Source organism: Anomaloglossus baeobatrachus, chromosome 1 (assembly GCF_048569485.1).
Source record: "Anomaloglossus baeobatrachus isolate aAnoBae1 chromosome 1, aAnoBae1.hap1, whole genome shotgun sequence".
Classification (NCBI taxonomy): domain Eukaryota; kingdom Metazoa; phylum Chordata; class Amphibia; order Anura; family Aromobatidae; genus Anomaloglossus; species Anomaloglossus baeobatrachus.
Genome location: NC_134353.1, coordinates 380,034,100 through 380,178,278, shown reverse-complemented (window position 1 = coordinate 380,178,278; position 144,179 = coordinate 380,034,100). Strand labels below are relative to the sequence as shown.

The following is a 144,179-nucleotide window of genomic DNA, read 5'->3' as shown; positions in this document are numbered from 1 at the left end:
TGCATATTACAGAAATGTTAAAACAGTACATTATATATCCTGCATAGTGATGAGCGGGCACTACCATGCTTGGCTGCTCAGTACTTGTAACAGTCGGACGCTTGGATGGGCTGGACTTGTGTATCAAGAATATAAGTCAATGGGGAACTCGAGCATTTCCAGATCTTCCAGAAAAATACTAGAGTTCCTCATTGACTTCCATAATACTCGGATACTCCAGTCCAGCCCATCCGAGCGTCCATCTGCTCATTATAAATACTGAGCACCCAAGCATTGTAGTGCCCGCTCATCACTAATTCTGCATGGGGAAGGTCATAAAATGGGTTTTTGAGGGGCACTTAGCCTGCTTCATAAAAGAGGAGAATAAATACAACCAGAAAATTGTATGTAATAACAATTACAGCTCACACCGCTCCATTGGCGAAAAGGTAAAATGACTCAATGTGGAGCACAAAACAGTTTTTCTCCATAAAATATAAATGTAAATGTTGCATTACTGTGATTGTACGGACCCGCAGAATAAAGTGAGGAAATGTAATTTTATACAGAACAGGGAATTTTGTATAAACCCAAAAGCAAATGCAGAATTTTTGAGGTTTTTTTCCAGGATTATTTTCTTTTCTCTAAATTTTTCAGTACTATATAGGTTAAATTTAAAATATTGGACTTGCTCTGTAAAAAGATAAGCCTGCATACAAATACTGATACACTAATCCTTATTACACCATTCATTTTATCATGAGGTAATGGTAAGTATGAAAAAATATCCAAGATTGCAGAATTTCACTTTTTATTTCTATTTTGCCAATCCTTTGTTTCCAGCATTCATTTTACCATAACACTGACTTGGCAGTATGATTCTCCAGGTCGGTCTGACTATGCAGGTACCAAATATGTATAGTTTTTGTTTTTTTTTATTAAAGTGGTGACCAAATATTATGACATTTTAAAACAAAAAATGTTGCTTGTCCTCCCTTTATGAGATGAAGTACGCCTACGTCTGAGTAAATTAAACATTGACAAACCCCCAGGGCCAGATGGCATTCATCCACGAATATTGAGGGAATTGAGCTCTGTAATCGACAGACCGCTGTATCTCATCTTTTTAGACTCGCTTGTAACAGGGTTGATGCCTCAGGATTGGAGGATTGCTGATGTGGTACCGATATTTAAGAAAGGTAAGAGGGTAGATCCAGGCAACTACCGTCCAGTAAGCCTGACATCAGTAGTATGCAAGGTTTTTGAGGGCATTTTAAGGGATGACCTGCAAAAATATATTGCAGAAAATATGATAACTGACAGACAGCATGGATTCATGAAAGATAAGTCGTGTCTAACCAACCTGTTGGGGTTCTATGAGGGGGTAAGTTCAAACCTGGATATTGGTAATGCAGCTGATGTGATTTATTTGGACTTTGCAAAGGCATTTGATACTGTACCACATAATAGCCTTATACTAAAGCTCCAGAAGCAAGGACTAGGGGACACAATATGCAACTGGGTAAGGAATTGGCTAAAAGATAGGAAACAAAGAGTAGTCCTAAATGGTACATTCTCTAAATGGGCTATAGTCAGCAGTGGGGTGCCGCAGGGATCTGTGCTAGGACCAATTCTTTTTACTCTCTTTATTAATGACCTTGTGGATGGGATTGATAGTACAGTGTCAGTCTTTGCCGATGACACCAAACTATGTAGGATATTAAAAACTGACCTGGATAGTACAATATTACAAAAAGATCTGGATAAGATGTCAGAATGGGCAGATACTTGGCAAATGAGATTTAATGTTGATAAATGTAAAGTAATGCACCTAGGACGGAGTAATCCTATAGCTGCGTATACATTAAATGGAAGTAAACTCGGGACTACAGAACAGGAGAAGGACTTGGGTATTCTCATTACAAATAAGCTGAGCAGCAGCACTCAATGTCAAGCAGCAGCTGCAAAAGCAAACAAGATTCTAGGGTGTATAAAAAGAGAGATTAGATCCCGCGATCCCAACGTATTGTTACCCCTCTATAAATCACTTGTAAGGCCACATCTGGAATACGGGATCCAGTTTTGGGCTCCACATTTTAAAAAGGACATTCAGAAGTTAGAGTCAGTTCAAAGGCGGGCAACTAGACTACTACAAGGAATGGAAGGCCTCCCATATGATGGCAGATTGAAAAAGTTAGATATGTTTAGCTTAGAAAAAAGACGTCTCAGAGGAGATCTCATTTATATGTATAAATACATGTGTGGTCAATATAAAGGACTGGCACATGACTTATTTCTTCCAAAGACAGTACTAAGGACTAGGGGGCACTCACTGCGAGTGGAAGAAAAGCGATTCCGACAGCTAAATAGGAAAGGGTTCTTTACAGTTAGAGCGGTCAGACTGTGGAATACCCTACCACAAGAGGTAGTTATGGCAGATACTATAACAGCTTTTAAAAAAGGGCTGGATGATTTCCTCAGTACACAAAACATTGTTGGTTATAAATGACTTAGTGACTAAATGTAGAACTGGTGGAGGAAGGTTGAACTAGATGGACATAGGTCTTTTTTCAACCTAAGTAACTATGTAACTATGAGAGCAGTAAGGCCCCTTTCACATTGCGTTTTTCCCTACGTCCACAGGTCCCGTCGGAGCATCCGTCCGAACCGCCCCTCCCCCACTCTGCAAAGCGTGTTCCGGACGCATGCGCCCGACAGGGCCATTCACTGCTATGTAGCGCACTGCGTTAGCGTGTGCTCTGTTTTGTGCCATTTTTTGCACATATACGTTTCTGCAGACGGACACCCGAACGTAGTCCACCTACGTTCAGGTGTCCGTCTGCAGAAACGTATATGTACAAAAAATGGCACAAAACAGAGCACACGCTAACGCAGTGCGCTCCATAACAGTGAATGGCCCTGTCGGGCGCAATCGTCCAGAACACGCTTTGCAGAGTGGGGGAGGGGCGGTTCGGACGGATGCTCCGACGGGACCTGTGAGCGGAAGGTAAAACGCAATGTGAAAGGGGCCTTACATATTCAATTTTTGGGATATGGGGCTTGTTTTTGTGCCCCGTGTTGATGTCTTTATCGATATCATGTTGAGGTATATACAATGTTTTGATCTTCTGTTATTAAACTTCTTCTGTTGTTGCGGCAGCCAAAAAACTGCAATCCTGGCGGTTTTACTTTGTTTTTTTTTTGTTGCGCTGTTTACTGATCGGATTTATTTTTATATTTTGATCATACATTTACAAATGCAGCAATACCAAATATGTGTTTGTTTTTTTATTTCTTCATTTTTAACGTTGTAAAAGGAGTGTAATTTTTTGCAACCTTTATATATTCAACTAGAAGGTGGCCCGATTCTACGCATCGGGTATTCTAGAATTTACGTATTGTGTAGTTCATGTATGATTTTTGTTATATATATATATATATATATATATATAGATAGATGTTGTTGTGTGTAGTTACCAAGTGTTTGTGTAGGGCGCTGTACATGTTCTGGGTGTTGACTGGGTGTGACGGGGGGTGAGAGCGGTGTTGTATGTGTGTTGCGTGTGTTGCGTTGTTTGTGGAGCGCTGTGTGTCTGTAGCGTTGTGTGTGTGTTGCGCGGTTTGTGTGTGTGTGGTGTGTTTTGGAGGAGGTATGTTTTGTGCAATGTGTGTGTTGTGCGGTATGTGCGTATATTTGTGTGTGCAGCGTTGTCTGTGTGTGTGGGTGTCTGTGTAGGGCAGTTGTTTGTGGTTCCCAGTGTGTGTGTGTAGTGTGTTGTGCAGTGCGCGCGTGTGTGTGTGTGTGTTGGGGGGAGGTGTGCACTTCCCATCGTGTTCCATCCCTCATGCAGTGCACTCCCCATAGTGCTCCATCCCCCATGCAGCGCACTCCCCATCGTGCTGCATCCCCCATGCTGCGCACTCCCAAACGTGCTCCATCCGCCATGCTGCGCACTCCCAAACGTGCTCCATCCGCCATGCTGCGCACTCCCAAACGTGCTCCATCCGCCATGCTGCGCACTCCCAAACGTGCTCCATCCGCCATGCTGCGCACTCCCAAACGTGCTCCATCCGCCATGCTGCGCACTCCCAAACGTGCTCCATCCGCCATGCTGCGCACTCCCAAACATGCTCCATCCGCCATGCTGCGCACTCCCAAACGTGGTCCATCCGCAATGCTGCGCACTCCCAAACATGCTCCATCCGCCATGCTGCCCACTCCCAAACGTGGTCCATCAGCCATGCTGCGCACTCCCAAACGTGCTCCATCCGCCATACTCCGCACTCCCCATCGTGCTCCATCCGCCATGCTGCGCACTCCCAAACGTGGTCTATCCGCCATGCTGCGCACTCCCCATCGTGCTCCATCCCCCATGCTGCACCAGCATCAGCCTCTCTACCCGCAGCATCAGCCTCTCTACCCGCAGCATCAGCCTCTCTACCCGCAGCATCAGCCTCTCTACCCGCAGCATCAGCCTCTCTACCCGCAGCATCAGCCTCTCTACCCGCAGCATCAGCCTCTCTACCCGCAGCATCAGCCTCTCTACCCGCAGCATCAGCCTCTCTCCTCCCAGCATCAGCCTCTCTCCTCCCAGCATCAGCCTCTCTCCTCCCAGCATCAGCCTCTCTACCCGCAGCATCAGCCTCTCTACCCGCAGCATCAGCCTCTCTCCTCCCAGCATCAGCCTCTCTCCTCCCAGCATCAGCCTCTCTGTCCCCAGCATCAGCCTCTCTGTCCCCAGCATCAGCCTCTCTGTCCCCAGCATCAGCCTCTCTCATCCCAGCATCAGCCTCTCTGTCCCCAGCATCAGCCTCTCTACCCGCAGCATCAGCCTCTCTACCCGCAGCATCAGCCTCTCTACCCGCAGCATCAGCCTCTCTACCCGCAGCATCAGCCTCTCTACCCGCAGCATCAGCCTCTCTACCCGCAGCATCAGCCTCTCTACCCGCAGCATCAGCCTCTCTACCCGCAGCATCAGCCTCTCTACCCGCAGCATCAGCCTCTCTACCCGCAGCATCAGCCTCTCTACCCGCAGCATCAGCCTCTCTACCTGCAGCATCAGCCTCTCTACCCGCAGCATCAGCCTCTCTACCCGCAGCATCAGCCTCTCTACCCGCAGCATCAGCCTCTCTACCCGCAGCATCAGCCTCTCTACCCGCAGCATCAGCCTCTCTACCCGCAGCATCAGCCTCTCTCCTCCCAGCATCAGCCTCTCTCCTCCCAGCATCAGCCTCTCTACCCGCAGCATCAGCCTCTCTACCCGCAGCATCAGCCTCTCTCCTCCCAGCATCAGCCTCTCTCCTCCCAGCATCAGCCTCTCTCCTCCCAGCATCAGCCTCTCTGTCCCCAGCATCAGCCTCTCTGTCCCCAGCATCATCCTCTCTGTCCCCAGCATCAGCCTCTCTCATCCCAGCATCAGCCTCTCTGTCCCCAGCATCAGCCTCTCTACCCGCAGCATCAGCCTCTCTCATCCCAGCATCAGCCTCTCTGTCCCCAGCATCAGCCTCTCTGTCCCCAGCATCAGCCTCTCTGTCCCCAGCATCAGCCTCTCTGTCCCCAGCATCAGCCTCTCTGTCCCCAGCATCAGCCTCTCTGTCCCCAGCATCAGCCTCTCTGTCCCCAGCATCAGCCTCTCTGTCCCCAGCATCAGCCTCTCTGTCCCCAGCATCAGCCTCTCTGTCCCCAGCATCAGCCTCTCTGTCCCCAGCATCAGCCTCTCTGTCCCCAGCATCAGCCTCTCTGTCCCCAGCATCAGCCTCTCTGTCCCCAGCATCAGCCTCTCTGTCCCCAGCATCAGCCTCTCTGTCCCCAGCATCAGCCTCTCTGTCCCCAGCATCAGCCTCTCTGTCCCCAGCATCAGCCTCTCTGTCCCCAGCATCAGCCTCTCTGTCCCCAGCATCAGCCTCTCTGTCCCCAGCATCAGCCTCTCTGTCCCCAGCATCAGCCTCTCTGTCCCCAGCATCAGCCTCTCTGTCCCCAGCATCAGCCTCTCTGTCCCCAGCATCAGCCTCTCTGTCCCCAGCATCAGCCTCTCTGTCCCCAGCATCAGCCTCTCTGTCCCCAGCATCAGCCTCTCTGTCCCCAGCATCAGCCTCTCTGTCCCCAGCATCAGCCTCTCTGTCCCCAGCATCAGCCTCTCTCCTCCCAGCATCAGCCTCTCTCCTCCCAGCATCAGCCTCTCTCCTCCCAGCATCAGCCTCTCTCCTCCCAGCATCAGCCTCTCTCCTCCCAGCATCAGCCTCTCTCCTCCCAGCATCAGCCTCTCTCCTCCCAGCATCAGCCTCTCTCCTCCCAGCATCAGCCTCTCTCCTCCCAGCATCAGCCTCTCTCCTCCCAGCATCAGCCTCTCTCCTCCCAGCATCAGCCTCTCTCCTCCCAGCATCAGCCTCTCTCCTCCCAGCATCAGCCTCTCTCCTCCCAGCATCAGCCTCTCTCCTCCCAGCATCAGCCTCTCTCCTCCCAGCATCAGCCTCTCTCCTCCCAGCATCAGCCTCTCTCCTCCCAGCATCAGCCTCTCTCCTCCCAGCATCAGCCTCTCTGTCCCCAGCATCAGCCTCTCTGTCCCCAGCATCAGCCTCTCTCCTCCCAGCATCAGCCTCTCTGTCCCCAGCATCAGCCTCTCTGTCCCCAGCATCAGCCTCTCTGTCCCCAGCATCAGCCTCTCTGTCCCCAGCATCAGCCTCTCTGTCCCCAGCATCAGCCTCTCTGTCCCCAGCATCAGCCTCTCTCCCCCCAGCATCAGCCTCTCTGTCCCCAGCATCAGCCTCTCTGTCCCCAGCATCAGCCTCTCTCCCCCCAGCATCAGCCTCTCTGTCCCCAGCATCAGCCTCTCTGTCCCCAGCATCAGCCTCTCTGTCCCCAGCATCAGCCTCTCTGTCCCCAGCATCAGCCTCTCTGTCCCCAGCATCAGCCTCTCTCATCCCAGCATCAGCCTCTCTCCTCCCAGCATCAGCCTCTCTGTCCCCAGCATCAGCCTCTCTCATCCCAGCATCAGACTCTCTCATCCCAGCATCAGCCTTTTCTGTCCCCAGCTGATGCCTTTTCTGTCCCCAGCATCAGCCTCTCTCCTCCCAGCCTACCCCAGCCTCAGCCTCCCCCAGCATCAGCCTCTCTTCTCTCAGCCTCCCCATCCCAGCCTTCCCCAGGATCAGCCTCTCTCCTCCCCCTCCCAGCCTTCCCCAGGATCAGCCTCTCTCCTCCCAGCCTCCTCCAGCACGCCGTGCTCCTCTGCCGACACTCACAGATCCGATCGCATACACTCACACACACCCACCCACACACACCCGATCGCATACACTCACACACACCCGATCGCATACACTCACACACACCCGATCGCATACACTCACACACACCCGATCGCATACACTCACACACACCCGATCGCATACACTCACACACACCCGATTGCATACACTCACGCACACACACATTGACGATATTGCACATACGCGCTCATACTCACAACATCCGGAGATACCACATGCTTCTGGCCATGTGATCCTCCGGCAGGTCCTGGAAGCTCACAGCACAATATCGCCGCCGAGAATCAAGCGATATCCCAGGATGTTGTGAGTGTGTGGATGCGATGTGATGTGTGTGTGAGGTGTGTGTGATCTGATGTGTGTGTGTGCTGTTATGTGTGTGCGTGTGTGTATTTTCCGCCGCTGCAGGACCTTGATGCGCTGGTAACTATGCTACCATGGTTACCAGCGCATCTCGTCCCCCGCTCGCACAGGAGCCCACACCAGCATACGCCGGCCAGCCCCAGCAATGCGAGGGTATGTGTCGGCTGGTTTGGCGGCGTACGCTGATGTGGGCTCCCAGGGGTACAGTACTCACCTGGTAGTCGTGGCTCCGTGACCGTGTCGGTTCGGGGAATGCGGGGGGGCAGAGCTAGCGTGCATTGCGTGAGGGGGGCGGGGCGTGGCCGAGTTGCCAATGCCTGCAGGGTGCCGGGGCGAGAGGCCAATCTGTGGGGGGGGGGCGGAGCCTGGGCGAGCGGCCGGCCAATCCGTGTGGGGGCGCAGCCTGGGCGAGCGGCCAATCCGTGTGGGGGGCGGGGCCATGGCGAGCCCAGCGGCCAATCAGCTTTGTGTCACCGTAAGGACACAATTTTGGAGCAAGACAGACAGACAGACAGAGGCAATTATATATATAGATAAATGTATGTATATTTTTATTTCTTTATCGTTCCTATGGGAGACCCAAACATTGGGTGTATAGCTTCTGCCTCCGGAGGACACACAAAGTACTACACTAAAAAGTGTAGCTCCTCCCTCTGAGCATATACACCCCCTGGATAACCAAATATAGCCAGTTCAATGCTTTGTGTTCAGGAGGCATACATCCACACATGCATTCTCATCTGATTTTTGATTTTTGGAAAGAGTTTGAAGAAAAGCGGGTCCAAGCCTGGACTCCCGGCATGTCCCTTCTCACCCCACTGTGTCGGCGGTGTTGTTAAGGTTGATTTACAAGGCTGGAGCCTTACATGCCGCGCTCCTTCACCATCCCTCGGGTTCTGGCTTGAAGTGGGAGCCAGCACGGTTCTCCCTGCCTTGCAGGAGACCGGTCTCCATCCGCAGCCCTTCAGGATCCTGCCGGACGGAGCACTCATCCCCAGGGACTTGAAACCCTGCGTCTCACAAGCTAAGTATCTGAGACGTTATTTTCGGGGGGTCCCTTGTACTTTATTGTTGGGGAGAGTGGGCTGTGTATCTGTTCTGACATTTTTGGCCGGTTCTCTGGTTTTCACCTGAGAACCGCGCCGATGGTGCCTGCGCGCCGGCCGCATCGCTTAAATTTAGGCCCCGCCTTCGCCTGAGGCCTAGTTTCGATTTCACTGCCCCTGCATGTCAATCATGCAGAGTGCGGCTCCGCCCAGCGGCCGTTCGGCACAGGGGAGGGACACTCCTCTCTGAGTAAATGTACCCTCCCCTGTAAATCTCCTTGGCCCTCCAGATCCCGCTCTCAGAGTGGGCCCCGCCCCCTCTCCTCGCTCCGGCGCCATTTTATCAGCGTTCTCACAGCGTTCGGCGCTGGCTGCAGCATCTCTGCTAATCTGTCTGGGGGTCCGGGCTGTGGGATCTGGAGGGCACACAAACGGTCTGGTAAGCCACAACCTTCCGGTTGTGGACCTGCTTATATACTCTCTGGGGGTCATTCTGGCTCAGAGCCCCCACTTCAGCAGCATGTCTCACACGAGGAGCAAGGCTGCAAGGCTGTATGCAATATGCACTGCATGTAAGCTCGTGCTGCCTGAACCGAGCACATATCCACATTGTGATGCCTGCTCTAACCTGGCAATGCCTCAGCCTGGTATCGCACCCACAGTGGTCCCTCCGGCTGCTCCGGCTCCGGTGGCTGAACCCCCGGCTTGGGTAGAATCCTTCTCTAGGTCAATCTCCCAGTCTTTTGCCGACTCCATGGGACAGCTGTCCAGGACTTTGCTGAACATGCATCAGCCCCCTTCACAGGGTGCCTCTGCTGCTAGGGCTCTCTCAGCGGAGCTCAGAGGATTCTTCATCTGGTCCCAGACCCCGTCCTCCTAAAAGGAGACGCAGGGCTCCCTCTCCTTCCTCGTCCCGTGGCTCTGATTCACGAGCTGACTCGCAGGACGAGGAGGATGCCTTTACTGGGGGCTCGGACGCTACCTCCATGTGCCCCATTGATCTGTCCGAAAGTGACGCAGATGTTAGTGATTTGATTGCGTCCATTAATTCTGTACTGGACCTCAATCCGCCAGTATCAGAAGAGCAACCCTCTCTGGCAGGAAAGCACCAGTTTACCTTGCCTAAGAGGACAAGGAGTGTGTTCTTTAACCACTCCAGTTTTCAGGCCACTGTGACCAAGCCTAGGGCCTGTCCTGACAAACGCTTCCCAAAGCGCGGTTCTGATGACCGTTTTCCCTTTCCACCTGAGGTGGTCAAGGAGTGGGCTCATTCACCAAAGGTAGACCCTCCGGTGTCTAGACTCTCAGCCCGGACCGTTGTATCAGTGGCTGATGGCACCTCTCTTAAGGATGCCACTGACCACCAGGTTGACCTTCTGGCCAAATCTGTATATGAGGCGGCAGGGGCCTCGTTCTCCCCATCTTTTGCAGCAGTGTGGGCTCTCAAGGCCATCTCTGCTTCTCTGGAGGAGATGCATTCCCTCTCCAGGGATCTATGCCCGAAATGGTTGCCTTAACGTCCCAAGCTTCAGCTTTTTCATCCTATGCCATGTCTGCCATGCTGGAGGCTTCTCACCGCACTGCGGTGGCTTCGGCTAATTCCCTCGCTATCCGCAGGATCTTGTGGCTTCGAGAGTGGAAGGCAGATGCTTCTTCAAAGAAGTACCTTGCTGGGCTCCCTTTTGCTGGATCCAGGCTATTTGGCGAACAACTGGATGAAATTATTAAGGAAGCTACTGGCAGGAAGAGTACTTCCATGCCACAAACTAAAACCAGTTAACCTGCCCAGGGTAGGAACCAGTCGAGGTTTTGTTCCTTTCGTTCCTCCAACTATCATCCTCTAAGCCCTCGGCCTCGTCCACTAACTCAGCCAAGGACCAAAAGCCCAACTGGCGCACGAAGCCGCGTCCTCAGAAGACCGCAGGAGCTGCCGCCACTAAGGCAGCCTCCTCTTGACTATCTGGCCGCGCCAGCAATGTCCTTGGTCGGTGGCAGGCTCTCCCACTTTGGCGACGTGTGGTTTCAACACATCTCCGATCAGTGGGTGCGGGATATCATCTCCAACGGCTACAGGATCGAATTCTCTTCCAGCCCGCCAAACAGATTTTTTCTGTCAACTCCCCCCTGCTCCAAGGCCGCCGCCTTCTCTCAGGCCGTGGCATCCTTGCAGGCCAACGGAGTAATTGTACCGGTTCCCGCTCGGGAACGGTTCAGAGGTTTCTACTCAAATCTCTTCCTAGTCCCCAAAAAGGACGGTTCCTTCCAGCCCATCCTGGATCTCAAGCTTCTCAACAAGCATGTTCAGGTGCGGCATTTTCGCATGGAGTCTCTGCGATCAGTCATTGCCTCAATGACCCAAGGAGATTTCCTGGCATCCATCGACATCAGAGACGCCTATCTGCATGTGCCAATTGCAGTTTCACACCAGCGTTGGCTACGTTTTGCAATCGGAGAGGAACATTTCCAATTCGTGGCTCTCCCCTTCGGGTTAGCCACGGCCCCTCGCGTATTCACCAAGGTCATGGCAGCAGTGGTTGCGGTTCTGCACCTCCAGGGGTTGGCAGTGATTCTTTACCTGGATGACCTTCTAGTCAAGGCTTCATCCAGCGCAGACTGTCAGCGGAGTGTCTCGCTCACTCTCGCCACTCTAGTCCAATTCGGGTGGCTTGTCAATCTGTCCAAATCCACTCTGACTCCGACCCAGAAGCTGACGTACCTAGGGATGCAATTCGAGACTCTGCCGGCACTTGTGAAGCTGCCCTTAGTCAAACAGCAGTCCCTCCATCTGGCGGTGTGCTCTTTGCTGAGGCCCCGCCGTCATTCCTGGGACAGGCGGACTTCCTCCTTGCACAGGTTAGTGGCTTTGTCGCCACAGACCAGGGGCTCCCTTCAGTGGTGGCTTCGGCCTCTCTCTCTGTCTCAGGGACGCTCCTTCCTGGCCCCGTCCTGGGTGATCCTCACCACGGATGCCAGTCTATCCGGCTGGGGAGCGGTATATCTCCACCACAGAGCGCAGGGCACTTGGACTCCGTCCAAATCAGCCCTTTCAATCAATGTGCTGGAAACCAGAGCTGTGCTTCTAGCTCTCTTAGCCTTTCACCACCTGTTGGCGGGCAAGCACATCCGAGTCCAGTCAGACAACGCGACAGCGGTTGCCTACATCAATCACCAGGGCGGGACTCGCAGCCGCCTGGCAATGTTGGAGGTTCAACGCATCCTTCAGTGGACGGAGGACTCCAAGTCCACCATATCCGCAGTCCACATCCCAGGCGTGGAAAACTGGGAAGCAGATTATCTCAGCCGTCAAACCGTGGACAACGGCGAGTGTTCCCTGCATCCGGCAGTGTTTCTGCCGCAAGTGGGGCACTCCGGAAGTGGATCTAATGGCATCCCGGCACAACAACAAGGTTCCGGTTTACGTGGCTCGCTCCCACGATCCTCAGGCCTTGGCAGCGGACGCTCTGGTTCAAGATTGGTCCCAGTTTCGTCTGTTCTACGTGTTTCCCCCTCTAGCTCTCTTGCCCAGAGTCCTGCGGAAGATCAGAATGGAGGGCCGTCGGGTCATCCTCATTGCTCCGGACTGGCCCAGGCGAGCTTGGTACCCAGACCTGCTCCATCTGTCCGTAGAGGTGCCGTGGCATCTCCCGGACCGTCCAGACCTTCTCTCACAAGGTCCGTTTTTCCGCCAGAATTCTGCGGCTCTCAGATTGACGGCGTGGCTCTTGAGTCCTGGATCTTGACGACTTCTGGTATTCCTCCTGAAGTCATCTCCACTATGACTCGGGCTCGGAAGTCTTCCTCGGTCAAAATCTATCACAGGACCTGGAGAATTTTCCTGTCCTGGTGTCGCTCTTCCGGCCATGCTCCTTGGCCTTTTTCCTTGCCGACCCTTCTGTCCTTTCTACAGTCCGGTCTGCAGCTAGGACTATCCCTCAATTCACTCAAGGGACAAGTCTCGGCTCTGTCAGTGTTGTTCCAGCGGCGTATCGCCCGGCTATCTCAGGTGCGCACCTTCATGCAGGGCGCATCTCACATCATTCCGCCTTACCGGCGGCCTTTGGATCCCTGGGACCTCAATCTGGTCCTCACGGCTTTGCAGAAACCCCCCTTTGAGCCTCTTAGGGAGGTTTCTTTGTCTCGTCTTTCACAGAAAGTGGTCTTTCTAGTGGCCATAACTTCCCTCAGGAGAGTCTCTGATTTGGCTGCGCTCTCTTCGGAGTCACCTTTTTTGGTTTTTCACCAAGACAAGGTGGTTCTCCGTCCGACTCCGGACTTTCTCCCTAAGGTGGTTTCTCCTTTCCACCTTAACCAGGACATTTCCCTGCCTTCCTTTTGTCCGGCTCCTGTTCATCGCTTTGAAAAAGCGTTGCATACTCTGGATCTGGTGCGGGCGCTCCGGATCTATGTGTCTCGCACCGCTGTTCTTAGGCGGTGCACCTCTCTTTTTGTGCTGACCACAGGTCGGCGTAAGGGCCTCTCGGCTTCTAAGCCGACCTTAGCTCGTTGGATTAGGTCGGCCATTTCCGATGCCTACTAGTGTACTCAGGTGCCTCCCCCGCCGGGGATCAAGGCACACTCGACCAGAGCTGTCGGTGCCTCTTGGGCTTTCAGGCACCAGGATACGGCTCAGCAGGTCTGTCAGGCTGCCACTTGGACTAGTCTGCATACCTTTTCGAAGCACTACCAAGTGCATGCTCATGCTTCGGCAGATGCGAGCTTGGGCAGACGCATCCTTCAGGCGGCTGTCGCCAATTTGTGAAGTTAGGTTTCGCCTACTTCTCAGTTTTCTGTTTATTCCCACCCATGGACTGCTTTGAGACGTCCCAATGTCTGGGTCTCCCATAGGAACGATAAAGAAAAAGAGAATTTTGTTTACTTACCGTAAATTATTTTTCTTATAGTTCCGTATTGGGAGACCCAGCATTCTCCCTGTTGCCTGTTGGCAGTTTCTTGTTCCGCGTGTTATCACCGGCTGTTGTTGTAGACAGAGGCTCCGGTTGTTCCGGTTCTTGCTCTATCTCTACTTGTGGATGGCTATTCTCCTTCAGCTTTTGCACTAAACTGGCTATATTTGGTTATCCAGGGGGTGTATATGCTCAGAGGGAGGAGCTACACTTTTTAGTGTAGTACTTTGTGTATCCTCCGGAGGCAGAAGCTATACACCCAATGTCTGGGTCTCCCAATACGGAAGTATAAGAAAAAGAATTTACGGTAAGTAAACAAAATTCTCTTTTTATTTTTTTTTTCTCATATTTTGAAAACTTATTTTTCCCTAATACTGTATTTAATAGTCTCTGTAGGGAACTTGAACCTACAATGGTCTGATCACCCCTATTTCTATATACAGCAATGCCACAGCATTGCTGTATATAATAGAAATCAGAGCTCCTATGAATGCTGGCCATGGGTTGTGGTCATAAGCAGACCCTTGACTGTCATGACAGCACTTAGTGGCGGGAACAGCGCAATCCCCGCCTGAGGCCGTTAGATCACAATGTCAGAGTTTGACAGCGCGCTCTAAAGGCCCCGTCACTCACAGAGATAAATCTTTGGCAGATCTGTGGTTGCAGTGAAATCATGGACATATTGTTCCATTTGTCCACAGCCACAAACCTGGCACTGATTGTCCACAATTTCACTGCAACCACAGATCTACTGCAGATTTATCTCTGTGTGTGACAGGGCCTTAAGGGGTGAACAGGCACGGGTGGATCAGAGATCTAACCACGCCTGTTAGCTTTTACATTTCTGCTGATCAGATCAGCAGACATGTGCGGGGAATAATGGGGGCGAGCCTGCATTAAAGGGATAGACACAGCCAAAGCTATCGCTTCACGGGTGCACCGAGGAGCGGTCAGAAGAGCACGTTTCATCTGCCAGGGTGCATTAAATGGAGCTGTTTTAAATGTTGACAGCGGCATTTAATAGGTTTCCAGCCATGAGCGGAGTGCTGCTTCATCTGCGGCTGTTAGAGGCAGATGAAGGCTGAATAAATCAGCTTTGATCTGCAAGGAAAAATGCGGACTCGGCATATGAACCCCCATCAAAGGCAGAGAGATGATTTATGATGTGCATAGCTTGTCATAAGTCGTTAAAGGGGCTAAAGAAAATCTGTCACCAGGTTTTTGCCACCTAACCTGAGAGCAGCACAACGTAGGGGCAGAGATCCTGATTCGTGTGTCAGTTACTGGGCTGCTAGGTGTAGTTTTGATAAAATCACTGTTATACATCAGCAGGAGATCAAGCAAGTAATGAAGCATATTCAGGAGTTCTGTATAACGCCGCCCACACCACTGATTAGCAGCTTTCTGTGACACTGTGCATAGACACAAAGCTAAAATCTACCAATCAGTGGTGTGGGTGGGGTTATACAGAGCTCAGCATTCAGAGAACTGGTAGAGAAGCAACAGATAGAACAGCGAATTAATCAAAATAGTACCAGACGGCTCAGTAAGGGACCACTGGAATTGGGGTCTCTGCCCTTACATCATGCGCAAAATCTGGTGACAGGTTCTCTAAGTCAAGTTTTTATGTTTAATCCTTCTAAGTGTAATCCTTTCTTTAAAATATATTTTTTAATTTTCCATCATTAAAATCTACATTAAAAGAAATCTAAAAATTTGTGCAATTTTTACTCCACTCAATAAGCCTAATATTAGCCTCCTTTTACAGCTCTGGACAAATCCTTTAGTTGTTATCTCATCATTGCTGGCAGGATGATGATAGTAACACATCTGTATCATGTAGATAACACAGGATCACACGGCGCAGGGACAGAATGACACGATTTTATGCTCCCTGCCTTCACTTAGTGGAACGTCTATGCTGACCGACTCTCTTTAACAGATGTTACATTGCACACAGTGAGACATTACTGGTCATTCCTTCTCCATTGTAATTTCCCTCTTGTTCCTTTCAGCACCATTTGAAGAAATTAGAAGGCCGCAGGCTGGATTATGACTACAAAAAAAAACGCCAGGGAAAGATCCCAGATGAAGAGTTGAGGCAAGCCTTGGAGAAGTTCATCGAGTCTAAAGAAGTGGCAGAAACAAGTATGCTCAATCTTCTGGATACTGATGTAAGACACAAAACTTTTATTATTTTAGTAGTATAAAAATTGTTTAGGATTTTGGGGAGAAAATGCATTTACTAGTATCACCATGTAAATACTAGAGGGATTTACCAATATTTATGACCCAAAATTCTGACTCTATTTGGACCGAAGAATTCTTATCTCAATAATTGTAATGGATCTGTATAAAAATACATGACATATGGATGTTAAACGAAATGACGCGTTTTCAGTGCACCCATTGACTTGTAATGGGAGAGTATGATCTAAAATACAGTTCAAAATAGTTTATGCTACTTTATTCTTCCATGTGCATGTTCGTGTGAGCTAGCGCATTGGCTCTTGTGCTGTCCGTATGCTTCCCGTTTCGCTTTTGTGCAGCGCATGGACGTTTAATACGCTCATCTGCATGATCCCTTAACCTATTCCCAACATTGGATGTACCGGTACTTCTTTGACTGATTAAATGACTCTGGAAGCACAGAATGACTGTTCAAACCAAGTACAGGTGCTCAGTGCATCATGGCGGGCCAAACATTTATGTGCAACCTCCCACGGGCTTGTTTTCACTTTATCGCCAACTTCTCCTCTTCTTTAATTGACTGCTGTGGCTTCATTGACCCAGACATAGAAGAAAAAAAAGCAGGTGGGAAGGTGCACTTAAATCCTTTGCCCCACCATGATGCATTGGGCGCCTGTGCTTGGTTTAAACAGTCATTCTGTGCGGATAGACTCTTTTTAATTCGGATTACCTGACAGCCAAGCTCCTGCAGTAACAGACACAGGCTGGTGCCAACATTGTGACAGTGGCATTTAGATTGTTCTGAGAGTGGAGGGGCTCCCTCTCACCCCATTGCCCCTTACTGTGACAAAAACAGTACTGATGGTTGGAAAGCTTGAACATGATGGACATAGGTCTTTCTTCAATGTAACTGGAGGTCAAAGAAGAACCTCTGGATTTACCAGGTATACCATAAGCAAGGTGTAGCAAAACTGTGTAACACTGACATGTCTACTACCATGTAATACGAGGGGCTGCTGATAAGTCTTTGGCTTTTCCCAGAAAGAAACGAGATAGGATGATGAAACTTTACATTTAAGGCCGGGGCCACACTGGGCACTAGTGCGATCCTCGCATGACACTCTGCTCACGCTGGCAGCACAGTAGGAGCCGATTGTCATGCCACTGTCCCTGTGACTGAGGTCCGACTGTGCGAGCGAACCTCAGCTGCGGGGTGCAGGCTGGCTGGCTCTGAGGAGGGGCGGGAGGGATTTATCTCCCTCTCTCCTCCATAGCTGGTTATTGCGATTCTCGCTCTGCACGCGCGGTACACCGGTGTACCACGAGTGCAGTGCGATTTTTCTCTTGCCCCATACACTTGAATGGGTGCGAGAAAAAGTCTCGCATTGCAATCGCAGCATGCTGTGATTGTTTTATCGCACTCCACTCGCACTGTTTTTCTCACCGTGTGGCTTAGGCCTATTCCACATACTCTCCACTGATGTCAACACACTTCTTACATCGGTATTCCAAGTTTGTAAGCCTAGCAAAAAGAAGGATTTCAGTTATGCCTTAAACCAGGCATCCATAGCAGCCATGGCATCAGAAATGGTGGGAAATTTGGTACCCTTGAGGTGTTTCTTCAGGTTTGGAAACAGATGATAGTCGGAGGGAGCTAGATCTGGTGAATAAAGTGGGTGGTCAACCAGCTGGAAGCCTAGCTCTGCCAGTTTTGCCATGGTCACTTGCGCAGTGTGAGCAGAGGCATTGTCTTGCAGGAACAGGATTCCTTTGGACAGCTTGCCGCGCCTTTTGGCCTTAAGAGCTGCCTTCAATTGGTCTAAAACTTCAATGTAATACCTTGCATTAATTGTGGAACCCTTTTGAAGGTAGTCAACTAGCAGCACACCCTCTTTATCCCAAAACACAGACGTCATCACCTTAGTGGCTGATTTTTGCACCCTGAACTTGTTTGGATGAGGAGGACCACTGTGCCTCCACTCTTTTGACTGCTCCTATTTTTGAGGGTCATACACATAAATTCAGGGCTCATCCATAGTGACCAGTGGATCCAGAAAGTTCTTATCAGTCTGGAAACACTGACTCGGAAGTTTTCACTCACATGCTTCTCTGATCTGTTGTCAAACATCTGGGGACCCACTTTGCAGATGGCTTCCTCATGTCCAAATGTTCATGGATAATGACACAAACCCGTTCACGGGAAATCCCCATGATGTCTGCTATTGCTTTAGCTGAAATTCATCGATTCTCGAGTATGAGGTTGTGCACAGCATCGACGATCTCCAGAACAACAACCACTCTTATTTGTCCAGGACGTTTCTCATCATTGGTGCTGAGGTGGCCCGTTTTACATTTAGCAACCCAGTTCTTAACTGTGGAATATGAAGGGCATTGATCCCCCAATGTCTGCGACATATCACCATGAATATTCTTCACGGACTTTCCTTGCAGAAACAAGAATTTTATCCCTCCTCTGCTCTCAGTTGCTGTGAATATCTCATTAGACTCTGCCATTTTGTTTTCCCGCATGCGTAGAACACTCATCGACCACTATTAGAATAACTACCCAGGTGGAATTACACGAAAACCACTAAAAACACACCTCTATAAAAAATATATTTTTATTCAATTTATAATAGAAAATATAGATATGACACCAGATATCTGACAAAAACACAAAGACACTGTGCTCATCAAGGCCTAGTGGAGAGCAGAGGGAGCGTGCAGAGATAGATAGCTGAATAGCTCTCAGTGAACTAGGAGGGACTACGATACTCCTCAACTCCTCCTGCCTACTTGCGGAGAGTGTTATAAAGTATTGAACACTCCCCGCTCCGGGTGGCTGTCCCTATATATCCCTATGCTCCACTGACCTACACCACCACCACCAGGTGCATTGTGAAAAGACCAGGACAACATATAATGTATTAAAATCTGTTGGTTCCTGACTCGGACTGTAGACTATGCTACAGTCCAGATACTGTAAACAGCAGTTTAGGACAGAGCTAATGGGCCCAACGAGATCGGTGCCCACAGCTCCTCCCGACGCGTTTCCCCCCCTCCTAAAAAAATGTTCGGGGGTTCATCAGGGGTAATTAGCCAACATACACTTGGAACAACATCCAAGTGTGGTGTAATAGCAGCAGCAGGGTGTGCTTGTACAATATAACTTGACACCATCAACACAAGGGACTATAGATGTCCTCCTTCTTAGGTCCACTTTTCTTTTCCTCCAAAATGTGGTATTAATGTTGCTCAGTGTCTCACATCACCATATCCATTATAGGTAAATGATGCATGATGTTCTCCAAGGACATTCAACCCTTTGGCGCCACTTCTAGGCCTTTGCTATGAGTCTGAAAGAAGGTTTTTAGATGATGGACGATACACAGTTTTGGCACTTGAGATAAGGTGCAGCATGCACTCTCTAGCAGAAAAAAGTCTATCTGCCCTCTCTTAGGTTGTGGATCCTGCTCTCCTGGTTCGCTCCCTGGGCACTGATATTTCCTTAGTAGAAGCCCCAGGTGTTTCCTTAGTGGGAATCCTAGGTCACTACTTCAGATCCCTCTAGTAAATGAACACGTCCAGCAGGAGGCTCGGTCTTCAGTGACCAAGGTACCAGGCGCTCAGACGTATGAAGTTCCCCAGGGCACAGCTAGATGGCCTCCCAGGCTAAAGATCTGAAGGTCCGTAATGTCCCTGCTGCTTGTCTCACAACCCCCGAACATTTTTTTAGGAGGGGGGGAAACGCGTCGGGAGGAGCTGTGGGCACCGATCTCGTTGGGCCCATTAGCTCTGTCCTAAACTGCTGTTTACAGTATCTGGACTGTAGCATAGTCTACAGTCCGAGTCAGGAACCAACAGATTTTAATACATTATATGTTGTCCTGGTCTTTTCACAATGCACCTGGTGGTGGTGGTGTAGGTCAGTGGAGCATAGGGATATATAGGGACAGCCACCCGGAGCGGGGAGTGTTCAATACTTTATAACACTCTCCGCAAGCAGGCAGGAGGAGTTGAGGAGTATCGTAGTCCCTCCTAGTTCACTGAGAGCTATTCAGCTATCTATCTCTGCACGCTCCCTCTGCTCTCCACTAGGCCTTGATGAGCACAGTGTCTTTGTGTTTTTGTCAGATATCTGGTGTCATATCTATATTTTCTATTATAAATTGAATAAAAATATATTTTTTATAGAGGTGTGTTTTTAGTGGTTTTCGTGCGTAGAACACTGTTGCCATAAGCAACAAACACAACATTTTGAAAACATATATTAGACACATAATGTTTTCATGTGATATAACATTCGTTACCAATTAAACAAAAATAGATCACAAACCAAAGACTTATCAGCAACCCTTCGTACACCAGTATAAAGAAAATAAGGTTTGGAATAGTGTTAGCCGGTTGAAAAAATGATTGATTACTCTCCGTGGAAGATATAAAATTGGTCTCTTATTGTCTCTATGTTGGAGATACAGGACAGAAACTGAGAGCAAAGGTGAGATCTCATCGCCAGACAGTTACAGACAAAAAAACCCATATAACTTTAACCATTCATTTCTGTAGTCCAGGACACAACATGAATAATATGAAAGTTGTCATATTAAAAACCAACTTCATATCACAAAAACATGTGGGAATACAAACTTATTACAGTCTACCCTCCACACAGTACTATATCTTTAGGGAGGAGTTATGACTCTCTACAAAATCTGAGGAATCATCTCTGCAAGGGCACCAGGTCTTTGATCTTACATGGATATTGTGACTATAAAACTTTCACACTATTAATAAAAGCTAATGAATGATTTAATCTCTTAGCTCAGTGTTTATTTAAAGGGAACTTGTCACCAGTTTTTTAGTGTATGAGCTAATAGCACCACCGTCCTTAGCACCTATGCTGCGTTATAAAAAATGGTAGACTATGCCCTGACGCTCCCTGTACAGTCAGGGCCAGAAATATTTGGACAGTGACACAAGTTTTGTTATTTTAGCTGTTTACAAAAACATGTTCAGAAATACAATTATATATATAATATGGGCTGAAAGTGCACACTCCCAGCTGCAATATGAGAGTTTTCACATCCAAATCGGAGAAAGGGTTTACTAATCATAGCTCTGTAATGCATAGCCTCCTCTTTTTCAAGGGACCAAAAGTAATTGGGCAAGGGACTCTAAGGGCTGCAATTAACTCTGAAGGCGTCTCCCTCGTTAACCTGTAATCAATGAAGTAGTTAAAAGGTCTGGGGTTGATTACAGGTGTGTGGTTTTGCATTTGGAAGCTGTTGCTGTGACCAGACAACATGCGGTCTAAGGAACTCTCAATTGAGGTGAAGCAGAACATCCTGAGGCTGAAAAAAAAGAAAAAATCCATCAGAGAGATAGCAGACATGCTTGGAGTAGCAAAATCAACAGTCGGGTACATTCTGAGAAAAAAGGAATTGACTGGTGAGCTTGGGAACTCAAAAAGGCCTGGGCGTCCACGGATGACAACAGTGGTGGATGATCGCCGCATACTTTCTTTGGTGAAGAAGAACCCGTTCACAACATCAACTGAAGTCCAGAACACTCTCAGTGAAGTAGGTGTATCTGTCTCTAAGTCAACAGTAAAGAGAAGACTCCATAAAAGTAAATACAAAGGGTTCATATCTAGATGCAAACCATTCATCAATTCCAAAAATAGACAGGCCAGAGTTAAATTTGCTGAAAAACACCTCATGAAGCCAGCTCAGTTCTGGAAAAGTATTCTATGGACAGATGAGACAAAGATCAACCTGTACCAGAATGATGGGAAGAAAAAAGTTTGGAGAAGAAGGGGAACGGCACATGATCCAAGGCACACCACATCCTCTGTAAAACATGGTGGAGGCAACGTGATGGCATGGGCATGCATGGCTTTCAATGGCACTGGGTCACTTGTGTTTATTGATGACATAACAGCAGACAAGAGTAGCCGGATGAATTCTGAAGTGTACCGGGATATACTTTCAGCCCAGATTCAGCCAAATGCCGCAAAGTTGATCGGACGGCGCTTCATAGTACAGATGGACAATGACCCCAAGCATACAGCCAAAGCTACCCAGGAGGTCATGAGTGCAAAAAAGTGGAACATTCTGCAATGGCCAAGTCAATCACCAGATCTTAACCCAATTGAGCATGCATTTCACTTGCTCAAATCCAGACTTAAGACGGAAAGACCCACAAACAAGCAAGACCTGAAGGCTGCGGCTGTAAAGGCCTGGCAAAGCATTAAGAAGGAGGAAACCCAGCGTTTGGTGATGTCCATGGGTTCCACACTTAAGGCAGTGATTGCCTCCAAAGGATACACAACAAAATATTGAAAATAAAAATATTTTGTTTGGGTTTGGTTTATTTGTCCAATTACGTTTGACCTCCTAAAATGTGGAGTGTTTGTAAAGAAATGTGTACAATTCCTACAATTTCTATCAGATATTTTTGTTCAAACCTTCAAATTAAACGTTACAATCTGCACTTGAATTCTGTTGTAGAGGTTTCATTTCAAATCCAATGTGGTGGCATGCAGAGCCCAACTCGCGAAAATTGTGTCACTGTCCAAATATTTCTGGACCTAACTGTATATTCCCCTAAAAAACCTTTTGAATAGCTCCTGCGCTGTATGCAAATGCAACCGATCAGGTTTGATGGGTGTCTTAGCCGCGGCTCCTGTCCCAGTGAAGTGTGATCTGAGCATGTCCGCTCACACTGCTGTCACTCACAGAGAGGCAGCCTTGCCCCCACCAGTGACGTGCCCTGCTCAGTTTTTCCGATTCCAGTCTCCAGACCGGAATGATCAAATCCAGAACATCAAAATAGGAATATAGGAACCACAGAGAGATGAGGTTACAGAAGAAGGGTAGGTAGCAGAAGTATATTAGGAAAGTGTTAGTTAGGAATAGTTAAGACAAAAGGGGGTCAGATTAGAAGTGGGAAATGCCTTTTGCATGTACAAATGTGCAGTCAACCATAGTTTTGCACATCTCTAAAAACTGAGCAGAGGCCAGATGGAGTCCAGAGTAAGTCTGCTGCCCCATTATAGTGAATGAATCTTTCAGGAGTTTTCTGTGAATCACGTATTTTGGAGATTGTAACGGTAAACTGCTGTAAGTAGTCGCTGTAGCCCAAACAGTGAACCTAGCCTTAAAAATTCTACGAAATGTCATGTACCCCTCAACATCGTACCAATAAAAGCTTCAACTCCACTCACAAAAAAACATTGTCTACATTATGCTGGAAAAACAATGTTCTTCAACAAATAGTTCTTAGATTCTTGAGAGATATTGCTCTTGAATGTTTACTACACTTCTTCATTTATGGCACTATTAATCAAAATTGTGATTGAGGGAATAGTGTCACAACGCTTTACTGTGTTCATGGTGGCGCTCATTTTTTCTTCTCCAGACAATCATTTTTCTGGATGTCTCAAACAGTCTGATGGGTGCTTTATTAGAGTATCTTTGCAGTAAGTACAGGGAACTGGGTTAAAATTACTTTCTCTGATGAAGCGTTGTCAGACTGCTTGGGATATCTGAAGGAAGGACGAAGAGGTGAGCACCACCATGAGTCCCATATCATGCCAATAAGAAATCAAACATCAAAGTCTGTGAGTAAAAGTGTACTGCAGACTAAACATTTGACCTTTCTAAAATACAACTATAAAAGTAAAAACAAATTTTATATTTTGTTTTGCCCTACTCTGTAGGTCATGGATGGATGAAGGTAGTTGCTATATTACAGTATAATTTGTATTCTTTTGTAGGTGGAACAAGTAAGTCAGCTTTCAGCATTGGTTGAAGCTCAGGTGGATTATCACAGGCAAGCAGTTCAAATACTGGAGGAGCTATCGGACAAGCTTAAGATCAGCGTCCGTGAAGCCTCCTCCCGGCCCAAACGAGAGATAAAAGTGAAGACCCCGGAAAACTATGACTATGGGGAAACAGACCATTCCAATGGAGGTATTTCCTGTAACCCTCCAAACAAGACAGCAGGTAAGATTTGTAAATATTCTGACGTAAGGGGGTTGTGGGATTTTTTTTTTTTACTCACCTTTACATTTCCTGATAATTCACATGACTGATGTAGTAAATCATTTGCTTTTTTTATGGGTTGAGCATATACAATGGAAACTTTAATGACCCCATTCTATAAAGTTTATTTGACTCCTAAACAACAAATTAAGATAAATAGTCTTTATTTTAAATGTCCTCATATTTGCAAAGCCCCTGTGCATCTAGCAGTACAGTTTGTTCTGGCTGTATAGCTCTGGTTCTCTGCACTTCTTTCTGCTGTTTGAGTCGCTACTGAGGAAAGTTGTGTTAAAGCAGAACAGTGTGTGGAGAGGCAGAAAGCCACCAAGTCTTCGGGAAGGGAAGATCACACAGGGTGTTGTCAGGGAGTAAAGCACACATGAAAGTCCCTCCAGATACACAAAGCTTGAATCTTACAAATGTTAATGAGGGAAACCTGGCTCCATGAGAAACAAAAGCATGGTTAAAACACCATATCAGGAGGTCTTAATATTAGTGAATCAGTGAACATTGCTACTTAAAATTATTAGCTCAATGTAAACATTTTTCCTTATCAAACAGGGATTAAATCTCCATGCTTACGTGCGCATATACACTACTGACAAAAAGTTAGGGATATTTGGCTTTTTGGTGAAATTTCAGGATGGTCCTAAAATGCCCTCTAACCTTTTGAGGTGACTTTAATGTAACCTTCTCTAATCCTTTGGATGCACGGGTTCAACTGTCCAATGTTTTAGTACTTTTTACACAACTTGCTGTTCTCTATCAGAGATCTTAATGGCAAAATTCACAACAGGTGTTTGATCCATGAATCGCCCAAAACATTTAGGGGTTCAATTAGAATTTCAATTTAAACAGTCCTCCTCATTATGCTAGTTACATTTTGACATCATGAGACCAAGACAACACCTAACAATTGATCAACAGTAGCTTGACATGGCGAGGTGTCGAGCAGTGTGGTCACTGAGCTTAAAGTGTCATCAGCAGGTTGCAACAGAGAAACAGAGAGATTGGAAGAGTCACAGAAAGGCATAGAAGTGGATGTCCTTTGGCCACATCTCATACTGATGACCGCTTCATTGTGAAAAAAGTTGAATAATACAGTCCAACATGCTTCATAGTAAAAACTGATAAAATACAACAACTTTATGACCTAATCATCTTTAGAGCAGACTCCACATTATCTGGCATCCTCACTCTTTGTCACACTTTTCATTGTCAGTGTATTCATCCAATGATGTTGCTATCTGTCCTGAGACCAGTACTTCTGCAAAAAATCACTGTCAATAGTGTCCAACACGCAAAATGCTAGCTTTTTTGTTTTTAACTCCTATATTCATACAAACTCATGACTCTATTGTTGGCGGTCATCACTCGTGGAACTACTGGTCTTGGCAGTACTGATAGAAACATTATTGTAGGAATACACCGATACTACGGTAATAGTGTGTTGAAGAGGGAGGATTCTGCTCGAAAGATCAATGACCCATGGATTCAGCCAGACTTTAGATAAAGTTCTATTCTGGATCCAGACTTGACCTGAACTCCACTGGAAGTAATTAATTTGTTACTTTAGGGCTTGCTGCATGTGGGCAGAGACTCAAACAGATCACTTACGGGAGTTAGTGGGCGGGCTTTTACATGTTTTTTTTTGTTTTTTTATTTTCTGTATACCCTACATCCGATCATGCTGTTGTTACCCCCAGTGTGAGCCGTTCAAACACTGCAAGCGGCTCGCACTGAGCGGACACTGAACGTACCTGACCACAGCAATGCTCGTTCAAGTGGTTTGCATGTAAAAAGCAACCAGACTCTAAAGGGTACTTTACATGCTGCGATATCGGTACCAATATCACTAGCGAGCATACCCGCCCCCCTCGGTTGTGCGTCACTGGCAAAATGCTGCCCGTGGCGCACAACATCGATAACACCCATCACACGGACTTACCTTCCCTGCGACGTCGCTCTGGCCGGCGATCCGCCTCCTTTCTAAGGGGGCGGTTCGTGCGGCGTCACAGCGACGTCACACGGCAGCCGTCCAATAGCAGAGGAGGGGCAGAGATGAGCGGCTGGAACATGCCGCCCACCTCCTTCCTTCCTCATTGCCGGTGGATGCAGGTAAGGTGATGTTCCTCGTTCCTGCGGTGTCACACATAGCGATGTGTGCTGCCGCAGGAACGAGGAACAACATCGTACCTGCAGCAGCAACGATATATGGGAAAGGAGCGACGTGTCAACGAGCAACGATTTTTCACGTTTTTGCGCTCGTTGATCGTCGCTCCTTGGTGTCTTACGCTGCGATGTCGCTAACGGCGCCAGATGTGCGTCACTAACGACGTGACCCCGACGATGTATCGTTAGCGATGTTGCAGCGTGTAAAGCACTCTTAACACTAATTTTTTTGTAAAGTCTATGTTCAGTCCTCTCTAATAATAATGTATTATGCATCCTATTTTGGAAACTACACATCTCATAATACTGTTATATGTTCCTAATAATGTTCTGTTTTTCGTTTCTTAGTTTCATCCGCCTTCCGCTCAGAGAAGCCCAGTAGAACACCTAGCAACCGCAGCTCCAGTAAGTTATTGGCTTCATGTTCCTGATCTACATAGCTTGCTTTAAAGGGAATCTGTCAGCAGGTTTTTGCTACCTCATTTGACAGCAACATAATGTAGACAAGGAGTCTATCCAACGGTGTATCACATAGATTTCCAGGTGCAGCCGTTCTATCATAATCAAAGGATTGAGTTTCAAGCATGTAGCTGAGGCCAGGGAGCTGCACCGCCCACATCAGGCTCTCTAGAGATTGTGCATTGACAGTGAGGTATCCGACACAGGAGGGATCATGTCGGACTCCGGTAGACGTGCGTTTCTAGTCCCACAATGTTAATCATAGGGTAATAAAGCCATTAGTTTACATAAACAATAAAACACACAGATAAGAGAGGCATAGTTGCTTTTTGTTTTGTAACCCTTACAGCATGCTGTCCTCAGCTTACATAGCAGAACCCTGCTGACAGATTCCCTTTTGAGAGCAGTTGTTTTATAAAACTTTATCTTTCTATGTTAATTTTTATATTTTTCTACCCAATATCTCCCTGCAGCACCATTGGACCAACCATGTTGTAAAGCTTTGTATGATTTTGATCCTGAAAATGATGGAGAGCTGGGCTTTCGCGAAGGTGATATTATTACTCTGACCAATCAGATTGATGAAAACTGGTATGAAGGAATGATCAGTGGGATGTCTGGATTTTTCCCCCTGAACTACGTGGAGGTTCTGGTTCCGTTACCTCAATGAGGAGTGCATTATTCTATTGGCGGAGATAGCCATTATCCAGCCTTTTGCCTAACAAAGGACCAAATTCTTGGGGTGCTGGTTGCAACACTCGCTTGAGAAGCAGAATGCCCCCCCATTTCTTGGACAGAAACCGATGATAATGCTTTATTGTTATGGATTCACTTCAGAACACTAGGAATAAACACGATTCCGTCCATATAATGTCTGTGATAACCTTTATGGACAACTCATGAGAGATTCATTGCCTAACTCGTAAACACTACTTTAGCACAATAACTGTATTGTCTTAAGAAAGATTTTCTACTTTTTTTTTTTCTTTTCAGTAAATTAGATAGCCTCTAAGGGGCTTGTATTTTCTATGTAAAGGTATTTTTTTTACATTTCTTTTTAATCTGCTACTTCTAAAACAAATTTATCCTGACTATATAAATACAAATGCATGTAACATATATATATATATATATATAAATATACACGTTACTACTTGTACTGTTACTGTAAATTTTATATTTCATATATAATCTTTGTACAATCATCCTTCTCTATAGCGTAGGATAATTGCTTTCCAATGTGACTTAAAATCTTGTATTAAAGAACACCAACATCTAAGCTTCATTTTCTGTGCTAAAAGGGCTAACACAAACATTTCATGTTTCCCATTTACTTGCAATAAATACCTTACTGAAGCCATAATCTGATATTCTCTCAGAGTTCAGAATGCATATTTAACGGATATATTTAAAAAAAAAATGCTTACACACAGCACGCTAGCTATATATATAATTTCACTTACAGGGAACCTGTCAGGTGCAATATGCACCCAGGACCATGAGCAGTTCTGGTGTATATTGCTAATCCCTGCTTAACTGTCCCTTTATACACTAGTATAGATAAAGAGATCTTTAGAAAAAGTATTTCTAAAGATCTGTTATCTTATGCTAATGAGCGCAGGGACTAGTCCCAAGGACGTTATAGCCCCCGACTAGTCAGGCCTCTTAGCATGACAGCACGCCCACAGGGGCGTACTAACATGCGGTTCAATGCAGCATCACCAGCAGTGTCGCGTGTACCTGTGTTCGCTGTGACCACGCTTCTGAATGCCGGGCACTTCCGGTCATGCGCAGTATGAAGCTGGGTGTACGCGTCCCGGCTTCAGACAGGTCTAGTGCGCATGACCGGAAGTGCCGGGACATTCAGCTCAGCGGTCACCGCGGACACAGCTACACGTGGCACCGCTGGTGACGCTCCATTGAATAGCATGTTAGTACACCCCTGTGGGTGTGCTAACATGATTGGAGAGCGGACTAGTCGGGGGATATAATGCCCTTGGGACTAGTCCCCGCGCTCATACCATATGATATAAGATCTTTAAAAATACTTTGTCTAAAGATCTCTTTATCTATGCTGTTGTATACAGGGACGGTTACAGAGGGATTTCTAATATGCACCCAGAACTGCTCGTGGTTCTGGGTGCATATTGCACCTCACAAGTTCACTTTAAAGGGAATCTACCAGCAGGTTTTTGCTCCCTCATCTTAGAGCAGCATAATTTAAGCAAAGAGATCCTAAATCCAGCGATGGATCACTTAGATTACTGGGTGCAGCGGTTCTGACACAATCAGAATTTTTAGTTTTAGCCATGTAGCAGAGTTGAATGAGCTTCCCCGCCCCTATCAGGCTCTCTATAGAGGTTGTACATTGACAGTGAGGTGTCAGAGGACGGGTGTGCCGGACTGCCAAGCACCAGACTATGTAGCCCAAGCAATAATAAAGTCCTGCTACTTAAATAAACATGGCAAATAAATAACAGATCAGACCTTGACAAGCAGGCCTCCCTGAATTCTCTGTGTTAACCCTTGCAGCATACTGTCTTCAGCTTACATTACAAAAGCCTGCTGATAATTACCTTTAATCTCATGTGTCTCTTTTCCATAAAGTTTAAAGGAGTTGTCCACTTTACCTTTTAAGCAAATGTGCTGAAGACGTGATTATTTTGGCACAAAATATGTTTATTGGCAAATATTTGAGATTCTCTTTCTGTAGTTATTAAACCAGCTTTCATCACAGACAGCACAGCTTTACTATTCACAAAAAAGGCTGCCGATCGAGAAGCATGTGACCAAGTTTGTCCTTCTGTTGAAATGATGATGAGACTCAAGCGGTCTCTCAGGATCTGACTGCTGTTTCAAATTATAATGTCATGTGTGCACGCGAGAAAGAACGATAGCAGACACTATATCGGTTATGGACCTTCTCCATGATGGACGCTGAGCAACTGCCTCTCTTTATTGTTTGAAACTTTTTACAGTTCAGGAGAAGTAAGGGGTATAGACAAAATACAGTCCAATCAAGTATCGCAGGCTGGACTCAGGACGTATAGGAATTAGCATAGTCTCTGCTGGATTGGTCAGTCAAAACTTTAGGAATTCTCCTTTGTTCATCATCTTGGGTGTAGACAGGATGCAACAGCCATCTTCAAATTACATGTACTGGTATATTGTATTAAGGAAAATACACTAAGTACACTAAGTAATATACATATATACGTATTAGTAAGAAACAAAAGCATTCATAAATATGTGGGTTAGTTTACATCTACTAAACTATATACCTGAGTCTATGGAATGGCTGAATTAAGTATTTTTGGTTACTTAATTCTTATCCTCAACACTTCAGCCACTTCCTATTAAACAGCTTTCCCGTATCTAGTGTTTTCCAATGGGTGGAGACGGAATAACTGCTCCAGTCACATGCTCCACCATCAACAGCCATTTTGAGATGAGTGTTGCTCAATATGTGAGGAAAGCAGCACGAACAGTAGAATTTAAGACCTATATGTTAGTAAATGCCACACAATCCGCATTGGACTGGCCACCGGAGGAACTGCAGTAATACCAGTCCTGGCCACGGTTACCTGCACTGGACTCTGGAGCTCTCAGCTGAGCTCCGGAGTGCCACCCGGCCTGTTCGCAGCTGAATGCAGGTTACCGCAGCCAGGACTGGTATTACTGGAAACTGCCGGTAATACCAGTCCTGGCTGCGGTTACCTGCATTTAACTCAAAATCTCACCTGAGCTGCGGAGTGCAACCTGGCCTGTCTGTAGCTGTGATGGAGTGAACTGTGACAGCCAGGAGTTCAGTCCTGCAAATCCACGGCTCAGTCCAGGCTCCACTCCGGAGCTCAGGTGAGAGCTCCAGAGTTCAATGCAGGTAACCGCGGCCAGGACTGGTATTACTGCAGTTCCTCCGGTAGCCAGTCCGACGCTGCACACAATTGTGCCCAATGCATTTGTTAAAATAAAGTTTATTAGTTAGTGGAATATCTGAACCTCATCCTTCCTCAATACACTTTACAAAATACAGGGTGGGACACCAAAACAACCCTGTTTTTCTTGTATGTTTTGTACAGGATGATCTGACACAAGATTCTGGAAGTGGTTTTAGCCAGTAGAATTACATAGTAGCTAACCTATAATTCTCAGCGACTGTACAAAGCTGTGCTTCTCCACAGCTGATCGGTGGGGTTGCTGGGTCTCCGTCCCACACCAATCTGATTTTGATGACCTATCCTATAGATAAGCCATCAACCTACTGAAAAACCACTTTATTCACTTGCAGTGGTTATGTTTCCTTGCAAAATTAAGTGATTGTGCAGAGAAATTATAAAGAGACCTCAAGGACACAGGGCTGCTACAGTTAAAAGCCACAGCGTGATGACTGCATGTGACAACAGTCCCTCCCCAATGCACTGATTCCTGGACCTTTGATAACGGGGTTTTTTTTTCTGCAATCAAACATCCAATCTCTAAACTAAAGGTATGATTTAATTCAACATCCCAGCGCCAGTGTGGCACTGCTTGTACTTTATATGGGAAAATCCTGCTGGATGGTTCCCTTTTAAAAGCTAAAACAATTTTGCTGTGTGAGACTTCTTCCTGTGTAACTGGGATGGTAGAGTCTGCAGCATGTGTGCACATAGAAAATCTCTGCTCCTAAAAAGAAGGTTTGCAAGTGACTCACCCTCACCAGGACCGTTATCATTCCCTGCTCGGTCTCGACCTCCGGCCACTGTCCAAATTTCAACTATAGGGAATTGGTGAGCCAACTATCGAGAGATAAAAAAATCCTATTACATTAGTAAGAGCGTGGATACTCTCGAAGCACTAAGCTGTACTAAGCTTGTACTTCTTGCACCTTGGGTGTTATCTTACACACAAAATAGGAATTTTTCATTCCTTGATGCTGGACCCAACAATTACATCTCGAAAGATAAAGTCTCTGCTGCTCTCTAACCTCATATCATAAAAGTTAGCTGCAATATTAGATGGCACAGTAAGTATTGCACAAGGTAAATCCTTCATGGATTTACTGACAATGGGGCAAATGTATCAACCCTGTCTCTAATTCTTAGGCTAGAAAGTTTTATCATGAACCACTGATAAATTTACTGCATTTCTTTCATGTTTTAAGGCTGTCTAGTCTACATTTACACCAGATCATGGTTGTCTTACTTTGGGATAGAAATGAGTGCCACCATTTTGTCTTTTTTTGTGTGTGCGCGCATTGTTACACCATAAACCAAGCCCTTCCCCAGATAAGCCACGTCAAAAAGAAAAAGTTTAGAACACAGAAATACTATGGAAATCAAGAAGGACCAAGGCCCTGATTCATCAAGACTGGCAATTTTCTTGATGAGGGGGCATCGTAGAGTCAGATGCTTCTGATTCTTGAAGAGGTGGCTACATCGTCATGAATCAGGAGTGTCTGACGAGTGGCATGCACCTCCTTGCCACATGCCAGAATCTTTCATCTGTACTGGACTGGAGTAAGATTTCTGCCGGAAGGACCACCACAGTTTGTCAAGAATTAGATGAGGTGTAACGTTACTCCCCAGCTCCATTGAGCTCTGCCCATTTGGCGAAGTTGGGAGAAACACGTGAAAATGACAAAATTTGATTCTTTTTTGCACAACTCCAAATCCCACCAAAACTTTGCAACTTTTAAGTTTAAATAATTTACCACAAAATTCTGGCAAAATTTCTTGGCTAAATCAGGGAACAAATTATGCCATATAAATGCCCCAATGTCTAGAATAAAAGAACACACCCAATGGATTTTCATGTCACTCTATAGGTTGAACGCAATAGAATTAAGTATACCTTCAACCTTAAAAACTATTTCTTTTATTTCTGTGTTAAAATCAAAGCTTTGCTGTAATAGGATCCCATAACAAAGACAGGTTGTCTTTTAGATATTTTTGTTGAATCTCCCATTATCTGGATTTGAAATATATTAGTAAAAAGTATATACACACAGATCAACAGCACTGTAAGTATAGGGCAGGGGTCTCTAACTCCAATGGGCACATAGAAAAAAAATAATTTGGGGGGCCACATTCATTGCAGGATAAAGTGACATTTTTAGTGATTTATTTTTTTTTCTATACACCTTTGGATTATTTGTTTTGAACACTTTTCTCTTTTATTTTATTTTTGCAAATGACATTCATCATATGGTTTATAGCATGGGTCGTTATGGATGTGGCTATGACAAATGTGCACTTTTTGGTTTATTTTAGTATGTATAAATTATATTGCATAGTTACATAGGATGAAAAAAGACCTAGGTCCATCTAGTTCAACCTTCCTCCACCAATTCTACATTTTGTCCCGAAGTCACTTATAACCGACAATGTTGTGTACTGAGGAAATCATCCAGCCCTTTTTTAAAAGTTGTTATAGTATCTGCCATTACTACCTCTTGTGGTAAGGCATTCCACAGTCTGACTGCTCTAACTGTAAAGAACCCTTTCCTATTTAGCTGCCGGAAATGCTTTTCTTCCACTCTGTGTATGCCCCCTGGTTCTTAGTATATAAAAGCATTTTTAATGGTAAAAAAAAATCATGCTTTATTAAATTTAATTTTTTTTACATTTTTTTTCTCCCTGTAAGTAATATTGTTTTACATTTAGCCTCATATAGTAATTTGGGCAACATCTTGTAGTATTGTGCACCATCCTGTATCCCATGCTGTAGTAATGTGCCACATCCTTGTCTACATCCTATAGTAATGCCCATCCGTTTCCTCATCCTGTAGTAATGTGGCCATCCTGGTCCCCTTCCTGTAGTAATGTGGCGATCCGTGTTCCCATGTTTTAGTAATGTGCCCATCCTTGTCCCCTTGTAGTATTGTGCCCATGCTGGTCCTCATCCTATAGTAATGTGCCCATGCTGCTCCTTTTCTTATAGTAATTTCCTCATTCGTAGTCCCCTTCTTGTAGTAATGTGCACATGCTGGTCCCCTTCTTGTAACAATGTCCCATCCTGTTGTAATGTCCCCTATTGTGCTGCTTTTCACATACACATTCTCACCCGTCCTTTGTTCCCTCTGTGTCTTCTTTTCTGTTTCTTGAGGCCAACAGGCAAATAGACCCCTTGACGATCGCGGCCGGAACAGGGGGCCGCCACCATTAGTACTTTATTTCAAGTGAATGTATTGCCGGCGCACAACAGAGCTCTCCACACAGCTATACCATAGGCAGCCACTGGCCAAGCAAAGGCCATCAGTTGTCATACTCCGACGTCACCTGCTGGTCTCTGATTGGCCGACGGCTGCCATTGGTATAGCTGTAGAGTGCTATTCTGCACGCCGCCTTTATACATTCATCTGAAGTAAACCACTGATGGTGGCGGCCCCCTACATTGGGCTGCGATTGTCAAGGGTTCTATATGCCTGCGGGTCCGTAAGATGCAGACTCATGGTCGGCATGTGGCCCACGTGTTTGTGACCCCCGGTCTAGCGTCACACAACCGTTTTTGTCATCAAAGAAACGCAGTCCTATTATATGCTAGCCACACTCTGAATACATTGTGATCTGAATTTCTCAGATGTGGAGAATTAGAAAAAAAATGTTTCCATGTTCCCGTTTGTATGTGCATGAAAATTGGACTGCACTCAAATGTCAAGAAGAGTGGCCAAGATTAGCGTGCAATGAAGACCCTATTCAATGAAATGTTAGGTTTATTTATATGTATAAATTTCATCCTCTGATAAAATAAAATCTTTAATGAAGTAAAGCTCTTCTAATTCTCTGCAGAAGGGTGCAGTGATGATAGGGCTGGTGCTCCACACAATGGCTCCTCTTACTCATTCTGCACTCCCAGCTCAGAGGTAAAAAAAAAATAAATAATAATTTGTGCTGGGAAAGCGCTTAAAGAGAACCAGTCACCGGATGTTTATAATACCTAACGGTCGGTGTGGAGTAGACTGGTCGGATGGGTGTCTCCGTTCTTTGTGTCCCGTGCCTCCTCTTTCAGCCATCTTTGTCCTCCTTCTGAAGCTAGTGTGGATGACGTGTTCTACGTCATCTACACTAGCTGACATTGAGTTCCTGCGCAGGCGCACTTTGATCTGCCCTGCTCAGGGCACATTCAGCTGCCTCACCCTTTCCACAGACATTGCTAATTAAGCACCATACTTGGATCTGGTCCGCCTTTATTTATGGTTGCTGGTCTGGCAATGTGAAGGTCAGTTCTGACATTGTCCCGGTATGTGCTGGGCACGCTGGGACCTGGGCTGCCTTTTATCTGCAGTTGCCTCTTTTTGCGACATGGAAGCGGTTATATAAATGTCACAGGTATGTTTTGTTCTTATGGTTCTGCTTTTAATTTATCTAGGAGGCCGCATGGCACAATGAAATAAAGAGAATTTTGTTACCGTAAATTCTTTTTCTTATAGTTCCGTCATGGGAGACCCAGACCATGGGTGTATAGCTACTGCCCCCGGAGGACACACAAAGTTACTACACTCAAAACGTGTAGCTCCTCCCTCCTAGCATATACACCCCCTGCTAGCCAGTCCTAGCCAGTTTAGTGCAAAAGCTGAAGGAGGACATCCACCCACAAGAAGAGACAGAGTAAAATCCGGAAGAACCGGAACCTCTGTCTACAACAATAACAGCCGGTGAAGACACACGGAACAAGAAACCTGCCAACAGGCAATAGGGAGGGTGCTGGGTCTCCCATGACGGAACTATAAGAAAAAGAATTTACGGTAAGTAACAAAATTCTCTTTTTCTTTATCGTTCCTATGGGAGACCCAGACCATGGGACGTTCAAAAGCAGTCCATGGGTGGGAATAAACAGACAACTGAGAAGCAGGCAAACCTAACTTCACAAATGGGCGACAGACGCCGGAAAAATGCGTCTGCCCAAGCCCGCGTCTGCCAAAGCATGAGCATGCCTTGGGTAGTGCTTCGAAAAAGTATGCAGACTAATTCGAGCTGCAGTCTGGTGCCTGAAAGCCCAAAAAGGCGCCGACAGGTCTGATCAAATGTGCTCTGATCCCCGGCGGGGAAGGCACTTGAGTACACTTGTAGGTCTCGGAAATGGCCGACCTAAGCCAACGAACCAGGGTCGGCTTAGATGCCGAGAGACCGCTACGCTGACTAGCAGTCAGCACCAGAGAGAGGTGCACCGCCTAATAACGGCGGTGCGAGACACATAGATCCGGAGCGCCCGCACCAGATCCAGGATATGCAACGCTTCCTCAAGCGATGAACAGGAGCCGGACAAAAGGAAGGCAGGAAAATTGCCCCGGATAAGGTGGAAGCAGTAACCACCTTAGGGAAAAAAGTCCGGAGTCGGACGAAGACCACCTTGTCTTGATGCAAAAGACCAAAAAAAGGGGGTGACTCCGAGAGAGTGCAGCCAGAACTCTCTGGCGGGAAATTATAGCCACTAGAAAGACTACTTTCTGTGAAAGATGAAACAAAGAAACCTCCCCAAGAGGCGCAAAGGGGGGTTTCCGGGAACCGGGAGGACCGGATTAAGGTCCCAGGGCTCCATAGGCCGCCGGAAAGGCGGAATGATGTGAGATGCGCCCTTAAAGGAGCGCACCGGAGCCAGCCGGACGATACGCCGCTGGCACATACTGACAGAGCCGAGACCTGTCCCTTAATGAGGGATAGTCCTAGCTGTAGACCGGACTGTGGAAGGGACAGGAGGGTCGGCAAGGCCAAAAAGGTCAAAGGACACTTTGGAGCTCGAGTCATAGCGGAGATGACTTCAGGAAGGATATCAGAAGTCGCCAAGATCCAGGACTCAAGAGCTACGCCGTCAATCTGAGAATTCAGAATTCTGACGGAAAAAACGGACCTTTTGAGAAAAGGTCTGAACGGTCCGGAAGATGCCATGGCAACCCAACGGACAGAAGGAGCAGGTCAGAGTACCAAGCCTGCCTGGGTCAGTCTGGAGTATGAGAATGACCCGACGGCCCCCTTTACTGATCTTGCGCAGGACTCTGGACAAGAGGTAGAGGGTGAAATACGTAAAGAGACGAAGCTGGGATCAAACATGAACCAGTGTGTCTACCGCAAAACCTGAGGATTGTGGACCACGTTTGGACAGCTGAAATAGTCTGCCTCGCAGTTTTCACATCTAGGATGTGGGCTGCGGATACGGTGGACTAGGAGTCCCTTTTCCACTGAAGAATGTTGAGCCGCCAAGATTGCCAGGCGGCTGAGTGTCCCGCCCTGGAAGCTGATGTAGGAAAACGCTGTCACGTTGTCCGACTGGACTCGAATGTGCCTAGCCGCCAACAGATGGTGAAGGCTTAGAGAGCTAGAAATACAGCTCTGATTTCCAGCACATTGATCCAGAGGGCTGATTCGGACAGAGTCCAAGCGCCCTGCGCTCCACGGTGGAGATATACTGCTCCCAAGGCGGATAGGCTAGCATCCTGGTGAGGATCACCCGGGACGGGGCCAGGAAGGAGCGCCCCTGAGACAGAGTGGCCGAAGCCACCACTGAAACGAGCCCCTGGTCAGTGGCGAAGCCACCACCCCGTGGGAGGAGGGAGTTCGCTTGTACAGCGGAAAACATCCAGTCTCAGAGGACGCAGGAGGAACTGGGCAAGGAATCGCTTTCATTGACGCCACCGTCTGACTAGCACCTGTATATGGTGTCTGATAGAACGACGTCGACCGCCAGCGGAGGGACTACTGATCGACTAAGAGCAGCTTCACAAGTGCCGACAGAGTCTCAAGAAGGCCGTCCAGGGCAAAAGATCACTGCAAATCCCTAGGGGTGCAGGACCTTAATCACAGCTGCCCCAATGAGAATACTCGAGGGGCCGTGGCTAACCCCAAGGGAAGAGCCACGAATTGGACCACTCCGATTGTCAAAACGTAGTCAACGCTGGTGTGAAACTGCGATTGACTCCTGCAGATAGGCATCTCTGATGCCGATGGCTGCTAGGGAATCTCCTTGGGTTCTTGATTGATCCGGTGAAAAACACACGGAACAAAACCGAGACTCCATGTGAAAACGCCACACCTGACTATGCTTGAAAAGCTAAAGATCCAGGTCGGAAGGCACCGCCCTCTTCGGGGACTAGTAATAGATTTAAGCAAAAATCTCAGAACCGTTCCCAGTCGGGAACCGGTACAATTACTCCATTGGCCTGCAAGAAATGCCACGGCCTGTGAGAAGGCGGCGGCCTTGGAGCCGGGAGGAGTTGACAGAAAAAATCTGTTTAGCGGGTGGACAGAATTCCATCCTGTAGCCATGGGAGATATAATCCCGCCCCCACTGAACGGAGACGTGTTAGAACCCTACGTCGCCAAGTGGAGAGAGCCTGCCCCCGACCAAGGAGGTTGTTGGCGTGGCTAGATAGCTCGGAGGAAGCTGACTCAGTGGCAGCATCTCCTGCGGTCTTCTGAAGACGCAGCTTCGAGCCATTTGGTTCTATGAACCTAGGCCGAGCTAGAGGACGATCAGATGGAGGAACGGAAACCACCGAAACCTCAACTGATTCCTGCCCTGGACAGGTTCCCTGGTTTAGGTTTGTGGCAAGGAAGAACACTCCCCGCCAAGAGCTTCCTTAATTTCATCCAGTTGGTTCCGAGGAAACTGGTCCCTCCGAAGCCACAGGGGGCTGCGGATAGCGAGGAAAGTAGCCAAGACCACCGCCGTGCGGTGTCCAGCATGGCAGACCTGGCAGGGATGAAAAGACTGAAGTCTGGAAGTTCAGGCAACCGTTTTGGGCATAGAGTCCCTGTGAGGGAATGCATCTCCTCCAGAGAAGCAGAGAAGGTACAAAAAAACCGCACTGCTGTAAAGCTGAGGAGAACGAAGCTCCTGCCGCCCCCATACCGACTTGGCCAAAAGGACAACCGGGCAGACCGCAAAACCTTAAGTGAGGAGCCATCATCCACTGACATAACGGTCCGGGCTGAGCCACCTGAGGTGAATGAGCCCACTTCTTGACCACCATTGGTGGACAGGGGAAACACAGTCCTCAGAATCACGCTTCATGGGAAGCGACTGTCAGAGCGGACCCTGGGCTGGTCACAGGGGTCTGAAAACTGGAGTGGTTAAGGAACACACGTTGTGTTCACCTAGATAAGGTAATTCCGGCGGATTGAGGTCCAGTACAAAATTAATGTACCGTGGGATCCTTATAGAGGTGCCATCAGCCACTGATACAACTATCCGGGCTGAAAGTCTAGACACCGGAGTGGCCACCCTTGGCGAATGAGCACACTCCTTGACCACCTCTGATGGGAGGGGGAGACAGGCAGCAGAACCCCGCTGTGGGATCTGCAGGACAGGCTGTGGGCTTGGACGCAGCGGGCTGAAAACTGGTTAAGGAACACACTCCTCGTCCTGTTAAAGGTATACTGATACCTTTCTGCCAGCGGGGAATACTCCCCTGATACAGGCGGATGGATGTCCAGTACAAGTATAATGGACGCAATCCAATCATTCGCATCTGCGTCACCTACGGACGGATCAATGTACATAAAGTAACGTCCGAGCCCCTGGTAGAGACATCCTCCTCGTCCAGTGAGTCAGCTCGTAATCGGAGCTGCGGGACGGGGAGGACAGGGGACCCTGCGTCTCCCTGTCAGGAGGACGGGGTCTGAGCCCAGAAGGAGAGTCCCTTGTGAGCTCTGCTGAGCGAGCTGAAGCAGAAAACGCCCTGAGAAGGGGGCTGCATGCTCAGCAGATGCCGGGACAGCCGACCCCTGGAAATAGGATTCCCCCAGGGGTCAGCCACCGAAACCGGAGCAGCTGGAGGGACCATTAATGAGCCTCCAAGCTGATGGGCCACAGTGGTTATGAGCTCGGTACAGCCGTACGAGACTACCTGCAGTGGACAATAAAAACAGCCTGCAGCCTCGCTCTGTGAGACATGCTGCAGAGGTGGGGGCTCTGTCTAGAATGTCTAGAATACCCAAGACAGGGGTTCAGCCTGGGGAGACTCCAGGCTGAGGTACCACCACATAAGAACCATTACAGTGTGGGTCTGTGCCGGTTCAGGCAATATCAGCTTACATGCAGAACATGTAGTGTACAGCCTTGGAGCTTTGCTCCTAGTGTGAGACATGCTGCTGAGGAGGAGGTTCTATAATAAAGAATTAACTCCTTCAGAAAGCCCTGAGAGTGTATAAAAGTGCACAACCAGAGGTTGTGACTTATCAGGCTGGTATATGAGTGCCCTCCGGATTCCAAGCCTGGACCCCCAGCCAGATATTCACTCCCTCTGCACTGCAGAGCAGCCAGCGCCGACCAGTGTACTAAGAACGCTGAGAAAATGGCGCCAGAGTGAGGGGGGGGGCGGGGGTTAACCCAGGAGCGGGAATCGGAGGGCTAAGGAGATGTACAGGGGAGGGAATCATCTCCTCAAAAAGGAGTGTCCTCCCCTGTGCAGAGCGGCCGGCGGGCGGCGCTGCAGTGTCCCCCTGCATGACTGACATGCAGGGGAACGAAACGAAACTAGGCCGCGGCTGAAGCCGGGGCCTAGAGTTATGCATGCGGCCGACAATCAGGCATCATCGGCGCGGTTCTCAGTAAAAACCGTGGAACCGGCCGGAAACACAGTAAAAAGCAGCATTATCAAAGTAAATCACTGTCCCCCCCAATAAAAGTGCCCCACATTGCAGAAGGACCCTCTGAATAACGTCTCTATACTTAGCTTTGAGACGCAGGGCCCAGTCCCTGGGTGGGGTGGGGGTTCAGTGCTCCGTCCAGCAGGGTCCTGCAAAAGGGCTGCGGATGGAGGCCGGTCTCCTGCAAGGCAGTGAGAACCGTGTTGGCTCTAACTTCAAGCCAGAGCCCCTAAGGGATGGTGAAGGAGCGCGGCATGAAGGGCTCCTGCCCTGAAGTCAACCTTAACAGCACCGCCGCCAGGGGGGTGAGAAGGGACATGCCGGGAGTCCAGTGGACCCGCTTTTCTTCCAAATCTTTAGAAAAAATGAAAAATCAAAAAAGGATGCATGTGTGTGTGTGATCCTCCTGACACAAAGCATGAAACTGGCTAGGACTGGCTAGCAGGGGGTGTATATGCTATGAGGGAGGAGCTACACGTTTTGAGTGTAGTAACTTTGTGTCCCCTCCGGGGGCAGTAGCTATACACCCATGGTCTGGGTCTCCCATAGGAACGATAAAGAAAAATAATATAGAGTAGAACCCCCCTATTGAGATTTGCCGTGACATTGGCAGGGGTGGCTCAAAAAAATTGATCAATATTTTGCTAAAAATCTAATTTTGTATTATAGTATAGTTGGAATAAATCCGTGAATTTACACTTTTTTTGATGCATGCCACTCTCAGATGTGCTGGCCTCTTTCTCTTTTAGATGTATTTTTATGCCTGAAGATTCCGGAGTTTGGAATTGAAATGTGTTTGTTTCATCTCAAGCATAAAGTTCAATGTACTCACCTTGCTCATAAGGGCTCATTCACATGACCGTTCAGATTGTCCTGGTCAGTTCCTGTTTTTTTGCGGACCCACGGACAGGACTATCTTTTCAATGTCTTTTGTGTAGGATTGGATGGCACACAGAAGCACTTCCGTGTGCATCCGATCCTACAAAAAACACATCTGATGCCGTATTTATGGATTCCGTTATTATGGAGCATGTCCTATTCTGTTCTGTAATAACGGACTGTGACTTAATACAAGTCAATGGGTCCGCAAAATCCCTGGAAGCCACAAGGAAGCACTACCGTGTGACCTTCGACGGATGCCCCTGCAGTCTGTGTCCTGCTCTCCCGCGTCTGCTCGCACTGCAGTGTGTCAGCCTCTGCCCGCACAGCAGTGCGAGCAGCCATGGGGATGATGAGCGTTGCTGTCAGGAGGTTAGTAAAGTTCATTACCTGCGGTGATGAAGTCTGCTGTACTCCTGACGTCAGCGCTTGTCACTGACTTCTATGCCCGCCACATTCTTAGATCACCTCTCGCGGGCGGCCAGAGACTGTGACTTGCGGTGACGCCACAGGCCGCTCGCAAGAGATGATCTGAGAATGCAGCAGGCATAGAAGTCAGTGGCAAGCGCTGACATCAGGAGTGCAGCGGCGTACATCACCGCAGGTAATGTACCTAGCTAACCTCCTGAAGTCAGCACTGGTCATGCCCTGCAGTGACCTGGGCTGACCTATTAATGTTAGCTCAGGTCACTGCACTGCTCTCCCAGCCAATCGGGAACGTTCTGTTATTCATTGACTGGGACAGTGAGTATGGATCGTCGTGGGACCCAGATTTGTTTTTTCTTTTTCAAATAAAAATGTCTTTTTTTTTTTATTACTGACTGGGTTAGTGATGTTGGGTATCTGATAGACGCCGTGATACCAATAACCCCAGGGCTTGATTCCAGGTGACATTACACATCTGGTATCAACCCCATATATCACCATTTGTCACCTGCACCAGGGCATCGTGATGAGCTGGGGTAAAGCACCAGGATTGGCGCATCTAATGGATGCACCACTTCTGGAGCGGCTGCAGCCTGCTATTTTTAGTCTGGGGATGGTCCAAGAACCTCGGACCTAACTAGTCTGAGAATACCAGACAATATTTATTTAATTTAAAATAACAGTGTGGGGTGCCCTCTGTTTTTCATTATCAGCCAAGGTTAAGCTGCCAGCTGTGGTCTGCAGGCGTCTGCTTTACCCGAGCTGGCTACAAAAAGATAAGAGGGACACTGTCGTTTTTTTTAATTATTTATTTTTTAGCTAAATTCAAGGCTTAGCACCCTTTAGTGCCACATAAAAAGGCACTAAAGGGTGCACAATTACAAAATGCTGGGGAGTGGGACATTATATATGTCTTTCTCATCTATTATCTATCCCTCCATTCATTCATTATCCCTCTATTTATCTCTATATCCCTCTATCTATACTTCTATCTATCTCTCTATCCATCTTTTTATCTACCTAGCTGCTTCTATTTTTTTGTGGTCCGCAAACAAAACGGAAGGCACACGGCCCGTATACGGAACGAATGTCATATGGATGCATCCGTGAAAAAACGGTACCGTTTTTTTGCTGACTGCAAAAACGGGACGGTCGTGTGAATGTAGCCCAAGGGTGTAATCCACCGGGCAAACACCACATTTGGACACCCACTGCAGTCCGTGTTGGTTGCGCCAACATATTGTTCTCTTCCCTACCCATGTTGTGCAACTGGGATTCTCTCTGCTGAAGAGACGATTAGACTAGGATATCTATACTTGTGACACATTTTCAATGGTGTTATACTCATGTGAGAGAATAGTTTCTTTAAAAACAAAATGTATGCTATCTTGTCTTATAACTGAATGATATCATAAGGTTCAGCTAGCAATGATGGGCAGGGAAGTTTCACATTTCTGTTTACACCCCCTTATTGTTCTTATTGATGCGTAGTTTGGAGGAGTTATTTCTTTGTTTATGGTGCTATACAGTGTGTCCACTCATATCCTGTCCACCGCCATTAACTTGAGAACGGCGGCAGCTATAGGCATAGAAGTGGTGTCTAGGTATAGTAAAGTAGCCATGTGCTATGCAATGAACCCACCTATAGCGCCACCTGGTGGAAAACAATGGAGTTAGCATTTTTATCTCGAAAACAGAATGAGAGAGAAAAAAAGTGAATTAAAAAATTGTAGGGCATCATCAATTCAATACGAATCGACACCTTGCATACAGAAATGCTATGATATGAAACCCATGACCCCACCAAAACATTGAATGCTGGTCACGCATATGGCACTCATTTAACGTTGATGCTCAACGTGGCCACCGTCAGCTGCAATGCACATCTGGACTGTGGACAGCATACTGTATCTTGCTGTACGTTGTGCAATATGGTAAGTGACACGTTTGCACAAGCATCTGTAATACGTCGTCGTAGGTCCTGCAATGTTGGTGGAGGGGTCGCATACACCTGCTGTTTGATGTGACCTCACAGAAAGAAGTCCAATGGGGTCAGGTCAGGTGAGCGTGGAGGCCACTCCACGCAGCCACCATACCCAATGACTTGTAGGAAGGTCTCCATGAGGCATCGCTTCACGTCCACAGCCTTGTGAGTTTTACACGTTCTAATCATAGCATTTCTGTATGCAAGGTGTCGATTCGTATTGAATTGATGATGCCCTAGAACTTTGTAATTCACTTTTTTTTCTCTATCTCATTCCGTTTTCGAGATAAAAATGCTAACTCCGTTGTTTTCCACCAGGTGGCGCTATAGGTGGTTTCATTGCGTAGCGCATGGCTACTTTACTATACCTAGACACCACTTCTATGCCTATAGCTGCTGCTGTTCTCAAGTTAATGGCGGTGGACAGGATATGGGTGGACACACTGTATAAATTGGCTACATGATGTAATAAAACAAAAACTTTCAATACACCACAAAGCGTGTGCTGTATTTATTTCCCAAGCGCTCGTAAAACAAATCTTATTAATTTGGAATTCAAGAGGCATAGAAGAAGTGTTTTTCGCTCACACTCATAGGACCCACCTCCTGTATTATTTTGTTCTCATGACTCACAATAAATATATTAGTAAGTGCCCATCCTTTTTACTTTTCCAAGATGGTGCTGTACTCAAAGGGCACACTCCCTGTATTATGTTGTTCTCGCTACTCACAATAAATACAGTAGTGCCTGTCCCTTTTTACTTTTCAAAGAATAAAGTTAACACTTTATTTGTGCAGCATAAGAATAGCGTAAAATTTAAAGAAAAGATACATGACGGCAGATTTGCAGTTTTTATTTTATTTCGTTCCAATAAAGAGTTAATAAAAGTTAGGTAATAAGTTAAACAGATCCCAAAATGATGCCAATGCCAACTCTTCCCTAAAAAAAGCAAGCCTTATATGGCTACAAATTAAAAAAAAAAATGTAACGAGACAACAAAAAATGAAACAAAAAGATGGTTCATTGCAAAGGCCACAGCAATTAGCCGATGTAGATCCCGAGTGGCTGAACTCAGAAATTGGCTGCAGGAGTTCACACCTCTTCCACAGGGTATTACCTGCATGGCTTTGTATCTGGATTTTCCTTGCCCTCAGTTATGTATGGTTATATCTTCATAGGCAAATAAATTTAACAATTTTAATTCTTTAAACAACTGTAATCAGATATCTGTGCAAGTATTTTAATGCCCCCATGTAAACATTAAAGAAATAGAGCTACAACTATTTTTATTGAATATATAGTCAGTGCAGATGACAACAATAATGTAAACTTAAAGGGAACATGTCACCAGATTTTTCCCTATTAAATTAAAATAATCCCCTTCTGCAGCTCCTGGGCTGCATTCTATGAAGGTGCACCTTGTCCCTGACTCCCTTTCCAGACCCCAAAAATAACTTTATAAAACTTGGCCGTTAGGTATGCTAATTACCTGTGTAGGCCAGATGGGTGGGCTCATTTTCTGCTCCTGTCCTCCCTCCTGGCGCTGATAGCCATCCTCCTTTCTTGATTGACGAGATGACGTCTCCGTCATCCACCTCGTCGCATTTTCAAATCTCGCGCCTGTGCAGTTAGGTCGGCTCGCGCAGGCGCAGTTCGCTCTGCCATATCGCGGGCAGAGCAGAAAACATAGCTGCCCTCGCTCGCGCCGGTGAGCTAAATGTGCAGGCGCGAGATTATGGGCGGGAACGAGCATGGCGCTGGTGAGGTTATGCACAGCGCCGACCATGATCTTGCGCCTGCGCATTTAGCTCACTGGCGCGAGCGAGGGCAACTAGGTTTTCTGCTTTGCCTGCAATATGGCAGAGCGAACTGAGCCTGCGCGAGCCGACCTAACTGCACAGGCGCGAGATTTGAAAATGCGACGAGGAGGATGACGGAGGCGCCATCCCGTCATTCAAGAAATGAGGATGGTGATCAGCGGCAGGAGGGGGATAAAAGAGCAGAAAATGAGCCCGCCCATCTGGACAACACAGGTAATTAGCATACCTAACAGCCAAGTTTTATAAAGTTATTTTTGGGGTCTGGAAGGGAAGTCAGGGCCAAGGTGCACCTTCAAAGAATGCAGCCCAGGAGCTGCAGAAGGGGATTCTTTTAGTTTAATAGGGAAAAATCTGGTGACAGGTTCCCTTTAAGTTTTATTACTGATAGAAATGATAAATTAATTACTCCTGGAAAGTTTCAGCAACTAGGTAAGAACTCTATAAATTTGGTCTATAACGGCCTCATATCCAGCATCTTTAGGAACTCGAGCAGCCAACGATCCCTGCAAAAGGAAAAATAAATACATAACTGTTATAATTTATTTATTTATGTGTCAATAGAAAAAAAAAAACAAGTACACTGGATGTTTGCATTTGGGTCCTGAACGATTTTTTTTTTTTAAATCCGGCCTGACCCGCCGAACTCGTATATCTGCGCATTCGCCCATCATTAGTGATGTCACCAAGCATTTATTTTTTGTTCACACCCTTTGTATTTTGTCAATTTGCCAAAACATACAAATATTAAAAATTATTTTATTTTAAAGCATTCTTATTTTGCAACATTTTTCCACACCTGTCAAACATTTGCAGAGTACCGTACATACAGATATATGCAATGATTTTCCTTGTTCATACTGAAATGTGGACAATATACTGTAGATTGAGAATGAAGGCCAGAAAAGCCACAAAGGAACACAAATGAGCAGATGTGGAAACAAGGAGGAAAGAAATACATGTGAAACAAACCAGAATATTTGTTAAACCTTAGATTCCTTCCTTTTACTCTAATCACATATTACACACCCTTGACATTCTATAGGGCAGCATTATCAAGTAGTCACCTAGAATGGCTTCCAATGAAAAGGTATGTAAGTGAATAGTGCATGCTGCGATTTTTTTCACTCAAACATTTTACTGCATTGAACAACCCTACTGAATTACATTAGTCAGTATGCTGTCAGAATTTTACTCGGACAGCACACATCTGTATAATACATTCCTGTACAAGCTCCTATACCACAGAGTATTATCTTATTGTTTTAATATTTGCTTTTATGAGCAGATACAGAATGAACATAATGACCCCATAGTTGACAAACTCTTGCAAGTTTGTCTTTGTTTTTGTAATTAGCACAGTTGATTAAATTTCAGTTTCAGCAGAATGAAGGGATTGGAAACACTAAGATATACGATTTTTCTAGGGGCTACATCTCACTACAAGGTTAGGCACTTTGTATGGGCTGAAAGACTTAATTTAACACATCAAATCTCTTTAGCATCAATTGGTGGAAATTACTTATTTTTAAATAGTGATGGGCGGACCCGGACTGTAAAAGTCCAGAACCACGAGTTTTCAAAAGTATCCAGGTGCTGGACCCGGAGTTCTCAGGGAACTCTGGCTAACACAAAAAATATATAAAGGAAAAATACTGTAACTGCTCCCGCATCCGCCTATTCACTTCTGGGGCTGCGCATTAGGCTCATGCATATGCACTGTTTTCCCGCCCACCGGCTTCTGTGATTGATTGCAGTCAGACGGGCCCACACCATGAGTGACAGCCTGTGTGATGCTGCCAAGAACAAACCCATAATTTAAAAATTTAAAAAAAACAGCGTTCAGTCCCCCCAATTTTGACACCCAGCCATGATAAAGCCAACATATGGAGGCTGGTATTCAGGCTGGGGAGACACATGGTTATTGAGCCCCCCCCAGCCTAAAATTAGCAGCCTGCAGCTGCCCGGGATTGCCGCATCCATTAAGGGCTCATTCACATGACCGTTCCGTTTGTGCTGGTCAGTTCCTGTTTTTTTGCGGACCCACGGACAGGACCGTCTTTTCAATGTCTTTTGTCTAGGATCAGATGGCACACGGAAGAACTTCCATGTGCATCCGATCCTACAAAAAAACACATCGGATGCCGTATGTCTGTTCCGTTATTATGGAACATGTCCTATTCTGTTCCGTAATAACGGACCGTGACTCAATACAGGTCAATGGGCCCGCAAAATCTCCGGAAGCCGCACGGAAGCACTTCCGTGTGACTTTGGTCGGGTGCCCGTGCAGTCTGTGTCCCGCTCCAGCCCCGCGGCTGCCCAGACAGCAGAGTGTCAGTGTCTGCACGCACTGCAGTATCAGCATCTTTTCACACTGTAGTTTGTGCAGCCGCGGGGATGATGAGCGCTGCTGTCAGGTTAGATGGGGTCATTACCTGCTGTGATGATCTCCTGCACTCCTGACGTCAGCACTGTCACTGCCTTCTATGCCCGCCACATTCTCACATCAAGTCTCGCGGGCGGCCCGAGACTGTCACTAGCGGTGACGTCACGGGCTCCCGCGATTCTTTGCTGAGAACGCGGCGGGCATAGAAGTCAGTGACAGTGCTGACGTCAGGAGTGCAGGAGATCCTCACAGCAGGTAATGATCTCATCTAACCTCCTGACAGCAGCGCTCGTCATCCCCTGCAGTGACCTGGGCTGACCTCATGATGTTAGCTCAGGTCACTGCACTACTCTCCCAGCCAATGGGGAACATTCTGTTCTTCATTAACTGGAACAGTGACTATGGTATGGATCGTCGTGGGACCCCCTTATTGGATTACGCCGGACCCGGATTTCATTGTTCTTTTCAATAAATTGGTGAAAGAGGGAATGTTTTTTCAAATAAAACTTTTTTTATTGTCAATTTTATTTTTTATTACTGACTGGGTTCGTGATGTCAGGTATCTGATAGACGCGTGACATCACTAACCCCAGGGCCTGATGCCAGGTGACATTACACATCTGGCATCAACCCCAAATATTACCCCGTTTGCCACCACACCAGGGCAACGGGATGAGTTGGGGCAAAGCACCAGGATTGGCACATCTAATGGATGTGTCACTTTTGGGGCGGCTGTAGCCTGCTATTTTTAGGCTGGGGAGTGTCCAATAACAGTGGACCTCCCTAGTCTGAGAATACCAGACTATGCAGAGGGGTAGGACAATATATATGTCTTTCTCATCTATCTATATTTATCTATCCCTCTATTCATTCATTCATCCCTCTCTTTCTGTCTCTATATCTATCTATCCATCTCTATATCTACTCATCTATTTATCTTTCCTGCTGCTTCCGTTTTTTGCGGACCGCAAAAAAAACGGAAGGCACATGGATGACACACAGACCGTATACGGAACAGAACTGGTGTTATACGGATGCCACATGGATGCATCTCTGAAAAAAAAGGAACGTTTTTTGCGTCCCGCAAAAACGGAACGGTCATGTGAATGTAGCCTAAATGCGACAATCCCAGCATTTTACCTGGCTCTTACAGATTGCCCTGGTGTGGTGGCAATTGGGGTAATAAGGGGTTAATCACAGCCCAAAGCTGGCACTAAGCCCTAGGTCAGTAATGACAGGCGTCTATGAGACATCCATTACTAATCTATAAGTGAAAGTAAATAAATAAACACCAAAAAAATCCTTTATTTGAAACAAAAGACAAAAAAAACACCCTCTTTCACCACTTTATTAACCCTAAAAACACCATAATCCACATGAGGTTCCATGATGATTCCAGCTCTGCTACATTACTGAAGCCACATCGTGCGATCATGGAACATGACCGCCTGCTGTGAGGTTAAGGCAGAGACTGAGCTGCATCTGTTGCCAAAAAAACCTTTTTTTGGCAAGAGATGCAGATTTGGTGCTGAATTTTTACTCCATATTCCTGCACCTAATCTACACCTCCTGGCAAAAAAATCCTGAATCACTACCGCATCATACCGTATGCGGTAGTGATGGGTTAGTGATGCGGTTTTTTTCAGGAGGAGTTGACTGGGTGCAGGAATATGGTGTAAAAATTTCAGCATCAAATCTGCATAGATTGGTAAAAAACAACAACACAGTTTTCTGCCAGGAGATGCAGGTCTATGAACTGAGCGAGAGTTCCTTGAGGTCACGTGGGTCTGGTTACCTGCAATCACAGGTGGAGGACAGTGGGAACTTGTAGCTGTGACTGCAACTTACCTGAGTGACATCATTGCTGATTGTGTGGCTCATTGATTTTCTGCCTGAACCTCACAGCGGGCGATTGTGTTTTATAGCGATCAATGTGAGCTTCAGATGTAGCAGAGCTGAATCATCCTGGGACCTCGTGTGGATTACGTCGGACCTGCAGGGGTGTTTTGGGGGTTACTAAAGTGGTGAAAGAGGGTGTTTTTTTTGTCTTTTATTCCAAATAAAGGATTTTTTTGGTGTTTGTGTTTATTTCTTTTCACTTACAGTTTAGTAATGGGGGGGGTCTCAGACACATTTCACTACTAATCTAGGGCTTAGTGGCAGCTGGGAGCTGACATTAACCCTTAACCCCTTATATTACATTGATTGCCACCACAGCAGGCAATCGGTAAATGCCGGGTAAAGTGCTGGGATTGTCGCATCCAATGGATGCGACAATTCTGGGCAGCTGTAGGCTGCTATTTTAGGCTGGTGGGAGGGGGGCAATAAGCATGTGTCTCCCATCCCCCAGCTGTTGGGCTTTATCATGGCTGGGTATCAAAATTGGGAGGGGCTGCACAACGATTTTTAAAACTTAATTGACTAATTTAAAAAAAAAAGCCACATGCAGTTCCTCTTATTTTGATACACAGCCAAGATAAGCGCATGGCTAGGAGCTGCAGCCTGTAGCCGTGGGCTTTATTTGTGCTGGGTGTCATAATATGGGTCGATCCTAAGCCAATTTTTTAATTTATTTAATTTTACGGTATGACAGACATGCATAGCACCTGTGATTTGAGGCAGTCAGACGCTGTCAATGAGGGTGGGGACGCATCTGACTGCAACCAATCACAGACGCTGGTAGACGGGGAAAGCAGTGCATATGCATGAGCCTAATGAGCAGCCCTGGAAGTGAAGGGGTGGCCGTGGGAGCAGTTACAGCCGCGCCAAAGCCTTGGTAACTATAACGAGTCTGCTCCTATAAGTTAGCTCGCCCATCACTAGTCTTAATCCATATTCTTAGAATCCTTCACATATAATAGCTAATGTACATCTAAATTAAAGAAAAATAAATAGTAGAATGCCTCTTTAATGCAATCTAAATCTCGAATCCTCGCCCAAAAACAAGTAAAGCGCAAGTCAGTAGCGGTGTATGGATCAGGCTCACGGGACGAACACGCCCCATACCCAGCAGGTAATGGTTGTGTATTCAGCCAGGACTTGCCTCTAACAGCTTCGAGTGGAGCAGAGTTCTGCCCGCAACTGCTGGCCTGATAAATAATACTGTCAGAGTTTAAGAGGTTATCCCGTCTTAAGCTACAAATACTCACATCACGCACACTGCGAAGATGCTCTGGTGTCAGGAGCAGCAGGCACGTGTGCGTGTTTGATTTAGATACACGCAGTCATGTGCCAACTACACTTTATCCGGCCTCGCTCAATGGAATTGTATTCAGTAAGGCTGGATACTGTTTACCTTGATGTGGCCAGAAGTATGCAGATTGCATAATTGCGGTCACATTCACATGACTGATCACTCCCGGCACAGCGCAAGAATCCTCACAGGTGGGGAAGCCAGTGCTAATGGTTATGTCACATGATCCCTACGTTAAATGTCACAATAATCCCAGGTGAGCCATCTCCATCTGGCTCACTGCCAGGATTGGTGAGAAGTATAAGTATAATATTATTATTTTACTGGCGGCAAACATAGGGATTGAGAAGAGGTTGTCCGAGTAGTGGACAACCCCTTTAATTATTGGCAAAATATTATAGGGGTAAATTATTAAACTATGCTTTGCACACCCTCCCTGGGTCCAGCACTGAGTCTCCGCTGCTGTTCCTAGTGTTTGGCATTGTCTGCAGTGCTGACATCATGGACAGTACTGCAGCCAATAATAACTGAGCTCAGCAACTCTGAGTGACTCATGCAATCAACTCGGACTGAAGAGCTGATTTTGGTTATTGGCTGCAGAACTGTCCATGCCAGCGGTGCTGAAAATGACAGCAGGTGCAGCGTTTGAGACTCAGTGTGGGGCCCAGGAACAGTAAGTAAAGAGATTTGATTTATAAAACAATCTGCAGCTGGGGAAGAGGGGATTTCTGAAACTAGCGAACCCTATTAAGATCAATATTCTAAACAATATCATTGAAAACATTAAATAAAAAAATACTTAAAAGGGACTCCCCCTTAGTTAAAATTTTCACACCAGGTACCAACATTTCATCATGTATTGGAATTAAAATACACGTCTGTAGGTTTTATTGTAAACTAGCTGTAGTACCCGGGCGTTGCCCGGGATAGTAACCGTCTCTCTGTCTCTCTCCCAGTTTCTGTCTGTGTGTCGCTGTCCGTCTCTTTCCTTGTCCGTCCGTCCGTCTCTTTCCTTGTCCGTCCGTCCGTCTCTTTCCTTGTCCATCCGTCCGTCTCTTTCCTTGTCCGTCTGTCCGTCTCTTTCCTTGTCCGTCCGTCCGTCTCTTTCCTTGTCCGTCCGTCTCTTTTCTTGTTCGTCCGTCTGTCTGTCTTTTTCCTTGTTCGTCTGTCTGTCTTTTTCCTTGTTCGTCCGTCCGTCTCTTTTCTTGTTCGTCCGTCCGTCTTTTTCCTTGTCCGTCCGTCCGTCTCTTTCCTTGTCCGTCCGTCCGTCTCTTTCCTTGTCCGTCCGTCCGTCTTCCTTGTCCGTCCGTCCGTCTCTTTCCTTGTCCGTCCGTCTCTTTCCTTGTCCGTCCGTCTCTTTCCTTGTCCGTCCGTCTCTTTCCTTGTCCGTCCGTCTCTTTCCTTGTCCGTCCGTCTCTTTCCTTGTCCGTCCGTCTCTTTCCTTGTCCGTCCGTCTCTTTCCTTGTCCGTCCGTCTCTTTCCTTGTCCGTCCGTCTCTTTCCTTGTCCGTCCGTCTCTTTCCTTGTCCGTCCGTCTCTTCCCAGGGCTGTCTCTTCCCAGGGCTGTCTCTTTCCAGGGCTGTCTCTTTCCAGGGCTGTCTCTTTCCAGGGCTGTCTCTTTCCAGGGCTGTCTCTTTCCCCGTCAGTCTGTCTGTCTCTTTCCCCATTTGTCTCTGTCTGTGTCTGTCTGTCTTTTTCTGTCTCTCTATCCATTTCTCCCCCGACATCATATAACCTCACGCATAAGCTTCAACTTACAGTTTATTTTGTTCCTATAGCAACCACTGACAGTTGCTATTAATAACCTATAGCTCCCACCTCCATTAGTTTAATGGCGGCAGGGGTTAAAAATTTCTGTCAAAACATAGTCTACGACGTTCCCTGGGTCACATGAGGCGTAGGTGCAAAATTTCATGATTGTAAATGCGACGGTGCGGATTCCTTAAGCGGACATACACACACACGTACATACACTCAGCTTTATATATTAGATCAGACGAATTTCTGAAATCTTCTATGATTGTCATGACAAGTAGTAAGTAGTCAAGTAAATCAGAATATGTAGCGAAATCTTGTCTCCTGTCTCCGGCATCCAAACCAAAATATTTTGAGAACTTATGGAGCTTTTGTTGCCAGTGGTTCTATATAAAATGATGAAGATGAGGGTGGAGAGGAACATAACCATGCTATGTCCCTTTAGTCAAGAAGGCATGTACATATTATACTGTATTCTACATGTATGTTGTATGGCGATGGAAATTAGCAAAATTGAATGAAGTTGTGTGTACAGTGGCATACAGATGACACGTGTTCATACCTTTATTTTATCTAGAAACGTAATATCTTCATTCCATATATCCTGGAATGAAATCTGGTCTGGTCCTCCCTTATAGAATTCAAGCAGCAGAGCCTGTGGGAGATATAAAAGTGACTGAAGAACATTGTTCTCTTCTGTAGTATGAAACACTTGCAGTACCGAGTGGTTACAACTTCGAAACAAAAGTAGAGAGAATTTTAAAAATGGTCTGACTGTGAGAGTGGTGTACACATGTATAGACTTATGGTCCCATACACAGTAGACTTGGACAGCAGTCGAAAGTCTATGGTGGTTTCCAAACTCTCCTCCGATAGATTATGGCATGGAAGATATGGCATGTCTGATTTTAGAGTGCCGATCCCTTTGTTCTTGACAAGATAAGTCATCACCAGAGGAGTATGATAACTATCTGAACTATCGACTGAACAATATCTATGTGTTTGAGGACACTTGGGTCATTCCGTGTCAAGTGGACCAGTTTTAAAAATCGTCCCCACTCGACGTTCTCCGATTTTGCTGAAAATTTATAAGGATGTACATGTATGTTTGAAAAGAGGTTCTGTAAATTTTTAGGGCCAGATCTCGAATACATTGGGCACTGTTGAACTTTCACTGGAGGCCCCCCCAAGCCTGCGGCTTCAGCTAAGAGGATTTTGCAAACTTTGGCACATAGCCATTAGAGTTCTATACTGGCTATGATGCTGAAATTTGGCATACTAGCTCAACTTTTGCTGCTAAACGCGATAAAATTATTACCGGCTATGACAAAACAATATTTCGGCCGCAATTTTGTGTCAAAGTAGCTTGCAAAACGCCTTGCATAAAATTTATGCCAAACTTTGCCCATATATAACTCACGACCAAAAACCAATAGGAACTGGTGCTTTACCCTGTACAACAAACATCTTCATGACTTTGCATTGCTGCAATATCACGGTCAAAGCATATGTATTTGTGGAAATATTCACACCCACATATGATGAAAAACTAAAAAAAAACGAATTTTACCTATTTTTAGGTCAAATTTCCCAAAAAGGGTACCCCTAAAATATATTAATTCTGTTATCATTTGAAAGAGCACATTTTTCTGTACAAGGATCATTGGTTTTTTTTTTGGAATCTCTCCATTTAAGAAAAGAAAAATGACACTGAACATGGTGTTATTTATTAATACGCAATGAATGCTAACTGCACTTTTCAAACCCTTGCGTTGCTCCATGGTGGTTATACCACAACCAATTCCCTAAGAATTGGTATTACAATCCTATTAAGAATTGTAATAATGCTGTCTTTCGAGAATTGGCAGCCCCATCGCCTAGGAGCCATGGCCGATAGCCGTGCAAGGCAAGTCGCGGGTGGTCTCTTTATCGCAGGTTCCAAAGCCTGAGGGTGGGTGTCTTTGCCTAGGATCCCAAGCCTAATATTGGGTATCTTTTATTGGTTCCCAAGCCATAATGTTCAGTCTAAGTAAGTGGTCTGGAATTGTTGCTGAATTTGCAATGAAAGATGAAGGGTCATTTGACACCCTTGTTGCAGTCCACACTTTCTTAACAGTAATTGTGGAGTATCTCATGACTCTCATCAATGGGATTCATCATATCCACTACTTCAGTGATGGATCTGCAGCCCAGTACAAAAATTTCATAAATTTTCTCAACTTGTGCCACCACAATGCTGATTTCAATATCAGCGCTGAATGGAATTTTTTTGGTACCAGTCATGGAAAGTCGCCCTGTGATGGGATTGGAGGAACAGCAAAGAGGTTGGCAGCTCGTGCCAGTCTTCAACGCCCAACTGAAAACCAAATACTGACCCCGGTGGATGTATTCAACTTTTGCAACGAGCAACTGCATGGAATCAAGTTTTTTTTTGTTCCAAAAGAAAAAATTGACGAAATAAGGGTAGTTCAAGAGGAAAGGTTCAAAGATGGACATACAATTGCTGGAACAAGAGAAAATCACCAGTTTGTGCCAATTGATGACAAAAAGATTCGCATTTCAAGGGTGTCAAATGACCCTTCATCTTTCATTGCCCATGTAGATGGATCTGTCAGATCAGAAATGCCTTTTGTGCCAATTGCAAACCTCCAGCCAGGGCAATACATTGCCTGCATTTACGATAGGAACTGGTGGATTGGAAATATTTCTGAAATTTCAGTCGACGACCATGATGCATTAATACATTTTATGCATCCTCATGGACCAGCTAGCTTCTTTCACTGGCCTGTGAGAAATGATACATGCTGGATTCCCGAGCAGTCGATCATTGCAATAATTCCAGCACCAGCTGCAACAGCAATGGGCCGACAATACAGCTTCTCTGAACCGATTATGTTGCAAATTCAGCAACAATTCCAGACCACCTACTTAGACTGAACATTATGGCTTGGGAACCAACAAAAGATACCCAATATTAGGCTTGGGATCCTAGGCAAAGACACCCACCCTCAGGCTTCGGAACCTGCGATAAAGAGACCGCCCGCGGCTGGCCTTGCACCTCTATCGGCCATGGCTCCTAGGCGATGGGGCTGCCAATTCTCAAAAGACAGCATTATTACAATTCTTAATAGGATTATAATACCAATTCTTAGTGAATTGGTTGTGGTATAACCACCAACGCAAGGGTTTGAATAGTGCAGTTAGCATTCATTGCGTATTAATAAATAACACCATGTTCAGTGGCATTTTTCTTTTCTTAAATGGAGAGACTCAAAAAAAAACCCCAATGATCCTTATAGAGAAAAATGTGCTCTCTCAAATGATAACAGAATTAATATATTTTAGGGGTACCCTTTTTGGGAAATTTGACCTAAAAATAGGTAAAATTCGTTTTTTTTTAGTTTTTCATCATATGTGGGTGTGAATATTTCCACAAATACATATGCTTTGACCGTGATATTGCAGCAATGCAAAGTCATGAAGATGTTTGTTGTACAGGGTAAAGCACCAGTTCCTATTAGTTTTTGGTCTTGAGTTATATATGGGCAAAGTTTGGCATAAATTTTATGCGAGGCGTTTTCCAAGCTACTTTGATACAAAATTGCGGCCGAAATATTGTTTTGTCATAGCCGGTAATAATTTTATCGCGTTTAGCAGCAAAAGTTGAGCTAGTATGCCAAATTTCAGCATCATAGCCAGTATAGAACTCTAATGGCTATGTGCCAAAGTTTGCAGGCTTGGGGGGGCCTCCAGTGAAAGGTCAACAGTGCCCAATATATTTGAGATCTGGCCCTAAAAATGTACAGAACCTCTTTTCAAACATACATGTACATCCTTATAAATTTTCAGCAAAATCGGAGAACGTCGAGTGGGGACCACTGGTCCACTTGACACGGAATGACCCACTTGCAATTTAGCTTCTATACCTATCTGCAGGCAACTCATGCAGAAGCTGCATTCTCCAGAGTGGTATTTTAACCCCTTCACCCCAGGCGATTTTCCGTTTTGTTGGGGTTTTTTTGCTCCCCTTCTTCCGAGAGCCGTGACGTTTTTATTTTTCCGTCAATTTTGCCATGTGAGGGCTTGCTATTTGCGGGACGAGCTGTACTTTTAAATGAAACCATAAGTTTTACCATATAGTGAACTGGAAAGCAGCAAAAAAAATTCAAGTGCGGAAAAACTGAAAAAAAAGTGCAATTGCACAATAGTTTTTGGGATATTTTATTCAAAAGTGTTCACTAAATGGTAAAACTGATGAGTCGGTGTGATGACTCAGGTTGGTACGAGTTTGTAGATAAAAATTAACCTGAACATGTTGGTTATCTAAGGGGTTAAAAAAAATTCACAAGTTTGTCCAAAAAAGTGGCGTACTCATAGTGTTCTCATCTTTCAGGATCTATGGCTCAGTGACGGCTTATTTTTTGCATCTCGGGCTGACGTTTTTAATGGTACAATTTTTGCGCAGATGCTATGTTTTGATCGCCTGTTATTGCATTTAGCACAAAATTTCCAGCAACCAAAAACCGTTATTTTGGCGTGTGGAATTTTTTTGCTACACTGTTTACCGATCCGATTAATTGACTATATATTTTGATAGATCGGGCATTTCTGAACGCGGCGATACCAAATGTGTGTATATTATTTTTTTTTAACCCTTTAATTTTCAATGGGCCGACTGGGGCGCGATTTGAACTTTTTTTTTTTTTTATTTTTTAAAACTTTTTTTTTATATTACTAGGCCCCTTAGGGGACTATAACGATCAGCAGTCAGATCGCTCTTCCATTTATACAGATCTGAGCTGAGATCTGGAGAAAAGCTGCTTTACTCTCACACACGCCAGTCTGCCGGCAGTGAGAGAAAGTGACTCATGATAGCTACAGGAGTCATCACATGACCCGGTGCTACCATGGCATCCACCGGAAGTCACGTGACTTCCGATGGCGCTGGGTAAGTTATGCTTACCGCGGCGCCCTGTTACATCTGACGGTTAGATTTTGACAGCGAGATGTAATAGGCGTGGGTGGAGCGCGATTCCACTCACGGCTGGCAGGCACACATGTCAGCTGTTGAAATCAGCTGACATGTGTGTAGATCGCCACGGACTACCAACAGCAGGCGGCGGGGATTTACCTCACACGGTCCATGACGTACCCAGTACGTCATGTGTCGTGAAGAGGTTAAGCAATCAGTGGTGGTCTCAAAACTCACCTACTCAGCAACTGCTTTTATCAGCTTATGATATAACTTAAATACCAAAACACTTGGGACACTGTTGTAAGATGTAAATAAGACAGGAATGTAATAATTTGGAAATCTCCCCTATCCATATTTTGTCACAACAGAAGACATATCGGAAGTTGAAAAAATTAACTTATCTAGAAATTGATGGCAGCAACACATCTCAGAAAAGTTGAGACAGAGTTAACAAAAGGCTGGAAAAGTAAGTTGTACTAATGAAAAATAGCTGGAAGCTCCATTTTTAAGTCACATGACTGTATAAAAAAAGCATGTTAGAGAGGCAAAGTTACAAAGAAGCAAAGATTACAGGTCACCAATCCGAACAACTGCATCTAAACTCTGTGAAACAATTTTAGAAAAATGTTTATAAACGTAAAATTGTAAAAGCTTTAATATCTCACCATCTACACAGCATAATATCACCAAAAATTATGGAGAAATCAATCTGCACAAGGGACAAGGTTAGTGGTCAATATTTGATACGTTGATGAGCTACAGACCATCAGGCAGCATTGCATTAAAAAGTGGCATGACTCAATAGTACAAATCACTGTATGCGCTCAGTAACACTTCCCGAAATAATTTTCTGTGAACACTGGTCGCTATGCAAGTTAAAGTTCTATCATGCAGTGAAGAAACCAGTCACAAACCAAAAAAACTGCGCCATCTTCTCTGAGCAGAATCTCATTCTAAGGCTACATTCACATGACCGTTCCGTTTTTGCGGGCCACAAAAAATGATCCGCTTTTTTCACGGATGCATCCGTGTGGCATCTGTTTGACATCAGTTCCATTCCATATATGGTCCGTGTGTCATCCGTGTGCCTTCCGGGTTTTTTTGCGGACCGCAAAAAACGGAAGCAGCAAGAAAGATAAATAGATGAGTAGATATAGAGATGGATAGATAGAGACAGAGAGATAGAGGAATGAATGAATGAGTGAATAGAGGATAGATAGATAGATATAGATAGATGAGAAAAAGAGAATTTTGTTTACTTGCCGAAAAATTATTTTTCTTATAGTTCCGTAATGGGAGACCCAGACCATGGGTGTATAGCTTCTGCCTCCGGAGGACACACAAAGTACTACACTAAAAAGTGTAGCTCCTCCCTCCGAGCATATACACCCCCTGGATAACCAAATATAGCCAGTTTAGTGCAAAAGCTGAAGGAGAATAGCCACCCACAAGTAGAGATAGAGCAAAAAACCGGAAGAACCGGAGTCTCTGTCTACAACAACAGCCGGTGATAACACGCGGAACAAGAAACTGCCAACAGGCAACAGGGAGGGTGCTGGGTCTCCCATTACGGAACTATAAGAAAAACAATTTACGGCAAGTAAACAAAATTCTCTTTTTCTTCATCGTTCCTATGGGAGACCCAGACCATGGGACGTCTCAAAGCAGTCCATGGGTGGGAAATAAACAGAAAACTGAGAAGTAGGCGAAACCTAACTTCACAAATGGGCGACAGCCGCCTGAAGGATGCGTCTGCCCAAGCTCGCATCTGCCGAAGCATGAGCATGCACTTGGTAGTGCTTCGAAAAGGTGTGCAGACTAGACCAAGTGGCAGCCTGACAGACCTGCTGAGCCGTAGCCTGGTGCCTGAAAGCCCAAGAGGCACCGACAGCTCTGGTCGAGTGTGCCTTGATCCCCGGCGGGGGAGGCACTTGAGTACACTGGTAGGCATCAGAAATGGCCGACCTGATCCAACGAGCCAGGGTCGGTTTAGAAGCCGAGAGACCCTTACGCCGACCTGTGGTCAGCATAAAAAGAGAGGAGCACCGCCTAAGAACAGCGGTGCGTGACACATAGATCCGGAGCGCCCGCACCAGATCTAAAGTATGCAACGCTTTTTCAAAGCGATGAACAGGAGCCGGACAAAAGGAAGGCAATGAAATGTCCTGGTTAAGGTGAAAAGGAGATACCACCTTAGGGAGAAAGTCCGGAGTCGGACGGAGAACCACCTTGTCTTGATGAAAAACCAAAAAAGGTGACTCCGAAGAGAGAGCAGCTAAGTCAGAGACTCTCCTGAGGGAAGTTATGGCCACCAGAAAGACGACTTTCTGTGAAAGACGAAACAAAGAAACCTCCCTAAGAGGCTCAAAGGGGGGTTTCTGCAAGGCCGTGAGGACCAGATTAAGGTCCCAGGGATCCAAAGGCCGCCGGTAAGGCGGAATGATGTGGGATGCGCCCTGCATAAAGGTGCGCACCTGAGCCAGCCGGGCGATACGCCGCTGGAACAACACTGACAGAGCAGAGACCTGTCCCTTGAGGGAATTGAGGGATAGTCCTAGCTGCAGACCGGACTGTAGAAAGAACAGGATGGTCGGCAAGGAAAAAGGCCAAGGGGCATGGCCGGAAGAACGACACCAGGACAGGAAAATTCTCCAAGTCCTGTGATAAATTTTTGCCGAGGAAGACTTTCGAGCCTGAGTCATAGTGGAGATAACTTCGGGAGGAATGCCAGAAGTCGTCAAGATCCAGGACTCAAGAGCCACGCCGTCAATCTGAGAGCCGCAGAATTCTGGCGGAAAAACGGACCTTGTGAGAGAAGGCCTGGGCGGTCTGGGAGATGCCACGGCATCTCTACGGACAGATGGAGCAGGTCTGGGTACCAAGCTCGCCTGGGCCAGTCTGGAGCAATGAGGATGACCCGACGGCCCTCCATTCTGATCTTGCGCAGAACTCTGGGCAAGAGAGCTAGAGGGGGAAACACGTAAGCCAGACGAAACTGGGACCAATCCTGAACCAGCGCGTCCGCTGCAAAGGCCTGAGGATCGTGAGAGCGAGCCACGTAAACCGGGACCTTGTTGTTGTGCCGGGATGCCATTAGATCCACTTCCGGAGTGCCCCACTTGTGGGAGATTGACCGAAACACTGCCGGATGCAGAGCCCACTCGCCGCTGTCCACGGTTTGACGGCTGAGATAATCTGCCTCCCAGTTTTCTACGCCTGGGATGTGGACTGCGGATATGGTGGACTTGGAGTCCTCCGTCCACTGAAGGATGCGTTGAACCTCCAACATTGCCAGGCGGCTGCGAGTCACGCCCTGGTGATTGATGTAGACAACCGCTGTCGCGTTGTCTGACTGGACTCGAATGTGCTTGCCCGCCAACAGGTGGTGAAAGGCTACGAGAGCTAAGAGCACAGCTCTGATTTCCAGCACATTGATCGAGAGGGCTGATTCGGACGGAGTCCAAGTGCCCTTTGCTCGGTGGTGGAGAAATACTGCTCCCCAGCCGGATAGACTGGCATCCGTGGTGAGGATCACCCAGGACGGGGCCAGGAAGGAGCGTCCCTGAGACAGAGAGAGGGGCTGAAGCCACCACTGAAGAGAGGACCCTGGTCTGTGGCGACAGAGCCACTAACCTGTGCAAGGAAGAAGTCCGCTTGTCCCAACAGCGGAGAATGTCCAGCTGCAGAGGACGCAGATGGAACTGGGCAAAGGGAACCGTTTCTATTGACGCCACCATCTGACCCAGCACCTGCATTAGGTGCCTGATGGAATGACGGCGGGGCCTCAGCAGAGAGCGCACCGCCAAATGGAGGGACTGCTGTTTGACTAAGGGCAGCTTGACAAGTGCCGGCAGAGTCTTGAATTGCATCCCTAGGTACGTGAGTTTCTGGGTCGGAGTCAGAGTGGACTTGGGCAGATTGACAAGCCACCCGAAATGAACCAGAGTGGCGAGAGTGAGCGAGACACTCCGCTGACAGTCTGCACTGGATGAAGCCTTGACTAGAAGGTCGTCCAGGTAAGGAATCACTGCCAACCCCTGGAGGTGCAGAACCGCAACCACTGCTGCCATGACCTTGGTGAATACTCGAGGGGCCGTGGCTAACCCGAAGGGGAGAGCCACGAATTGGAAATGTTCCTCTCCGATGGCAAAACGTAGCCAACGCTGGTGTGAAACTGCAATTGGCACATGCAGATAGGCATCTCTGATGTTGATGGATGCCAGGAAATCTCCTTGGGTCATTGAGGCAATGACTGATCGCAGAGACTCCAATGCGAAAATGCCGCACCTGAACATGCTTGTTGAGAAGCTTGAGATCCAGGATGGGCCGGAAGGAACTGTCCTTTTTGGGGACTAGGAAGAGATTTGAGTAGAAACCTCTGAACCGTTCCCGGGCAGGAACCGGTACAATTACTCCGTTGGCCTGCAAGGATGCCACAGCCTGAGAGAAGGCGGCGGCCTTGGAGCAGGGGGGAGTTGACAGAAAAAATCTGTTTGGCGGGCTGGATGAGAATTCTATCCTGTAGCCGTGGGAGATGATATCCCGCACCCACTGATCGGAGACGTGTTGAAACCACACGTCGCCAAAGTGGGAGAGCCTGCCACCGACCAAGGACGTTTCTGGCTCAGCCAGATAGTCAAGAGGAGGCTGCCTTGGTGGCAGCAGCTCCTGCGGACTTCTGAGGACGCGGCTTCGTGCGCCAGGTGGGCTTCTGGTCCTTGGCTGAGTTAGTGGACGAGGCCGGGGGCTTAGAGGACGACCAGTTAGAGGAGCGAAAGGAACGAAACCTCGACTGGTTCCTGCCCTGGACAGGTTTCCTGGTTTTAGTCTGTGGCAAGGAAGTACTCTTCCCGCCAGTAGCTTCCTTAATAATTTCATCCAGTTGTTCACCGAACAGCCTGGACCCAGCAAACGGGAGCCCAGCAAGGTACTTCTTTGAAGAAGCGTCTGCCTTCCACTCTCGAAGCCACAAGATCCTGCGGATAGCGAGGGAATTAGCCGAAGCCACCGCAGTGCGGTGAGAAGCCTTCAGCATGGCAGACATGGCATAGGCTGAAAAGGCTGAAGCCTGGGAAGTTAAGGCAACCATTTCAGGCATAGAGTCCCTAGTGAGGGAATGCATCTCCTCCAGAGAAGCAGAGATGGCCTTGAGAGCCCACACTGCTGCAAAAGATGGGGAGAACGAGGCCCCTGCCGCCTCATATACAGATTTGGCCAGAAGGTCAACCTGACGGTCAGTGGGATCCTTAAGTGAGGTGCCATCAGCCACTGATACAACTGTCCGGGCTGAGAGTCTAGACACTGGAGGGTCTACCTTTGGTGAGTGAGCCCACTCCTTGACCACCTCTGGTGGAAAAGGAAAACGGTCATCAGAACCACGCTTTGGGAAGCGTTTGTCAGGACAGGCCCTGGGCTTGGACACAGTGGCCTGAAAACTGGAGTGGTTAAAGAACACACTCCTTGTTCTCTTAGGCAAGGTAAACTGGTGCTTTTCTGCCAGAGAGGGTTGTTCCTCTGATACTGGCGGATTGAGGTCCAGTACAGAATTAATGGATGCAATTAAATCCCTTACATCCGCGTCACCCTCGGTCAGATCAATGGGGCACATGGAGGTAGCGTCCGAGCCCCTAGAAAAGACATCCTCCTCGTCCTGCGAGTCAGCTCGTGAATCAGAGCCACGGGACGAGGAAGGAGAGGGGACCCTGCGTCTCCTTTTAGGAGGACGGGGTCTGGGAGCAGATGAAGAATCCTCTGTGAGCTCTGCAGAGCGAGCCGAAGCAGCAGAGGCGCCCTGAGAAGGGGGCTGATGCATGCTCAGCAGAGTCCGGGACAACTCTCCCATGGATTCGGCAAGGGACTGGGAGATAGACTTAGAGAAGGATTCTACCCAAGCCGGGGGTTCAGCCACCGGGGCCGGAGCAGCCGGAGGGACCACTGGGGAGACTCCAGGCTGAGGCACCACCATGTTAGAGCAGGCATCACAATGTGGATATGTGCTCTGTTCAGGCAGTACGAGCTTACATGCAGTGCATATTGAGTACAGCCTTGCAGCTTTGCTCCTAGTGTGAGACATGCTGCTGAGGTGGGGGCTCTGAGCCAGAATGACCCCCAGAGAGTGTATAAGAAAGTCCACAACCGGAGGTTGTGGCTTACCAGACCGTTTGTGTGCCCTCCGGATCCCACAGCTCGGACCCCCAGACAGATTAGCACAGATGCTGCAGCCAGCGCCGATCAGTGTGAGAACGCTGATAAAATGGCGCCGGAGAGAGGAGAGGGGGCGGGGTCTAGTCAAAGAGCGGGATCCGGAGGGCCAAGGAGATATACAGGGGAGGGAAACATCTCCTCAGAGAGGAGTGTCCTTCCCTGTGCCGAACGGCCAGTGGGAGGAGCCGCACTGTCCCCCTGCATGACTGACATGCAGGGGCAGTGAAAACGAGACTAGGCCTCAGGCGAAGCCGGGGCCTAAATTTTACAATGCGGCCGGCGCGCAGGCACCCTCGGCGCGGTTCTCTGGTGAAAACCAGAGAACCGGCCGGAAATGTCACAAAGGTTAAATAACACACTCTCCCCAACAATAAAGTGGAAGGGACCCCCCTGACAATAACGTCTCAATACTTAGCTTGTGAGACGCAGGGCCAGGTCCCTGAGGGATGAGTGCTCCGTCCGGCAGGGTCCTGAAAGGGTTGCGGATGGAGACCGGTTTCCTGCAAGGCAGTGAGAACCGTGCTGGCTCCCACTTCAAGCCAGAGCCCGAGGGATGGTGAAGGAGCGCGGCATGTAAGGCTCCAGCCCTGAAATCAACCTTAACAACACCGCCGACACAGTGGGGTGAGAAGGGACATGCCGGGGGTCCAGGCTTGGACCCACTTTTCTTCAAATTCTTTAAAATCAAAAATCAGATGAGAATGCATGTGTGGATGTGTGCCTCCTGAACACAAAGCATTGAACTGGCTATATTTGGTTATCCAGGGGGTGTATATGCTCGGAAGGAGGAGCTACACTTTTTAGTGTAGTACTTTGTGTGTCCTCCGGAGGCAGAAGCTATACACCCATGGTCTGGGTCTCCCATAGGAACGATGAAGAAAGACATATATAATGTCCCACCTCCCTGCATATTCTAAGCTGGCACCCTTTTGTGACTTTCATGTGGCACTAAAGGGTGCTTAGCCTTGTATTTAGCCAAAAAATAAATAAATAAATAAAAAAAAAAATGACGTGGGATCCCCCCTATCTTTTGTAGCCAGCTAGGGTAAAGCAAACCACAGCTGGCAGCTTTACCTTGGCTGGTAATCTAAAACAGAGGGCACCCCACGCTGTTATTTTAAATTAAATAATTTAAAACAAAAAACACGGGGTCCCCCCAAATTGGATCACCAGCTAAGGTAAAGCGGACAGCTGTGGTCTGGTATTCTCAGACTAGGGAAGTACACCATTATTGGACACTCCCCAGCCTAAAAATAGCAGGCTACAGCCGCCCCAGAAGTGGCGCAACCATTAGATGCGCCAATCCTGGTGCTTCGCCCCACCTCATCCCATTGCCCTGGTGCGGTGGCAAACGGGGTAATATATGGGGTTAATACCAGATGTGTAATGTCACCTGTCATGAAGCCCTGGGGTTCGTGAGGTCAGGTGTCTATCAGATACCCGACATCACCAACCCAGTCAGTAATAAAAAAAAAAAAATAGACGACAAACACATTTTTATTTGAAAAAACACTCCACAACACATTCCCTCTTTCACCAATTTATTAGAAAGAAAAACAAATCCAGGTCTTGTGTAATCCAAGGGGGTCCCACGACGATCCATACCATAGTCAATGTCCCAGTCAATGAAGAACAGAATGTTCCCCATTGGCTGGGAGAGTAGTGTAGTGACCTGAGCTAACATCAATAGGTCAGCCCAGGTTACTGCAGGGGATGACGAATGCTGCTGTCAGGAGGATAGCGAGGTACATTACCTGCGGTGATCACTGAACTCCTGACAGCAGCGCTGTCACTGAGTTCAATGACCGCCGCCTTCACAAACCAAGTATCTCGAGCGGCCCATGACGTCACCGCTAGTCACAGTCTCGGGTCGAGAGCAAGAGGTGATGTGACAAGTGGCGGGCATAGAAGGCAGTGACGACCGCTGACGTCAGGAGTGCAGGACTTCATCACCGCAGGTAATGAACTTTACTAACCTCCTGACGGCAACGCTTGTCATCCCCGCAGCTGCTGACACTGCTGTGTGGGCAGCTGCGGACACACTACAGTGCGGGCAGCTGCTGACACTGCTGTGCGGGCAGCCACGGGGCTGGGGCAGGGGCTGGAGCTGGAGCGGAACACAGACTGCACGGGCACCCGATGGAAGTCACAGGGAAGTGTTTCCGCGTGGCTTCCGGGGATTTTGCGGACCCATTGACTTGTATTGAGTCACGGTCCGTTATTACGGAACAGAATAGGAGATGCTCAATAATAACGGAGCGGACATACGGCATCCGATGTGTTTTTTGTAGGATCGGATGCACACAGAAGTTCTTCCGTGTGCCATCCGATCCTACACAAAAGACATTGAAAAGATGGTCCTATCCGTGGGTCCGCAAAAAAACAGAAACTGACCAGGACAAACGGAACGGTCATGTGAATGAGCCCTTAATGGACGGACTCAAAATGGAAAGCTGTTCTGTGGACAGATTAATCAAAATTTAAAATTCTTTATGGAAACCACAGATGCTATGTCCTAAGAACAAGAGGAGAAGGATGATCCAAGTTGTTGTCAGAGCACCTTTCAAGTGCCTGCATCTCTCATGGTACAGGGTTGCATCAGTGCCTATGGCAGGGGCCCCTTACACATCTTGAAAGGCACATTAATACTGAGCATTATATAGAGATTTTAGAACAACATATGCTTCCATTTAGACATCTATGTCAAGGAAAACCTTGTATATTTCATCAAAACAATGCTAAACAACACATTGCATTCATCACAACAGCATGGCTTTTCAGAAGAAGAGTTCAGGGGATGATCTGGCAGCCCACAATCCAGAGCTTTCACCAATTGAAAACATACGGCACATTATGAAACAAAAAAAAACAGCAAATACCCAGGAATGTTGATCAGCTAGAATCCTACATCAGACAAGAATGGGACAACGTTCCTCTCCCAAACTCCTGCAATTGGTCTTCTCCATTCCCTGACCATTTACAGACTGTTGTAAAAAGAAGATTGGAGGCTACATAATGGTAGACTTAGGACTGTCCCAACTTTGAGATCTGTTGCTGCCGTTAATTTCTAAATGAGTCAATTTTGTTTCCAAAGAAATAGAAAATGTCTAACTTTCAACTTTTGATTTGATTTGAGTTCCATGTTCTGTAGCGACTATAATATGGCTAAGGCCCCCTTCACACGTCCGTGAAAAACACGCACGTGTGTTACGGGCCGTTTTTCGGGTCCGTGTCCCGTTTTTCTGTCCGTTTTTATGGTCCGTGTGGCACCTGTGTGAATTGCGTATGCTAGCCGTGTTTGTTTGTAGAACGTCCGTGTGTGCGTGTGAAATTAACGTGTATGTGTACGTGGAATGTCCATGTGGAATGTCCGTGTGTGTGATGTGGAATGTCCATGTGTGTGATGCACAATGTCGTTTATAAATGTCGGCTGACAGCAGACAGAGTTGCGCGATGAGAATGAACTCGGGTGAACTTCACCCGACTTTATCCTTATACCGCGGCTCTGTCTGTGTCTAGTACTGATTAGCAGTCACCTGTGAAGGATTCACCGATGACCGCTAATCCCCCGAGTGACTGAAGTTTCCCCCCCTCTCTCATACTCACCGATCCCCGATCACCGGCGCTGCACGGCATTCACACTGCTGCGGCGGCTTTTACTATTTTGAAAAAGCAGGCCGCTCATTAAACAATCTCCTATTCCCTGCTTTCTCCGCCCACCGGCGCCTATGATTGGTTGCAGTGAGACACGCCCCCACACTGAGTAACAGGTGCCTCACTGCACCCAATCACAGCAGCCGGAGGGCGTGTATATACTGTGCTGTAAAATAAATAAATAAATAATTAAAAAAAAACGGCGTGCGGTCCCCCCCAATTTTAATGCCAGCCAGATAAAGCCATACGGCTGAAGGCTGGTATTCTCAGGATGGGGAGCTCCACGTTATGGGGAGCCCCCCACCCTAACAATATCAGTCAGCAGCCGCCCAGAATTGCCGCATACATTATATGCGACAGTTCTGGGGTTGTACCCGGCTCTTCCCGATTTGCCCTGGTGCTTTGGCAAATCGGGGTAATAAGGAGTTAATGGCAGCCCATAGCTGCCACTAAATCCTAGATTAATCATGTCAGGCGTCTCCCCGAGATTCCTTCCATGATTAATCTGTAAATTACAGTAAATAAACACACACACACCAGAAAAAAATCCTTTATTAGAAATAAAAAACACACACATATACCCTGGTTCACCACTTTAATCAGCCCCAAAAAGCCCTCCATGTCCGCCGGAATCCAGGATGCTCCAGCGTCGCATCCAGCGCTGCTGCATGGAGGTGACCGGAGCTGCAGAAGACACCGCCGCTCCGGTCACTTCCACGCAGCAAATGAGGTGAGTAGCACGATCAGCTGAGCTGTCACTGAGGTTACCCGCTGTCACTGGATCCAGTAACAGCGGGTAACCTCAGTGACAGCTCAGCTGATCGCACGGCTGTCTTCATTAGCTGCGTGGAGGTGACCGGAGCGGCTGTGTCTGCTGCAGCTCCGGTCACCTCCATACAGCAGAGCTGGATGCGACGCTGCACCATCCTGGATGACGCCGGACATGGAGGGCTTTTTGGGGCTGATTAAAGTGGTGAACCAGGGTATATGTGTGTGTTTTTTATTTCTAATAAAGGATTTTTTCGGGTGTGTGTGTGTTTATTTACTGTAATTTACAGATTAATCATGGAAGGTATCTCGGGGAGACGCCTGACATGATTAATCTAGGATTTAGTGGCAGCTATGGGCTGCCATTAACTCCTTATTACCCCGATTTGCCAAAGCACTAGGGCAAATCGGGAAGAGCCGGGTACAGCCCCAGAACTGTCGCATATAATGTATGCGGCAATTCTGGGCGGCTGCTGACTGATATTGTTAGGGTGGGGGGCTCCCCATAACGTGGAGCTCCCCATCCTGAGAATACCAGCCTTCAGCTGTATGGCTTTATCTGGCTGGCATTAAAATTGGGGGGGACCGCACGCCGTTTTTTTTTAATTATTTATTTATTTATTTTACTGCACAGTATAGACACGCCCACCGGCTGCTGTGATTGGGTGCAGTGAGGCACCTGTCACTCAGTGTGGGGGCGTGTCTCACTGTAACCAATCATAGGCGCCGGTGGGCGGGGAAAGCAGGGAATAGGAGATTGTTTAATGAGCGGCCGGCTTTTTCAAAATAGTAAAAGCCGCCGCAGCAGTGTGAATGCCGTGCAGCGCCGCGCCGGGGATCGGGGAACGGTAAGTATGAGAGAGGGGGGGAAACTGACCGATAGACTGTGAGAGAGGGACAGACAGACAGAGAGACCGACAGAGAGACAGACAGACCGACCGACGGACTCAGGGAGATTGACCGACATACACAGAAATAGAAAGAATAGCCGACATCACTAGAAATAAAAACACCAAACGGACACGGACTATAGGTAGATGCATACGTGTTTACTAACGTGTGTGCACATACCCATAGACTTTCATTGTGTCCACGTGTGCGTGCTCCGTGCAGATAACGGACATGCATCCGTGCAAAACGCAAACACATACGGATCACGGACACACACACACGGACATAATGAAATAACGCACGTGTGACCACAATCATAGATTAACATTGGTGCACGTTTGGCCGTGTCTCCGGTATATACGGAAACGGACCAAACACGCACGTGTATCACGGACGTGTGAAGGGGGCCTAAAAGAGATTTTAAAAATTCCAAATCATTGCATTGTTGTGTTTTTGTTTTTATTTACAGTGTCCCAACCTTTTTGGAATTAGGGTTGAATGATAAGTACACTTAAGTATTTTGACTCTTTTTGACCTATCCCACTTAAATGCAAGTATTCTGACTAAAAATGTATTTTTTTGTAAAAAGGTTTTACTAATTAAACATTTCGGACTGTTAACTCATTCTGCAGCAAGTACTGTGATAGAAGCTGTAGAAGCCAACAGTGATTTAGTCAAGGGGTTTGTAACTCTAATGTCTCTTCGGGTGTGCGTGTGGCAGAGCACTGTGTGTGTGCGTGCGAGTGGCAGGACATTGCGGGCGTGCATGTGCCAGAACATTGCGGGTGGGCATGCGTGCGGAGAGCATTGCTGGACCGGGGCATGCAGAGCGCTATGTGAGGAGCACTATGCAGCTGTCCTTGGTGACACTTTAGACATTTGTGGTCACCAACAAAATGCACTGTAAGCCTAAATTTCATTTTCCCTTATGTTTTTGGAAACACCCAGATCGGATGGGGGTGACATCACATACAATAGAGCAGATTCCACCCACTTTTACTGCAGCTGTAATGTGAGCTAGTTCTACAGTGGGATTTTTGTAGGAATTCAGCAGCTGCTCTCCCTAGTGTTTAAGAGTAGAAAATATCAAACTTTTAAATTTTTTTAATATCTTGCTCAATTAAAAACAAATAATAATATTTAATTAAAACATTAATACTTTACATTTTTTCAGTTATTGAATTATTTTTTTTGGATGACACCTTACCTTTAATGATTATTTAAACTGATTTAATGATCACATCAATGTTGATGTTTGGCCATAGATCAATTATACACATTTCAAATGTCCTATGAAAAATAGTGAATCCTTACCATGTCGTGAAAGATGTCATTTGTCAGAAAGTTGTCTTGTATATATGTCACTTCAACCTCCATAGGAATTCCGTAATCATTTGGACGGTGCTGGAAAAGAAGATTTTAAAATGCATTAAAAAAAAAAGCTACAAGTAATCTATAACACAGTGAACTTGAATTCTAAAATTTATAACTAACCTCCGCTGGAGGCATAACCCAGAATGGACAGATTGTAGACTGGGCTCCATGATTTCCCCGGAAGTATGGCGCTAAATAAAAAAAAAAAGCAAACACTCATCAAAAGAACATAAATCTTGTAATGATATGAATCTGTGAGGCAAAGAAGAACAAAATTCTCACCACATATTAAGCCCAAACATGGCTGGAAACTGTTGTCCGAACCCTGCAGTTTTAGCTGATAATCCATCTGAGACTCAATGTCTTGCAGGGACGGCAGTGCAGGATTAAAAGGATGACTATGATACCAACCGACCAAAGACAGGCCCCGTAGGAAAAGATTGTGATAGATCTGTTAGAAAAAGAACTATTCTGAATAAGGAGAACATGGGAATAGATATAAATGAAGCTGATGTTGAATACTGTAAAATTACTGAAGATAGGTAGGCTTGAAGAGTTCAGCCACTTTATTAAAAGATTTAAAGCTTCCCATTACCTATGTAGACATTGGAAACTAGCGGTCTCTGTGTCCATATAATTTAAAGAGAACCTGTCAGCAGGATTTACCTCTTTAAAGTAAAACAAGGGTCATAACGGCGCTGTGATGCTGATTAACCCCTTAAAGATGTTGGCCACTATTTTAACACTAATGACCTTTCGTTAGGACAGTTCATCAACGTCTATTAGGCTGGGGTCCGATACCCAGCACCCCTGCCGATCAGCTATTCTTGGCGGTGGCAGCAGGAAATGCTCAGTTCCAGAGCTGCCCCGTAAACTGAAAGCTGACGCGGCCTGGTACAGCACGTCTGCATCCTATTGAAATAATGTCTTTAACCCTAGACCACGCAACCATAGAAATCTACCATAGAAAACAAGTAACTTAGCAGGCCTGCGAGGCCCCAGGCATGCATTCTAGGGTTAAGGAACGAGTGATTTTTAGTTTTTGCGTTTTCATTTTTTCCCCCCTTTATTCCAAGAGCCATAACACTTTTATTTTTCCATCGATATAGCCGTGTGAGGGCTTGTGTTTTGCAGGTTTAGTTGTACTTTTGATGACACCATTTATTTCATCATGTGATGTACTTTTAAGGGAGTATAAAATTACAATTGTTGCAAAATTTATTTTATTGAAGACCATGTGTGGTGTAATTCTACAGACTTCAATAAAATGGTGCTGGAGGCTATGCATGTGCAGATTGAGATTTTGGTTTAATGAAGGGGTCATGCAGCTGACATCTCAGTCTGCGCTTGCACCACCTTCACTTTATTGAAGACCTGCAGACTGGCTGCAGAATAACACTGAGTATGCCCTGCCCAATGTAAAGATGGCGGTGACCTGTAAAAGAAACAGAGGAAGCAAGCGGAGAAGAAGACCCTACCCCTCTCTCCTCCCCCAAGTCCCACCCTGATGCACACCAATGCACAGAAGACATCATCAGATGAAAACTTTATAGATGAAGATTATTCAACAACCACAGATCAGATTCCTTCACTGCAGGTATCCACTTAATCAGCATCACAGCGCCATTATGGCTTTATTTTATAGTGCTACATCCTGCTGACAGGTTCTCTTAAAGAAGTTGTCCAGTTACCAAAACTGATTTTTTTTTTTCTGATAAATCTTGCTAATATGTGCCCCTCAACACATCTATTATGTTTTTTCAGCAAAATTACCTTTCATTGTGCACTAGCAGCACATGCTCATTGCTGGCTCCAGCTCTGACGGGGTTAATCTCTCCTCTGACTTCCTGTGTTCAGTTCCTACAAGTCCCAGAATTCTTTGTGGCTCTAGGGCGGTGTCTAGCTTATCTAACACACCCATTGTGTCTAATACACCCACTCTGCTCTCCACCCAAACCCTCCTCCCTGCCTCTTCCCAGTGGATGCACTGAGATCATCAATCACACAGAGACAGCAGCAGCTCTACTCTACACAGCCAGGGGAAGAAAGTGTGTGTGCGTATATACAGTGTGTGTGAGAGTGTGTATATATAGTGTGTGTGTGTATATACAGTGTGTGTGTGAGTGTGTATGTGTGTGTGTATATACAATGTGTGTGTGAGTGTGTATGTGTGTGTGTATGTCATACTCACCTGTCTGCAGGGTCCCGGTGCCATGCCTGCTTCCAGCCCCTGTCTCGGTCCCGCCGCTTCGGCTGTGTGCAGTCTCCCCGGGGCACGCACGAAGCTTGCAGGACCTGGCGGTGGATCACCTGATGCAGTCACCTGACGCATCAGCTGATCGTAGTCTCGCCGGCTTTTTCGCGCCCGGCCGGCTATCAGCTGATCCTGCCGTCAGGAGACTTCATCAGCTGATAGCCGGCAGCTCCTGCAGTGATGGGACAGGATCAGACTCCGCTGCAGGAGCTGCCGGTAATCATCACAGACGTGAGTATTTTTTTTTTTTTTTTTGCACCGATGCATCAGCTGATTGTATAATCGGCTTTTATACAATCAGCTGATGTGTGATGGGATTCACGTAGTTTAACCTGACACATCATCTGATCGCTTTGCCTTCCAGCAAACCGATCAGATGATATTGGATCTGGATTGGACGTCGCGGGACCCTGACCCAGGATTACTGCGGAGGGGGGTTTATTTCAATAAAGATGGAGTCACTAATTGTGTTGTGTTTTATTTCTAATAAAAATATTTTTCTGTGTGTTGTGTTTTGTTTTTTTTTTATCATTACTAGAAATTCATGGTGGCCATGTCTAATATTGGCGTGACACCATGAATTTCGGGCTTAGGGCTAGCTGATAATATACAGCTAGCCCTAACTCCATTATTACCCGGCTAGCCACCCGGCATCAGGGCAGCTGGAAGAGTTGGATACAGCGCCAGAAGATGGCGCTTCTATGAAAGCGCCATTTTCTGGGGTGGCTGCGGACTGCAATTCGCAGTGGGGGTGCCCAGAAAGCTTGGGCACCCTTCACTGTGGATTCCAATCCCCAGCTGCCTAGTTGTACCCGGCTGGACACCAAAATTAGGCGAAGCTTACGTCATTTTTTTTTAAATTATTTCATGAAATTCATGAAATAATTAAAAAAAAAAAAAGGGCTTCTCTATATTTTTGGTTCCCAGCCGGGTACAACTAGGCAGCTGGGGGTTGGGGGCAGCCCGTACCTGCCTGCTGTACCTGGCTAGCATACAAAAATATGGCGAAGCCCACGTCATTTTTTTTTCTTTTTGGGTAAAAAACTGCATACAGTCCTGGATGGAGGATGCTGAGCCTTGTAGTTCTGCAGCTGCTGTCTGCTCTCCTGCATACAATGAACATTTTGAATAAGGAAATGACATCAGACCTTTTTTATTTTTTTCATCAACAATATTTAATGGCATTGTGCACTGATTAAAAACGCAGTGAGCAAAAACGCAGCAAAAAAGGCACCAAATCGCGGCAAAAACGTGACATGCAGCACCGCAGGTGACAGAGCAGAACACGTTGGTGACATGTTCTGCTCTGACACATAGTGTGCTGCATGTCACTGTATCCACTCTGGGACTTGTTGTGCAGGTGACCGGATGATACATGTCACTAACTGCCCCACTCTGTGATTTCTGCTGCATAGTACCAACTGTATACACTCTCACCTGCACAACAAGTCCCATAATGGAGACAGTTAGTGACATGTAGCATCCGGTCACCTGCACAACAAGTGCCAGAGTGGAGAAAGATAGTGACATGCAGCACACTATGTGTCAGAGCAGAGCATGTCACTGTCTCCACTCCGCTGACCTCACAGCCCGTACACGCTGCGATGGATGCAGGGGGACACAGAACAAGTAATCGGCCAACACTGGAGTCATCTGATTACTTGGGATGAATTGAGCAGTAAAATGCTCTGGTGCTCGATGGGCGAAGCCCATGCCTTTTTTTTTTTAAAAAAATTCATTAAAAATAAAAAATAAAAAAAAAATCACATTGTTTGTGGGCTCTCGCTGCATTTTCTGTTGCTAAGGGTAACCAAAGCAGCTACTGGCTGCTAGCCCCCGCTGCTTGGTGTTACTTTCACTGGCAATAGAAATGCAGGGAAGCATTTTTTTTTTATAAATTTTTTTCCCTGAAAACTTTTTTAAGAAAATGACGTGGGCTTCGCCATATTTTTGTATGCTAGCCAGGTACAGCAGGCAGCTACGGGCTGCCCCCAACCCCCAGCTGCCTAGTTGTACCCGGCTGGGAACCAAAAATATAGAGAAGCCCTTTTTTTTTTTTTATTTCATGAATTTCATGAAATAATTAAAAAAAAAAAATGACATGGGCTTCGCCGAATTTTTGAGTCCAGCCAGGTACAACTAGGCAGCTGGGGATTGGAATCCGCAGTGAAGGGTGCCCAAACTTTCTGGGCCCCCCGCTGCGAATTGCAGTCCACAGCCGCCCCAGAAAATGGCGCTTTTATAGAAGCGCCATCTTCTGGCGCTGTATCCAACTCTTCCAGTGGCCCTGGTGGCAGGTGGCACGCTGGGTAATAAGGGGTTAATACCAGCTATGTTTTACCCGCTGGTATAAAGCCCGAGATTCTAAATGTCAGGCCAAGGTTGACCTGGCCATTAAGAATCTCCAATAAAGGGTTTTTAAAAAAAAAAAAGACCACACAGAGAAAAATACTTTATTAGAAATAAATACACAGACACAGTAGGGACTCCATGTTTATTACTCCCTCTCACCCCTCCACGATGGAGAGATTTCTGTACTGACCATGCCAGGAGAGAGCGAGGGAAAAGAGAGCGAGCGAGCGGGGGAGGAAAAGAGAGCGAGCGGGGGGGGGAAAGAGAGCGAGCGGGGGGAGAAGAGAGCGAGCGGGGGGGAGAAGAGAGCGAGCGGGGGGGAGAAGAGAGCGAGCGGGGGGGAGAAGAGAGCGAGCGGGGGGGAGAAGAGAGCGAGCGGGGGGGAGAAGAGAGCGAGCGGGGGGAGAAGAGAGCGAGCGGGGGGGAGAAGAGAGCGAGCGGGGGGGGAGAAGAGAGCGAGGGGGGGAAGAGAGCGAGGGGGGAAGAGAGCGAGGGGGGGAGGAAAAGAGAGCGAGGGGGGGAGGAAAAGAGAGCGAGGGGGGGGAGGAAAAGAGAGCGAGGGGGGGGAGGAAAAGAGAGCGAGGGGGGGAGGAAAAGAGAGCGAGGGGGGGAGGAAAAGAGAGCGAGGGGGGGAGGAAAAGAGAGCGAGGGGGGGAGGAAAAGAGAGCGAGGGGGGGAGGAAAAGAGAGCGAGGGGGGGAGGAAAAGAGAGCGAGGGGGGGGAGGAAAAGAGAGCGAGGGGGGGGAGGAAAAGAGAGCGAGGGGGGGGAGGAAAAGAGAGCGAGGGGGGGGAGGAAAAGAGAGCGCGGGGGGGGAGGAAAAGAGAGCGCGGGGGGAGGAAAAGAGAGCGCAGGGGGGAGGAAAAGAGAGCGCAGGGGGGAGGAAAAGAGAGCGCAGGGGGGAGGAAAAGAGCGCAGGGGGGAGGAAAAGAGAGCGCAGGGGGAGGAAAAGAGAGCGCAGGGGGAGGAAAAGAGAGCGCAGGGGGAGGAAAAGAGAGCGCAGGGGGAGGAAAAGAGAGCGCAGGGGGGAGGAAAAGAGCGCAGGGGGGAGGAAAAGAGAGCGCAGGGGGGAGGAAAAGAGAGCGCAGGGGGAGGAAAAGAGAGCGCAGGGGGGAGGAAAAGAGAGCGCAGGGGGGAGGAAAAGAGAGCGCAGGGGGGAGGAAAAGAGAGCGCAGGGGGGAGGAAAAGAGAGCGCAGGGGGGAGGAAAAGAGAGCGCAGGGGGGAGGAAAAGAGAGCGCAGGGGGGAGGAAAAGAGAGCGCAGGGGGGAGGAAAAGAGAGCGCAGGGGGGAGGAAAAGAGAGCGCAGGGGGGAGGAAAAGAGAGCGCAGGGGGGAGGAAAAGAGAGCGCAGGGGGGAGGAAAAGAGAGCGCAGGGGGGAGGAAAAGAGAGCGCAGGGGGGAGGAAAAGAGAGCGCAGGGGGGAGGAAAAGAGAGCGCAGGGGGGAGGAAAAGAGAGCGCAGGGGGGAGGAAAAGAGAGCGCAGGGGGGAGGAAAAGAGCGCAGGGGGGAGGAAAAGAGAGCGCAGGGGGAGGAAAAGAGAGCGCAGGGGGAGGAAAAGAGAGCGCAGGGGGGAGGAAAAGAGCGCAGGGGGGAGGAAAAGAGAGCGCAGGGGGAGGAAAAGAGAGCGCAGGGGGGAGGAAAAGAGAGCGCAGGGGGGAGGAAAAGAGAGCGCAGGGGGGAGGAAAAGAGAGCGCAGGGGGGAGGAAAAGAGAGCGCGGGGGGAGGAAAAGAGAGCGCAGGGGGGAGGAAAAGAGAGCGCAGGGGGGAGGAAAAGAGAGCGCAGGGGGGAGGAAAAGAGAGCGCAGGGGGGAGGAAAAGAGAGCGCAGGGGGGAGGAAAAGAGAGCGCAGGGGGGAGGAAAAGAGAGCGCAGGGGGGAGGAAAAGAGAGCGCAGGGGGGAGGAAAAGAGAGCGCAGGGGGGAGGAAAAGAGAGCGCAGGGGGGAGGAAAAGAGAGCGCAGGGGGGAGGAAAAGAGAGCGCAGGGGGGAGGAAAAGAGAGCGCAGGGGGGAGGAAAAGAGAGCGCAGGGGGGAGGAAAAGAGAGCGCAGGGGGGAGGAAAAGAGAGCGCAGGGGGGAGGAAAAGAGAGCGCAGGGGGGAGGAAAAGAGAGCGCAGGGGGGAGGAAAAGAGAGCGCAGGGGGGAGGAAAAGAGAGCGCAGGGGGGAGGAAAAGAGAGCGCAGGGGGGAGGAAAAGAGAGCGCAGGGGGGAGGAAAAGAGCGCAGGGGGGAGGAAAAGAGAGCGCAGGGGGAGGAAAAGAGAGCGCAGGGGGGAGGAAAAGAGCGCAGGGGGGAGGAAAAGAGAGCGCAGGGGGGAGGAAAAGAGAGCGCAGGGGGGAGGAAAAGAGAGCGCAGGGGGAGGAAAAGAGAGCGCAGGGGGGAGGAAAAGAGAGCGCAGGGGGGAGGAAAAGAGAGCGCAGGGGGGAGGAAAAGAGAGCGCAGGGGGGAGGAAAAGAGAGCGCGGGGGGAGGAAAAGAGAGCGCAGGGGGGAGGAAAAGAGAGCGCAGGGGGGAGGAAAAGAGAGCGCAGGGGGGAGGAAAAGAGAGCGCAGGGGGGAGGAAAAGAGAGCGCAGGGGGGAGGAAAAGAGAGCGCAGGGGGGAGGAAAAGAGAGCGCAGGGGGGAGGAAAAGAGAGCGCAGGGGGGAGGAAAAGAGAGCGCAGGGGGGAGGAAAAGAGAGCGCAGGGGGGAGGAAAAGAGAGCGCAGGGGGGAGGAAAAGAGAGCGCAGGGGGGAGGAAAAGAGAGCGCAGGGGGGAGGAAAAGAGAGCGCAGGGGGGAGGAAAACAGAGCGCAGGGGGGAGGAAAAGAGAGCGCAGGGGGGAGGAAAAGAGAGCGCAGGGGGGAGGAAAAGAGAGCGCAGGGGGGAGGAAAAGAGAGCGCAGGGGGGAGGAAAAGAGAGCGCAGGGGGGAGGAAAAGAGAGCGCAGGGGGGAGGAAAAGAGAGCGCAGGGGGGAGGAAAAGAGAGCGCAGGGGGGAGGAAAAGAGCGCAGGGGGAGGAAAAGAGAGCGCAGGGGGAGGAAAAGAGAGCGCAGGGGGAGGAAAAGAGAGCGCAGGGGGGAGGAAAAGAGAGCGCAGGGGGGAGGAAAAGAGCGCAGGGGGGAGGAAAAGAGAGCGCAGGGGGGAGGAAAAGAGAGCGCAGGGGGGAGGAAAAGAGAGCGCAGGGGGGAGGAAAAGAGAGCGCAGGGGGGAGGAAAAGAGAGCGCAGGGGGGAGGAAAAGAGAGCGCAGGGGGGAGGAAAAGAGAGCGCAGGGGGGAGGAAAAGAGAGCGCAGGGGGGAGGAAAAGAGAGCGCAGGGGGGAGGAAAAGAGAGCGCAGGGGGGAGGAAAAGAGAGCGCAGGGGGGAGGAAAAGAGAGCGCAGGGGGGAGGAAAAGAGAGCGCAGGGGGGAGGAAAAGAGAGCGCAGGGGGGAGGAAAAGAGAGCGCAGGGGGAGGAAAAGAGAGCGCAGGGGGGAGGAAAAGAGAGCGCAGGGGGGAGGAAAAGAGAGCGCAGGGGGAGGAAAAGAGAGCGCAGGGGGAGGAAAAGAGAGCGCAGGGGGGAGGAAAAGAGAGCGCAGGGGGGAGGAAAAGAGAGCAGGGGGGAGGAAAAGAGCGCAGGGGGGAGGAAAAGAGAGCGCAGGGGGGAGGAAAAGAGAGCGCAGGGGGGAGGAAAAGAGAGCGCAGGGGGGAGGAAAAGAGAGCGCAGGGGGGAGGAAAAGAGCGCAGGGGGGAGGAAAAGAGAGCGCAGGGGGGAGGAAAAGAGAGCGCAGGGGGGAGGAAAAGAGAGCGCAGGGGGGAGGAAAAGAGAGCGCAGGGGGGAGGAAAAGAGAGCGCAGGGGGGAGGAAAAGAGAGCGCAGGGGGGAGGAAAAGAGAGCGCAGGGGGGAGGAAAAGAGAGCGCAGGGGGGAGGAAAAGAGAGCGCAGGGGGGAGGAAAAGAGAGCGCAGGGGGGAGGAAAAGAGAGCGCAGGGGGGAGGAAAAGAGAGCGCAGGGGGGAGGAAAAGAGAGCGCAGGGGGAGGAAAAGAGAGCGCAGGGGGGAGGAAAAGAGAGCGCAGGGGGGAGGAAAAGAGAGCGCAGGGGGAGGAAAAGAGAGCGCAGGGGGAGGAAAAGAGAGCGCAGGGGGGAGGAAAAGAGAGCGCAGGGGGGAGGAAAAGAGAGCAGGGGGGAGGAAAAGAGCGCAGGGGGGAGGAAAAGAGAGCGCAGGGGGGAGGAAAAGAGAGCGCAGGGGGGAGGAAAAGAGAGCGCAGGGGGGAGGAAAAGAGAGCGCAGGGGGGAGGAAAAGAGCGCAGGGGGGAGGAAAAGAGAGCGCAGGGGGGAGGAAAAGAGAGCGCAGGGGGGAGGAAAAGAGAGCGCAGGGGGGAGGAAAAGAGAGCGCAGGGGGGAGGAAAAGAGAGCGCAGGGGGGAGGAAAAGAGAGCGCAGGGGGGAGGAAAAGAGAGCGCAGGGGGGAGGAAAAGAGAGCGCAGGGGGGAGGAAAAGAGAGCGCAGGGGGGAGGAAAAGAGAGCGCAGGGGGAGGAAAAGAGAGCGCAGGGGGGAGGAAAAGAGAGCGCAGGGGGGAGGAAAACAGAGCGCAGGGGGGAGGAAAAGAGAGCGCAGGGGGGAGGAAAAGAGAGCGCAGGGGGGAGGAAAAGAGAGCGCAGGGGGGAGGAAAAGAGAGCGCAGGGGGGAGGAAAAGAGAGCGCAGGGGGGAGGAAAAGAGAGCGCAGGGGGGAGGAAAAGAGAGCGCAGGGGGGAGGAAAAGAGAGCGCAGGGGGGAGGAAAAGAGCGCAGGGGGAGGAAAAGAGAGCGCAGGGGGAGGAAAAGAGAGCGCAGGGGGAGGAAAAGAGAGCGCAGGGGGGAGGAAAAGAGAGCGCAGGGGGGAGGAAAAGAGCGCAGGGGGGAGGAAAAGAGAGCGCAGGGGGGAGGAAAAGAGAGCGCAGGGGGGAGGAAAAGAGAGCGCAGGGGGGAGGAAAAGAGAGCGCAGGGGGGAGGAAAAGAGAGCGCAGGGGGGAGGAAAAGAGAGCGCAGGGGGGAGGAAAAGAGAGCGCAGGGGGGAGGAAAAGAGAGCGCAGGGGGGAGGAAAAGAGAGCGCAGGGGGGAGGAAAAGAGAGCGCAGGGGGGAGGAAAAGAGAGCGCAGGGGGGAGGAAAAGAGAGCGCAGGGGGGAGGAAAAGAGAGCGCAGGGGGGAGGAAAAGAGAGCGCAGGGGGGAGGAAAAGAGAGCGCAGGGGGAGGAAAAGAGAGCGCAGGGGGGAGGAAAAGAGAGCGCAGGGGGGAGGAAAAGAGAGCGCAGGGGGAGGAAAAGAGAGCGCAGGGGGAGGAAAAGAGAGCGCAGGGGGGAGGAAAAGAGAGCGCAGGGGGGAGGAAAAGAGAGCAGGGGGGAGGAAAAGAGCGCAGGGGGGAGGAAAAGAGAGCGCAGGGGGGAGGAAAAGAGAGCGCAGGGGGGAGGAAAAGAGAGCGCAGGGGGGAGGAAAAGAGAGCGCAGGGGGGAGGAAAAGAGCGCAGGGGGGAGGAAAAGAGAGCGCAGGGGGGAGGAAAAGAGAGCGCAGGGGGGAGGAAAAGAGCGCAGGGGGGAGGAAAAGAGCGCAGGGGGGAGGAAAAGAGCGCAGGGGGGAGGAAAAGAGAGCGCAGGGGGGAGGAAAAGAGAGCGCAGGGGGGAGGAAAAGAGAGTGCAGGGGGGAGGAAAAGAGCGCAGGGGGGAAGAGAGCGAGGGAAAAGAGAGGGGAGAGGAGAGAGGGATAAGAGGGGGGCAGGGAAGAGGGGAGGGGGAGAAGAGTGGGGGGAGAGAAGAGAGTGGGGAAAGAAGAGAGTGGGGAAAGAAGAGGGGGGGGGGGCAGAGGTGCTCTGTCACCAACTGTCTCCACTCTGTGACTTGTGGTGCAGGTGACAGAGTGCAGACAGTTGGTCCCATGCAGCAGGACAGATGGCAGAGCACAGCGGTGACATGCCAGTGTCTTGCTGCTGGGAGGAGCACACGATCACACTGCCCGACACCGGCCGCTCTCCTGACATCGCAGCAGAGCGGGCGGGTGGACAGTGTGAGCACATACTTATGTGCAGGGGGGGATTCAGCTAAAGACCCCCCCCCCCCCCCGTACTGCACACTGCGCCCCGTGCCTCAGCCTCTCTGCAGGACGCTTCCGGCTCCACACTGACTTCCTCCGGATCCTCCCCTCGATGCTGAGCTGTGATGTGCGGTAGTCACCGCCCACAGCCCTGTCACTCAATCTGAGTGGCGCCGGCATCCTGTGACGTACCCGTCTTGTTTGAGAGCCCGGAAATGCCGGGACGTCAGAGGATGCCGGCGGCCACAGCTCCAGGGGGTCATGTGACAGGCACTGAGCGTGCAGGATAGCGCCGCTCAGTGCCAGAACTGGAAACAGAAGCCAATGGAGAAGACGCCTAGAAAGGTAAGTAGAGCTCATACAGAAAATAAAAAAAATGGGTGAACCACCCCTTTAAAGACGGTAGTTGTCTTGCAATTTACTCATGTGATTGCTTCTTCGGCTCTTCCTACCTGTGGTCTTCTCTAAGCAAATGGTAGCTGTACCTCAACACAGCCAGCGCATGCAATAGTTTACCACTGCCTGCAAATGCAGGATTTATTAAAGGGGTTTTCCCACGAACAAAGTTCATTTTAAACAATATATCTTGGAATAATAATACAGTTCCATAATCACGTGTTTAAAAAAAAAAAAGTACCTGTGCTGAGCCAATCTTAAAAATGTGTCCCTGCTACCATATGTACTGTGTAATGGCTGTGTCTGACCGTACAGAGACATGGTCTGATCATACCCCAGCTCCTGGGCAGGAGGGGACGTAAAAAGGTATACACACGTTAGAGCACAGGATAGCAAATAATGTCCAGGTTTGGGATGTTTGGGATTATTTTATTCCTGCTGCTCCACTGAATATTCTGTTATTTTGTTTCGACCTGTCAGGCAGATGGGAAATAGGATGGGATGTAGGAAAGGAGGGCTGGAAAGGTGCAAGTGCAGTGCCCCACCCCAAAGCACTTGCAGTTCAGACCATTTTAATGCTGGATTCTGCAGAAACAGCAAAACAGATTTCTACAATCACAGTAAATATGGAATCAGCATGAAGGCACCCATGACATATTCTCGTTATGAGTGCTTTGGCTCCAATTCAGGATAAAGTGCTGGTGCATTAGAGACAGCACATTCCTTCTTCGATGTCCTGTGTACAGCGGCTGTCATCCCACTGCTTCCAGGCTAAATTGCACATAGCTCACTGAATTACTATAAAACAAGCATTATTTTTATTGTTACGACATACCACTAGTTTTATTAGTAAATTTGTGTTGATAATTGCTAAATGTAAGTTAATAAAAAAAAAATGTTAAAAACCATAGGCTAAAATTAATTTTGGTGTATTTCAGGGAACATTGCTCCCATCTCAGTTGTTTCCATCCCATTTGCATTTTCACAAACATCACCTCCTCTTCTACTGCTGCAGCGGTCTCGGTGTCCTTCAGGCGGGAGCGACAAGGAAAGGCACGCAGCACCGTCAACACTGGAGAAAGATTTACAGTTTATTCCAGCACAATACTTAGAGGGGTTATCCACTACTGGACAACCCCAGCTTAATCAAACAATTCAGGATCCCCATGTGTACAATTGCTTCTGGGAGTGGTGTAGTTTCCGCGATGTTGGTGACACTGTTCACGTAGGGTGAGGGAACATTGTTGTGTCGCTTGCCGGCGGCAGCCAACGAGCAGTAGCTCATCAATATTACGTTAGGGTGGACATACGCTCAGATGAAACAATAAAAGGTGCAGCTCATCGGCAACCGCTACAGCTAATGTCACCCTCCAGGAACAGCGTCCCATACCTAACTGGAACAGCACCGCTACAGGAGGTGAGTATACACGGTTTTTACTTTATATGGGGTCCTGACTTGATTAAACTATGGCTGTCCAATAGTGGACAACCCTTTTATGTGATAAGTTATTAAATGAAGTAGAAACAACAAAACAATACTCACACTGGCTGTTGGTGTCCCAACGCCCCCCAAGGTAGCCCACTACTTCACTACGTGTCAAGTGGCTGTGAAAATCCTGCGATGAGCAGCATTTATTACTTGGGGTTAATTAACAGGATTACATTTTATAATGCTCACAACTGACTTCAACTTACCATCAACAGAAGAGTGTTACTGGAAATAGACACGTGAAAAGGCTGGAACTTGTTCAATGCCACAAAAGAGGTAAGGTGAACCAAGGTATGTGGGTCCCTAAAACAAGAAATGATGATTATCACAGTTCCAGACAAAGAACCATCACATCAGACCAATAATCCAGTTCTCAGAACTCTGTAGGTTCTAGATTTCATTTATAACTGGGCAGAATTGCACAGCACGTACTGTCATTTTGTCAATTAACTCCTTCAGGACTTGCTCATTTTGGACCTTTACGGTCTCTTTCACACGTCAGTGATTCTGGTAGGTATGTGATAGTTTTTATACGTACCAGAATATATAAATTCTGTATTTATTTTTTTTAAGTAATAAATAGAATGCCATTTACGTGCTGTAGAAATAGAGTTTATTGTGTGGGCCAACCAATATGATAATTGCGATATCAAATACATATCATTTTATGACTTTTGTACAATACACTCTTTGTTAAAAATAAAAAATAAAAATCATTTGTACATTTTATAATTATCCATCAACTGAGCTGCGTGAGGGCTTATTTTTGAAGGATAGGTTGTTTTCACTGGTGCCAGCTTTGGGTACAGACAACTTTTTTTTTATCACTTTTTAATTAACTTTTTTGTCACAGTGGATAAGAAAAAAAGTTAGTAACTTATTGTTTTGCTTTTGCATTCAGAAGGTAATTATATAGTTTTATAAAGAGTATTTTTACGGACAAGACAATACCAAATGTGTGTTATTTAATTTTTTATCCAGATTGCACATTTTATTAACTGGGATTTTAAAGAGGGTGTTTGTCTTTAAAAGGGAACCTGTCATATTTTATAGTATTTTGAACACGCCCCTATCACGTGACAAAAGGGACGTCATCCCTGGAAGCAGCCCATACAGTCTAGCACTACCCTGAGCACAGTGTGACCGCTGGTGAGGTTTGCGCGCTCACGAGATTATGGGCGGGTACTTGCTGATAACAATCACAGCCCCGCCCATAATCACTTGCCTGCGCACACGTCACCAGCGGTCACACTGCTCAGTCCCGTGAGACTGGCACTGGGCATGCGCGGGGATGGCTGGAGCAGTGGGCGGTGCATCAGCTATGGAAAGGAGCGATGGGGGCAGCATACAGGACCAGGAGGCAGAATAACGGACGCCAGAAAGCCCGCCCCCGTGTCACATTTACACTATCTGAATACAAAAAGGTACCACTTTATAAAGTCTTTATTTTGGTCTCACATGGGGCACAATAATAACAGGGACCTTTCTAGAATGCAGCCCAGGAGCTGCAGAGGGTGAATCTTTTAGGTTTTGGGCGAAATTTCTCCTGACAGGTTCCCTTTAAAGAACAACAAACAAAAACCAACAACAACACGTGATGTGATATTCTATAGTTGTCACGGATTTCCTCTGTTGCAGAGTTTGGTGACATGTTCTGGGTCAGAGTCTCACTTGGTCTTGTGGGAATCTGCAGATTAAATGAATTCCCTTTCCTTTGGGGAGGAGAAGGTTAATTCCAGCAACTCCTGGTCACGTGTTTCCGGTGGGGACCATGCCCAAGTTCTATATATATCCTCTACATCGAGCAGAGGGTGCTGGTTATTTTCTATCATTAGGAAGCTTGGCCAGGAGGTGGAAGGAGCTAATATTTACTCTCTCAGTTGTTTTGTTGGCTGCAGTATTGGAGTTTCCTGCAGCATTCTCAGGTGTTTGTGTTCTGGTTTGGAAGTTCCTCAGTAGTCTGTTTATTCCCCCCTTTAATGTTGTCTCCCCTCATGCACCTTTTGTGGCTCCTTTGTGTGTGGTTGTCATGTGTAAGAGTAGGTTTTGCTGTTGCTGTTACCCCTGTCTGTCCATATTTGTTGGTGGGGTGTTAACTCCTGTTCTTGCCCATTCACCCCGAGTGGTGAGTTGTGGAGGGGGGTCATCACATCAGGGACGAGGACAGGAGATAGGGCCTAGGGTGGTGACCTGGACCTCCCTACCAAAGAGGGTACCTCCAGGGTTAGGGTGAGTGCAAGGGCCCCAGTTTTAGGGTCAGTATAGGCTCCCAATAGGGTATCACAGACCCGGATGCCATTGTGAAGGCTCCAGGTGACAAAGAAACCCATAGACTTTAAGCATGCCACAATCTTGCGGGGTAGCAAGGGGGCCCAATGGGTGGAAAGAGGAAGCGTTCTCCAGCTGTTAAACGCTTCTCATTATTGACAGCAGCATATAAGGGGTTGAACGGTTAGGCTCATTGAGAACACCAATAGCAGTTACAACTGGCTATGTATATTAGCTGATTGCTTCGGTGTGATCAGCATGACTGATATGTACGTCATGTAGCACAAACTCACATATGCTCATGAAAAATATGAACACAAAGGTAAATACATCCCGCACATTTTTGCAAATATTATATACCTTTTCATGGGACAACCCTGAAGATGAGTGTTTCATCAGTAGAAAAAAGAGAATTTTGTTTACTTACCGTAAATTCTTTTTCTTATAGTTCCGTAATGGGAGACCCAGACCATGGAGTGTATAGCTTCTGCCTCCGGAGGACACACAAAGTACTACACTAAAAAGTGTAGCTCCTCCCTCCGAGCATATACACCCCCTGGATAACCAAATATAGCCAGTTTAGTGCAAAAGCTGAAGGAGAATAGCCACCCACAAGTAAAGATAGAGCAAAAAACCGGAACAACCGGAGCCTCTGTCTACAACAACAGCCGGTGATAACACGCGGAACAAGAAACTGCCAACAGGCAACAGGGAGGGTGCTGGGTCTCCCATTACGGAACTATAAGAAAAAGAATTTACGGTAAGTAAACAAAATTCTCTTTTTCTTCATCGTTCCTATGGGAGACCCAGACCATGGGACGTCTCAAAGCAGTCCATGGGTGGGAAATAAACAGAAAACTGAGAAGTAGGCGAAACCTAACTTCACAAATGGGCGACAGCCGCCTGAAGGATGCGTCTGCCCAAGCTCGCATCTGCCGAAGCATGAGCATGCACTTGGTAGTGCTTCGAAAAGGTGTGCAGACTAGACCAAGTGGCAGCCTGACAGACATGCTGAGCCGTAGCCTGGTGCCTGAAAGCCCAAGAGGCACCGACAGCTCTGGTCGAGTGTGCCTTGATCCCCGGCGGGGGAGGCACCTGAGTACACTGGTAGGCATCGGATATGGCCGACCTAATCCAACGAGCTAGGGTTGGTTTAGAAGCCGAGAGACCCTTGCGCTAACCTGTGGTCAGCACAAAAAGAGAGGTGCACCGCCTAAGAACAGCGGTGCGTGACACATAGATCCGGAGCGCCCGCACCAGATCTAAAGTATGCAACGCTTTCTCAAAGCGATGAACAGGAGCCGGACAAAAGGAAGGCAATGAAATGTCCTGGTTAAGGTGGAAAGGGGACACCACCTTAGGGAGAAAGTCCGGAGTCGGACGGAGAACCACCTTGTCTTGATGAAAAACCAAAAAAGGTGACTCCGAAGAGAGCGCAGCCAAATCAGAGACTCTCCTGAGAGAAGTTATGGCCACCAGAAAGACGACTTTCTGTGAAAGACGAAACAAAGAAACCTCCCTAAGAGGCTCAAAGGGGGGTTTCTGTAAGGCCGTGAGGACCAGATTAAGGTCCCAGGGATCCAAAGGCCGCCGGTAAGGTGGAATGATGTGAGATGCGCCCTGCATGAAGGTGCGCACCTGAGCCAGTCGGGCGATACGCCGCTGGAACAACACTGACAGAGCCGAGACCTGTCATATAAGGGAATTGAGGGATAGTCCTAGCTGCAGACCGGACTGTAGAAAGGACAGGATGGTCGGCAAGGAAAAAGGCCAAGGGGCATGGCCGGAAGAACGACACCAGGACAGGAAAATTCTCCAAGTCCTGTGATAAATTTTGGCCGAGGAAGACTTCCGAGCCTGAGTCATAGTGGAGATGACTTCGGGAGGAATGCCGGAAGCCGTCAGGATCCAGGACTCAAGAGCCACGCCGTCAATCTGAGAGCCGCAGAATTCTGGCGGAAAAACGGACCTTGTGAGAGAAGGTCTGGGCGGTCCGGGAGATGCCACGGCACCTCTACGGACAGATGGAGCAGGTCTGGGTACCAAGCTCGCCTGGGCCAGTCTGGAGCAATGAGTATGACCCGACGGCCCTCCATTCTGATCTTGCGCAGGACTCTGGGCAAGAGAGCTAGAGGGGGAAACACGTAAGACAGACGGAACTGGGACCAATCCTGAACCAGCGCGTCCGCTGCAAAGGCCTGAGGATCGTGGGAGCGAGCCACGTAAACCGGGACCTTGTTGTTGTGCCGGGATGCCATTAGATCCACTTCCGGAGTGCCCCACTTGCGGCAGATCGACCGGAACACTGCCGGATGCAGAGCCCACTCGCCGCTGTCCACGGTTTGACGGCTGAGATAATCTGCCTCCCAGTTTTCTACGCCTGGGATGTGGACTGCGGATATGGTGGACTTGGAGTCCTCCGTCCACTGAAGGATGCGTTGAACCTCCAACATTGCCAGGCGGCTGCGAGTCCCGCCCTGGTGATTGATGTAGGCAACTGCTGTCCGTTGTCTGACTGGACTCGAATGTGCTTGCCCGCCAACAGGTGGTGAAAGGATACGAGAGCTAGGAGCACAGCTCTGATTTCCAGCACATTGATCGAGAGGGCTGATTCGGACGGAGTCCAAGTGCCCTGTGCTCGGTGGTGGAGAAATACTGCTCCCCAGCCGGATAGACTGGCATCCGTGGTGAGGATCACCCAGGACGGGGTCAGGAAGGAGCGTCCCTGAGACAGAGAGAGGGGCCGAAGCCACCACTGAAGAGAGCTCCTGGTCTGTGGCGACAGAGCCACCAACCTGTGCAAGGAAGAAGTCCGCTTGTCCCAACAGCGGAGAATGTCCAGCTGCAGAGGACGCAGATGGAACTGGGCAAAGGGAACCGCTTCCATTGACGCCACTATCTGACCCAGCACCTGCATGAGGTGCCTGATGGAATGACGGCGGGGCCTCAGCAGAGAGCGCACCGCCAGATGGAGGTACTGCTGTTTGACTAAGGGCAGCTTGACAAGTGCCGGCAGAGTCTCGAATTGCATCCCTAGGTACGTGAGTTTTTGGGTCGGGGTCAGAGTGGACTTGGGCAGATTGACAAGCCACCCGAATTGAACAAGAGTGGCGAGAGTGAGCGAGACACTCCGCTGACAGTCTGCACTGGATGAAGCCTTGACTAGAAAGTCGTCCAGGTAAGGAATCACTGCCAACCCCTGGAGGTGCAGAACCGCAACTACTGCTGCCATGACCTTGGTGAATACTCGAGGGGCCGTGGCTAACCCGAAGGGGAGAGCCACGAATTGGAAATGTTCCTCTCCGATTTCAAAACGTAGCCAACGCTGGTGTGAAACTGCAATTGGCACATGCAGATAGGCATCTCTGATGTCGATGGATGCCAGGAAATCTCCTTGGGTCATTGAGGCAATGACTGATCGCAGAGACTCCATGCGAAAATGCCGCACCTGAACATGCTTGTTGAGAAGCTTGAGATCCAGGATGAGCCGGAAGGAACCGTCCTTTTTGGGGACTAGGAAGAGATTTGAGTAGAAACCTCTGAACCGTTCCCTGGCGGGAACCGGTACAATTACTCCGTTGGCCTGCAAGGATGCCACGGCCTGAGAGAAGGCGGCGGCCTTGGAGCAGGGAGGAGTTGACAGAAAAAATCTGTTTGGCGAGCTGGAAGAGAATTCTATCCTGTAACCGTGGGAGATGATATCCTGCACCCACTGATCGGAGACGTGTTGAAACCACACGTCGCCAAAGTGGGAGAGCCTGCCACCGACCAAGGACGTTGCTGGCTCGGCCAGATAGTCAAGAGGAAACTGCCTTGGTGGCAGCAGCTCCTGCGGACTTTTGTGGACGCGGCTTCTTGCGCCAGGTGGGCTTCTGGTCCTTGGCTGAGTTAGTGGATGAGGCCGAGGGCTTAGAGGACGACCAGTTAAAGGAACGAAAGGAACGAAACCTCGACTGGTTCCTGCCCTGGACAGGTTTCCTGGTTTTAGTCTGTGGCAAGGAAGTACTCTTCCCGCCAGTAGCCTCCTTAATAATTTCATCCAGTTGTTCACCGAACAGCCTGGTCCCAGCAAATGGGAGCCCAGCAAGGTACTTCTTTGAAGAAGCATCTGCCTTCCACTCTCGAAGCCACAAGATCCTGCGGATAGCGAGGGAATTAGCGGAAGCCACCGCAGTGCGGTGAGAAGCCTCCAGCATGGCAGACATGGCGTAGGCTGAAAAGGCTGATGCCTGGGAAGTTAAGGCAACCAATTCAGGCATAGAGTCCCTAGTGAGGGAATGCATCTCCTCTAGGGAAGCAGAGATGGCTTTGAGAGCCCACACTACTGCAAAGGATGGGGAGAACGAGGCCCCTGCCACCTCATAGACAGACTTGGCCAGGAGGTCAACCTGACGGTCAGTGGGATCCTTAAGTGAGGTGCCATCAGCCACAGATACAACTGTCCGGGCTGAGAGTCTAGACACCGGAGGGTCTACCTTTGGTGAGTGAGCCCACTCCTTGACCACCTCTGGTGGAAAAGGAAAACGGTCATCAGAACCATGCTTTGGGAAGCGTTTGTCAGGACAGGCTCTGGGCTTGGACACAGTGGCCTGAAAACTGGAGTGGTTAAAGAACACACTCCTTGTTCTCTTAGGCGAGGTAAACTGGTGCTTTTCTGCCAGAGAGTGTTGCTCCTCTGATACTGGCGGATTGAGGTCTAGTACAGAATTAATGGACGCAATCAAATCACTAACATCTGCATCACCCTCGGTCAGATCAATGGGGCACATGGAGGTAGCGTCCGAGCCCCCAGTAAAGACATCCTCCTCGTCCTGCGAGTCAGCTCGTGAATCGGAGCCGCGGGACGAGGAAGGAGAGGGGACCCTGCGTCTCCTTTTAGGAGGACGGGGTCTGGGAGCAGATGAAGAATCCTCTGTGAGCTCTGCAGAGCGAGCCGAAGCAGCAGAGGCGCCCTGAGAAGGGGGCTGATGCATGCTCAGCAGAGTCCGGGACAACTCTCCCATGGAGTCGGCAAAGGACTGGGAGATAGACTTAGAAAACAATTCTACCCAAGCCGGGGGTTCAGCCACCGGGGCCGGAGCAGCCGGAGGGACCACTGGGGAGACTCCAGGCTGAGGCACCACCATGTTAGAGCAGGCATCACAATGTGGATATGTGCTCTGTTCAGGCAGTACGAGCTTACATGCAGTGCATATTGAGTACAGCCTTGCAGCCTTGCTCCTAGTGTGAGACATGCTGCTGAGGTGGGGGCTCTGCAGTAAAGAACACACTCCTTCAGAATGACCCCCAGAGAGTGTATAAGAAGGTCCACAAGCAGAGGTTGTGGCTTACCAGACCGTTTGTGTGCCCTCCGGATCCCACAGCTCGGACCCCCAGACAGGCTATGCAGAGATGCAGCAGCCAGCGCCGATCAGTGTGAGAACGCTGATAAAATGGCGCCGAAGCGAGGAGAGGGGGCGGGGCCTAGTCCAAGAGCGGGAGCCGGAGGGCCAAGGAGATATACAGGGGAGGGAAACATCTCTTCAGAGAGGAGTGTCCTCCCCTGTGCCGAACAGCCGGTGGGCGGCGCCGCACTGTCCCTCTGCATGACTGACATGCAGGGGCAGTGAAAACGAAACTAGGCCTGAGCCGAAGCCGGGGCCTAAATTTTACAATGCGGCCGGCGCGCAGGCACCCTCGGCGCGGTTCTCAGGTGAAAACCAGAGAACCGGCCGGAAATGTCACAAAAGTAAACTGACACACTCTCCCCAACAATAAAGATGCAAGGGACCCCCTGCAATAACGTCTCAAATACTTAGCTTGTGAGACGCAGGGCCAGGTCCCTGAGGGATGAGTGCTCCGTCCGGCAGGGTCCTGAAAGGGCTGCGGATGGAGACCGGTCTCCTGAAAAGCAGTGAGAACCGTGCTGGCTCCCACTTTAAGCCAGAGCCCGAGGGATGGTGAAGGAGCGCGGCATGTAAGGCTCCAGCCTTGAAATCAACCTTAACAACACCGCCGACACAGTGGGGTGAGAAGGGACATGCCGGGGGTCCAGCTTGGACCCGCTTTTCTTCAAACTCTTTAAAATCAAAAATCAGATGAGAATGCATGTGTGGATGTGTGCCTCCTGAACACAAAGCATTGAACTGGCTATATTTGGTTATCCAGGGGGTGTATATGCTCGGAGGGAGGAGCTACACTTTTTAGTGTAGTACTTTGTGTGTCCTCCGGAGGCAGAAGCTATACACCCCATGGTCTGGGTCTCCCATAGGAACGATGAAGAAATTATCATTGCCGGTCTAGCTACCCACGTGCATCCTGTACCATTCTCCCAGCACTGTTTTTAGCATTTTATTGTCAATATACAATGCACACAGAAAACTGATAATCAGAGGTGTGGGCAGAGTTAGCTTTCTGAGCTCTGCTACATCTAAAAATGCTGATAGTTTACTGGGTGCAGCAGATGTAATACAGGACTCGGGGTCTTTTTCCCTACATTATGCTGCTTTCAGATGAATTAGGCTACTTTCACACATCAGTTTTCTGTATTCAGGCACAGTCCTTTTTTTTCCTGATCCAACGGATCCTGAAAAAAAAGTGAAAACCGTATCCACCGGATCCGTTTTTTTAACGGATCCGTTATGCCGGATCCGTTAAAAAACGGATCCGGTGGATACGGTTTGCATCCGTTTTTGCATCCTTTTCGTCCGGTTTTTGGCTGGATCCGTTTTGTTAATTACATTGGTGCATGCGCAGTTAACAAAAACGGATCCGGCGGCCGCATCCGTTTTTTACCGCATTACGCCGGATCCGGCGTCCATAGGCTTCTATTGTAAAACACGCCGTATCGCGCCGGATCCGGCGCGATGCGTTTTTTTTGCCGGACAAAAAAACGTTGCAAGCTACGTTGCCTCCGGCCGCCGCATTTATTTATTTTGCCGCATCCGGAAAAAAACGGATGCACCGCAAAGCCATCCGGTACAATCCGGTAACAATGCAAGTCTATGGGGAAAAAACGGATGCGGTACTGGATCCGTTTTACCCGTTTTTTTCCGGATTGAACCTGATGGCAAAAAACTGATGTGTGAAAGTAGCCTTAACAAAAAGCTGGTGACAGATTCCCTTTAATATTAACCCTCCTAGCTTGACTACCGCTAATCAGTATTCCTCCTGCTCTTGACAACCTATACTGCTCAGTACAGGCTGCAGCTATCAGAATTTGACAGCCACTCTGACATTGCTTTTCAAAACTAATACACTAGCCCCATCAGGCTTAATAAATATAAATAATACAGTTAGGTCCAGAAATATTTGGACAGTGACACAAGTTTTGTTATTTTAGCTGTTTACAAAAACATGTTCAGAAATACAATTATATATATAATACTAGAAGGTGGCCCGATTCTACGCATCGGGTATTCTAGAATTTACGTATTGTGTAGTTCATGTATGATTTTTGTTATATATATATATATGTTGTGTGTAGTTACCAAGTGTTTGTGTAGGCGCTGTAGATGTTCTGGGTGTTGTCTGGGTGTGACGGGGGTGAGAGCGGTATTGTATGTGTGTTGCGTTGTTTGTGGAGCGCTGTGTGTCTGTAGCGTTGTGTGTTGCGCGGTTTGTGTGTGTGTGGTGTGTTTTGGGGGGAGGTATGTTTTGTGAAATGTGTGTGTTGTGCGGTATGTGCGTATATTTGTGTGTGCCGCGGTGTTTGTGTGTTGGGTGTTGTGTGTGTGCAGCGTTGTCTGTGTGTGTAGGTGTCTGTGTAGGGCAGTTGTTTGTGGTTCCCAGTGTGTGTGTGTGTGTGTGTGGTGCGTTGTGCACTTCCCATCGTGCTCCATCCGCCATGCTGCGCGCTCCCAAACGTGCACCATCCGCCATGCTGCGCACTCCCAAACGTGCACCATCCGCCATGCTGCGCACTCCCAAACGTGCTCCATCCGCCAGGCTGCGCACTCCCAAACGTGCTCCATCCGCCATGCTGCGCACTCCCAAACGTGCTCCATCCGCCATGCTGCGCACTCCCAAACGTGCTCCATCCGCCATGCTGCGCACTCCCAAACGTGCTCCATCCGCCATGCTGCGCACTCCCAAACGTGCTCCATCCGCCATGCTGCGCACTCCCAAACGTGCTCCATCCGCCATGCTGCGCACTCCCAAACGTGCTCCATCCGCCATGCTGCGCACTCCCAAACGTGCTCCATCCGCCATGCTGCGCACTCCCAAACGTGCTCCATCCGCCATGCTGCGCACTCCCAAACGTGCTCCATCCGCCATGCTGCGCACTTCCAAACGTGCTCCATCCGCCATGCTGCGCACTCCCAAACGTGCTCCATCCGCCATGCTGCGCACTCCCAAACGTGCTCCATCCGCCATGCTGCGCACTCCCAAACGTGCTCCATCCGCCATGCTGCGCACTCCCAAACGTGCTCCATCCGCCATGCTGCGCACTCCCAAACGTGCTCCATCCGCCATGCTGCGCACTCCCAAACGTGCTCCATCCGCCATGCTGCGCACTCCCAAACGTGCTCCATTCCCCATGCTGCGCACTCCCAAACGTGCTCCATCCCCCATGCTGCGCACCCCCCATTGTAATCCATCCCCCATGCTGCACCAGCATCAGCCTCTCTACCCGCAGCATCAGCCTTCTGTCCCCAGCATCATCCCCTCTCTGTCCCCAGCCTCAGCCCCTCTCTGTCCCCAGCCTCAGCCCCTCTCTGTCCCCAGCCTCAGCCCCTCTCTGTCCCCAGCCTCAGCCCCTCTCTGTCCCCAGCCTCAGCCCCTCTCTGTCCCCAGCCTCAGCCCCTCTCTGTCCCCTCCTCTGGCGACACTCACACACACGATCGCATCCACTCACACACACGATCGCATACACTCAAACACACCCGATCCCGACACTCACACACACGATCGCATCCACTCACACACACGATCGCATCCACTCACACACACGATCGCATCCACTCACACACACCCGATCCCGACACACACACACCCGATCGCATACACTCACACACACAGACACTGACGATATCGCACATACGCGCTCACAGTCACAACATCCGGAGATACCACATGCTTCTGACCATGTGATCCTCCGTCAGGTCCTGGAAGGTCACAACAGCACAGTATCGAGGCCGAGAAGCAAGGGATATCGCCGGATGCTGTGAGTGTGTGGATGCGATGTGATGTGTGTGTGAGGTGTGTGTGAGAGTGAGTGTGAGAGTGAGTGTGAGCTGATGTGTGTGTGTGTGTGTGTGTGCGTGTGGATCTTCCGCCGCTACAGGACCTCGATGCGCTTGTAACCATGCCAACGTATCCCGTCCCCCGCTCGCACGGGAGCCCACACCACTCCCGTGCGAGCGGGGGATGGGGGATGGGGGGGAGGAGTACAGTACTCACCCCCCTTAACAGCCGTGTCAGTTCGGGGAATGCGCGGGAGGGGGAGAGGGGGGGGGGGAGTACAGTACTCACCTCCGTGACAGCCCTGTCAGTTCGGGGAATGCGCGTGGGGAGGTGGGCGGGGCCAGAGCTAACGTGCGTTGCGTGAGGGGGGCGGGGCGTGGCGTGGCCGAATTGCCAATGCCTGCAGGGTGCCGGGGCGAGAGGCCAATCTGTGGGGGGGGCGGAGGCTGGGCGAGCGGCTGGCCAATCCGTGTGGGGGCGCAGCCTGGGCGAGCGGCCAATCGGTGTGGGGGGCGGGGCCATGGCGAGCCCAGCGGCCAATCAGCTTTGTGTCACCGTAAGGACATGTCACGGTGACACTGTCACGGTGACACAATTTTGGAGCATGACAGACAGACAGAATAAGGCAATTATATATATAGATGGGCTGAAAGTGCACACTCCCAGCTGCAATATGAGAGTTTTCACATCCAAATCGGAGAAAGGGTTTAGGAATCATAGCTCTGTAATGCATAGCCTCCTCTTTTTCAAGGGACCAAAAGTAATTGGACAAGGGACTCTAAGGGCTGCAATTAACTCTGAAGGCGTCTCCCTCGTTAACCTGTAATCAATGAAGTAGTTAAAAGGTCTGGGGTTGATTACAGGTGTGTGGTTTTGCATTTGGAAGCTGTTGCTGTGACCAGACAACATGCGGTCTAAGGAACTCTCAATTGAGGTGAAGCAGAACATCCTGAGGCTGAAAAAAAAGAAAAAATCCATCAGAGAGATAGCAGACATGCTTGGAGTAGCAAAATCAACAGTCGGGTACATTCTGAGAAAAAATGAATTGACTGGTGAGCTTGGGAACTCAAAAAGGCCTGGGCATCCACGGATGACAACAGTGGTGGATGATCGCCGCATACTTTCTTTGGTGAAGAAGAACCCGTTCACAACATCAACTGAAGTCCAGAACACACTCAGTGGAGTAGGTGTATCTGTCTCTAAGTCAACTGTAAAGAGAAGACTCCATGAAAGTAAATACAAAGGGTTCACATCTAGATGCAAACCATTCATCAATTCCAAAAATAGACAGGCCAGAGTTAAATTTGCTGAAAAACACCTCATGAAGCCAGCTCAGTTCTGGAAAAGTATTCTATGGACAGATGAGACCAAGATCAACCTGTACCAGAATGATGGGAAGAAAAAAGTTTGGAGAAGAAAGGGAACGGCACATGATCCAAGGCACACCACATCCTCTGTAAAACATGGTGGAGGCAACGTGATGGCATGGGCATGCATGGCTTTCAATGGCACTGGGTCACTTGTGTTTATTGATGACATAACAGCAGACAAGAGTAGCCGGATGAATTCTGAAGTCTACAGGGATATACTTTCAGCCCAGATTCAGCCAAATGCCGCAAAGTTGATCGGACGGCGCTTCCTAGTACAGATGGACAATGACCCCAAGCATACAGCCAAAGCTACCCAGGAGTTCATGAGTGCAAAAAAGTGGAACATTCTGCAATGGCCAAGTCAATCACCAGATCTTAACCCAATTGAGCATGCATTTCACTTGCTCAAATCCAGACTTAAGGCTATGTGCGCACGTTGCGTAAATTCATGCAGTTACGCTGCGCTTTGCAGCGCAGCGTAACTGCATGCGTCCTGCGTCCCCTGCACAGTCTATGGAGATTGTGCAGGGGCCGTGCGCACGTGGCGTCTCAGAGCGCAGCGCTTCGGCTACTGCCGAAGCGCTGCGCAAAAAGAAGTGACATGTCACTTCTTTCCTGCGCTTTGCCGGCAGCTCCTGCTCTGTCTATGGGAGGAGCTGCAGGCAGAGCGCATGGAATCGGCGCTCACTACGGACATTTCTGCAGCGATCTAAAGTGCACATGTGCTCTTCAGATCGCTGCAGAAATATCTGCAGGGCTAGTACGCAACGTGCGCACATAGCCTAAGACGGAAAGACCCACAAACAAGCAAGACCTGAAGGCTGCGGCTGTAAAGGCCTGGCAAAGCATTAAGAAGGAGGAAACCCAGCGTTTGGTGATGTCCATGGGTTCCAGACTTAAGGCAGTGATTGCCTCCAAAGGATTCGCAACAAAATATTGAAAATAAAAATATTTTGTTTGGGTTTGGTTTATTTGTCCAATTACTTTTGACCTCCTAAAATGTGGAGTGTTTGTAAAGAAATGTGTACAATTCCTACAATTTCTATCAGATATTTTTGTTCAAACCTTCAAATTAAACGTTAAAATCTGCACTTGAATTCTGTTGTAGAGGTTTCATTTCAAATCCAATGTGGTGGCATGCAGAGCCCAACTCGCGAAAATTGTGTCACTGTCCAAATATTTCTGGACCTAACTGTATATGGCATTTGTATTGTGAAATCTGATGACAGATCCACTTTAAATGAGCAATCAAAGCTTGAAAATCCTCCAGCTGAAAAGATAATTCTGCAAAGATGAGCAGGACAGAGGAGTAAAAGACTCCGTACAAATTACCGCAAATGTTCGTTTGCAGTTTTTATGGTCAAGGTTGGCACAATAAGGCTATATATGCACGTTGCTCTTTTTTACGTGTTTTTGGTGCAGTTTTGTTGTCAAAACTTTCTCACTTTTGACTTTGCAGCAAAGTCTATGAGAAGTCAGATTTAAAGTGCGCACATTGTAGTTTATTTGTCATAAGCGACAAACATAGGCTCATACATATTCACTGTTTTCCCGCCCACCAGCGTCTGTGTTTGGTTGCAGTCAGACGTGCCCCCACGCTGAGTGACAGCTGTCTGACTGTAACCAATCACGGACGCCAGTGGGCGAGTCTATATCTTAAAGTAAATACATAATTTAAAAAAAAAAAAAAAAGAAACTGAGTACAGTTCCCCGAATTTTGATACCCAGCCAAGATAAAGCCCTACAACTGGGGGCTGGTATTCTCAGACTGGGGAGGCCTATGGTTATTAGGCTCTCCCCAGTCTAAAAATATCAGCCAGCATCTGCCCGAAATTGCCGCATCCATTAAAGGTTACAGTCCCGGCACTTTACCCAGCTGTTCCCGAATACCCTGGCGCGGTGGCAATCGGGTTAATGACGGCGTTAATGGCAGCCCACAGCAGCCACTAAGTCCTAGATTAGTCATGGCAGGCGTCTATGAGACATCACTAATCTGTAAGTGAAAGTAAATAAACACAAACATCTAAAAAAATAATTTATCTGAAATAAAATAAAAGACAAAAAAACACCCTCTTTAACCACTTTATTAACCCCCATACACCCCTTCAGGTCCAACATAATACACACGAGGTTCCATGACGCTTCCAGCACTGCTACATCTAACGTTCTCAGCAAGCGCCATAAAACAAGACTGTCCGCTGTGAGCTGCATGCAGCAAATGAAGTGAGCCGCGCGATAAGCGGTGATGTCACTCAGGTGATTTCCGGTCACAGCTGGCGTCCTCCACCTGTGACTGCAAATCAAATTGCCGCGACTGAAATGTGCCACGTGATCAGCAGTGACATCACTCCGGTGAGTCCTCCACCTGCGGCTGACTTCAGTCACTGACTCCAGGACACATGGACTCATGCTGTGACCGCAAATCACCTGAGTGACGTCATCGCTTATCGCGCGGATCACTTCACTTGCTGCATGGATCTCACAGCGGGCAGTCATGTTCTATGACGCTCACTGTGACAAGACTGGGATGTAGCAGAGATGAATCGCCGTGGGATCTCGTGTAGATTACGTCGGACTTGGAGGGGTGTTTGGGGGTTAATAAAGTGGTGAAAGAGGGTGCTTTTTTGTTTTTTATTTTTCAAATAAAGGATTTTTTGAGTGTTTGTGTTTATTTTTAGTTTCACTTACAGATTTGTAATGGGGGTATCTCATAGATGCCTGCCATCACTAATCTAGGAATTAGTGGCAGCTAGGGAATGGGAAGAGCTGGGCCCAGTGCCAGAATTGGCGCATCTTATGGATACGCCACTTCTGGGGTGGCTGTGGACTGCGCTGCTATTGTTAGGCTGGAAAGGGCCAAATAACGATGGCCCTTCCCACCCTAATAATATTAGCCCCCAGTTGTCTGCTGTATCTAGGCTTGTTTTAGAAAAATTAGGTAAAAGAAAAATACTTTTTAACTGTTGATAAATAGCAGTGTGCTGGTTTGTACTGTACCTTGTTGAATCCCGGCTGCCTAGTGTAGAAAATTTCACAGGTGTACGGCTTTCGGCTTGACTGCACCTCATATCTGCAACAACAATCCTCTTGTGAGAAACGGAATGTGTGCCTACATAATTAAGTAAATAACACTACAAGACAATACTAATTGTACATATGAGGTATGCAAAGGGTAAAGCATAGTTTATAGAATTTAACAACATTAAAAATGCAATGCATTTCAACACTTATTTGGGGAGCAGAAGTTTTCCGGTTTCTTATCTGTGTAGATATCGGCATATGAAAGTAGGGGACTGTCTGTGTTCTTAGCCGGGCTCAGTGATGTACCGTACTTAATACATTCTAGTACTATTGTATGGCCATCCGTAGTGTAATTACTATTTTAATTCACTAACTATCCAGGGCATAGAGAGGGTAAGCCGACGTGGAACGGGGGCGCCCAAAACAGTTACGGCGTCATACCCTCCATTGGTAGGTAGGAGCAAGGTCCCATAGGGTGCTATAGGGACCCCATATATTTAGCTCCTCCCCTTCATCATCTATGCCCTTTGTGTGTTCACTATTAATGGGTGTCTAAATTTTTAAACTATATCAATAAAAGTTTAAATTTTAATTGAAACTGAGGTTTTTTGTTTTGCGTATATTGAACTCAATTGGTCTTATTGTATATGGTTTTTTCCAATTTTTTAGATATCGGCATATGAAAGTAGGGGATGGTCTGTGTTCTCAGCCGGGCTCAGTGATGTACCACTTCATTTTTGTAACAATAGCAAATGCAGCCCGTTACGCAACCCACCTATTTCAACTCCCAAATCCCCAAAATATAAATATCACTTTAATGAGCTTTTAAAGGGAAAAATTACAGTGTGTGCATAAGCTCCTTTTACCTTTTGGTAAAATTAAGGTCCAGCCTAGATGATGACTCAGTAGTGCACAAGTCACTTTGAAATGATAGGAGGACAGTGATTTTTTTTTTTTACAAAAATTGGAAGACTAATCATCAGGCGATGTCAAAAACAATTACAAGGGAACTGAAAACATTTATTGGATACATTTTACTTGTCAGACAGAGCAATTCTACAAAAAATATGTAGATGTTCAATTTAGATGATATGGAAAAACCATCTTAGGCTGCTTTCACACTACGTTTTTTTAACATGCGTCATGAACGTTTTTTTAACGCAAAAACGGATCCAGTGCAAATGCGTTTTCATTTCAATGCATTTGCAATGGACTCGCGTCAACATGCGTTCACATGTGTTTGCGTGCGTTATAGTGAGGATCCAGCGACTTGCAGTTTTTCAACTTTTTTCAAAAACGCTACTTGTAGCGTTTTTGAGCTGCGTCTAAATACTGTTTTTCACTGGATCCTGACTATACTGCACGCAAACGCATGTCAATGCTGGCATGCTGATAGACAGGATCCTTCTTGCTCTACTGAGCATGCCCAGAAACCAGCCTGGCGTGATCAGTCTCTCTCTCTCCTCCTCCCTCTCTCCCTCTCCCTCTCTCCCCCGCCTGAGAGCGGCAGACGCTCGTAACCAAGGTAAATATCAGGCAACCAAGCAAAGCGCTTCGCTTAGTTACCCGATGTTTACCTTGGTTACGGGTGCAGGGAGCAGGCAACCTGGCTCCTAGCAGCTACGGACGCTCGTAACCAAGGTAAATATCGGGTATCCAAGCAAAGCACTTCGCTTAGTTACCCGATGTTTACCTTGGTTACCAGCATCTGCAGCTGTCAGATGCCGGCTCCCAGTCTGTTACGTTCAGTTCCCCTCACTCCGATCACATGACTTCAATGCCCGCCCATAAACTTCAAGTGACAGGATCCTGCAAAACAACACCTGCGTTTGCATGCGTTTTTCTTTGTAAAACAGGATCCACTGTTACAGCAAAAAAACGTTCATGACGCATGATAAAAAAAACGTACTGTGAAAGCAGCCTTGTTGTAATGGAAATCTAAATGTCCTCGCCAGAGGTTGTCTTAGGGTACCGTCTACCGGTACTATAGGCCCAACAACCAGGCTCACACCACACCTCCCTGACAAAGGCTACGGCCGAAACACGTGTTGGTGTGGCTCAGCAGTGGCTAATGGCGACAGGTAATTAACCCCTATGATGGGATCTCCTGGGTATTTGTCCTTGGCTCCTTTTGCCTGTATACATGCCCTTTAGCGATATGCAAACAGTTAATTAGATTATACGTTTTTTGAAGTTTTACATCTATTTCAATTACTGCTATACCCTTGATGGGGACAGATAATTAGAATGTGATACATATTTATATCTTTATATAATCTATTTATTGTCTGTTTTCAATTCACTGCTTGAGTCTTGTGGTGCCTCGGCACTTTTTTTCATTACTATCCCTTGCAGTTTATTGGTTTTATTATGATCTTTAATAAAATTTCATATTTTACTATTGTATTGTCTTTGGCTACATTTTCTATTGGTTTTGTTTTCCATGATGTATATGTACGTTATGCTGATCCCACCATACACCTTCTGTACTGGGGCGATTAGCCAAACTGATCTACACAGCCAGCCTCCTGACTTAACCCATCATATGCTCAGCTGTTAATAGTGACAGTGGCACTTGATCGAAGAAAAGGGCTCCTTCTGTGAGCTCATCGGCACCAATGACGAGCAACTGCAGGATGTCGAGGGGAAGCTATGGCAAGCGGAGACGTGACTACCATCAATGAGATCTGGATCAGATTAGGGCACTCATTTTCTTTAATAAAAAGTTGAAAAGTGTAAAAAAAAAATTATATAAATTGGATATCACTAATAAAATCGATCCATATTATAAAGCTATATAAGTATTTCTCTTGTACAGGAAATGCTGTAAATGAAAAGTACGAAAAATAATACTACAATTCCTTTTTCTATTCTCCTAATTATACCCCCCTAAAAGATTTTTTTTTTTTTTTTAAATAGATACTTTTTGTCTAATAGTAGTTTTAATAATTGTACAGACCTGCAAAATAGAGGAAACTGAGAAGTGAGCAGCGATGTTGCTGTGTGTAAATGGGCCTTCAGGCAGAATGTAAAAACAAATTATTTGTTTCTGTGTATTTCTTCTATAAAAGTTATAAAATATAAACAAAAACTACATACATTTGGAATCACCATAATCAAACTGAAGGAAGTTAAAGTATAACCGTAATTTTAATTTTTATTTCAGAAATCAATAGTGCACATGAAAATAGGCAACTTTGTAATAGATCTTATCAGACAAATCTGCTTCTTTCTCCACCAGAATGGATCAGTCATTATCAACATTATCAATTCTGAGGTAAAATCTGTATTCAGTGAAGGCTTTCCATTACTGAGATAGCTACAGAGGGAGGAGCTAGAGGAAGAGGAGGAGCTAGAGACAGAGCTCCGCCCTCCTCCTCTCCCTTCAATAGAGAGAGAATCTTATGAGTAGCAACTCTCATCTATCTCCGTAATGGAAAGTCTTCACTGAATACAGATTTTACCTCAGAATTAAGAATTGTGACAATGACTGATCAATTCTGGCAGAGAAAGAAGCTGATTTGTCATAAGACATATTACAGACTTGATTATTTTCCTGTGTAATATTGATTTATGAAATAAAAACAACAGTTATGCTTCAACTATTTGTGGAGGTTAGTGCAGATGACAAATATGCCTCATGACATCAAAAATATATACACCGTGTTTGCCAGAAAATAAGACAGTGTTATATTATTTTTTTGCCCTGAAAAATACGTGACGGCTAAAACACAAGTTGGGAGGGAAGTTTAACCCCCAAAAAAGTCAGGGACCCCCCAGGAGAATCACACATACCAGACCCTGGACATCTGCGTCACTCCCAGCAGATCCTCGTGTGTTCCACAGCAGTCTCCCCTTGCTTTTAACCGGCATCCCTCCGCTCTCACACACCACACATGCGATCGCAGTAACATCACACACACACATCTGGTGAAAACATACTGCGTCCAGTCACAGGGGGATCTGACATGCTGTGCAAAGTGAGGACCTGCAGTGGACCGCATCGAGGACCTGCAGTGGAACGCATCAAGGATCTGCTCCACAATGCGTTCCACCGCAGGTCCTCGATGCGTTCCACAGCCTTTCCGTTCTCCCTTCCAGTTACTAGCAGTATAGTATCACATGAGGTGTGTGTGTGTGTGAGGAAGCGGAGGGATCCTGGACCCAATGTGGGTGTGTCAGCGAAACAATGAGGGCCCTGACAGTGATGCATGATCACTGTGGGAGATCCCTTCCACCATCAGCACCTGCCAGCTGTAGCTGATCGGAGTCTGGTGAGTATGATTGCTGGGTCTGTGTCGGTCTTCTCTCTTTTTGGGGGTGTCTGCTTTCTATAATGAAGTGTCATGCAATATTCTTTAATTTTTATAGCTACATAGACACTTCATTATTGAATCGCAACTGGGACTTATTTTCAGGGTAGGTTTATATTTAAGCCAAACTCCGAAAAGTCCGAAAATTCCTGCCTGGGCTTATTTTTGAGGTCGAACTTATGTTTGGGGAAACACAACATATATATTCAGACATTGTCCACAATATTAGCTTGCTTTATCTATTACCTTGTTCTTTTTTACTGCCATTTGGTTCAATGTTACATATCTTTCCACATCTGGAGTCCATATCTCCCTCTACCTCAAGTAGATCATATTCCTCCCCTTCGCTTAATGGACTCTGCAGCAAGTAGGAGTATAAGACATAGGAGAAGATACTGAGGGGCACAATGAAGGGAATTTTGTTTACTTACCGTAAATTCCTTTTCTTCTAGCTCCAATTGGGAGACCCAGACAATTGGGTGTATAGCTTCTGCCTCCGGAGGCCACACAAAGTAATACACTCAAAAGTGTAACCCCTCCCCTCTGCCTATACACCCTCCCGTGCCTCACGGGCTCCTCAGTTTTGGTGCAAGAGCAGGAAGGAGGAAACTTATAAATTGGTCTAAGGTAAATTCAATCCGAAGGATGTTCGGAGAACTGAAACCAAAGAAACAATTGAACAACAAGCCCGAAGGGAACAGGGGCGGGTGCTGGGTCTCCAAATTGGAGCTAGAAGAAAAGGAATTTACGGTAAGTAAACAAAATTCCCTTCTTCTTTGTCGCTCCATTGGGAGACCCAGACAATTGGGACGTCCAAAAGCAGTCCCTGGGTGGGTAAAAGAATACCTCGATAAATAGAGCCGACACGGCTCCCTCTTACAGGTGGGCAACCGCCGCCTGAAGGACTCGCCTACCTAGACTGGCATCTGCCGAAGCATAGGTATGCACCTGATAATGTTTCGTGAAAGTGTGCAGGCTAGACCAGGTAGCTGCCTGACACACCTGCTGAGCCGTCGCCCGGTGCCGCAATGCCCAGGACGCACCCACGGCTCTGGTAGAATGGGCTTTCAGCCCCGAAGGAAGCGGAAGCCCCGAAGAACGGTAAGCTTCAAGAATCGGTTCCTTGATCCACCGAGCCAAGGTTGACTTGGAAGCCTGCGAACCCTTACGCTGACCGGCGACAAGTACAAAGAGTGCATCTGAACGGCGCAGGGGCGCTGTGCGAGACACGTAGTACCGGAGTGCTCTCACTAGATCTAATGAGTGCAAATCCTTTTCACATCGGTGAATTGGATTAGGGCAAAAAGAAGGTAAGGTGATATCCTGATTGGATGAAAAGGAGATACCACCTTAGGGAGAAATTCCGGAACAGGACGCAGAACCACCTTATCCTGGTGAAAAACCAGGAAGGGGGCTTTGCATGACAGCGCTGCAAGATCCGACACTCTTCGGAGTGATGTAACTGCCACTAGAAATGCCACTTTCTGCGAAAGACGTGATAAGGAGACATCTCGCAGCGGCTCGAAAGGTGGTTTCTGAAGAGCCGTTAGCACCCTGTAAAGGTCCCAGGGCTCTAGTGGGCGCTTGTAAGGTGGGACTATGTGGCATACTCCTTGCAGGAACGTGCGGACCTGCGGGAGCCTGGCCAGGCGCCTTTGAAAAAATACTGAGAGCGCCGATACTTGTCCCTTGAGAGAGCTTAGTGACAAACCTTTATCCATTCCAGATTGAAGGAAGGAAAGAAAAATGGGTAAGGCAAAAGGCCAGGGAGTAAACCCATTCACAAAGCACCAGGACAAGAATATCCGCCAAGTCCTGTAATAGATCTTGGCGGACGTCGGTTTCCTGGCTTGTCTCATAGTGGCAATGACATCCTGAGATAACCCTGACGATGCTAGGAGCCAGGACTCAATGGCCACACAGTCAGGTTGAGGGCCGCAGAATTCAGATGGAAAAACGGCCCTTGTGACAGCAAGTCTGTGCGGTCTGGAAGGGCCCACGGTTGACCCACCGTGAGATGCCACAGATCCGGGTACCACGACCGCCTTGGCCAGTCTGGAGCGACGAGAATGGCGCGGCGGCAGTCGGACCTGATCTTGCGTAATACTCTGGGTAGCATCGCCAGAGGAGGAAACACATAAGGCAGTTGAAACTGCGACCAATCCTGTACTAATGCATCCGCCGCCAGAGCTCTGTGAACTGCGGAGATGGTGGATGCTGTGGCTTCCACCCACTGCAGAATTCGCCGTACTTCCTGGAAGGCTTGACGACTGCGAGTGCCTCCCTGGTGATTGATGTAGGCGACTGCATTGGCGTTGTCCGACTGGATACGGATCTGCCTGCCCTCCAGCCACTGATGGAACGCCAATAGGGCTAGATACACTGCCCTTATCTCCAGAACATTGATCTGAAGGGAAGACTCCCTCGGAGTCCAGGTCCCCTGAGCCCTGTGGTGGAGAAACACTGCTCCCCACCCTGACAGGCTCGCGTCCGTGGTGACCACAGCCCAGGTTGGGGGCAGGAAGGATTTTCCCTGCGATAGAGAAGTGGGAAGAAGCCACTACTGAAGAGACGTCTTGGTTGCCAGGGAAAGAGAGACATTCTTGTCGAGGGAAGTCGATCTCTTGTCCCACTTGTGGAGAATGTCCCATTGGAGTGGGCGTAGATGAAATTGCGCGAAGGGCACTGCCTCCATCGCTGCCACCATCTTCCCTAGGAAGTGCATGAGGCGCCTCATGTAGGACCGCCACAACGGATGCCATGACTTTGGTGAAAACCCGTGGGGCTGTCGCCAAGCCGAAGGCAATGCCACGAACTGAAGGTGTTCGTCCCCTATGGCGAAACGCAAGAAGCGTTGATGTTCGAGTGCGATCGGCACATGGAGATAAGCATCTTTGATGTCGATCGATGCGAGAAAGTCTCCCTGTGACATCGAAGCGATGACCGAGCGGAGAGATTCCATCCTGAACCGTCTGGTTCTCACATGTCTGTTGAGCAGTTTGAGCTCCAGAACGGGACGGAATGAACCGTCCTTCTTTGGCACCACGAACAAGTTGGAGTAAAAGCCGCGCCCCTGTTCCTGAGGGGGGACGGGAATCACAACTCCTTCTGTCTTCAGAGCGGCCACTGCCTGAAGAAGTGCGTCGGCCCGAGCAGGGGGGGGGGGGAGGTTGTGAAGAAACGAGTTGGAGGACGAGAGATGAACTCTATCCTGTAACCGTGAGACAGAATGTCTCTCACCCATCGGTCTTGAACATGTGGCCACCAGGTGTCGCAAAAGCGGGAGAGCCTGCCACCGACCGAGGATGCGGTTCGGGGATGCCAAGAGTCATGAGGAGGCCGCCTTGGAGGCAGTGCCTCCGGCAGCCTTTTGGGGGCGTGACTTAGACCGCCACGCGTAGGCGTTCCTCTGACCTTTCTCCGGCCTATTGGACGAAGAGGATTGGGACTTGGCGGAGGGGCGAAAGGACCGAAACCTCGATTGTATCTTACGTTGCTGAGGTCGCTTCGGTCTGGACTGGGGTAAGGAGGAGTCTTTTCCCTCTCATCCAATCGTTCTCCAAACAATCGGTCGCCAGAAAACGGCAAACCGGTTAGGAATCTCTTGGAAGCCGAGTCTGCCTTCCATTCGCGCAGCCACATGGCTCTGCGGACTGCCAAAGAATTAGCGGATGCGACCGCTGTACGGCTAGCAGAGTCTAGGACTGCATTCATGGCGTATGAAGAAAACGCCGACGCCTGAGAAGTCAAAGACGCAACCTGCGGAGCAGAAGTACGTGTGACCGCATTAATCTCGGTTAGACAAGCCGAGATAGCTTGGAGTGCCCACACGGCTGCAAAAGCCGGGGCAAAGGACGCGCCCGTGGCTTCATAGATGGATTTCACCAGGAGCTCTATCTGCCTGTCAGTGGCATCTTTTAGCGATGAGCCATCTGCAACCGATACCACAGATCTAGCCGCCAATCTAGAGACTGGAGGATCCACCTTGGGACACTGAGCCCAACCCTTAACTACGTCAGAGGGGAAGGGGTAACGTGTGTCAGCAAGGCGCTTAGTAAAGCGCTTGTCCGGAACCGCTCTGGGTTTCTGGACAGCATCCTTGAAGTTAGAGTGGTCGAAAAACGCACTCCGTGTACGTTTGGGGAACCGAAACTGGTGTTTCTCCTGCTGAGAAGCCGACTCCTCTATAGGTGGAGGTGGGGGAGATAGATCTAACACCTGGTTGATGGACGAGATAAGATCATTTACTAAGGCGTCCCCTTCAGGTGTATCAAGGTTGAGGGCAACGTCATGGTCAGAGCCCTGAGCTGCGACCTCCGCCTCGTCCTCCAGCGAGTCCTCCAGCCGGGAACCTGAGCAGCGTGATGAAGCTGATGATTCCAAGCGGGCCCGCTTAGCTGGTCTGGGGCTGTGGTCCGTGGAGGAGTCCTCCACGTGAAACCTAGAGCCCACCCCGGGAGCGCGCTGCGGCGTGGACCGAGAGGGACCTGGAGGCGCCGATCCAACAGTGTCCTGGGTCTGTGTAAGGACCGGTCTGGACTGCAAGGCTTCTAGCAGCTTGGCAGACCATTTGTCCATAGACTTAGCCATGGATTGTGAAAGTGACTCAAAGAGCTTCTCAGCAAACACTGCAAACTCTGTCCCTGCCGCCTGGACAGTGGTAGCATGGGGGTCTACCTGAGCCGAGGGGCCCACAAGTGGTCGCGGCTCCGGCTGAGTCAGTGTAACAGGGGTCGAGCATTGCTCACAGTGAGGGTAGGTGGAACCCGCAGGCAACATAGCCCCACAAGAGGTACAGGTCGCAAAGAAACCCTGTGCCTTAGCGCTCTTGCTCCTTGTGGACGACATGCTGTTGTGTCCCAGGAGAGTGATCACAGAGGGTATAAGGGAAGAGTATACAGCCCGGCCGAACAGAGATCTATATATATAAAGATATATAATACGTATCTATTCAGGCAACCCAGGGGGACAAGCACCGGATGACCGGTGTGGCTTACCGACCGCTAAAAAGCGGCGTGTGTGTCCTCCAGATTCCCTGCTCTAGCTCTCCCAGCGGTGAAGAGCTCTTTCCTGATGATTCTCCAGCGCAGAATTGAAAAAAATGGCTGCTGGAGCTCTCAGAGGGGGAGTGGAGCGGTGGGCGGCACCAGGAAAAAGTGCGGGAATCTGGGGTCCCTATTGTGATCAAAGAGGGGGGAGGAAGCATACAGGATGCTCCGGCCCTCACTGCTGACGTCAGGACGGCTGTCCCGCCCCTACCCTGACAGACAGGTCCGGGGGCGGGAGTCTTGCCAGTAGGCTGCAACTGAAGCCGGGGACTAAATTTATGACCGCGGCCGACAAGCAGGCGCGGTCGGCGCGGAAGTCCCCCGGCTTTCACGGATCAGCAGCCGCTGTGTGTCCCAGGCAGCGTCCGGTCGGCTGTCCCGCCCCTACCCTGACAGACAGGTCCGGGGGCGAGATTTTGCAAGTAGGCCGCAACTGAAGCCGGGGACTAAATTTATGACCGCGGCCGACAAACAGGCGCGGTCGGCGCGGAAGTCCCCCGGCTTTCACGGCCTAGCAGCCCTTGCAGCGTCCGGGTGCCAGGCGCTCCATGAACCGTCCCCATGGGGACACAGAGTACCTGACAGATGCAGGGCCCGGTCCCTGATAAAGAAAATACTCCGGTCCGGCAGATTCCACACAGGGGCTGCGGAGGGAGCACGGTCCCAGTACCTGGATGACCGCTCAGGATCCCACTTCTCCCAGAGCCCCCAAGGGATGGTGAAGGAAATACGGCATGAGGCTCCGGCCGTCGTACCCGCAATGGGTACCTCAACCTTAACAGCACCGCCGACGTAGTGGGGTGAGAAGGGAGCATGCCGGGGGCCCCGTGGGAGCCCTCTTTTCTTCCAACCGATAACATCAGCAGCTGCTGCTGACTAAAATGGGAATGCATGAGTGGATGTGTGCCTCCTTCCACACAAAGCATAAAACTGAGGAGCCCGTGAGGCACGGGAGGGTGTATAGGCAGAGGGGAGGGGTTACACTTTTGAGTGTAATACTTTGTGTGGCCTCCGGAGGCAGAAGCTATACACCCAATTGTCTGGGTCTCCCAATGGAGCGACAAAGAAATTCATTTACAACACAGAAAATAATGTCTTACGCCTTCAGTCGTCATTGAGCCATGAAGCTGGTTCTGTCGCAACCATGCAGTCTTATATTGGTCTAGCTTTTGCCCTTTGTACCGTACTGATGCCCATCCACAGCCAGATTTCTTAGCGGGGTTAACTAGACGTTTGCAGTGTGTAGCCCATGCGCTGGGAGAGTTAAAGGCTTGTCCACTTTCTTGCCAAATAATTTTCCCATCCAGTAAGAGATCACCAACAAACTTCCTTCCCTAAAAAAGGAATAAAAAGAGGTGATTTGTAAAATCCAATTCAGCCTCTGTAAGGCCCCTTTCACACGTCAGTGATTCTGGTACGTTTGTGCTTTTTTTTTTATACGTACCAGAATTACTTACATACGCAGACCCATTTTAATCAATGGGTCTGCTCACACATCAGTGATTTTACACTGAACGTGTCTCCGTGCAGCGTGCACCCTTGGCCGTGATTCTGCACGGAGACATGTCAGTTTTTGTCTGGCATCACTGATGACCCACGGACCACACTGTGGTGTGATCCGTGTGTGATCAGTGAAACACGTACAAGAACATCACGGACATATTAAATATTAAAAATTTTCAACTTACCTTGCCTGCGATTCGCTGTGCCTGCTCCGCTCTCGGCAGCTCCTGCCTGGCTCATGAATATTCATGAAAGCAGGAACTGCCGACCAGGAAGTAGGTGCTGAGAGCGGTGGGCGGACGCTGGAGCCCCGAGGAGATCAGCACCATGGACAGCAGCAGTGAAGGCAGGTGAGTTATGTACATATGCAATCACGGGATCACGGAGGGACATGTGCGTGTTTTACACGTCAGTGAAGAACGTCAGTGTTTTTCACTGACGTGTGAAACGGGCCTAATGGGGTGGAAGTAAAGGAAAAGACAGGTGCCCAGATACTTTAGATCGCTTTCAGCAGACCCCCATACATACTCGTTGGTCAATCAGTCTTAACGATGCCTATATTCGCAAGACCATATTTCAGTCCAAGAGCTGTCCGTGGAAAAAAAAAACAAACAACAGCACTCAGACCAAAATTATTCAATAGGGCTGTCCAGATAACATTATAGCATTACTATTGGACCACATGTTCGTGTGGAAAAAAAAAAATTGCAACATGCAACAACTTTTCTGCATTTAAGTCTATGGATGCACAAAACATATCTAAAATGGATCACCTCTATGAGAGAGAGAGGGAGAGAGAGAGAGGAAGAGAGGGAGGGAGAGAGGGAGAGAAGGGAGAGAGAAAGGTAGAATCATGCCACACTGCATTCTGAGCATGTTCAGTAGAGCAAACAGGATCCTGTCTATCACCATACCACCGTTCACATGCGGTTGCGTGCGATACACTCAGGATCCAGTGATATGCAGTATTTGGACGCAGCTCAAAAACACTACAAGTAGCGTTTTTGAAACAAAATAAAAAAACGCAAACCAACGGATCCAGTATATGACGCATGCAAATGCATCTTACTGCGATTCCATTCAAAATACATTGCAATGACAATGCATTTGTCAAGGATACGGTCACATGTGTTTGCCATTTTTTTGATGCTGATGTGAAAGCAGCCTTATAAAGTAGCAGTGTGTCCCCAGAAGCAGCATGCTTCCTGACTCTCTGCCTACGCATGCATACTAGACACATGCATGGTGCGAAGTTAGGGTTAGTGTTCAGTGACAAGTCGTGCCATGCACAAGATATCAGTAAAGGTCCAGTCACACTAAGCAACTTACCAGCGATCCCAATAACGATAGGGATCGCTGGTAAGTTGCTAGGAGGTTGCTGGTGAGATGTCACACTGCGACGCTCCAGCGATCCCACCAGCAACCTGACCTGGCAGGGATCGCTGGAGCGTCGCTACACGAGTTGCTGGTGAGCTCACCAGCAACCAGTGACAAGCCCCCAGTGCCGCGTGGAAGATGCTGCGCTTGGTAACTAAGGTAAATATCGGGTAACCGACCCGATATTTACCTTGGTTACCACCGCACGGAGCTACACGTGCAGAGAGCAGGGAGCAGCGCACACTGAGCGCTGGCTCCCTGCTCTCCTAGTTACAGCACACATCGGGTTAATTAACCCGATGTGTGCTGCAGCTAAATGTGCACAGAGCAGGGAGCAGCGCACAATGCTTAGCGCTGGCTCCTTGCTCTCCTAGTTACAGCACACATCGGGTTAATTAACCCGATGTGTGCTGCAGCTAAATGTGCACAGAGCAGGGAGCAGCGCACAATGCTTAGCGCTGGCTCCTTGCTCTCCTAGTTACAGCACACATCGGGTTAATTAACCCGATGTGTGCTGCAGCTAAATGTGCACAGAGCAGGGAGCAGCGCACAATGCTTAGCGCTGGCTCCTTGCTCTCCTAGTTACAGCACACATCGGGTTAATTAACCCGATGTGTGCTGCAGCTACATGTGCACAGAGCAGGAGCCGGCACTGACAGTGAGAGCGGAGGAGGCTGGTAACAAAGGTAAATATCGGGTAACCAAGGACAGGGCTTCTTGGTTACCCGTTGTTTACATTGGTTACCAGCCTTCGCAGAAGCCGGCTCCTGCTGCCTGCACATTTAGTTGTTGCTGTCTCGCTGTCACACACAGCGATCTGTGCTTCACAGCGGGACAGCAACAACTAAAAAATGGCCCAGGACATTCAGCAACAACCAACGACCTCACAGCAGGGGCCAGGTTGTTGCTGGATGTCACACACAGCAACATCGCTAGCAACGTCACAAAAGTTGTTCGTTAGCAGCGATGTTGCTAGCGATGTTGCTTAGTGTGACGGGGCCTTAAGCTTCCTTTGAAAAACAGGTACAAAAACCAAAGGTTTTAAATAAGTAAATACATACATAAAGCTTTAAAAAAGGTAAATAAAAAAGGGTTTAAATAAGTAAACACAAACATTTAAATGCATTTTTAACCCCATAGCGACGGCCTAACGTCTCAAGACGTCGGAAAAACAGGGTACTTATTCTGTTCCGACGTCTTGAGACGTCAGGCCGGAAAAAGCTTGTAGCGCCCCCCAGTGACGAAAAATAGCTGAGACCCCCAAGATTATGAATCGGGGTGTTTTTTTTGGACCCCGTTAATGCGATCGCCGGTATACACCGGGTTAATTAACCAGATGTGTGCTGCAGCTACATGTGCACAGAGCAGGAGCCGGCACTGACAGTGAGAGCGGAGGAGGCTGGTAACAAAGGTAAATATCGGGTAACCAAGGACAGGGCTTCTTGGTTACCCGTTGTTTACATTGGTTACCAGCCTTCGCAGAAGCCGGCTCCTGCTGCCTGCACATTTAGTTGTTGCTGTCTCGCTGTCACACACAGCGATCTGTGCTTCACAGCGGGACAGCAACAACTAAAAAATGGCCCAGGACATTCAGCAACAACCAACGACCTCACAGCAGGGGCCAGGTTGTTGCTGGATGTCACACACAGCAACATCGCTAGCAACGTCACAAAAGTTGTTCGTTAGCAGCGATGTTGCTAGCGATGTTGCTTAGTGTGACGGGGCCTTAAGCTTCCTTTGAAAAACAGGTACAAAAACCAAAGGTTTTAAATAAGTAAATACATACATAAAGCTTTAAAAAAGGTAAATAAAAAAGGGTTTAAATAAGTAAACACAAACATTTAAATGCATTTTTAACCCCATAGCGACGGCCTAACGTCTCAAGACGTCGGAAAAACAGGGTACTTATTCTGTTCCGACGTCTTGAGACGTCAGGCCGGAAAAAGCTTGTAGCGCCCCCCAGTGACGAAAAATAGCTGAGACCCCCAAGATTATGAATCGGGGTGTTTTTTTTGGACCCCGTTAATGCGATCGCCGGTATACACCGTATACCGGCGACAACATTAAAAAAAAAAATGGCCGGTAAAATTGATTTATTTATCATCTGACGTGATCAAACATGTCAGATGAGAAATAAATATGAGCCCTTAGTGCCCCCAAAGCCCCCGGTACCGGAGAGTCCCCCCACCACCCCTACCCCCCCTCCGGAAAATCCAAGATGGCGCCAACGCGCGCTGAAAACTGCAGCCGCCGCCGGCTCTGCATTCATTTCCCTCGGATCTGAAATGATCAAACATTTCAGATCGGAGGGAAATGTCCTCCCCCTGACCCCTCCTCCGGGCCACCGGAGATCTCTGGTCCCCGGAGCCCCCTCCGGTCTCCAGAGCCGCCTCCCCCCTCCCCCCTCCGGAGCGTGGAAGATGGCGGCCGCATCCATCCTGCTCTTTCTGCCGCATGTGACACTGCTGGAGAGACTGTTGTTCTAGAAAATGGGGGGTACGTTCTGTGAGCGTGCCCCTCATATTCTAGAATAAGGTTACTGCAGATCACTCTGCCCTAGGTTGGACCGGGGCAGTGTGAGTGCAGTATTCTCAGATTACTGCACCCACACTGCTCATGGAGAGCTTGCTCTTCCAGAAAATGGGGGATACGTTCCCTGAACGTGCCCCCCATATTCTAGAAGATCCAGAGTCGGCGTGGGACCTCCAAAATGGATTACAGCGACCGAAATTTATATATTTTCAATAAATTGGTAAAAGAGGAATGTTTCGGGGAGTTTTTTTTTCAAATAAAATTTTTTTTTGTCTTTATTTTTTTCTATTACTTGACTGGGTTAGTAATGTCGGGTATCTGTTCAGATGCTGTGACATCACTAACCCCAGGGCTTGATGCCAGGTGACATTACAGCTGGTATCAACCCCATATATTACCCCGTCTGCCACCGCACCAGGGCGCGGGATGAGCTGGAGCGAAGCGCCAGGATTGGCGCATCTAATGGATGCGCCACTTCTGGGGCGGCTGCGGCCTGCAATTTTTAGGCTGGGAAGAGTCCAATAACCATGGCTCTTCCCACCCTGAGAATACCAGACCCCAGCTGTCCGCTTCACCTTGGCTGGTGATCTAATTTGGGGGGGACCCCACGTTTTGTTTTTTTTTAAAAAAACGCCTGGGGAGCCCTCCAAATTGATCACCAGCCAAGGTGAAGCTGTCAGCTGTGGTTTGCAGGCTACAGCTGTCTGCTTTACCCTAGCTGGCTATCAAAAATAGGGGGGACCCCACGTCGTTTATTTTAATTATTTATTTTTTGGGGGGCTAAATACAAGGCTAGGCACCCTTTAGTGCCACATGAAAGGCACTAAAGGGCGCCAGCTTAGAATATGAAGGGGGGTGGGACGTTATATTTGTTTGACATCTATCCATTCATCCATTGTAGCATTTTAGGCTGTGCGCCCACAATCGGGATTTGCAGCGTTTTGGGCGCAGAGTGTTTTCCCTGCGTCCATAGCGCTGCGTTGTGCAGTAGAAGCACAGTGGAAGGATTTTTAGAAATCCCATGCCCACTGTGCTTCTTTTCTCCGCAGCATACACTGGCGTGTGGCGCAGCTTCCCGAGCCTCAGCATGTCAATTTATGCTGCGGAGATGAGTGTTCTCTGCAGGTAGCATAGAGCTCCACAGCGGCCTGAACCCAAATCGTGGGCATGGGCAGCTGCGTTCTCCCGTGGACAACACTCATATCTCTGCAGGAAGGCTGACACTGTATACTAGACGCCGTGTCGCTGGATCATGGCCACATAGCCTAAAAGTGAGACATTTGTTGCTACAGCAACATTTTTGTGAAGTACCTGTGGATTCAAAATGCTTACTATACTCCTGAATAAAATCCAGTTTCCAAAATGGGGTCACTTGTGGGGGGTTTCTGCTGTATAGGTACCCAAGGGGCCCTGCTAATGTGACACGGTGCCCGCAATTTATCTCAACTTTTCCAGAATTCAAATGGTACTCCTTCCATTCCAAGCCCTCCCATTCATCCAAACAGAGGTTTTTGGCCACATGTGGGGTATCCCTGTGCTCATAAGACATTGGATAACAACCTGTTGGGTCCACGGTTTGTTGTTGTCTCTTGAAAAAGTGAGAAATTTGATGCTGAAGCAACATTTTTGTGAAAAAAATGAAAATTTTCAATATGGCAACCTAAGCTTATCAAATTCTGTGAAGTATTCGTGGATTCAAACTGCTCACTATACACCTAGATAAAAGCCTTGAGGTGTCTTGTTTCCAGAATGGGGTCACTTGTGGGGGACCGCCACTGTTTAGGCACCTCAGGGGCTCTCCAAATGCAACCTGGCGTCCGCTATTGATTCCAGCCAATTTTGCAGTCAAATGGCACTCCTTCCCTTCCGAGCCCTGCCATGCGCCCAAACAGTTGATTTCCACCACATATAAGGTATCAGCATACTCAGGAGAAATTGCACAATAAATGTTATGCTGAATTTTTTCCTTTTACTCTTGTTAAAAAAAAAGCTACCTGGTTGAAATAACAATTTTGTGGTAAAATTTTTTTTTTTTTTTTTCATGGCTCAACGTTATAAAATTCTGTGAAGCACCTGGGGGTTCAGGGTACTCACCAAACATCTAGATAAATTCCTTGAGGGGCCTAGTTTCCAAAATGGGGTCACTTGTGCGGGGTTTCTGCTGTTTAGGTACCTTAGGGGTCCTCCAAATGTGACATGGTGCCCGCAATCTTTTTCAGCCAAATTTCCTTTCCAAAATTCAAATATTGCTCCTTTCGTTCCAAGCCCTCCCATTTGTCCAAACAAAGGTTTCAGACCACATGTGAGGTATCACCGCGCTCATAAAAAAGTGGTCAACAAACCTTGAGGTCAAATTTTTGGAATTACCTCTTGAAAAAGTGAGAAAATTGATGCTAAAGCAACATTGAGAAAATTATTAAAATTTTCAATATGACAACGTAACGTTAACAAAATCTGTGAAGTACCTGTGGATCTAAAATGTTCACTATACCCCTAGATAGAAGCCTTGAGGGGTCTAGTTTCCAAAATGGTGTCACTTGTGAGGGATTTCTTCTGTTTAGGTACCTTAGCGGACCTGTAAATGCAACATGGTGCCCGCAATCTATTTCAGCCAAATTTGCTTTCCAAAATTCAAATATTGCTCCTTCTGTTCCGAGCCCTCCCATTTGTCCAAACAGAGGTTTCTGACCACATGTGGGGTATCGGCGCGCTCATAAGAAAGTGGGGAACAAGTTTTGGGGTCCATTTTGTTGTGTTATTTCTTCTAAAAGTGAATAAATTTGGGTTAGAGCAACATTTTTAGGTAAAATTTAATGTTTGCTTTTTTTCATTCCACATTGCTTTTGTTCATGTGAAGCACCTGAAGGGTCAATAAACTTCTTGAATGTGGTTTTGAGTACTTTGGGGGGTGCAGTTTTTATAATGGTGTCACTTTTGGGTATTTTCTGTCATCTAGGCCTCTCAAAGTCACTTCAAATGTGATGTGGTCCCTAAAAAAATGGTTTTGTAAATTTTTATGTAAAAATGAGAAATCGCTGATAAACTTTGAACCCCTCTAACTTCCTAACGAAAAAAAATTTTGTTTCCAAAATTGTGCTGATATAAAGTAGATAACTGGGAAATGTTATTTATTAACTATTTTGTGTCACAGAAATCTCTGGTTTAACGGTATAAAAATTCAAAAGTTGAAAATTGCTAAATTTTCAAAATTTTTGCCAATATTCCATTTTTTTCATAAATAAACGCAAAAAATATTGTCCTAAATTTGGTACTAACATGAAGTCCAATATGTGACGAAAAAACAATCTCAGAATCACCGGGATCCGTTGAAGCGTTCTAGAGTTATAACCTCATGAAGTGACACTGGTCAGAATTGCAAAATTTGGTCTGGTCATTAAGGTGAAAATTAGCTCCGTCACTAAAGGGTTAATAAAACTACATATTTAAAGATACAGTTTAGAATGATTTAAACAATACAATGGATTTTTTGTTACATGTTTTGTTCACTATTGTTGGAAAAAAATTGAAAACAGTTTGATAAATAAGCAAATATAAAGATATAAATGATCTCACCAAGTAGAGTATAGATAGAACTCCTTTGCCCGGCTCAATCAGGCCATCTTTCAAGAGTACTCGTAGGGTGATGCCTCTCTTTGTCAAAAAGCTGTTTGCCTTTTCAGAGTGAGGCACTCGTCCAGAGCTCTCTGTTTCATTATCTTCCAGTTCCTCATCATCATCTTCCAGTACATCTTCACCCCAAGGAGATTGCTCCTCCATTACTAAGGAAAAGAAATAATGTTTTAGTCACCAGTTTTAGGCCATGTGCGCACTAAAAAATGCCTTTTTCTTAAGAAAAATCCGGACCCTCTTAAAGAATCCCGCACCCGCGGTAAAAAAAAGCGCACCAAAACTGCAACGAAATCCGCATGCGGTTTTGCCGCGGATTTGCCACAAGTTGGTCTCCGTGGATTTTTGCCATTATCTATGGCAAAAACCGCAGGTACCTGCGGAAAAGAAGTGACATGCACATTAATTCTGCAGCGGAAAATCTGATGGTTAATCCGCGGGTATAAAAAAACGCAGTGTGCGCACAGCATTTTGTAAAACCCATAGGATTTGCTGGGGAATGACTGCAGCAATGTTAGACATATTTTCTGAAGCAATTCCGCGGCAAATCCGCGGTAAATCGGTAGCGTGCGCACATAGCCTAACACAGTGATTTCAGGAATGTTACAGGGAAAACCCATTTGCTATTAGACTCAAAATAGTTTCCTCGAAAATGCGCACATTTCCTTAGTTTAATGAGCAATAGGGGGGCGTTCTCACATCTTCCCAAAAAGTAATCTAGTGCCATCTTCACTTGGAGCCAGATTCATCAATTGACATTTTTTTTAAGTCACTTCTCTTTTTTTCCTTGTGGCATTTGTTGACGGTGTCTGGATCAAATTAATCAAAACGGTGAACATGAATTTTTTGCAAAATCAAAATTTTTGTCTTAGCTTTTTTTGTGCCTTTTTAGTGCAAAAGTTCACATAGTCCGCTACAATGCTACAAAAGTTTCAGGTGCACATAAAATCACTCTGGGGAGCTGGAGTAGATTTGTGCAAAAAATTAGCAGAATTTTTTCAGCCGCAAAAATTTAAAAACAAAAACATCCTTCAAAAAAGGTTCATATGAAAAGTAGACAATTACAGGCAAATACAGTAATGAATCTGGTTCTTTATATCAAAATCTTAACATAGGAAGCTGTATTTGGTCTTGAACATTTTATTCACTGGTGATGTTTAAAAAAATACATGTCATGTGGCTGACACTATCAATAGCAAATCATTCAGTTTTTAAAAAGGTTTGTGTGAACTTAGCCTAAAGGCCCGTTACACGCAACGACGTATCTTAACGATATATCGCCGGGGTCACGGATTCTGTGATGATGATCCGGCATCGTTACCGACGTTGTTGCGTGTGACTCCCTCGAAAGGCCGTTAACGATCAAAAATACTCACCTTATCGTTGACACGTCGTTCATTTTCAAAGAATCATTGATTGTTGCAGGACGGAGGTTGTTCATCGTTCCCGAGGCAGCACACATCGCTACGTGTGACACCTCGGGAACGACGAACTACAGCTTACCTGCGGCCGCTGGCAATGAGAAAGGAAAGAGGTGGGCGGGATGTTACGGCCGCTCATTTTCGCCCCTCCGCTTCTATTGGGCGGCCACTTAGTAACACCGCTGTGACGCCGCACGAACCGCCCCCTTAGAAAGGAGGCGGTTCGCCGGCCACAGCGACGTCGCTAGGCAGGTAAGTATGTGTGACGGCTCCTAACGATTTTGTGCACCACGGGCAGCGATTTGCCCGTGACGCACATATGACGGGGGTGGGTGCTTTCGCTAGCGATATTGCTGCGTGTAAAGCCCCCATTAGCCTGCTGTTTCAATTTTTAGTTAGTGCTTTTAAATTTCTAAGAAGAGTTGGTGGAGAAGCAAAAGAAAAAAAAAAAACAGACATTCTGCTGCAAGTTCTCCTAACACGATGTGACATCTGCACAAGACCACAGACTCAGGATGGCTGTCACGGACAGACTAGAGGCTAACCACCCACTCAGCAGGCTCCCCAGCACCACCGAAAGCCTTTAACCCCTGTATAGGGATCTGGAATTACAACAGGGTCCAGGAAGCACTGCCTACGAAAGGCTTCAATCCAGAGAAGAGTAGTCGCCAGGAAGGGTCAAAAACAGGAGGTACAAAAATCGGCAGGCAAGAGAATGGTCAGGTAATCAGGCTTAAGTGAAACCAGAGATGGCAGCGAAGTACAAAAACAGCACACAGGAGAGTTGTCAGAGAACAGGCAGAGGTCAAAACACAGGGATTAATAGTAGGCGCAGCGTGTGAACCATAGACACAGCAGTAATGTCACAAGTCTATATCTGGCGGCGACCAGCAGACTGGAAGAGGAATAAGAAGGGTGTGGTACCTTCCCATTGGCCCTGTCTGAAAGGTGGTAACTTCAGCTAGAAGGCACACGCCACCACAGCCGGCCAGTGGTACTGCAAGTCCTAGTGAAACCCAGCTTAGTAGATGGGCGGAACCTGCGTCCACCAGAGCTACTGGTATTGACTCCTCCCAGTCACCAGCACTGCCCACGGTGGTTATACGGTGGGGTCTGGTGATTGAAGCAGAAGACGCAGGAGTGGACTCTAGTGGAGACGTGACACACGGCAGTTCCAGTTCTCCATAGAGCTTGATGAGCACAAACTGCTATCTACAGTAGAAATCTGAAGTTTACATACACTATCTAAAAAGAGAACTACGCATGTTTTTCTCACTATGCCTTAAAACATTCTGTCTCTCTCATTATTCTGACATTTGGCAAATATAAATGATTATGGAAATCCTAATTGATCAAAAACAGGAAAGATTTATTCTGATTTCATGTCAGATAGTGAGAAAAACATGCATATGTGTCTTTTTAGATAGTGTATGCAAACTTATGGTTTCAAGTGTGTGTGTGTGTGTGTGTGTGTGTGTGTGTGCGTATATAATTTTTGTAGTGGCCATCACAAACCCCTGATCACAATCCTATTGAAAATTTATGGGCAAAGCTGAAAAGGCAGGTGCGAGCAAGGTGACCTACAAACATGGCAGTTACATCAGTTCTGTCAGGAGGAATTGGCCCAAATTCCTACCAACTATTGGCAGAAACTTGTGGAAGGAGATCCAAAACTTTTGGCCGAAGTCAGACAGTTTAACACCTTCCCCCCCTGGCGATTTTCCATTTTTCATTTTCTGCTCCCCTTCTTGTGAGAGCCGTACCTTTTTGATTTTTCTATCAATGTTGCCATATGAGGGCTTATTTTTTGTCGGACGAGTTGTACTTTTGAATGAAGCCATTAGTTTTCTCATATAGTTTACTTGAAAAGGGAAAAAAATTCCAAGACCAGTGAAATTTCAAAAAGTGTAATTGCACGATGGCTTTTGGGACATTTTATTCGACGTGTTCACTATATGTTAAAACTAACATTTCGGTATGATGGCTCTCATTGGTGCGACTTCATACAGTGCCTTGTGAAAGTATTCAGCCCCCTTGATAGTTTCAACCTTTTCCCACATTTCAGGCTTCAAACATAAAGATAAAAATTTTAATGTTATGGTGAAGAATCAACAACAAGGGGGACACAATTGTGAAGTTGAACGAAATTTATTGTTTATTTTAAACTTTTGTAAAAAAGAATAAACTGAAAATTGGGGCATGCAATATTATTCGGCCCCTCTACTTTCAGTGCAGCAAACTCACTCCAGAAGTTCATTGAGGATCTCTGAATGATCCAATGTTGTCCTAAATCACTGATGATGATAAATATAATCCACCTGTTTGTAATCTAATCTCCGTATAAATGCACCTGCTCTGTGATTGTCTCAGTGTTCTGTTTAAAGCACAGAGAGCATCATGAAGACCAAGGAACACAACAGACAGGTCCGTGATACTGTTGTGGAGAAGTTTAAACCCGGATTTGGTAACAAAAAGATTTCCACAACTTTAAACATCCCAAGAAGCACTGTGCAAGCGAACCTATTGAAATGCAAGGAGTATCATACCACTGCAAATCTACCAAGACCCGGCCGTCCCTCAAAAATGTCATCTCAAACAAGGAGAAGACTGATCAGAGATGCAGCCAAGAGGACCATCATCATTCTGGATGAACTGCAGAGATCTACAGCTGAGGTGGGAGAGTCTGTCCATAGGACAACATTCAGTCGTACACTGCACAAATCTGGCCTTTATGGAAGAGTGGTAAGAAGAAAGCCATTTCTCAAAGCTATCCATAAAAAGTGTCGTTTAAAGTTTGCCACAAGCCACCTGGGAGACAGCAAACATGTGGAAGAAGGTGCTCTGGTCAGATGAAACCAAAATCAAACTTTTTGGGCACAATGCCAAACAATATGTTTGGCGTAAAAGCAACACAGCTCATCACCCTGAACACACCATCCCCACTGTCAAATGGTGGTGGCAGCATCATGGTTTGGGTCTACGTTTCTTCAGCAGGGATAGTGAAGATGGTTAAAATTGATAGGAAGATGGATGGAGCCAAATACAGGACCATTCTTGAAGAAAATCTGTTGGGAGTCTGCAAAAGACCTGAGACTGGGACGGAGATTTGTCTGCTGTTCACAAACGCTCTCCATCCAACCTCACTTAGCTCGAGCTGTTGGCAAAGGAAGAATGGGCAAGAATTTCAGCCTCTCGATGTGCAAAACATATAGAGACATATCCTAAGCGACTTGCAGCTGTAATCGCAGCAAAAGGTGGAGCTACAAAGTATTAACTTAAGGGGCCAAATAATATTGCACGCCCCAATTTTCAGTATATTATTTTTTATAAAAGTTTAAAATAAGCAATACATTTCCTTCAACTTCACAATTGTGTCCCCCTTGTTGTTGATTCTTCACCATAACATTAAAATGTTTTATCTTTATGTTTGAAGCCTGAAATGTGGGAAAAGGTTGAAAAAGTCAAAGGGGCCGAATAATTTCTCATGGCACTGTAGATACCAAACATGTACAGCTCTGATCAGCAAAAATAGACTGTCCTGCCGTTCTGTCAGCTCTTACAGGAACCATGTCATGATAGTGACAGGAGTCATCACATGACCTGCCGCTACCGTGGCAACCATCGGCTCGCTGTGATAGTGTCACGGGGCCTCCAATGGAGGCAGTGAACGGCTCGATCCCTGCGGCAGCCATTTTAGTAGCGATGTCACATTTTGACAGTGCCATCTAAGTGGCAAGCAAGCACAGGTGGATCGCAAATCCACCAGCGCCTGTTAGCCATATATGTCTGCTGTTCAAATCAGCAGACATGTGCAGAGATCACCGCCGGCTCACCACAGCAACAGTAGGTGATTACCACGTTACGACCAAGGACGTAGAGTTACGTTTTTGGTTGTAAAGGGATTAAGGGCAATGGTACCAAATACTAATGAAATGTATGTAAACCTTTGACTTTCCACAAAGTAACAAAAATTCTGGCATTTGGCAAATATAAATAATTTTGGCTCCTAATTGATCTAAAATGGGAAAGGTTTATTCTGATTTAACCTTAGATGGTGAGAAAAACATGGAGATGTGTCTTTTTAGATAGTGTATGCAAACTGGTTTCAACTGTATCAGCGTACTCAGGAGAAACTGTACAATTATCCATTTTTTCAGGCATCACTCCTTTTTCAAAATAGCAGTGATTGAATGGATTCTATTTATATGTATGTTTACACTTTTAGTAAGTATTTATACAATATATATATATATATATATATATATATATATATATATATATATATTATTAAGATGATAATTCTCTATCACTGGAGATTTGTTGGTCCGGACAATTAGCCATTCATAAGTTGATAATAAATTAGAGTAATCCGCCCTTGATGACACATCTTGACTCTAATTTGATAGAAACCGAGCAAAACTATATAAATGGATAGTATTTACATTTCTTTGCATACCTGAGGAAGGCAGACATGGTTCAGCCAAAACACGCTGTTTTTAAAATATTTTATCAGTCATTGTAATTATTACTGAGTTTGCAATAAACTTTCTTTGGAGAATCATATTCTTTTTAATTTTTCCTGGGAGAGCGCTACATCTGGATTCCTTTTCCAGCTTGGTCTGCGGAGGTCACCTCCACATCCACCGGAGGAGCAGCACTTCCAAGGCTCCAACACGAGCAATACCCAATACCCGGGAGGCTGACAGCAAAGCCTGGTTCATAGCTTCTCATGCACCAGAGTAGCAGCAATTCCCAGACTCCATTCTGAGCATTTTCTCAATGCCTTAATAACCTGCAGCAAAGGCGAGTGTACCTACACGCTCACTCCCACATACATACCTAACGCTCTACACTGAGAAAGCGCCGGTTTTATTTCTTATGCGTTGGTTCTACTTGCATTTTGCACAGACAAGTGCAATCCGATAAAACATTGGGCTGCACTCGCACCAGTGCAAAATTATGAGGCAGGGTCTATCTGCGATTGATTTCTCATGCCATATCGGCCTGAGAAATGAATTGCAGCATGCTGCGTTTGGCAGCAAGTCTCCGGTTACACCCCCCCATACAAGTTTATGGGTGTGTGGGAAACATTGCACTGCACTCATCACAGTGCATATACGCATACACAGGCTGCAGGAGAGGGAGAAAGTGTTCCCTCCCTCTTCTCCGCAGCTTTGATATGATCGCAAGATCGGATCACATTTGCATGATCTTTGGCTCACATTGGCAGTTGCAGCAGAGGGTCATTAGCATATCCCTTCTAATGTTCTCACATCAGACGTTATGCACAAGTAGAACTGAGGCCTTATAGCGTATCCAGTTATATATAATTTCATCTTGTTGGAGACTGGGCTATATGAAATGGAAGCCTGTACTTTCTCCAGACCTTAATTCCATAGAAAACTTATGGGATCAGCTGAGTCGATGTGTGGAGGCTCCCAATTCTGTAACCCAGAACCTCAATAACCAGAGGGGCCGCCCTTCAAGAAGAGTAGGATGCATCAGAAGACAATAACTCCACTTGTGAACAGCATGAGACATTGTGTCAAGTTGTAATTGATTCTCAAGGTCACATGTCAAATTATTGAACATTGACATTGGGGGGTGGGGTATACCCACTACTGTTGGCTTGTGTTTCAATAAATAGTTTGCAGTGAGGAAATCACTACCGTACTAATGGGGGGAGTGTGCTCGCCCCTGCTCGTTACTCAATTGAGCATCTCTGCAGTCGAGTACAGAATATAATGGAAGTCAATAGGAAATGGGGGTATTTTTAAACTCGGGCGTACCAGAGCAGCCCGATGCTAGGTCAAGTAACGAGCATGCTCACCCATCACTAGAAATCACCACTGCATACTTCTACTTCAATGTCCTACTTTCATGATAAAATATCACTGTAGCGTAGACGTTTTACATACATTTCACTCGAGAGCCAACTATTCCTAATTTTCTGTGAGTAATGTGATTATATACAGGGTGGTCCAAAAGTAGGTGGACAGTATGTGTAATAGGGTTATCAAACATGGTGTAAAGTGAAACTGACTCAGTTGCCCTTAGCAACCAAATTCCACTTTTCATTCTTCACAGGATGGGAAAATGAAAGGTGGAATCTGATTGGTTGCTAAGGGTAACTGAGTCAGTTTCACTTTACACCATGTTTGATAACCTTATAAGGCTGCTTTCACACATCCGGTTTTTGCTGTGCGGCACAATCCGGCTCTTTGCAGAAAAAACGCAACCTTTTTTTTTGCCGCCGGTTGCGTTTTTTCTGCATAGACTTTCATTAGTGACGTATTGTGCCGCATGGCCTTGCGTTCGGTCCGGTTTTGCCGGATGCGGCATATTTAGCTCATGCGGCAGCCGGATGGAACGTTGCCTGGCACGTGTTTTTGTCCGGCGAAAAAAAACGCATCGCGCCGCATCCGACCAATGTGGCGCTTTTTCCAATGCATGCCTATGGACGCCGGATGCGGCGCGATGCGGCAAAAAACGCATACGGCCGCAGCATGCGGTTTTTTGCACTGCGCATGCTCAGTAGCGTGCCGCAACCGGCAAAAAACGGACAGGCCGCATGTAAAAACTTATGCAAAGGATGCGTTTTTTTCACTGCATCTGTTGCATAGGTTTTAGAGCCGGATTTAGCCGCACTGCTAAAACCGGATGTGTGAAAGCAGCCTTACACATACTGTCCAAATACTTTTGGACCACCGTGTGTGTGTGTGTGTGTGTATATATATATATATATATATATATATATATATATATATTACACACACACGTGGTAAGGGGGACCAGTATAACCTCCAATGCAGAGAGAATTGTGTATTATGATGTTATTGGACTGAAAAGGGCCCATATACTGCTTTTGCACAGGAACCTTTTTTTGTCTACGTCCGCCATATCTATGTGTGAACACATACACAACACTAACAAGGTTCAAATATAAAAGAATAAAAGCACAAATGTAAGACAAGCAAAAAAATATCAAAAACAAGACAAAAAACAAGCAAATGTAGTAATGACTGGGCACAAAGAGAAGTTTTTATTTTGCACTAAACTCATAAATCACCTGCACCATTTTGAAGAATCAGTCGCAATAAAAGACAATGAATGCCACAAGACAAGGAGTGACTGAGATGGAGGTGTATGGTGTCCGTGCGTTACAAGGGGTCCTATGGCTTTCTGTACAGACTATATGCTTCTCTATGGGTAACACTGCGACCCTCATAGAGCTTCGGTGCTCAAAAGATGGCACCGCCATAAGCATCACTGTCCTAGCTCCCCGACACAAAAGACGAGGTAAAGAAAACCGCAGTTTGGTAATGAAATGCAGACTAGTGCTACATGAGGAGCTCACACAGAAGCAGCCGCACCAGCGTCCTCCGCCTCCTGCTCGTCAGTGCGGGCGCGCAGATAGTAACGCCGCCGTTATCGCCTTCCTGTCAGGAGTCAGGGCAGCAGCTGCGAGGGTGTATACGAGGCTCCTGCCCGGTATGACGGCACTTCCGTCACGTGCCCCGTCACGTGTTGTGGGCGTGTTCTCATTTTGCTCTGGGGCCTTCTGGGCGCGAAATGCGCTATTGCTTGTACCCTTGGGCGTGCAGTGATGAGAAGGTTCTGTCCTCAGAGTGGAACAGGAGGTTGGATGGGGAGTATTGCTGGATATGGAGTTGAGGTGGGGGAATTGGTGCTCGTGGTCTGTCTGTTTCAATGGTGGGGGAAGGCTGGTGGGATTTGAGGGGGTTAATGTTGGGGACCCTTTTGTGGTTGGTTTGAGTTGTGGAATTACTACTGGTGGTGTTGATGGGGGGAAGTTAAGGCTTGGGACCTTTTGTCTGATTTTCGCGAAAAGCTAAGCCTGGGGGCCCTCTGTAGTGGGGTTTTGGGGGATAAGCTAAGGCTGGGGGCCCTCTGTAGTGGGGTTTTGGGGGATAAGCTAAGGCTGGGGGCCCTCTGTAGTGGGGTTTTGGGGGATAAGCTAAGCCTGGGGGCCCTCTGTAGTGGGGTTTTGGGGGATAAGCTAAGGCTGGGGGCCCTCTGTAGTGGGGTTTTGGGGGATAAGCTCAGGCTGGGGGCCCTCTAGTGGGGTTTTGGGGGATAAGATCAGGCTGGGGGCCCTCTAGTGGGGTTTTCGGGGATAAGCTAAGGCTGGGGGCCCTCTGTAGTGGGGTTTTGGGGGATAAGCTAAGGCTGGGGGCCCTCTGTAGTGGGTTTTTGGGGGATAAGCTAAGCCTGGGGGCCCTCTGTAGTGGGGTTTTGGGGGATAAGCTAAGGCTGGGGGCCCTCTGTAGTGGGGTTTTGGGGGATAAGCTCAGGCTGGGGGCCCTCTGTAGTGGGGTTTTGGGGGATTAAGATCAGGCTGGGGGCCCTCTAGTGGGGTTTTGGGGGATAAGCTCAGGCTGGGGGCCCTCTAGTGGGGTTTTGGGGGATAAGCTCAGGCTGGGGGCCCTCTGTAGTGGGATTTTGGGGGATAAGCTCAGGCTGGGGGCCCTCTGTAGTGGGATTTTGGGGGATAAGCTCAGGCTGGGGGCCCTCTGTAGTGGGATTTTGGGGGATAAGCTCAGGCTGGGGGCCCTCTGTAGTGGGATTTTGGGGGATAAGCTCAGGCTGGGGGCCCTCTAGTGGGATTTTGGGGGATAAGCTCAGGCTGAGGGCCCTCTGTAGTGGGATTTTGGGGGATAAGCTCAGGCTGGGGGCCCTCTGTAGTGGGATTTTGGGGGATAAGCTCAGGCTGGGGGCCCTCTGTAGTGGGATTTTGGGGGATAAGCTCAGGCTGGGGGCCCTCTAGTGGGAATTTGGGGGATAATCTAGTCTGGGGGCCCTTTGTGGTGGGATTTTGGGGATGGGCTAATGCTGGAGGCCCTCTGGTTGGATTTGAGTTGTAGTGCTGATGATCTGGTGCAATGGGGGGGGGGTTAATGCTGGGGGCCCTGTGGTGGGATTTGTGGTGGGTAATGCTGGGGGGATCCTCTGTGGTGGGATTTGGGGGGTGTTAAATCTGGGGGCCATCTGTGGTGGGATTTGCGGGGTGTTAATGCTGGGGGCCATCTGTGGTGGGATTTGCGGGGTGTTAATGCTGGGGGCCGTCTGTGGTGGGATTTGGGGGGTGTTAATGCTGGGGGCCGTCTGTGGTGGGATTTGGGGGGGGGTAATGCTGGGGGCCTTCTGTGGTGGGATTTGGGGGGTGTTAATGCTGGTTGGATTTGGGGGGTGTTAATGCTGGTGGGATCCTCTGTGGTGGGATTTGGGGGGTGTTAATGCTGGGGGGATCCTCTGTGGTGGGATTTGGGGGGGGGGATTAATGCTGGGGGCCTTCTGATATGTTTGGGAATTCCAGTGCATGCTGGTATACTCAACAAGGTGTCAACAGTGGGCAGACTCTGCAGTAGAGACCACAGCCCCTGCCCCTGTCATCAGTGATGCTTTTTTCAGGGGCTGCTCTGTTCGTGTTGTGTGATCTGCACAGTGACAGTATCTGCTTAGATCAGCAATCAACAGCAAAACGTGGTCTATATCAGACCTGCTGGAGACTAGCAGTGATGTCACTGGTATAGACACACTCTGATGTCAGCAGATTACTTATTTGAGCCAACAACTGACTGGACGCTGTCACTTAGTTTGGTTTTGATGGACTACGTCGTACAGGCATCAGAATTTTTTTTTTTAATAAAGTGGTGAATAAAGGGAACGTGTCAGGGAGTGTTTATTTTAATTAAGTATTTTTGTGTGTTTTTTTTTTTTTTCTTCCCCTTTTTATTACTGGCCTAATAAAGGGCATGGCTGGTAGATTCCTGCATTACTAGCACCAGGACTTGATGGCAGCTGTGTTTGGACATCTCACAGCTGACTTTGCCCCAAAGCACTAGGGTATATGGATGCACCAGAACAGGAACCTCTGATGTGATGTGCCACTTCTGGTGTTTTAACGCTGGGAATGGCCCAGTAACCATGAACCTTCTCAGTGTGATAATATCAGCTCAGTTATTCTTTTTACAGTTGCTGGTTATCAAAACTGGGGGAGGGGGACTTTACTTTTTTTTTTCTTTTCTTTTCTTCATTTTTTTGGTTAATACCGTATTTTCCAGCGTATAAGACAACTTTGTAACCTGTGAAAATCTTCTCAAAAGTCGGGGGTCATCTTATATGCCGGGTGTTGTCCTATACGGCGGTGCCGTCATTGCTTTACTGCAGTTGTTTACACACAATAAGAGATATTCTCACCTCTCCTCCCTTCCCGCTGTGGCTCCAGCTGCTTCTTGCAGTCCGCAGGTACACAGACCCCTCCATGATAGCGTCCAGTGCACGGAGCGGCCGCTGCAGGATGTTGTCATAGCTTTACTGCAATTGAATGCTTTACGGCACCCACATCTATAACTGTTACTTGTTTGTATATGATCCCCCTAAATTGTAAAGCGCTGCGGAATATGTTGGCGCTATAGAAATAAAGATTATTATTATTACAAAGCATTCAACTGCAGTAAGGCGCTGACAGCAGCGGCATCCCCGTACACTGGACACTATCATGGAGGGTAGAACGTCCGTGGTGTCACGAACATATGAGGGTAGTGTCTCCACAAAGATGCTGTCAATCCGCCTGGACGTCCGATTGTGTCCGGCATAGAGGGTTTGTGCGATCCCATTTGTAAATTTATTGATCACCATTTAAAAACTTTGGTTGAGACACTACCCTCATATGTTCGTGACACCACGGACGTTCTATGGCAAATATGAACATGAAGTTCTTAGACAACTTCGAGACAGGAGCACGTACAAGAGACTCCCCTCTAATCCCCTGGTTGCGTTTTCCACTGAACTCACCGCAGTACTACAAAGGGCCCTAGACATCGGCCTCATTAACAAAAAAATGTTTGATGGCTTATGTAGAAAATATCCTAGAGTGCCCACGTTCTACATATTGCCCAAGATCCACAAAGATGCTGTCAATCCGCCTGGACGTCCGATTGTGTCCGGCATAGAGGGTTTGTGCGATCCCATTTGTAAATTTATTGATCACCATTTAAAAACTTTGGTTGAGACACTACCCTCATATGTTCGTGACACCACGGACGTTCTACGGCGCATTGACGGCATCTTTTTGGAAGACGACATGATCCTTGTCACAGCCGACATTGAGAGCCTCTATACGTGCATCTCTCATGCAGATGGAATACGAGCGGTCCGCTTCTTCCTGGAAATGTCCGGTCGGGGTGGCGAGTTAGGCGAGTTCATCATCAAGCTGCTCGAGTTTGCCCTGTCACACAACTTCTTTGTCTTCAAGGATGTGTACTATCTACAGCAGCGTGGCACTGCCATGGGTGCGGCCTGTGCGCCCTCGTACGCTGGCCTCTTCCTGGGTTTCTGGGAGAGGCTGGTTTTTGCGGACGAGGGCCCTGGGCTTAGTACCCATGTGCAGTGCTGGCTAAGGTACATCGACGACATTCTATTTGTGTGGCAGGGTTCGGCTGGGCAGCTCGATGAGTTTATGAGGCAGTTAAATATTAACAACTTTAACATCAAACTTACGTACAAAAGCAGTAGATGCAGGATCGACTTCCTTGACATTATGATTACTGTGGATCATAGGGGGTCGATCCAGACGGACGTTTTCCGTAAGGAGACGTCCGTCAATGCATTTCTGCATGCCTCATCAGCCCATAATCCGTCAACAATTCGTGCCATCCCGACCGGTCAATATTTAAGGATGAAGCGAATCTGCTCATCCAATAAGAACTTTGAGGCTCAGTCGGCTGATCTCAGGGATCGATTTCGTGAGAGGGGTTACAGTGGCAGAAGTATCCGGGCTGGTTATAATCGGGCCAAGGGTACCCCCCGGCTACAGCTGCTTACTGACACCCCGAAAAAGAAAGAAGAACATAGTACTGCGGTGAGGTTCATTGGTACATACAACCAGGAATGGGAAACCATGCGCCATATTTTAAAAAAACACTGGCCGGTATTGATGACAGATCCGGTATTAGCAGAAATACTTGCCCCGAATCCTTTGATGGTCTCCAGGAGAGCTAGGAACTTGAGGGACCTTTTGGTCCAGAGTCACTACATTCCTCCTAGAGTGAATCCATTTGGGTCTCGTGGACCCCCACAGGGTTGTTTTCCCTGTGGCCACTGTGTGGCCTGCAGTAATGTCCTTCGAAGCAATACCTTTAATTCCTCTGATGGGGAAAGAAATTTCAATATCAAACATTACATCACGTGTGGCACAACACACGTGGTGTATTTTGCTACATGCACGTGCCCCCTGACCTATGTGGGACTCACATCACGTGAGCTCCGCATTAGGGTCAGGGAGCACGTGAGAGACATTGCTGCGGCCAAGACAGTGGAGGATCCGACAACACTTAAGACACTGCCCAGGCACTTCAGATCTCACCACTCCTGTGATCCCTCTAAATTAAAAATAAGAGGGATTGATGTGGTCACAGGAGGAATCAGGGGTGGTGACCTTAAGAAGCGCCTGGCGCAGTGTGAGACCAAGTGGATTGTGACTCTGGATACAATGATCCCAAAGGGATTAAATGAGTCAGTGAGCTATGCTCCATTTCTGTAAATTTGATCAATGACTGACCATATTCCTCTCTTCCCCTCTCTCTTGGGGTTCCATTGATCCTTATTGACACCCAGCCTTGATAGTGTCCCTTATTAATATATTTCACCATCTTTCCCGTTCACCTGCATCTGGTTTTAATTTTTGTACATATACAATTTTTAACCATTTTTATGATTTTCTCATTTCCCTCTGTATCCAGGTTTTTGTAATGTGAATATGCCCTATGTTTTATTTATAGGACATAGAAATTAAAATCCTAATTTGACATCTGTGCAGCAACATCTTCCCGATCGACACAGAGACCTAAGAATGGACTTCCTAATATGGTGTATTTCTGTGATAAAGATATGATGGTGTGAGATTGTTCTGCCTATAGCATTATATACATTGTGTTGTAAGATGGTATCCTTCTACTCCATATAATACGGTTGTCTCGGTGCGCACGCGCCAGACCCAGGGTTGCTCGCTCACAGTTGCCGCCGTCTGTAGCGTCGCGCGCATGCGCGGGAGTCTTGGTGACGCGTCCCCGCTCCCGCGCATGCGCAAGGATGGCGTGACAGCCGGCATCTCGCGCGATTTCCCTGGTCATCTGACGCGAGCGCCGATAACGTGACTTCCGGGTTCGGATACATTGCACCGCTATTTAAAGCCTGGTGTCAGGGGAGAATGGTAGGAGATGCCTCTTCCCTGAAGAAGATTTCATTAAATTGAAACGTACGTAGGCTCCTCTGAGGCCCTTCTTCTACGGTGCCTCCCCCCTTCACTCTTTCTACTAGTTGATGTTTTGGCTCCACTACTCTCGTCCACAGCTTGCCTGCGCAGAGGTCCCTTCGGGACCGTGGGTAATGGTATTATATGCAATGCATCCATGGCCATGGTTTGCCTCAGGCTATGTTGTAATACAGTAGCTCATAGGCTTATGAGTATTCATTTGACTTGCAATCTTTGTTTATAATCTTTTGTATTGCATGCATGACTATGTTTAATGCCATATGACACTATAGAAGCTCGCTTGTGTGTTAATGCAGTCTGCTTCACATGCAGGCTTTGCATCTCTCCCTGTGACTCGCAGTGTATGACGGTTTTTGTCATGAGCCAATATATCACAGATGGTATTATGATTTACCACATATGGGGGTCGCCCGTATATTATTTTTAGCATGTTTTTCTGATGTCCTGGATGTTTTACCCTCACAGTGTGTTGAATAAACTTCTGTATATCTTTTGCACCTTGAAAAACTCTTGTCCTCTTTTGTATAAAATACTATCATGGAGGGGTCTATGTGCCTGCGGTCCACAAGAAGCACTCCACCATGATCGCACCCAATGCACAGGTCCGCCGCTGCTGTCAGCACTTTACAGCAGTTGAATGCTTTGTGGTGCTGTAAAGGATTCAACTGCAGTAAAGTCATGACAACATCCTGCAGTGGCCGCTCAGTGCACTGGATGCTATCACGGAGGGATCTGTGTTCCTGCGGTCTGCAAGAAACAGCTGGAGGCACTGCGGGAACTGAGTAGAAGTGAGTATATCTGTTATTGTGGGTAAACAACAGCATAATAGGGGACAAGAAAAGTAGGAGGACATAACTAAACAATGGGTTCATTACTGCAGGGAACATTGCTAAACAATGGGGACATTACTAAACAATGGGGACATTACTGCAGGGGACATTGCTAAACAATGGGGACATTACTGCAGGGGACATTGCTAAACAATGGGGACATTACTGCAGGGAACATTGCTAAACAATGGGGACATTACTGCAGGGAACATTGCTAAACAATGGGGACATTACTGCAGGGAACATTGCTAAACAATGAGGACTTTACTGCAGGGAACATTGCTAAACAATGAGGACATTACTGCAGGGAACATTGCTAAACAATGGGGACATTACTGCAGGGAACATTGCTAAACAATGGGGACATTACTGCAGGGAACATTGCTAAACAATGGGGACATTACTGCAGGGAACATTGCTAAACAATGGGGACATTACTGCAGGGAACATTGCTAAACAATGGGGACATTACTGCAGGGAACATTGTTAAACAATGGGGACATTACTGCAGGGAACATTGCTAAACAATGAGGACATTACTGCAGGGAACATTACTAAACAATGGGCACATTACTCGGGTTGGCTTATACTCGAGTATATACGATATATCCCAAACTCTATTAGGGTGTTCCATTTTTCCGAAGTTTAGATTTGTCACATGACTTTGCTTGAATCCTTGGTCCAACTCCTCTAAAAGATCCACGTAAAAATTTTTAGCGAAATCGATTAATATTTAGGGGTTGCACACTTTGTTCCCTTTTATCTGAAAGTACTGAAATTCATGAAAATGTATCATCGACATCACATTAATGTGTATGTTGTGGTTGTATTATTTTTTGCGGGTAGTTAAACTGAAAATGAGTAGTAGAAAGGAAATTTGGTTACGGGCGGCACGGTGGCTCAGTGGTTATCACCGCAGTCTTGCAGCGCTGAGGTCCTGGGTACAATTCCCACCAAGAACACCATCGGCAAGGAGTTTGTATGTTCTCCCCATGTTTCCGTGGGTTTCCCCCGGGTACTCTGGTTTCCTCCCACACTCCAAAGATATACAGATAGGGAATTTAGATTGTGAGCCCCAATGGGGACAGTGTTCCCAATGTATGTAAAGCGCTATGGAATTAATAGCGCTATATAAAAGAATCAATAATTATTATTATTATTACTTGAAAAGGTGCCTGGTGGTGAATTATTGGGAGCTCGACTCCCTTCCAAGGAACAAGTGCTTTTAGTTTTTATTTACCATCACAAGGAAATGAAAGAAACACTCTCGTGTTCTGCTAAATCCACAAGTATTAAACTACAGGAAGTGTGGACGAAAGCAAGCATCCCTGTCATGACAGGAGAATATTCGAACTCGTATACAGAAGTTATACAAGGAATATCAACATCTTGGTAAAGAGAAATCAAGAAACACTGACCGCAAATATGAAGCTGCAGATTTGGAAAGGTGATCTTGTTGAACTATTTGATATTGCCAGGCAAAATGTGATGTCCATGAATAGCGTACTAGAAGATGATAAAGCATTCTTTATGTCACACAGAGAGGATCATATGAGTTCATCAATGAGTAGTGTAGATAAGGTTCTTGCCTCACAAATTAAAAAAAAAACAAAACAGAAAAAAGGAGGCATACAAGATGAAACATAAAAACATTTAAAATCTGTTTGTTGCGTACTTTTATTAAACTACTAAAAGCGTGCAACCTCTAAATATTGTTTGATTGTCTTGAAATTTGGCATATATACTTTTTACAATAGCAAGACTCTGGGCATAAGCAAAGTCTGCAAAAATTTGACATTTTAATTTTTACCATACAAAATGAAACACCCTACTCTATATTTTAACTGGAAACGTTTGGGGTCGTCTTATATGCCCAGTTGTATCATATGCTGAAAAATACGGTAGTTATACAAACGATCTATCATCTATTTCACATTATTATTATTTATTGAGCACCATTGATTCCATGGTAGATGGGTAGATTCCAATAGAGGGTTACATACAAAATACATGTACAAGTTACAGTACAGACTGGTACAGAGGGAAGTGGACCCTGCCCTTGTGGGCTTACATTCTACATTATATTGGGAAGGAGACAGTAGGTGAGGCGGCAGCTACGGTGGTAGTAAGGCAGTGGGGTCATGGGAGAGTATAGGCATTTCGGAACAGATGAGTTTTCAAGTTCTGTTTGAAGCTTGCAAGTGTATCAGATAATCTGATGTGTTGAGGCAGCGAATTCCAGAAAACAGGAAATGCTCGGGAGAAGTCTTGGAAATTTCTAGTGGAAATTATTATCCACACAATTCCACTCCATATGGATCCACCCCTACATAGAAGAACTAAATTCAACTCCATCTTCAACTCACGTATTGAAGTTACTATGACTGAGGCTGTTACTAAGGACAATGAGGAGCTCTTGTCATTATACAGATCATTGGAAAAGAGTAAGTCTAAAGAAGCCAGACTGTGGTGGGATTCCACCTCTTTACGTTCATATATTGATAAAGGTATGATACCTCGTGGATTGAGGATTATAAAAACTCCCACTTTTTCCTCCTTTCCTGAGACTTTTTTGAATGACTGGAACACTGTACTTTCTAAATGTTCGATACAGCTTATGGAGCTTATCGTAAAATATGAAGAAAAAGAACTGGAAACCTGTAAAAATGATATTGCTACAACTGAATCTGCTTTGGATAAATTTAAGGATTTTTCTGAATTGACTACACTTAAAGAAAACCTGGACAAACATCTCACTATATTAGATGATAAAATTGCAGAAAGAAAAAACGTAAATTTGACAGAGACATTAATGACTACCAAACAAACAAAGTCTATTCCTGGAGAAATCTTCATCAGAGTTCCATTCTGAGAAAACAAGATTACAACAAAAAATTCTTTCAAGGAAACTACAAACGCAAGGTTAGCTTTGGCGATACTAGTGCGTCTTCAATTACTACCAGTTACTCAATGGAAAATTCTTCGGATTCTTCATTTGAAGAACATAATGCTTCTGCTTTTTCAAATAAAAAACAAAAGAGAAAAAATGCTGCCTCAAAAAACGCATCAGGAGAGGAGGCAGGAAACATCGGAAACACAAGGTATCCAGACCGCAGGAAGCGGAGGTACTAACTTGCCCTGTTTGGAATCTTTCTGCTCAGATCCTCTCCCAACATCAACTTTCTGTTCTCTCCAAGGGACTAAGTTTTTGTCCTACTAATAAATTTAATGTTTTCAAGACATTACTGGATGTTAATAAACTAGCCAGAAATTTAACCTTAAAATGTCATTTTTATGATGATAATGAATCCCAGGGAAATATGTGTTCCTCCCCTCTATCTATGTATCATGATCCCAATATAATACCTGGATTTCAGGAATTAAAAAAACTTTTTGACCTACAACAACTGGAGTCAGAAAGTAGGTCTTATGATTTTGTCCCTGATAGATTTGTAACCACTAACCCCTTTTTTTACCCTGATCAATCCAGGCCATCTATCCTGGATATTTTCCAGGAAAAAGTAGAAATAGATCTTGTGGCCCTGGATAGAACTACGGGTATCATTAATAACAATCTAGATCCCCAAGAAATCCTAGCATTACAGGATTTGCAGTCCAATACTGGGTTGATCATCAGAGAAGCTGATAAGGGGGGGGGGGTTGTAGTTTTGGATTTGTCACTCTGTTTCAAAATAAATCATGCCATACTATCCGATAATAACACCTATTTACATCTCCAAGGGGATCCCACTAGTTTTTACAAAAAAAGATTGATAAAATACTTCAGGATGGTTTTGAGGGGGGCATTTTTTCACAAAAAATATATGACTATCTTATGGTGGATCATCCCATCATTCCCATTTACCATGCCCTCCCCAAACTACATAAAAATGTTTTTCCACCACCCTTTAGACCCATTATATCGGGCATAGGTTCCCTTGGAGAAAAACTAGGTGCTTGGATAGACCATTTTTTACAGCCTCTTGTTAGGGATATGCCAGATTTTCTGAGGGACACTAAATCTTTAATAAACAATCTTAATTCTATTTCTTGGCACAATGGCTACATGTGGCTTACTTGCGATATCGTCAGCTTGTATCCCTCTATACCACATCATGTGGCCATTGATTGCCTTCAAGTGTTCCTCAGAAAGCATAGCTCTTACCCCCTACATATACAAGATTTCATTATTACAGCTATTAATTTTCTGTTGACTCACAATTATTTTTCTTTTGATGGGGAATTTTTTCTACAAAAATGTGGCGTTAGCATGGGAGGAAAATTCTCCCCCTCCCTTGCTAACGTCGTAGTTGCTATCTTTGAGGAGTTTTATATTTTTGATGATGATAATAATTTTTCAGAACATATTATTTTTTACACTCGTTATATTGATGACTTACTGTTTATTTGGAAAGGAGACGTAAATACAGCACACTCCTTTATCAATCATCTCAATAAAAACTCCTTTAATCTTAAATTCACTTTTCATATACATCCAGTTTTTATCAATTATCTGGACGTAACATTGTTCGGCAACCACAATACAATTGACATCCTTCCCTATCACAAGGAAACTGATTCCAACTCAATACTGCAAGCCAGTTCATGTCACCCCCCGCATACGGTAAAAAACATTCCTATCGGGGAGCTGATCAGACTGAAACGTAACTGCTCCAAATCTGATCTCCTCCCACATGAAACCAGCAAAGCTCTAGCCAAATTAAAAGACAGGGGTTACTCCAACTGGAGTCTAAACAGAGCTCAAAAAATAGTTAATCAAATTGATAGATCTGATCTTTTAAAAAATCACCACAAAAATAAATATAAAACTAATTATCAGGTGACTTTCACTACTAATTTTTCCCCACAATTTCGGGACATTGTAAAAATAATACAAAAACATCTACCTATTCTTTCACAAGATGATTTATTGAATCACATTCTTGAGAAAAATAAGATCAATTTTGTGGCCAAGAGAGCGCCCAGTTTAGCTAATATGTTGTCACCCAGTCTTGTGATTAGTAATAATGGTTCAAGTAACACAAAAAACTGGCTATCCTGCATTGGGTTTTATGGATGTGGACACAATTTTTGCATTTCCTGCAAACATGTTAGGAAATGCAAATCATTCACTTCCACATATACTGGTTTGTCTTACAACATTAGGGACTTTAGAAATTGTAATACCCCTAATGTTGTGTATTTAATCGAGTGTACTTTGTGTTCAATTCAGTATGTGGGTTGCACAAGTTGTCCTTTAAAGCAACGGATACGCAGACAAATGTCTGACACACTAAATCCTTCTGCAGTGAATGTCTCAGCAGTCTCCAGGCACTTTATTATAGCTCATAGGTGCCTGGATTCTCTCACATTCACTGGCATCGAAAAGGTTTATAAACCTGTTAGGGGAGGGGACCATCGCAGAAAGATTCTCAACAGAGAGTCTTTCTGGATATATAAATTAGGCACCAGAATACCTTATGGTATGAACAAGAGGAGGGATCTGATTATGCAGTATTCATAGTGATCTTTCTCCCTACTACCTTGCTAACATGGGAGTTTCTTCTGACTCCAGCTGTCTGAATTTTTCTTTTTCTATTTGAGTCTTAATATCTTTTGTAATCTACAGTTTTTTTATGTCTCCTATTAATAGAGGGCTCTTGGAGCGTTCAATTCTTTAGTGGTATTTTTACATCTCCATTGATATGTGCAGAGAAATATTGCACATTTATTGTCTTTTCCTCTCTGCGCTAATATTATATCGCAGATGCGTCTTTCTCTGTCTGCATACAACTATATTATAAAGAAATACCTTTTTGTACTTAACATATATTATGGCTTTCTCTAGCGTCAAGAGTTTGTTTTTAACTGTTACATTCATATTTTCGTTTTTGTTTTGATCTGTCTGTATTTACACACAAGGGGAGAGATTAACTAATTGTCTTTCTCTTTTTGTGTACTGGTCTCTGCATTTTCAAATTTTTTCTTCTTTTTTGATTTTTTCACATTGTTTCAAATTCAATGCTGTTTATACTAAATGTAATGGGTGTGTTCCATGTAATTGAACCATCTGTTTCTTGACGTGCATTGCATTTAAATACTTGCTTTGAGACCTTTTTTACGCATTCCATGATTAAGCCCTTCACAGGGTGAAACGCGTAGGAAAGAGCTCCTCTGTCCATATGTCCTCATATGTCAATTTATCTGATGGTAAGAAGATTTTTACATGAATAAAGAAATTGTTATTTTATCTTCTGGAGACGCTGGAAATTTTTCTATTTGCTTCATACAAAAAACTAGGGAAATAATTTATTAAACATATTCGCCATGACACAAAATTTTATAAATGCCAAAGGCCGATAAGGAACGGATAGACTCAAAATTCATTATAAAACTTCAGGTTACCCTTCCACCTAAGTAAAGTCCATTGTGTGAGTAAATTCATGAAAGCGTAACATGGTCAAGCCTACATAAAATCTTTTTCTGAGGCAAGGCTGAAAGTAATTGATGGACAAGATAAGATACAAATAACGTACAGTAGAGAAAAAAATAATCAGACTCAGATGCTATGCATTCCCCTGTATTGGTGATAGGTAATCGCTCAACTAACTATTAGTACTCGCTATACTCCTAGCGAGTACTGTCTAATACTCACGTATTCATTCCGAATAGCGTGTGCAATGCAAGTCAATGGGGAAAAACTCGTAAAGTAAGGAGTAAGCCGAATGCCGTACTATTCTTGCGAGTAGCATTGCGTTACATTTTGAGTATTCCCCATTGACTTGCATTGCACATGCTATTCGGAACGAATACGCGAGTATTTCACAGTATTAGTTATGAGTATAGCGAGTACGAATAGTTAGGTACTCGCTCAACTCTAGTGGTAGAAGATAATGTAGCCATAAAGCAATGCAAACAAAGATTGCAAAGACCATAATACCAGCACAACCAGATGGTTGAAAAATATCAAGTGTGAAGCATGAGGAAGAACCTGCATGGACAGGGAATAGAGTTGAGCAAGCAACTATGTGTACTTGATATACTCATGACAAGTATTGGTGTTAATCTGGCACCTGGTGCTAATTTCCTTAATTATCTGACAAACCTTATTTAAATAACCTAAAGGTACCGTCACACTAAGCAACATCCCTAGCAACATCGCTGCTGAGGCACAACTTGCTAGCGATGTTGCTGTGTGTGACATCCAGCAACAACCTGGCCCCTGCTGTGAGGTCGTTGGTTGTTGCTGAATGTCCTGGACCATTTTTTAGTTGTTGCTCTCCCGCTGTGAAGCACACATCGCTGTGTGTGACAGCGAGAGATCAACAACAGAATGTGCAGGGAGCCGGCTTCTGCGGACGCTGGTATCCAATGTAAATATCAGGTAACCAAGAAGCTCTTTCCTTGGTTACCCGATATTTACCTTCGTTACCAGCGTCCGCCGCTCTCACACTGCCAGTGCCGGCTCCCTGCTCTGCACACGCAGCCGGAGTACACATCGGGTAATTAACCCAATGTGTACTGTGGCTAGGAGTGCAGGGAACAGGGACCTGGCACTGGCAGTGTGAGAGCGGCGGACGCTGGTAACGAAGGTAAATATCGGGTAACCAAGGTAAGGGCTTCTTGGTTACCCGATGTTTACTGTAGTTACCAGCGTCCGCAGAAGCCGGCTCCCTGCTGCCTGCACACGTAGCAGAGTACACATCGGGTAATTAACCCAATGTGTACTGTGGCTAGGTGTGCAGGGAGCCAGCGCTAAGCGGTGTTCGCTGGTAACCAAGGTAAATATCGGGTTGGTTACCCGATATTTACCTTAGTTACCAAGCGCAGCATGCTTCCACGTGTAGCGACGCTCCAGCGATCCCTGCCAGGTCAGGTTGCTGGTGGGATCGCTGGAGCGTCGCTTAGTGTGACATCTCACCAGCGACCTCCTAGCAACTTACCAGTGATCCCTATCAGGTTGTATCGTTGTTGGGATCGCTGGTAAGTTGTTTAGTGTGACTGGGCCTTAACTTTCCAGTTTGCACTGACTTTGCATAAATAGTGTGCAGTTTCAAAGTGTGAAACCCTCTGGCAGCAGGTTGTCCAGATGAAGGCCAAAGGGGTGAATATTAGTCATAACATTTCAAGTCTGTGATTTCAAGAATATTGCATCTTTACAACATCACAAACTCTTTCAAGTCCCTCAAGAAGGCTGGTCGCCCTCGAAAGACCAATCCAAGAGAGGACAGGATAACGTGGAGAATCTTCATGTGTAATCATTTCAACACAGCAGCTGGAATTACTCTGCAGTTCAGGACTGAACAGGGTAAGGATCTGACTTGTCATACAGTGTCATAACGATTGAAAGCCCACTCTGCAGTGACCATACCTCTCATTAGCAGAAAGAATCAAAAGGCTAGACTCGCCTTTGGTGAGGAGCATGTTGTGTGGATAAAGGGGAAGTGGCCCACAGTTCATTTTGGTGATGAAAGCAAGTTTAATTTATTTGGGTCTGATGGGAAACATTCTCTTTGTGGGCAAACTGAGGAAAGACTGAACCCAAAGTGTGTTAAGAAGTCAGTGAAAGGTGGTAGAGGAAGTGTCATGGTTTGGGGAATGTTTTCTGCAGCAGGAGTTGGACCTGTGGTTCCTTACTTGTGTTCATCACTAAATCAGCCAGCAATTTTCATGCAGGACAATGCCCCCTGTCACACAGCAAAATGGATAAGGCTGCTTTCACACTTGCGTTGGACAGCTTCCGTTGCTATCCGCAGCTTTGAGGAATTACGGTAACCGTTGCAGGAAACCGTTATATTCCTCATAGACTTCTATTAGCTACGGATAGCAACGGATGGTCTTGCGTTGCATGCGCTGCACAATGCAGCATTGTTATTTTGACGCTGTGTCGGGCAGAGGGAACCTGCATGTAGCGTTTTTTGAGCAGCGTAATCCGTAGGATTTCGCTGCACATGCTCTCTGGCTCCCTGCACACGTAACCAGGGTAAACATCGGGTTACTAAGCAATGCGCTTTGCCTAGTTACCCGATATTTACCCTGGCTACGGGTGCAAAGAGCCAGCGCTAAGCGGTGTACACTGGTAACCAAGGTAAATATCGGGTAACCAAGCAAAGTGCTTTGCCTAGTTACCCAATATTTACCCTGGCTACGTGTGCAGGGAGCCCGACACTTTCCTGCTCGGCTCCGCCCCCTCCCGCACTCCACTCCACATGTACACACACACGCACGCACACTCACACTCACCTGTCCCCAGCCTTGCATTCCTCGCTGCGCTGACATCCTCAGCGCCATGGTCCCGCTCGGCTCCACCCACCCCGCACTCCTCCCCCCGCACTCCGCCCTCCTCACACATTCTCGGTGGCCGAACGATCAGCTGATCACCCGGCGACCGGCTGCTGTGAGCAATTAGCTGATCACCCGGCGACCGGCTGCTGTCAGCGATCAGCTGATCACCCGGCAACCGGCTGCTGTCAGCGATCAGCTGATCGTTCACAATAGTCTGCCGCAGGTTAAACGAAAGAAAAAAAAAAGATTCCATTGTTTTGTACAATCCGTTGCATCCGTCACACAACGCAATGCAACGGATGCCGTTCAACGCAAGTGTGAAAGTAGCTGAAGCAGTTCCTTGAAACAGAAAACATTGAAACGATGAAATGGCCAGCCTAAAGTCCTCATCTAAACCTAACAGAAAACCTCTCAAATTCTTGGTGAAAATTTATGGCCAAGAAACCAACAACAGTCAAAGAACTGTGAAAAACATTCTAGTGGCATGGTGTACATTCAAATGTTCATCAATGTAGATTAATTTTTTTCTGAAACAAGCAAGTGATCATACATTGTTCTTTAATTTTGATCTCCACTGTATATGCGTGACCACACTCTGTCCATTTCTAGGGGAGCAGTAGTGTAATGTGTGCCTTCGTTACATCTATTTCTAAGGACCCCTTTACACATCAGTGTTTCTGGTAGTGTGGCAACCATTTCCACAAGTACTGGAGACAAGTGTACCCCTTATAATATGTGGTTCTGCTTGGATAGATGAGAGGAGGAGGCAGTGATGAATGGACAGATAGATATAGACATGATTTCCTGTGAATTTGATAGATGACATATAGATAATTATATGTAAACCAGGTGATTTGCATAGCTTACTATTAGCAAAAGAAATGATGTGAGGACCCCTCCATTTTTGGTAACCAGGAAAGGTAAAGCAGACCGGTGTGAGCTGATATTATCCAGGCTGTTTAATTCCATGGTTATTGGGCTCTTCCCCGCTTCAAAATACCAGCCTGCAGCCGACCAAGAAGTAGTGCATCACATTGAGTTTTTCTTAGCTCTTCCCGGTACCTTGGCAATCGGGGTAAGGATGCTTGGGGTTGATGTGAGCTGTGAAGCGTCCAAAAACACAGCTGACATCACGTCCTGGTGTTAGTAATGGATAGGAATCTATCAGACACTTCCTTCATTAGCCCAGTAATAAAAAGGAAAAAAAACAATTTTTTTTAAATAAACATTTCCCTACACTTTTGTTTTATTAAACAGATTTCAATCATTACAATTCATACCATCATGGAACATAACATTTTTTACAGCGAATAAGCAAAAGTGATAGCATAGCCGCCCCCCCCTTCCCTACTAACCCCCCTTAACCATACCTTACACATCATCCAGTGAATTAATTAAGAAAAACAAGCTTTACAAATAAAATTCTCTTTACACAAATATATTAATAGTATCTTTTTTTGAATCACGGTAATTAAAAGCAGACAATTAAAGATCACATCAGTTCGTCAGAGACGACAGAGGGGTATTTTATCCAGCTTCCCCTTTGTTTTCCAAATTTTGAGATGGATCCTCTTTATATATACTCTTTTTTTTTCCCCCATCACAATTGTGCTGTTCAAGCACTTGATTATCTCATCTATCCCAGGTGGGCTGCCTGCCAGCCAATGTTTTGCTATAGTTTTCCTGGTTTAATATAGTATTTGAGAAACAGCAAGCTGTACAGGTGAAGAGCCAATCTCCTTACTCACCAAACCCTGAACACACAGTTTCGGACTCTGATGTAAATTAATATTAAACACCTTCTGTACCAATCTACCCACATTGCCCCATAGATCAGTTAGATTAGAGCATGACCAAAACATATGAAATAAATCGGCTCCTTCCTCCCCACATCACGGACAGCAGTCATCTATTAGTTTCATTTTGAATAGGGCTCTTGGGGTTCTGTAGACCCTATGAAAAAGAGACAGTTGCAACCTTCTTGGAGTTGTGTTAATCGATACAGCTTTTATAAATACTAATATTTTCACATTCTTCAGTAGTAATAGGGCCAACTTCTCTTTCCCACCCAAGCTTCGTATTATCCATAGGGTCCCCCAAGATATCTACTAACAGTAGGGAGTTGTAGATTAAGGAAATAATCCCCTTCGATGTACCTGCCTGCAATACACTGTCCAGTATTCCAATATGAAAAATAGGTTGAAGGTATTCCCCTGCGTTTCAATGAGGTATCTCTACTGCAGATCTTTCAAAAAGGAAGATTTCTGAAAATTGAAGTTCTATTTTAACTGGTTAAATGAGCGAAACAGCCCATTCAGGAACAGCTAAT

General features: G+C 47.3%; 2 protein-coding genes across 3 annotated transcripts in view; one reads left to right on the top strand and one right to left on the bottom strand.

The window, feature by feature from the left end:
* SH3GL1 (SH3 domain containing GRB2 like 1, endophilin A2) overlaps nucleotides 1-27,787 on the top strand; it is a 1,238,645-nt gene extending 1,210,858 nt beyond the window's left edge. Inside the window, exons 6-9 of the mRNA XM_075352515.1 lie at nucleotides 15,574-15,732; nucleotides 23,526-23,754; nucleotides 26,314-26,370; nucleotides 26,898-27,787. Coding sequence (XP_075208630.1) covers nucleotides 15,574-15,732; nucleotides 23,526-23,754; nucleotides 26,314-26,370; nucleotides 26,898-27,094 — 642 coding nt within the window. The 3' untranslated portion in view covers nucleotides 27,095-27,787. The remainder of the gene's footprint in view (nucleotides 1-15,573; nucleotides 15,733-23,525; nucleotides 23,755-26,313; nucleotides 26,371-26,897) is intronic.
* Nucleotides 27,788-45,440: 17,653 nt separating this feature from the next.
* On the bottom strand, nucleotides 45,441-125,940 carry MPND (MPN domain containing). Of its 2 annotated transcripts, none has more exons than XM_075352513.1 (13): nucleotides 125,798-125,940; nucleotides 116,964-117,169; nucleotides 109,079-109,312; nucleotides 103,177-103,288; nucleotides 98,594-98,666; nucleotides 83,000-83,096; nucleotides 82,848-82,920; nucleotides 82,300-82,376; nucleotides 70,575-70,743; nucleotides 70,413-70,483; nucleotides 70,233-70,322; nucleotides 52,989-53,081; nucleotides 45,441-45,599 (listed from the first exon to the last, which is right to left on the bottom strand). In XM_075352513.1, the coding sequence occupies exons 2-13, from the start codon at nucleotides 117,165-117,167 to the stop codon at nucleotides 45,522-45,524; spliced, it is 1,371 nt and encodes a 456-aa protein (XP_075208628.1). In that variant the 5' UTR covers nucleotides 117,168-117,169; nucleotides 125,798-125,940; the 3' UTR covers nucleotides 45,441-45,521. The 2 variants fall into 2 exon arrangements, with proteins under 2 accessions (XP_075208628.1, XP_075208629.1); XM_075352514.1 differs by having other exon boundaries at nucleotides 125,812-125,940.
* Nucleotides 125,941-144,179: the final 18,239 nt, after the last annotated feature.

Coding starts and splice junctions, on each gene's coding strand:
- MPND (XM_075352513.1), bottom strand. CDS start 117,167: ATGGAGGAGCAATCTCCTTGGGGTGAAGATGTACTGGAAGATGATGAT. Junction 109,313..116,963: donor TTCTATCTATACTCTACTTG/GTGAGATCATTT, acceptor TTCCTTTTTTAG/GGAAGGAAGTTTGTTGGTGA. Junction 70,744..82,299: donor CTGCAGCAGTAGAAGAGGAG/GTGATGTTTGTG, acceptor TTTTTCTAACAG/ATCTATCACAATCTTTTCCT.